The 132,758-nt window shown below is 40.1% G+C and overlaps 3 protein-coding genes across 4 annotated transcripts in view; 2 read left to right on the top strand and 1 right to left on the bottom strand.

Annotated features, from left to right (window-relative positions):
* The window catches only part of LOC106603727 (ubiquitin carboxyl-terminal hydrolase 2), a 10,609-nt gene extending 10,305 nt beyond the window's left edge, over positions 1 to 304 (top strand). Inside the window, exon 12 of the mRNA XM_014197764.2 lies at positions 1 to 304. This exon is cut by the window's left edge and continues 862 nt beyond it. The gene's annotated coding sequence lies outside the window, so the exon portion shown is untranslated.
* Positions 305 to 17,033: 16,729 nt separating this feature from the next.
* On the bottom strand, positions 17,034 to 23,099 carry LOC106603726 (protein PRY2). Its single transcript, XM_014197763.2, has 4 exons — positions 22,957 to 23,099; positions 19,301 to 19,412; positions 18,728 to 19,018; positions 17,034 to 17,920 (listed from the first exon to the last, which is right to left on the bottom strand). The coding sequence occupies exons 2-4, from the start codon at positions 19,344 to 19,346 to the stop codon at positions 17,871 to 17,873; spliced, it is 387 nt and encodes a 128-aa protein (XP_014053238.1). The 5' UTR covers positions 19,347 to 19,412; positions 22,957 to 23,099; the 3' UTR covers positions 17,034 to 17,870.
* Positions 23,100 to 32,005: 8,906 nt separating this feature from the next.
* LOC106603725 (ceramide synthase) lies at positions 32,006 to 77,526 on the top strand. 2 transcript variants are annotated; one of them, XM_045717279.1, is made up of 5 exons: positions 32,006 to 32,627; positions 63,881 to 63,967; positions 70,861 to 71,080; positions 72,962 to 73,076; positions 75,275 to 77,526. In XM_045717279.1, exons 1-5 carry the CDS (start codon positions 32,506 to 32,508, stop codon positions 75,577 to 75,579), a joined length of 849 nt encoding a protein of 282 aa, XP_045573235.1. In that variant the 5' UTR covers positions 32,006 to 32,505; the 3' UTR covers positions 75,580 to 77,526. The 2 variants fall into 2 exon arrangements, with proteins under 2 accessions (XP_045573235.1, XP_014053237.1); XM_014197762.2 differs by having other exon boundaries at positions 32,009 to 32,627; positions 72,962 to 73,057; positions 75,275 to 77,523.
* The last annotated feature ends 55,232 nt before the right edge of the window (positions 77,527 to 132,758 follow it).

Here is a 132,758-nt window from a genome sequence, read left to right as displayed (position 1 = left end):
GTGTGTGTGTGTGTGTGTGTGTGTGTGTGTGTGTGTGTGTGTGTGTGTGTGTGTGTGTGTGTGTGTGTGTGTGTGTGTGTGTGCGTGCGTGCTGTGTGCATGTGTGAAAGAGAGAGACAAAGAGAGCGGTCCCTCTCCAACTTCAAACTAGTGTGGAGATATCATGCCATTGCAAAACAAGATTGAGAGAAACTACATCTAGCTATGTTTTTTATGACTAAATGTGTATTTTTGTATTTATAAAACAACATGGTGAATGTAACTGTACTGTTGTACTAATCATTAAAGTATCACTATTTTTCAAGTTTCAAGTATTATTGTCATGTGCACAAGTATTGTGAAATGCCTTTCTTGTAAGCTCTTTCCCCACAATAGTATTATAAAATAAAGTAAAGTAGAACAAAAAGACATGAGATATAGAAACAAGAAGAACACCAGAACATAAGTAAGTTACATACAGGGTCAGTTCTCGGGTCAGTGACATTTTTACAATGTGCAGGGATGTGCAGGGATAATGGACTAATAGGGGTAGACATGCATAAGAGTAAGGTAACTAGGAATCAGGATATATGATAAACAGTGTAAATTATGATTGCATGTGCATGTATGTTGTGTGTGTGTGTGTGTGTGTGTGTGTGTGTGTGTGTGTGTGTGTGTGTGTGTGTGTGTGTGTGTGTGTGTGTGTGTGTGTGTGTGTGTCAGTGTGTGTGTGTGTGTGTGTGTGTGTGTGTGTGTGTGTGTGTGTGTGTGTGTATGTGTGTGTGTGTTGGAGTATCAGTGTGAGTAGAATCCTGTGAGTGTGCATTGAGTCAGTGAAAAAATAAAAGGGTCAATGCAGATAGTCTGTGTGGTATTTTGGTATACACTGATTGTACAAAAAATTAAGAACACCTTCATAATATTATATTTGCATTCAGAACAGCCTCAATTCATCAGGGCATGGACTCTTCAAGGTGTCGAAAGCGTTCCACAGGGATTCGGACCCATGTGGACTCAACAGTTGTGTCAAGTTGGCTGGATGTCCTTTGGGTGGTTGACCATTCTTGATACACACAGGAAACTGTTGACCATGAAAAACCCAGCAGCGTTGCAGTTCTTGACACAAGCCGGTGTGCCTGGCACCTATTACCATACCCTGTTCAAAGGCACTTACATGTTTTGTCTTGCTCATTCACTCTGAATGGCACACATACACAATCCATGTCTCAATTTTCTCAAGGCTTAAAAATCCTTTAACCGGTCTCCTCCCCTTCATCACACTGATTGAAGTGGATTTAACAAGTGGAAGACCCATTTGCGACCAAGCTTTATCTTCCTGACTGATGTCTTGAGATGTTGCTTCAATATAGTCACATAATTTTCCCTCCTCATGATGCCATCTATTATGTGAAGTGCACCAGTCCCTCCTGCAGCAAAGCACCCCCACAACATGATGCTGCCACCCCCGTGCTTCATGGTTGGGATGGTGTTCTTCGGCTTGCAAGCCTCCCCCTTTTCCTCCAAACATAACGATGGTCATTATGGCCAAACAGTTCTATTTTGTTTCATCAGACTAGAGGACATTTCTCCAAAAAGTCCGATCTTTGTGTCCCCATGTGCAGTTGGATGAAAAGCGTGCCCAAAGTAAAATGCCTGCTACTCAGGTCCAGAAGCTAGGATATGCATATAATTGGTAGATTCGGATAGAAAACACTCTACCATTTCCAAAACTGTTAAAATAATGTATGTGAGTATAACAGAACTGATATGGCAGGCGAAAACCTGAGGAAAATCCATCTAGGAAGTGCTATTATTTTGAAATGCCTGTTTTTCCATTGAAAGCCTATCCACCATACAAAGACTTATGACCCAGTTCTCGATCCCTATGGCTTCCACTACATGTGGCCAGTCTTTAGGCATTGTTTCAGGCTTTTACTCTGAAAAATGAGGGAAAAACACCACTTTCAATGAGTAGACAGTGGAAATTTCCAGGCATGAGTCCTGCGAGTGACCAGGAGCGTGCCTTTCTTGTTTTTCCTTTTCTATTGACGAAGCTATTGTCCGGTTGAAATATGATCGATTATTTATGACAAAAACAACCTGAGGATTGTGTCACGTCCTGACCAGTATAAGGGATATTTGTTATTGTAGTTTGGTCAGGACGTGGCAGAGGGTATTTTGTTTATGTGGTTCGGGGTGGTGATTTATGTAGTAGGGTGTTTGATTTATTATTTCCGGGTTTTGGTCTATGTTCTATGTTTTGTATTGCTATGGTATTTCGATGTGTTGGTTAATGGGGGGTTGGACTCTCAATTGGAGGCAGGTGCTTTCTCGTTGCCTCTGATTGAGAGTCCTATATATGGGTAATTGTTTGGTGTAGTGTTGTGGGAGATTGTTTCTTGCTTTGCCTGTGTGAGCATGACAAGACTGTGTTGTTGTTCATGCGTTCTTTGTTTTGGTGTTCTCTTAATTTAAAATAAATATCAAGATGAGCATCCACATTCTTGCTGCGTTTTGGTCCTCTATTCCCGACGACAACCGTTACAGAATCTCCCACCACAATAGGACCAAGCAGCAGAGAAGGGAGCGATGGGAATATGATATGGACTGTCGGGAAAAGGAGAGGCATTTCCAGGGCTGTGGAGGATTTAAGGGAACCCGAGAGGCAGCCCCAAGATTTTTTTTGGGGGGGGGGCACACGGGTAGTTTGGCTGGGCGAGGAGTGAGCCCCAGGCCAAATCCCCGTACCTTTTTTGGGCAACCAGTGACTGGACAGGTGCCGTGCTTCGGGGTAATGGGTACTGTGGCAAGGCCAAGTATTTTTAGGCCAGTACGCGCAGTACCAGCGCCCCGTATTTGCCAGGGGGAAGTGGGCATCCAGCCAGTAAGAGCGATGCCAGTTCTGCGCTCGAGACCGCCAGTAAGCCTCTACGGTCCAGTGCGTCAGCCCAGTCCGACTTGTCCTGTTCCCGCTCCCCGCACTAGCCCTGAGGTGCGTGTTCCCAGGCTGATACCTCTGGTACCAACACCACGCATCAGGCTTCCAGTGCCTCAACCCAGTCCGACTCGGCCTGTTCCCGCTCCCCGCACTAGCCCTGAGGTGCATGTCCCCAGACTGGCACATCCAGTACCAGTACCACGCATCAGGCTTCCAGTGCATCAGCCCAGCCTCGAGAGTTCGGCACTAGTGTGCAGTCCAGAGTATCCGGCACTAGTGTGCAGTCCAGAGTATCCGGCACCAGTGTGCAGTCCAGAGTATCCGGCACCAGTGTGCAGTCCAGAGTATCCGGCACCAGTGTGCAGTCCAGAGTATCCGGCACCAGTGTCTAGCCCGTGACCCGGGAACCGAGGGAGTCTGCCTGTGACCCGGGAACCGAGGGAGTCTGCCTGTGACCCGGAACCGAGGGAGTCTGCCTGCGACCCGGAACCGAGGGAATCTGCCTGCGACCCGGAACCGAAGGGGTCTGCCTGCGACCCAGAACCGGGTGAGTCTGCCTATGACCCGGAACCAAGGGAGTCGATCAGCAACCCGGAACTGAGTAAGTCTGTTGACAATCCGGAGCTAAAGATGATTAACTGTGTATCAAATGAGTCTGCCTACAGTGTGGAACGGAAGAGGTCTGCCTACGATCCGGAACGATGGGAGTCTGCCTACGGCCTGAAACTGAGCAAGTCTGTCTGCATTCTGGAGGACAGTAGGCCGGAGCCAGAACCACCTCCTGTATAGGTGGGTTGGGGAGGGGGGGGTGTAGCACAAGTGCCGTCGGTGACGGCAGCCACCCTCCCTTCCCTCCCTTTAGTTTAGGGGGATTTTTTAATAAAAAAATAAAAAAATATATTTATGAGGTGCATCCGGGGTCTGCACCTTTAGGGGGGGGGGTACTGTTACGTCCTGACCAGTATAAGGGTTATTTGTTATTGTAGTTTGGTCAGGACGTGGCAGAGGGTATTTTGTTTATGTGGTTCGGGGTGGTGATTTATGTAGTAGGGTGTTTGATTTATTATTTCCGGGTTTTGGTCTATGTTCTATGTTTTGTATTGCTATGTTCTTTCTGGTTTGTGGTATTTCGATGTGTAGGTTAATGGGGGGTTGAACTCTCAATTGGAGGCAGGTGCTTTCTCGTTGCCTCTTATTGAGAGTCCTATATATGGGTAATTGTTTGGTGTAGTGTTGTGGGAGATTGTTTCTTGTTTTGCCTGTGTGAGCATGACAAGACTGTTTTGGTGTTCTCTTTATTTAAAATAAATATCAAGATGAGCATCCACATTCCTGCTGCGTTTTGGTCCTCTATTCCCGACGACAACCGTTACAGATTGATTATAAACATCGTTTGACATGTTTCTATGAACGTTTATGGTACTTTTTTGATTTTTCATCTGTCTGTTGTGACCGCGCTTTGTTCCAATGGATTACTGAACAAAACGCACCAACAAAACTGATTTTTTTTTTTATATAAAGAGGGATTTTATCGAACAAAAAGAACATTTTTTGTGTAACATGGAGTCTTGGGAGTGCAACCATATGAAGATCATCAAAGGTAAGTGATACATTTTATTGCTATTTCTGACTTTTGTTACTCCTCTACTTGGCTGCTAACTGTTTGTAATGATTTGTCTGCTGGGTGCTGTTCTCAGATAATCACATGGTTTACTTTCGCCGTAAAGCGTTTTTGAAATCTGACACAGCTGTTGGATTAACAAGAAGTTTATCTTTAAGCTGATGTATAACATTTGTATCTTTTATGTATGTTTATTATGAGAATTTCTGTTTTGAGTTTCACGCTCTGCAATTTAACCGGATGTTGTTTGAGACAGTGGATTACTGAACAAAACGCACTAACAAAACTGAGGTTTTTGGATATAAAGAGGGACTTTATCGAACAAAACAAACATTTATTGGGTAACTGGGAGTCTTGTGAGTGTAACCATATGAAGATCATCAAAGGTAAGTGATTAATTTTATCGCTATTTCTGACTTTTGTTACTCGTCTACTTGGCTGGTTACTATATGCAATGATTTGTCTGCTGGGCGCTGTTCTCAGATAATCGCATGGTTTGCTTTCGCTGTAAAGTCTTTTTGAAATCTGACACCGTGGTTGGATTAACAAGAAGTTAATCTTTAAACTGATGTATAACACTTGTATGTTTCATGAATTTTTATAATGAGTATTTCTGTTTTTGAATTTGGTGCTCTGCAATTTCACTGGATGTTGGCCAGGTGGGACGGTAGCGTCCCACACCCCCTAGAGAGATTAAAGGTCTTGCTCACATCTGCTACCAAGAGCGTTATCACACAGTCGTCCGGAACAGCTGGTGCTCTCATGCATGCTTCAGTGTTGCTTGCCTCGAAACGAGCATAAGTCATTTAGCTAGTCTGGTAGGCTCACGTCACTGGGCAGCTTGCGGCTAGGTTTCCCTTTGTAGTCTGTAATAGTTCTCAAGCCCTGCCACATCTTTATTTTATTTATTTATTTCACCTTTATTTAAGCAGGTAGGCTTCTGGTTAGGGTATGTACATACAGTCACTGTGGGGACAACGTCGTCGATGCACTTATTGATGAAGCCGGTGACTGAGGTGGTATACTCCTCGATGCCATTGGATGAATCCCGGAACATATTCCAGTCTGTGCTAGCAAAACAGTCCTGTAGCATAGCATTTTAGTTATCTGACCACTTCCGTATTGAGCTGGTCAATGGTACTTCCTGCTTTAGTTTTTGCTTGTAAGCAGGAATCAGGAGGATATAATTATGGTCAGATTTGCCAAATGGAGGACGGGGAGAGCTTTGTATGCATCTCTGTGTATGGAGTAAAGGTGGTCTAGAGTTTTTTTTAATTTATATTTATTTATTTATTTATTTATTTATTTTTATTTTTTAATTTTTCTCTGGTTGCATATGACATGCTGGTAGAAATGAGGTGATACGGATTAAGTTTGCCTGAGTTAAAGTCCCCGGCCACTAGGAGCGCCACTTCTGGATGAGCATTTTCTTGTTTGCTTATGGCCTTATACAGCTGGTTGAGTGCGGTTTTAGTGTCAGCATTCATTTGTGGTGGTAAATAGACGACTATGAATAATATAGATGAGAACTCTTTTGGTAGATAGTGTGGTCTACATCTTATCATAAGGTACTACCTCAGGCACGCAATACCTCGAGACTTCTTTAATATTAGACATTGCGCACCAGTTATTGACATAGACACACACCCCCCCATCTTAAGAGACGTAGTTTCTCTGTCCTGTCGATGCATCGACAATCCCGCCAGCTCTATATTATGCGTGTCGTCGTTCAGCCATGACTCGGTGAAAGATAATATTTTACAGTTTTTAATGGTAGGATAATCTTGATCGTCGATAATACATTTTATTTTCCAATGATTGCACGTTGGCGAATAGAACGGATGGCAGTGGGGGTTTACTCACTCGCCTACGAATTCTCAGAGGGCAGTCTGACCTCCGCCCCTTTTTCTCCGTCTTTTCTTCACGCAAATGACTAGTATTTGGGCCCGTTCCCGAGAAAGCAGTATATCCTTAGCGTCAGACTCCAGTTCGAGGTGAGTAATTGCTGTTCTGATGTCCAGAAGTTATTTTCAGTCATAAGAGACAGTAGCAGCAACATTATGTATAAAATAAGTTTCAAACAACACGAAAAAATAACAAATAGCACAGTTGGTTAAGAGCACGTAAAACGGCAGCCATACCCTCCAGTGTCATTCTTTCAGTTTTGGTGCAGGTACAGCCAACTAGCGCAAACATAATACTCAATATGGTCAAAAATAATATTCCAATATGTCACTGTATCGATTTTTCCCTCCATCACTAACACCTGTACAATATCTACAGTAAATGGCTTTGATTAAAAGGGCAGTCTTCACCTGTGCCAACTATGCACTCTTAAAGGGACAGTTCGGCAAAATTACGTTTGTTTCCTTATTTTGAAAGCAGTTTATGGATAAGGAGGGACTACAATCCACACTTTTGTTTTGTTCAACTAGCCTCTGTAACGAAATACACCAGGAGTCAGGAAGCAGGTGCAGAAGGTGAGTTTAATAAAGAAACAATGCAGATGAACAGAACATGAGGGAGCACAAAATCGTACAGAACGTGAGAGAAACAATACTACCTAGTGACTGCTGTCGACTGAGGGCTAAACAAAGGGAGAGTAATCAAGGAGATAATGATGACCAGGTGTGCATAATGATGGGGCGCAGGTGGGTAATGATTGTTGCCAGGGCAGGTGGTTAGTAGACCACCGACGTCGAGCGCTGGAGAGAGAGAGTGGGAGTAGGCGTGACACTCCAAATTATCTATATAAATGGATTTTGTTGCCCAGTTAACCATTACTTTAAACAATTCAGAGTATTTAAGGCCCATTCCCTAATTCAGAAAGCAACAAAGCGGCAGCCCAGCACTTGGAGCTACGGGATGGTGTTGGAACATTCAGAGATGGAGCTGTGGATGTCTAGTCAGATTGTATTAACAGCTAAATAATGCAATCTCATTCATAATGACACAATTAAGCCAAAACTGATCCTAGATCAGAACTCCTACTCTGAGACGATTTGTGAATACAGGCCATGAGGTCAACATGAGAAGTGATGTTGGTTAATTCTTTAGCCACTGGAGGGTGTTGTCTCCACTAATATTGTCTCATGGGATATTAACTGTGTGTGGATGTGTATCCTTCAAGGTTATTCAAGTCTAAGTCCTCTCAGTAGCAGTAGTGATAAGAGAATTATATAATAAAGGTAAATGAATAAAGAATCCGACCCTGTCACGTAACCAATTAGTAATTAGTAGTTATGTAGCATGTATAATGAATAATTAAGGTACTAATCGAAAGGCCCATAAGGTCTAGTAGAAGACCCGGGAGGAAGGGAGATGTGTGTGTGTGTGTGTGTTAGTTAGCCTAGACGTGTGTGTGTGTGTGTGTGACCCGACCTGAAGAGGCTTGGAAGAAACAGGGAGTAACCTTCAAGGTACCCCTAATCTCGGGGGAAAGGAACAGGCAGCGCTGGATAGTGATTAACAGTGGTGAGAAGTCCGGGGAGGGATACTATTCACCTACTGTGCGTGTGTATGGGTGTGCGTAGGATATCTACTGTTTGTGTGGAGGTATGTGTGTAAGCGGGGAGGGAGCATAAAATGAACTTCTTTGTGTAATGTACTTCAGAACGTTCTCTGAATAAACTGTACAGACCTTTTGCAGATGCTGAGTCTTTGCCTAATTATTAACCCATTGTCTTACAAACCTTGGGAATTAGTCAAGGCTTATTGATTGTTAATTATTATCATTAGGATAGAAAAATTCCCATAACTAGTAGTTTGGCCCAAACACAGTGGACAGTTTTGTTTGGGGATTATTTAAAGGTAACCTTAATGAAGACACAGATGGATAATAATTGGACAAATAATAATAATCAATGAGTAGTAACAATTAACAGGACACTACAGTAAGAAATGAAGACAACAATGAAATATTGAAAAAAGCACAGATATCAATGTTATTGCTCTGATTGGTCATTCCATTGGCTGTCCCTAGGGGTGTGGCAAGAAGCTACATTTTAGATTTAGATTTAGATTTTTTCAATTTTGTTTTCAATTTTGGGAAAGAGAACTGCCCATAAGTCTGTATAGTTTTGGTAGTGTAGGAGAAAATGCAGCTCTGTCTCGACCTCTCTCTGAGGGCAGAGGGAGCACAACCTGTCCTCTCTGGGTAGCCAGATTTGTCTGTGACAGCCAGTTTCTATGGCCAGATTGTGTTCACTGGGTAGTGAACATAGCCAGTGTTTTTCTCAGTTTTCTATCAGTCACGGTGGTTACATAGTCTGACACCATGTACTGTCAGTTTAGAGCCAAATAGCACTTGAGTTTACTTAGATTTTTTGTTCTGTCTTTTCAATAGGTGTTATATTTTAATTTTTGCTTTGTGATGATTTGGTTGGGCCAGATTTTCTGAGTGCTGTCATGAGGCTTTGTTAGATTGGTATGGGTTAGTGAACTGAGCCTCAAAACCAGCTGGCAGAGGGGACTCTTTTCTATGGTCAACTTTTGGCATTTGAGGGCTTTGGTAGGAGTGGTACTCACTTGTTCTTTTTTGGATATTAATCAGAAGAGGGGATTGGCCTAATTCTGTGCTGCATGAGTTGTTTGGAGTTTTTCTCAGTACTCTGAGGATGCTCTTACAGAATTCCGCGTACAGGGTTTCAGTTGGGTGTTTGTCTCATTTGTAGGTGTGTGTATGTTCTCAGTGACAGGGCAGATTAGGTTCCCAGGCTAAAACAGATGATCTGTTTGCGAAGAGACAATTTGTGAGGAGAAGAAGGGTAGAATTATCTAGCCTGGTCCTGGCTGGTGTGTCAGGGCTAACACTACCCCGTAAGTCTCTGCCCGAACCCAGAGGCCACCACTGTCACGTCCTGACCAGCAGATGGAGCTAGTGTTTTAGTTTTGGTCAGGACGTGGCATGTTTGTGTTGGGTATGTTTGTATTGTTGATTGGGACTTCCAATTGAAGGCAGGTGTGTATAGTTGCCTTTGATTGGAAGTCCTATATAGGTGTGTGTGTTTTTCTTTGGGGTTGTGGGTGGTTGTTTTGCACTGCGTTTGTTAGCCTGCAAACTGTTGCTGTCGTGTTATTGTTTTCCTGTGGATGCCTTACTTGAGTCTATTAAAGTATGAGTATTCACAGTCTCGCTGCGCCTTGGTCCATTTCTACCGACGAATACCGTTACAACCACACACCTCCTGCCGTCATTGACATGGTGGCAATATAGTGGCATTACTGTGCCCTGTCATCCCTCTCTGAACAAGCCTCCGCATAATTTATACCAGCCTTCCTTAAGTGCCTTCAAAAGATGAAAGTTTGTCCTGCCCTGTCCCATCCTAACCTAACAGGGCATTTTCTGTTGAAGTCCTGCTACAGTAGGTTTCCAGTGGTGGTCAACATATTTCCATGAGTGGTAGTAGCTAACAACCTGTTTTAAGTTCACATCCTTTCTCTTCCCTCTTTAAATCTCTTGGTGCTCTCTGTCCCTTTCTACTACCCTTTTCAGTCTCTCTCCTCTGGCTCCCTTTATCTCTTTCAGTGCTCTCTTGCCTTATTTCATACCCTTTCTGTCCCTCTCTTCTTCTCTCTCCTCCTTTCTCCCCTCTTTTACTCTCGGTTTTCTTTCCGTCAATCTTTCCTGGTTTCTGTCTCTCTCATCCTCCTCCTTTCCTCTTTTCTTCTCCCTTTCTCTCCCTCTTTCCTGCTCTCTCTTAGTGCTCTCTATCCTTTTCTCTCTCCACCCTCTTTTACTCTGTCAGTGCACTCTCTCCCTCTTTCCAGCCCATTCAGTCACTCGCTCGCTCTCGCTCTCGCTCTGCTGGCGAATGCAGCTTAGAAGGTTTAGTTGAACAGGGTGCTGTGCTGGATTAAATTGGATCCTGTTTAGAAAGCAGCTGTTCAGTGTGGGATGAATTTTTTATGGGCTGCTCGGTTAGGGGCAGAGGGAGAGAAGGAGGGAGAGGGATGTTGCTCCTTTCACTGCTGCTTCTCTGTCTGTGCATTAGACGCTACTTGACCTATAGGGCTCCGCATTTGATCTCACAAGGAGCCCCCTCAAATCTATATAGACCTTGAAGGATGCATGCGCACACACACACACACTCAGTCACTATACATTACTCTACACAGTATATATTCTATACACACACTTGGAAAAAGCTGAATATCACTTTCTCACTGCTCGGATGCGTAAACACATTACATGCCGTTTCTCACATATATATGATCACACACACACAAGCAACCCCTCCACCCCACACACACATACTCTATATGGCCCCAGCACGGCAACACATACCTCTGGGATATTAGTGGTAACGTACATCTGTGCTGTTTCACTGTGTACCCTTCCACTCTGGCTAAACAGGGTCTGTTGACACTTCCATAACTAATGACCATGTCGTAAACCCTCTCTGGGCTGATCAGGGCTAAAGTCCACACTGCTTATGCAGTGATGCAGCCATGGACTAACAGAGACGTATAATAGACTTCTAAAACCGCTCTTTATTTCTCTCTTTCTTTTTCTTTTGTTCTCTCTCTCTCTCTCTTTCTCTCTCAACATGGTTGGAGTATAATGCATTATGGTCTGGTTACTGACTCTGTACTGGTACCCCGTGTATATAGCCAAGTTATCATGACTCATTGTGTCTTTATTCCTTTCGTTATTCTTTTTTATTTTTATTTCTATTCTTTTTCTCTCTGCGTTGTTGGGAAGGGCCCATAAGTAAGCATTTCACTGTTAGTCTACACCTGTTATTTACGAAGCATGTGACAAATAAAATGTGATTTTATTTTATTTATGATGCATTATAAGACTGATGTCTTTGTCGCATCTCATAATGATTTTGAGTCTGTAGAAAAATTGCCACATTGAAAGACATACACCACCAGTCAAAAGTTTTAGAATACCTACTCATTCAAGGGTTTTTCTTTACTTTTACTATTTTCTACTTTGTAGAATAATAGTGAAGAAATCAAAACAATAAAATAACATATGGAATCATGTAGTAACCAAAAAAGTGTTAAACAAATCAAAATATATTTTAGATTTGAGATTCTACAAATAACCACCCTTTGCCTTGAAGACAGCTTTGCACACTCTTGGCATTCTCTCAACCAGCTTCACCTGGAATACTTTCCCAACAGTCCTGAAGGAGTTCCCACATATGCTGAGCACTTGTTGGCTGCTTTTGCTTCACTCTGCAGTCCGACTCATCCCAAACCAACTCAGTTTGGTTGAGGTTGGGGGATTGTTGAGGCCAGGTCATCTGATGCAGCACTCCATCACTCTCCTTCTTGGTTAAATAGTCCTTACACAGCCTGGAGGTGTGTTGAGTCGTTGTCCTGTTGAAAAACAAATGATAGTCCCATTAAGCCCAAACAAGATGGGATAGCGTATCGCTGCAGAATGCTGTTGTAGCCATGCTGGTTAAGTGTGCCTTGATTTCTAAATAAATCACACACAGTGTCACCAGCAAAGAACCCCACACCATAACACCTCCTTCTCCATGCTGGTGGGAAATATACATGCGGAGATCATACGGGTCATTCTCATGAAACCATGAAAATACCATGGCAGTAATGATTTTAAATATAAAACATGTAATTTAGTAATATAATGAAATATCATAATAAAGATAAATGTTCTCTACCTTGCACAAAGAATAATTTCAACATAGGAATTCATTATTTTTGTATTTTATTGCATTCCCTGCTGAAATTCTCATTACCGCAATGTGTCCAGCTCTGTCTGAATGTATGTTATGTTGTAATTTAAGCAGAGTAAAATGAAAATATTCTGAAAAAAATAAATGGATGTTCTACTAAATGTTTTCAAATGACAGAAAAAATCTTAGCTGAATATTCATGTATAATGATAATGAAAAAATAGTGGCAAAAAGAAGTGTCCATGACTGATGTTCTCATCCTCCGCAATATTTTTGAAGGACTGTTTACACACACAAAGAGAATTTTAAATAAAGTTTGGTTTTGAATGAAGGAACACATCTGCCAGTACCTTCAAGATGGCTACCAGGTAAGCAGATCTCTTTATATTTCTCCAGTTAAAAGTGAAACATTCTCTTGTCAGACTGCTTACACAACAGTATTAATTATCATTACCGATACAGGTAGGTTTCCACATTTAGAAAAATGTTAGATTTGACATTTTCTATGAAAATATGCTTCATTAATGTCTAATTATGTACATTGAGGAAAAATTAGCTTAGTCATCATGTCTTCTCTGTTGTTAGCAAAACATGCTAAGGTTCCTCATCCTCTGCATCACCATTCTCACTTACTGCTGCAATTTAAGCCCAGTTGTGGTAGAGAGAACTTCTGTTTCAGTAATGAGAAGTTAATCATACAGACTATATTTTTAAATATATATAATGAACTATTAATTGAAATATTATTTACTAATTGTTCATATTGTGCTTTATGTCCTGTTTAATTGTAGGCAGTCAGCAAGGGACAAAAAGAAAGCTTTAGCAAAGGTTAGGCTGACAAAATTCAGAAAACAAGTTCACACCAACCCAGAACTGCTGGAAGAGTACAGAAGGAAGGAGAGAGAGAGAGGTTAGGGGTTGGAGAGGTTACAGCAAGAGTACTTAGCATATATATAGTCTATAGGAAGCCTATACCCTCATACAGTGTCTAAAGGAAGTCAACACATCCACCACACACACACACACACACACACACACACACACACACACACACACACACACACACACACACACACACACACACACACACACACACACACACACACACACACACACACACACACACACACACACACACAGTCTGTAAGCCATTCCGTCTCTACTACAGGATGACGTGTCCATAACAGTAAGATTTTTCCCATGTTTTGAGACATGCTCATTTCATGTCATGCTTCCTTCCCAGTTCCAGATATCAAAAACAAACTCATAACTGTAAAATCAAGAAAACTCAAGATCTGACAAAGAAGCAACATGAAAAGAAGAAAAAACTGTGGCGGTAAAACTCAAAAAGTTATTACAGAAGAAAGAAACAGCTAAAAGCTGTATTGGACATAACACCATCAAGAGAGGAAGATGATACTCTTCAACATGTTCAAGAAGCAAATTAAGAAGTTATTCAAAATCTTCAAGAAGACACAGCATCCCCAAGAGAACAGCCATTCTCACCTCAGCAGGTAAATGTCCATGCCATCAACTAAACTCATAAAAGAAGAGAGAAATATCTACAGACACCAGGACCAATGAAGACATCTACCCCAAAGGAATCACACAAAAAGAGGAACAAAAAAAAGAAAACCCTATCAAAATTGAGGTCAAAGTTGTGTTACAAAGAAGAGAAGCTGCTGGAGAGGACCAAAGAGATGGCTATCCTAAAGAAAAGACTGAAAAGACTTGAGTCCCTGCCAATGAAAAACACCCCCACAGCATGATGCTGCCACCACCATGCTTCACTGTGGGGATGGTGTTCTCGGGGCGATGAGAGGTGTTGGGTTTGCGCCAGACATAGCGTTTTCCTTGATGGCCAAAAAGCTGAATTTTAGTCTCATCTGACCAGAGTACCTTCTTACATATGTTTGGGGAGTCTCCCACATTTCTTTAAGCAATGGCTTTTTTCTGGCCACTCTTCAGTAAAGCCCAGCTCTGTAGAGTGTACAGCTTAAAGTGATCCTATGGACAGATACTCCAATCTCCCTGTGGAGCTTTGCAGCTCCTTCAGAGTTATCTTTGGTTTCTCTGATTAATGCCTGGTCTGTAAGTTTTGGTGGGCGGCCCTCTCTTGGCAGGTTTGTTGTGGTGCCATATTCTTTCCATTTTTTAATAATGGATTTAATGGTGCTCCGTGGGATGTTCAAAGTTTCAGATATTTTTTTATAATCCAACCCTGATCTGTACTTCTCCACAACTTTGTCCCTGACCTGTTTGAAGAGCCCCTTGGTCTTCATGGTGTTGCAGACTCTGGGGCCTTTCAGAACAGATGTCTATATACTGAGATCATGTGACAGATCATGTGACACTTAGATTGCACACAGGTGGACTTTATTTAACTAATTATGTGACTTCTGAAGGTAATTTGTTGCACCAGATTTTATTTAGGGGCTTCATAGCAAAGGGGTGAATACATATGCACGCACCACTTTTCCGTTTTTTATTCTTTTAAATTTTTTGAAACAAGTGTTTTTTTCATTTCACTTCACCAATTTGGACTATTTGTGTATGTCCATTACATGAAATCCAAATAAAAATATATTTAAATAATACAACAAAGTAGGAAAAATAAGATTGTGACAATATTATCTAATTTATTTTCTACATCAAATTGTATAATGTTTTTAACCATACCTCAGTCTTAGTATACTTATTATCATTACCGAAATCATCAACCTCATTTCCGAAACCTGTGTATCATTACCGCAACAGGTGTTAATTTAATGTTCATTTAATGAATTGAAAAATAGTAGTTTGCTTTAAAATGCATGTGCAGAATCTATACATTATGTTCTTTCAGGCTTGCCACATCATTATGAAAATATGTCAGGTTTCAATGAAATATAAAAAATATTAGGTTGTAGAGAGAAATCAATCAAAAACAAATAATGTTAATTTAAAAATATATGTTATTTCAGAGTTTCAAGTAACTGTGCATAACTGTTAATAATCCATTTAAAAAAAAATGAAAATGTATTAGCTTTCCTAATGGTCTTGACGTTTTCAGATCATTGCGGTAATGAGATTTTTAAGGACTTGTTTTGGAAAATATGTTCAAAAAGGTGTTAAATTGTCAGTAAATGTTTTAAAATTAATGCTCACAAACACTTCAAACCCTGTTGTCAATGCCTTAAAAGGAAATTTGTTGATGCAAGTCTTTTTAAAGATTTCATGTTTGAAATCTTTGAACCAAGATTTCATCAGAATCACCCATCCGTTCACCTATACCGCTTCTCACAAAGACACAGCGGTTGGAACCAGAAATCTCCAATTTGGACTCCAGACCAAAGGACAAATTTCCACCTTTCTAATGTCCATTGTTTGTGTTTCTTAGCCCAAGAAAGTCTCTTATTCTTAATGATGTCCTTTAGCAGTGGTTTCTTTGCAGCAATTTGACCATGAAGACTTGATTCACACAGTCTCGTCTGAACAGTTGATGTTGAGATGTGTCTGTTACTTGAAGCATTTATTTGGGCTGCAATTTCAGAGGCTGGTGACTCTAATGAACTTATCCTCTGCAGCAAAGGTAACTCTGGGCCTTCCATTCCTTTGGCTGTCCTCATGAGAGACAGTTTCATCATCTTGATGGTTTTTGCGACTGCACTTGAAGAAACTTGAAATGTTCCTTATTGACTGACCTTCATGTCTTAAAGTAATGATGGACTGTCGTTTATCTTTTCTTATTTGATCTGTTCTTTCCATAATATGGACTTGGTCTTTTACCAAATAGGGCTACCTTCTGTATACCACCCCTACCTTGTCACAACACAACTGATTGGCTCAAACGCATTAAGAAGGAAAAAAATTCCACAAATTACTTTTAAGAAGTCACACCTGTTACTTGAAATGCATTCCAGGCAACATCCTCAAGAAGCTGGTTGAGAGAATGCCAAGAGTGTGCAAAGCTGTCATCAAGGCAAAGGGTGGTTCTTTGAAGAATCTCAAATATAAAATATATTTTGATTTGTTTAACACTTTTTTTGGTTACTGTGTGATTCCATATGTGTTATTTCATGGTTTTGATTTCTTCAATATAATTCTACAATGTAGAAAATAGTATAAATTAAGAAAAACCCTTTAATGAGTAGTTGTTCTAAAACTTTTGACTGGTAGTGTAAGTTCATCACAAAATATGATCAAGGGCTTAATCATATTCATAACACTTTACATGTTTAACTTCGGTAGGTTTATTTGACAGGAACAATGCCATTGTCTGCTTTCTTTTCATCTGGGTGCATAAAGGGTCTCAGATTAATTCATTAAAATGTACCTGACAAAACTGCCCTAGAATAACAGCCCTGTAGTCCCTTTGCAGCGACATGTAATAATGGATTCTATATGCTGGCTTGTCTGTGTGAAAACAGGTCAGTGGGGTCTATTACAGAGAGGTATCATTCCTGTCTGCAGTCTATCAGGCCTGCAGTGTTTGTTAGATTTCACTTTGGTTGCATCCTATTTCCTATAAAGTGCCCTTTCTTTTACCAGGGCCCCTGGCGAAAAGTAGTGCGCTATATAGGGAATATGGTGCCATTTGGTACAAAAGTAGTGCACTATATAGGGAATCGGGTATAATTTGGAACGCACACCATTGACATTTCAATCATTGGACCCATTCAGTGCTGGTCAGGTCAGACAACTGTCTTGCCAGTCAATGGGTTAATCAAACTAAGTGCTGAGACATAATGAAAGCATGCAGACAGAGAGCACACCATCAGAGCTGGGAGGGGACAGGGGACACATCCCTCAACCGGCTCCTTCACAAGATGGCTGCCACAAATAAAACACAACAAAGTCACACAACTACTCTTGATCTTTATTACAAAATTAGGTGTTTACATTGTGACCATAATACCATAATCATCATGGTATTTTGTTGTGAAATAATATGTGTGCATAATACTTTTTGAGGAAATAACATATTCAAAATCCCATGTGATCATCCATTGTCATCTTAAAATGTTTAATGACAAAAAAATCTAATCATTAAATCAAACAACAAAAATCATTGATCATCTTAAAATGTTTAAAAAGACACTTAGCAGAAAGTTCAAAGCATGGTTAAGCTGTCACCACAAGATGTGCGGTGAACCATAATATTAAAATATATTTGCTACCTTATATTAAATATATTCTGTAGCTATCATGTTATTTCGTATTATCATTTGTCTTTTTCAGACACTGTTCTCCTTTTTTCCCATATACTGTATGCTCTCACTAGATAGGGAAAGCATATGCATCAACAGCTGAATGCTACATTGTGGCCATACATAACATGTGATATACAGTTCAGTGTGTAATCGAATGCATAGACACACATATACACACACATATACACACACATATATATATATATATATATATATATATCAGCAGTAGAAGTAGTATTTTATCTCGACTGAGCACAGTATAAAATTCCAGATTTTGGCTCATAGTAATGCAATCTGCATTCCTGTATAGTTGTAAATGAAGGTCTCAATGTGTTGGTTGGCAGTGGTTTCAGATAGAGGAAGGTGAGAGGCTTGTGGTTGTGCAGCATGTAGAGTCTTGGACTGGTCTCAGGCCAATCGAATCTCCCCTTACCAACCCACTCAGCTTATCCTTACCCAGCCCTGTCCAGTCCAGCCTAGCAACACTAACCCGCCAGCTTACCACTAAACTTCAGACCAGCAAAGATCCCTCCACCTAGAGGGGAGGGTGGAGAGGGGAGGGAGAGAGGAAGAGAGAAAGATGGATATTATATCATTATATTAGAAAGTTCGGTTTTAGATTTGGGAAGAACGTTGTAAGTCAATGTCATTAAGGAAGGCTATCACAAATGTTACATTTCCATACTACTGTACCCATTACATGAAACTGAGGGTTGACTTCACATAGAGGTGTTAAATATTTCGTTTGGCTCAGGCTTAGAAGGGAGGCTGTTATAACCCTGATATGCCTACATCCAGGTCACGTTAATTAAGAACCAAATTGAAGACAACAGACTGAAACAGGGAGGGATTACTTGGACTTCTCCATTAAGAAACGTTCATTTTTGGTTTTGTTTTTCAAATCATGTTTTTTTTAAATTGCTCTAATAAACAAATTGCAGTTGCAGGAGTAGCCTGGAGCAGGCATTCTCATTGACATATGCATGTTTGTCTGTTTTGTTTGTAGGTCATCTTGCATTCTGTTTGAATCCTGTTGTGACCACAACTACTAGAGTTAGCCTTAATAAACCAGTCCCTGCCCTCAGTATAGTCTGTTTACTTCCTTTGTCCTCTGATTTGGTAGTTGGGGCTGCCATAATAGAAGCATTTACATTAATTTGGTTACACAGGAACAGCATGAAACCATGATGATACTAGTGTGGTATCACTTTCATGGTTCAATATTGGGTTTACCCTCCTCTGTTCTGTTAATGAATAGTTAAGCCCCAGTGTAATTGCGGTGCCGGAGAATGTGTGTGTGTGCATGTGCGCGTCCATGTGTCGGTGTGAGTATTACACTCACCAATAGCCGCCACTCCAGCAATGCTGCCGACAGCAATGCTGGCTATCTCGCCAGTTGACAATATTGTCTCTGTGGCTTCTTCATTTGCCTGGTCGGATGTGGAGACCATGGTGGTGCTGGCCTCTGTGGGGTTAGATGTGGGGTCAGTCCCTGGAGCAGAGGTGTTAGTACCAGTGGTGGAAGGTGCGAGGGTGGACACATTGGCAGGAGTATCGTCTGGGCTTATAGGTGGTGCTGTTGGGGTAGATGTATTGTTTGACGATGCAGGAGAAATGTCTGCACAGAGAATGGCTGACAATAAAAGAAGAGGAAAGAGTTGAGTCACCATTGTTCAAACAAGCACCTTCAAAAACATCTAAAATTTTAGTTTTTTCAAATGAATTCTTTACTCAATACTCAATTGTTTTGATATGTGTTTAAATACATATTTATTTATATAGATTTGCATAGATTTTACAACTAATCAGGGTGGTATTCATTAGGCACCAAATGTAAGAAAATTGACTAAATGGTACAATAAGAAATGCTAATTTTGTACTGAACACGTCACTTGTCTAAGAGTCAAACCATTACCTGTGCCTAGCAGGCAAACAGTCAGAGTGGGTAGGTTCACAGGCATGACCCTGTGTATGAAGTCTCCAAGCTAAGGAAGAAGCCTCGGTTTGTCTGAATATTGCACGTAGGCCTAGGGAGAGAGAGACAAAGACAGAGAGTGAGAGAGACAGAGAGTGAGAGAGACAGAGAGTGAGAGAGACAGAGAGTGAGAGAGACAGAGACAGAGAGTGAGAGAGACAGGGAGAGAGAGAGACTGAGACAGAGAGTGAGAGAGACAGGGAGACAGAGACAGAGAGTGAGAGAGACAGGGAGAGAGAGACAGCGCGAGAGAGACAGGGAGAGCGAGAGACAGAGAGTGAGAGAGACAGAGAGAGAGAGAGACAGACAGAGAGTGAGAGAGACAGGGAGAGAGAGAGAGACAGACAGAGAGTGAGAGAGACAGAGAGAGAGAGGGAGAGGCAGAATGTGGAGAAATAAATGTAATGTAAACTGATTTCCCTGACAGTAGATTATCAAAGATAGGAGACATTGACAGACATATTCTTGAACAATTCCCCATGGGGGTTTAAAGATAAAAATCCCAAACAAGATGTTACAGTAGAGGGAGAAAAAGGAAGCGAATTGTTGAATGGTTTGCCTCACAGTCAATAAGGTGTGGCAATTCAAGAAAAAAAAAAGTATCTTCATTTAAAGCCTATATGTAGATACATCATCAATAGAAGGTCACAGTGATATTGTTGTCTTGACTGTAACCAGATAGAAATAAGAAAAATAAGAAAAATACTTTTATTTCTGTGTATGAGCCATATTTTACAGTGATACTGTCATAAAACACTTTGATAGCAGAAGGGGTGAAGTCAGGCGCAGGAGGCTGAGGTCCGTGAAACACACGTTTAATAGTATTGGAAAAGGCCGCAACAAGGCAGGGTGCACAATAATCAGGTAGGAGAACAGCTCCAAAATACCCAAGGAGGGACGCAGCCCGGCAGCCCTAATGCCTAAAACAAGTAGCGTCAAATGAAAAATACAAAGAACCCCTACGTGCCCAAAAAGGCATGACACAAAAACAATCCCGTACAAATCCCCGCACAAAACAGACAAACTAAATACCCCACTAATGACTAACACAAAACAGGTGCAGACTAAACAGACATAACCAAAAGACACAGAAACATAGATTGGTGGCAGCTAGTAGGCCAGCGACGACGACCGCCGAGCACCGCCCGACCGTGGAGAGGCGCCACCTTCTGTGGACGTTGTGACAGATACTTTACTCCACTGGTTCCCCACTGGTGTGCCTTGAAGAACTCTCAGGTCTGCTGCAAAACTTTTCCTAATCTTGATAATTATTTTGAAAACTCACTTATAAATGTGACCTGTAGAATGCACATGGAATTTTGACTTGGGAGCACTAGTGCCTGGTCAGATAATACATTAAATGGTTACATCTGTATCGTTGTTTCAAGTCCAGTGTGCTCAGGCTGTTACATTTGAAGAGTTTAATTCAGAAACACTATGTATCCATTTTCAGAAATATTGATAAATTAGCTTTTATTGTTTAAAGAAAATATGAACGAGATTGGTGTGTTTTTTCACTAATTAATCATGGCATTGGGTTGTTCAATGACATACAGTCACTGTTAAAACTTTGGACACACCTACTCATACAAGGGTTTTTCTTTATTTTTACTATTTTCTACATTGTAGTAATAGTGAAGACATCAACACTATGAAATAACACATGTGGAATCATGTAGTAACAAAAAAGTGTTAAACAAATCAAAATATATTTTATATTTGAGATTTTTCAAAGTAGCCACTCTTTGCCTTGATGACAGCTTTGAACACTCTTGGCGTTCTCTCAACCAGCTTCATGAGGTAGTCACCTGGAATGCATTTCAGTTAACAGGTGTGCCTTGTTAAAAGTTAATGCTGAAAAGAAACCACTACTAAAGGACACCAATAATAAGAAGCCACTTGCTTGGGCCAAGAAAAATGAGCAATGGACATTAGACCAGTGGAAATCTGTCCTTTGGTCTGGAGTCCAAATTTGAGATTTTTGGTTCCAACCGCCGTATCTATGTGAGAGGCAGAGTAGGTGAACCGCATGTGTGGTTATCAACGTGAAAGCATGGAGGAGGACGTGTGATGGTGTGGGGGTGATTTGCTGGTGACACTGTCTGTGATTTATTTAGAATTCAAGGCACACTTAACCAGCATGGCTACCACAGCATTCTCCATCCAATCTGTTTTGTGCTTAGTGAGACTATCATTTGTTTTTCAACAGGACAATGACCCAACACACCTCCAGGCTGTGTAAGGGCTGTTTGACCAAGAAGGAGAGTGATGGAGTGCTGCATCAGATGACCTGGCCTCCACAATCACCCGACCTCAACCCATTTGAGAAGGTTTGGGATGAGTTGGACCGCAGAATGAAGGAAAAGCAGCCAACAAGTGCTCAACATATGTGGGAACTCCTTCAAGACTGTTGGAAAAGCTTTCCAGGTGAGACTGGTTGAGAGAATGCCAAGCGTGTGCAAAGCTGTCAAGGCAAAGGGTGGCTACTTTGAAGAATCTAAAATCTAAAATATATTTTGATTTGTTTAACACTTTTTTGGTTACTGCATGATTACATATGTGTTCTTTAATAGTTTTGATTTCTTTACTATTATTCTACAAAGTAGAAACTCGTAAAAATAATGAAAAACCCTTGAATGAGTAGGTGTGTCCAAACTTTTGACTGGTACTGTACATGTATAAAATCACTTGATGGTTTCATTTCAGAAAGACAAATAATCATATTCTTTTGCAAAGTGCTGTATATTCGCCTCTCTCAGAGAAATAAGTAATATTGCTAGGTTTTACACAGTCAACTGTAACAAATAACTACATTTTTAATAAAGAAATGTAGAAATTATACATTTATGACATCAATGTTAAAAAACATTTATTTAGTACAGTAATCTGAGATATGTATGTTAAACACCTACATTTGACATTTTTGTCATTTAGCAGATGCTCTTATCTAGAGCAACTTACAGTAAGTGCATTCATCTTAAAATAGCTAGGTGAGACAACCACATATCACAGTCCAATATAAAGGATACGAACATTCCATTCCAGCTAAACAATGGATATATAGTGTTTTGCAAAAAACACATTTTCACACATCTATAATCTATGAATAAAAAAATCTGAGAAAAGTAATGTTTTACACAAACATGAATCTACACGTAACCAATAATTTCTGATGAAAAAAGGCAATTAAAGGGGTACACACACCAATTAACCATCATGGGTAAGGAACTATGAAAATATTTCAAATAAACCCTATTTAATCTATAAAAAAAATGTTTGTCACAGAAAATAGATTATTTTCAGTATGGATCAGATGAGAAGGAGGGCATTACCACTAAATACATTAATAAGAAATTGTAAGTGTGCCACAGAATTTTATATCCCATCAAAGTGTGCCATGGTTAAAAAAAAAGGTTAGGAACCACTGCTTTACGCAACAAAATACTTAAATACAAAAGATAAGTACTATTCATATATACATACTTACTCTGACAATTCAAATGTTGACCCAAAGGTCACTTTCATCATATTGTTTGCATAACGAGTGACATTGCATTTTGTAGCATAACACAGTACACCAAGTTAGCCACACTAACCTGGAATAACAGCAACTGGTGTGTCCCTCTTTCTCTTCTCCTCTTCTTCTCTTCACCCAGCTTCATTAGCTTTTATACCAAACTGTATCTAAGTCACGTCATCATATCCACATCACCATAGAAGATTTGTATTTTTTACTTAATAAACGGATGTCCATCCTCCTGTTCATATTGCCAATTTATTGCCAGGAGAGCTGTAAAATTATATTGCAGTATCAGTTTGCTGTCAACCTCTTATCTGACTTCAGGGCAATGAGGAAAGACAGGAGATAGACCTATCTGGGAACCATGCACTAAAACGGTACTAAACCGTATCTTATTAAATAGGCTGTCAAAGGGAAAGATTATGATTATCAGAATATATATATTCAAGGTGTCCTTCATTAAAGTTTTCGTCATTTAGCACACATTCTTATACGTAGCAACTTACAGTCAGTGCATTCAACTAAGTAGAAAATAATAATAAACACATTACAATTATTGCAAGTACACCCTTCTTCAAAACAGCCATTATCAGCAGAATCAGTTCCTTAACTGATCCAGCTGGTAAAAGCCAAGGTGATTGGATAAAATACATATACTATGTAATATAAGGATTTAAGGAATGTGGTAGATACTGTCCACTGGGCACGAACATCAATTCAACATCGATTCCAGGTTGGTTTAACGTAGTTTCATTGAAATTACGTGGAAACAACGTTGACTCAACCAGTGTGCGCCCGGTGGATGATGAATGATACTAGAGGTTATTTCCTTCCTCTTGAACTCTTGAAATACAGTATGTCTGTCATTATGGCAATGTATTCACGTAGGAGCCTGAATGGTTGGAGCCAAGCGGTCAGACATTTTCCATTGGTGTCAATGGACAATGGGCTTCTTCATCTACACTTTGCGTCCCAAATGTCACCCTATTCCCTACATAGTGCACTACATAGGGTGCCATTTGGTACTCAGGCTCTGAATAGGCCCAGTAAAATGAACATGTGTTAATAAAAGATATACTGCTCTGTGAATAGCATTGTGTTGATTATATAGAGTTCTACTGAATGACTCAAGACTAAGCCTATAGGTTGGTAGCCTGTGAGATGGTTGAAGATGAGTTTGTGTGAGTATGAAGAGGAGATTTGCCCCCGGGCAGTCATGGTAATGAGAGAAAGAGAGAGAATAAACTTTGCAGTTATTTGTGTTTTTGTTTTGTGTCATTGTGTTTTGCTCTTTTTTTGTTTTGTTTCCTTTTTAAATTATTTTACTAATTTCTGTAAAATAGCATGTAATACACTCATATACTTATCCACACACCCATGCAAAACTATGTGCACAAATTGGTTGTGCGAACACACACACACACACACTACAGACACATGCATGCACACCTCCATTCCATAGATGATCTCATTGTACCGATATACATGTTCTTCTTTTTTATAATTTTTTTTACTTATCAAAGCTAAATTATTTTTAGATTATCTCTACTATTTTTATTAATTTATATCATTTAAATGTTATTACTTTACAAAAATATATATTTTTAATCCCTTTGGTATTATTTTCACAAGTATGTGGTACATTTTCATAACTTTTAGTACAAAACTCACTGGTCACGCTTGTAACGCAGCCAGTCTTTCATTCAAAACCTGTCATTGTGCATTAATTTGGATTGTAAACATCTGTCACACAACCATTGAATCAAAACATACGTTTATTGTGAAATGTAATGAGAACATTGGTTTAATCACCAAAACACAACGTAACGATATATTTTCAATTTAGTTGTTTTAACTAACCATGCAAGATACGTGTTTCAAATCACCCTTAGAAGTGCTGAAAGTAATATGCTACAGTACTGTAAATTACAGTAGATTACACAGTTTTCACATTAGGCAATACACTTACATTATCAAACAAAATTGACAGAAAATCTATAATTTCCATAAGATCTATCCAACGTGTAATCAAAGGTGGGATCAATGAAGACATCCTCTACAATCATACATGCAAAAAAAACATTGCACTTTTCAGTATAATTGCAACATAGGTGTACTGTCTGTAATCAAATGTAAGAAACTAAATTAAACAAATTAAATGAATAAAAATAAAACAACATTTAGTATGCATTCATTTGCATCAAGCATGTCTTGAGCATTTGGCCATAAATTCTCATCCACATCACATGAATGTCCTCAATGTTAAAAATATTTGTTGGTCTGATGTGATTAATAAGGAGCATCCAGACGCTGAACTTGATTAATTTACGAAATTGCTTCTTCCAATTATTGATAAACATGCACCTGTTAAGAAACTGACAGTTAGAACTGTTAAGGCTCCGTGGACTGATGAGGAATTGAAGAACTGTATGGTTGAAAGAGATGGGGCAGAAGGAGTGGCTAATAAGTCTGGCTGCACATCTGACTGGCTGACTTACTGCAAATTGAGAAAGTATGTGACTAAACTCAACAAAAGAAGAGGAAACAGTATTATGAAGCCAAGGTCAATGATATAAAGAATGAAATGATGGGCAGAAAGACAAATTCAATTCCATCTTTCAATGAATCAGATGGCTTATCAATCACAAAACCATTTGATGTTGGCAATAATTTCAATGATTACTTCATTGGCATAGTGGGAAAACTTAGTCTGGAAATGCCAACAATGAACAGTGTGTCACATCTGCTCCTGTCACGCCCTCTAGTGCTCATCCGGTGTCTCCTTGACCTGCTGCCACTCCCCCAGTGCTCTCTCCCTCTCTATGTGTGTGTGTGTGTGTGTGTGTGTGTGTGTGTGTGTGTGTGTGTGTGTGTGTGTGTGTGTGTGTGTGTGTGTGTGTGTGTGTGCGGAGACAGGTGTGCTGGAGTCAGAGCAGATCCCCACCAGCTGCAACCTGTTCCATAATCAAGACCTCTACAGACACTCAGCACTGCCACTTCCACACTGCCAGATCTCTGCTCAGTCAGTCTACGGTTCTAGCCGTTTGTTACTATTTAGATCCTGTTATCCTGTTGTGCCTGTTTTCCTTGCTTGATGCTGTTTTCCTCTCCGATACAGTTCTGCCCACTCTGACTCTGGTCCCTATCTCCAGTCCGACTTCTCGTCAGTCCTGCTACTCTGTCCTGGATTCCCCACTCTACGCTCCCTTGGATTCCCCTCCAGATCTGCTTACCCTGTCCCCACACCTCTCGCTCCAGCCTGAGCCTCCGCACCTGGTTTCCAGCAACCCGCCCGAGCTTCCTCTGGCCTGCACTCAATCTCCCCCCGTGTTTCAATAAATACCTTGGTTACGTCATCCCAGTCTCCTCGTCTGAGTCTGCTCTTGGGTTCACCTGTTCCGCTCCGCGTGACAGTGAGCCATCATACTCATGTATAAAAAAAACAAATAATGAAAGAAAGTATTGCAAGTTTGAATTTTGTAAAGTTAGTGTGGGAGAGGTGGAAAAACTGTTTTAGATCAATAATGACAAACCTCCGGGCATTGACAACTTAGGAGGAAAGCTACTGAGGAAGGTAAGTGACTCTATAGCCACTCCTATCTCATGCCTGGAGGGAAGCCAAAGGAGCGTCTCTGCACAGTATTTTCAGGTCTCTCCAGAGATGTTCGATTAGGTTCAAGTCCATGCTCTGGCTGGGCCACTCAAGGACATTCAGAGACGTGTCCCGAATCCACTCCTGCGTTGCCTTGGCTGTGTGCTTTGGGTCGTCGTCCTGTTGGAAGGTGAACCTTTGCCTCAGTATGAGGCCCTGAGCGCTCTGGAGCAGGTTTTCATCAATGATCTCTCTGTACTAGTCTCCCAGTCCCTGCCGCTGAAAAACATCCCCACAGCATGATGCTGTTAGTACCATGCTTGACCGTAGGGATGGTGCCAGGTTTCCTCCAGACGTGATGCTTGGCATTCAAGTTCAATCTTGGTTTCATCAGACCAGAGAATCTTGTTTCCCATGGTCTGAGAGTCTTATGGGTGCCTTTTAGCAAACACCGTTTTGTTCGTGCGAACAGATCACTTATCCAAAGGCATAACGCGCGAGCGCGGAACCAGAGACGAAAAGTCAAAATGTTCCATTACCGTACTTAGAAGCATGTCAAACGCTGTTTAAAATCAATCTTTATGGTATTTTTAACGTAAAATTGCGATAATATTCCAACCGGACAATAGCGTATTCATTCAAGGAGAAAAAGAAGGAGGGGCGCTCGCGGGACCGAGCATATCCAATCCCTTTGTTGCCAGGCAGTCCACTCAGAAACTGAGCTCCTATTATCTGCCCAGTGACAGGAGAATGCTCAAACCACTTTCTGAAGGCTGTTGACAGCCAATGGAAGCCTTAGGAAGTGCAACGTCCCCCACAGACACTGTAGTTTCGATAGAGAATCAAAAGAAGAACTACAATTCTCAGACTTTCCACTTCCTGCTTGGATTTTTCTCAGGTTTTTGCCTGCCATATGAGTTCTGTTATACTCACAGACACCATTCAAACAGTTTTAGAAACTTCAGAGTGTTTTCTATCCAAATCTACTAATAATATGCATATTCTAGTTTCTGGGCCAGAGTAGTAACCTGTTTAATTTGGGTACGTTTTTCATCCGGCCGTGAAAATACTGCCCCCTAGCCCAGACAGGTTAAGACAATTGATGTATGGATGACTCAAAGTGAAGACTGTGTTTGTGCAGATAACCAACAATTTACGACATTTGGAATGAGGCTGACGAGGTAAAGAATATATCATTAATACGAAGACTAATAGATCAGATATTTTGATATCTGAAAGTTATATTAGAAAAATTATAACTTTGTAATCTGAATATTTTCCTTGGTGCCCCGACTTCCTAGTTAATTACCGTTACACGATTAATCATTTTAATCGCGTAATAATAATTACAGAGAGTTATTTGATAAATATGTCTTCAGTTTTAATGATGCCAAAGACACGCCAGCACACACCTGTCTATATGAGGTCCCACAGTTGCCAGCTCATGTCAGAGCAAAAACCAAGCCACGAGGTCGAAAGAATTGTCTGTTCAGTTCCGAGACAGGATTGTGTCGAGGCACAGATCTGGGGAAGGGTACCAAAAACATTCTGCAGCATTGAAGGTCCACAAGAACACAGTGGCCTCCATCATTCTTAAAGGGAATTTGTTAGGAACCACCAAGACTCTTACTAGAGCTGGCCGCCCGGACAAACTGCTCAATTGGGGGAGAATGGCATTGGTCAGACAGGTGACCAATAACCCAATGGTACTTCTGACAGAGCTCCACAGTTCCTCTGTGGAGATGGGAGAACCTTCCAGAAGGACAACCATCTCTGCAGCACTCCACCAATCAGGCCTTTATGGTAGTGGCCAGACGGAAGCCACTCCTCAGTAAAAGGCACATAACAGGTCGCTTGGAGTTTGCCAAAATGCACCTAAAGACTCTCAGACCATGAGAAACAAGATTCTGCAATTACTTTACATTTAAGGTATTTCTAGATGAAACGCAGATTAGGTTTGGTGAAAAAGTTACTGTGTGATTTTGTGAGTTGTACTAAGTCAATTGAAAATGTGCTTAAAGTTTTGAAAAAACAGCATTGTTGAATATGTGTTCTAAGTTTTGTACTAACAGTTGTGACATTTTACCACAGACTAGTGAAAAAAGTACCAAGCAATAATATATTTTTTAATTTATATATTTTTTCCCTCTTCCTCTAATCACTGTTACTATTATTTATTTATTTACTGTTCTTGTTTATGTAATTATCTCACTTTGATTTAGCAACAGTGGCCTTGTCATTCATGTTAATAAAGTATATCTGAATCTGAGAGAGAGAGGGGGAGATAGAATGAGAGAGAGCAGTAACACCAACAGGATATCTCTCTCCCTCGTGTGTGTGAGGACTCAGTAGGGGTAAGTGGGCGGTGCTGGCTTTGGAAGCCCATGGGGCAGAGGCAGGATTAGGGGCTGTGACGGGCAGACTGGAGAACAAAGGGGAGCCTGTGTGGACTCAACAGCACTGGGTGACCTGTGGGTCACTAAGCCCTCACACCATGAGCCCTCCACCACTCAGTGAGGGCCACAGCCGGAGCGCCACTAATGCCACACTTTCCTTTCCCCACCCCACCATACCCCCTCAGCATGAAAACCTTCACTCACTACTTACTGTTGCCCACCATCGTATACATTGATATACAGGGCCTTCAGAAAGTATTCAGACCCCTTGACTTTTTCCACATTTTGTTATGTTACAGCCTTATTCGAATATGTATTAAATAAATACAAAATCCTACACACAATACCCCACAATGACAAAGCGAAAACAGGTTGTTAGACATTTTTGCAAATGTATAAAAAAAAAAAAACTGAAATAATTTATTTTAATAAGTATTCAGACCCTTTGCTATGAGACTCGAAGTTCAGCTCAGGTGCATCTTGTTTCCATTCATCATCCTTGAGATGTCTATACAACTTGATTGGAGTCCACCTGCGGTAAATTCAATTGATTGGACATGATTTGGAAAGGCACACATCTGTCTATATAAGGTCCCGCAGTTGACAGTCCATGTCAGAGCAAAAACCATGCAATGAGGTTGAAGGAATTGTCTGTAGAGCTCCGAGACAGGAATGTGTTTTGACACAGATCTGGGGAGGGGTACCAAAACATTTCTGCAGCATTGAAGGTCCCCAAGATCACAGTGGCCTCCATCATTCTTAAATGGAATTTGTTTGTAACCACCAAGACTCTTCCTAGAGCTGGCCATCCGGCCAAACTGAGCAATCGGGGAGAAGGGCCTCGGTCAGGGAGGTGACCAAGAACCCGATGGTCACTCTGACAGAGCTCTAGAATTCCTCTGTGGTGATGGGAGAACCTTCCAGAAGGACAACCATCTCTGCAGCACTCCACCAATCAGGCCTTTATGGGAGAGTGGCCAGACAGAAGCCACTCCTCAGTAAAAGGCACAAAACAGGTCGCTTGGAGTTTGCCGAAAGCCACCTAAAGACTCTCAGACCATGAGAAACAAGATTCCCTTGTCTGATGAAACCAAGATAGAACGCTTTGAGACTAGTTAGGATCGAGGGAAAGATGAACGGGGCAAAGTACAGAGAGATCTTTGATGAAAACCTGCTCCAGAGCGCTCAGGACCTGACTGGGGCGAAGGTTCACCTTCCAACAGGACAACGACCCTAAGCACACAATGCAAGAGTGGCTTTGGGACATGTCTCTGAATGTCCTCGAATGGTCCAGCCAGAGCCCGGACTTGAACCCAATCTAATATTTATTGGAGAGACCTGAAAATAGCTGTGCAGCCATGCTCCCCATCCATTCTGACAGAGCTTGAGAGGATCTGCAGAGAAGAATGGAAGACACTCCCCAAATGTAAACAATTTAATTTTAGAATAAGGCTGTAACGTAACAAAATGTGGAAAAAGTCAAGGGGTCTGAATACTTTCCGAAGGTACTGTACATAGACAGGATGTGGAGCAAATACAAAATTGACAGAGCTCTTTTGATACTTATATGTTTTATACAGTGTCTAACGTGATTAGAAATAGCATGCACATTACATCATTACATCATTACATCATCATTACATCACCATTCTGTATACTTCTGGCCCTTCTTTGGACACTGTGTTAACTAACCTCCAGACGAGCTTCAATGCCATATATAACTCTCCTTCCGTGGCCTCCAACTGCTCTTAAATACAAGTAAAACGAAATGCATGCTCTTCAACCGATCGCTGCCTGCACCTGCCCACCCGTCCAGCATCACTACTCTGGACGGTTCTGACTTAGAATATGTGGACAACTACAAATACCTAGGTGGCTGGTTAGACTGTAAACTCTCCTTCCAGACTCACATCAAACATCTCCAATCCAAAGTTAAATCTAGAATTAGCTTCATATTTCGCAACAAAGCATCCTTCACTCATGCTGCCAAACATACCCTCGTAAAACTGACCATCCTACCGATCCTCGACTTCGGCGACGTCATTTACAAAATAGCCTCCAACACTCTACTCAATAAACTGGATGCAGTCTATCACAGTGCCATCTGTTTTGTCACCAAAGCCCCATATACTACCCACCACTGCGACCTGTACGCTCTCGTTGGCTGGCCCTCGCTTCATACTCGTTGCCAAACCCACTGGCTCCAGGTCATCTACAAGACAATGCTAGGTAAAGTTTCCCCTTATCTCAGCTCGCTGGTCACCATAGCCCCACCCACCTGTAGCACGCGCTCCAGTAGGTATATCTCTCAAGTCACCCCCAAAGCCAATTCGTCCTTCGGCCGCCTCTCCTTCCAGTTCTCTGCTGCCAATGACTGGAACGAACTACAAAAATCTCTAAAACTGGAAACACTTATCTCCCTCACTAGCTTTAAGCACCAGCTGTCAGAGCAGCTCACAGATTACTGCACCTGTACATAGCCCATCTATAATTTAGCCCAAACAACTACCCTTCCCCTACTGTATTTATTTATTTATTTTGCTCCTTTGCACCCCATTATTTCTATTTCTACTTTGCACTTTCTTCCACTGCAAATCTACCATTCCAGTGTTTTACTTGCTATATTGTATTTACTTCGCCACCATGGCCTTTTTTGCCTTTACCTCCCTTATCTCACCTCATTTGCTCACTTTGTATATAGACTTATTTTTCTACTATATTATTGACTGTAGGTTTGTTTTACTCCATGTGTAACTCTGTGTTGTTGTATGTGTCAAACTGCTTTGCTTTATCTTGGCCAGGTTGCAATTGTAAATGAGAACTTGTTCTCAACTTTCCTACCTGGTTAAATAAAAGTGAAATAAATAAATAAAATAAAATACATACACAGAAAATACAGAAAAATGTGGTGAATATTTATATTTCTACTTCTCTTTTGTGATACATGTAAATAGAGTGTTTTTTCAAAAATGCATTCTTTTGTAATAATGCATAGTCTAATTCAGTGTTCTAGTGGAGACTAGTAAGAGTTGGCTACTAAAACAGCAAAATTCAGAATAATCAGGGTTCTGTAACGGTATGCAGCACAGGTCCGCTGCTGCCTAGATGGCGCTGTCTTGCGGAATGCACCTTGCAGTCCACTGTGTGTAGGGTCTCTGCACCGTCAGGCATAAAAGCGCTTGTCGAGTCGTTGATGGTTAGCAGCATAGCACGAACCTTTCCACGGTTTAATTCACATATTTATGATATTTATCTTGGACTACCGGGCGCATGTTTTTGCTGGTTGAACAATCTCAAACCTCGTAATTGAAGTGTATCCCGAGGCATGTAGTTAGCGTGTTGGCTAACGTTACCGGCTTTGCGCCAGGGCAGGAGTGAAGACCAATCAATCACCGGGTACCTTCACCGCTAGTTTTTGTGTAACGGTACAGTGTGGTGCTGCTGAGGCAAGGGAAAAAACGCAGCGGTCACCGGTGACTGGATCTTGTGGCGTGAGCACTAATGCAGTCTAGAAAACACGGCGAATCCCAGTCACCGGTGTAAAACACGGTGTGTAAAATACATCTAGTAGCCCTCGAACCAGATTATAATAATAGATAGGTCGCTAGCGTGATAGCAGGACAAGTGCAACGCAAGGATGTTGCAAGTGCTGGCTTGCGGCGTCGTAGTTTTTCCCGGTCTCTTCTTCATCTTTCGGAAAGTACTCCCTTCCATTTTCAAACAGTGGACCGATGCCGACGTTGTACTGGTCAGCGAGAGGTATTTATTCATTTTCTTTCTTTATGGTATATGTTTAACCCTGGACAAACAGTAGCTGGCCCTAAGGCTATGCTAGCTAGCTAGCTGGCTAGCACGGTCGTGCAAGCTGATAAAACAAATTGAGTCTTGAGCTTGGCACAGGGTTTTAACCGAATTAGCCACATTTGCTCTTTCAAACAGCGCTCAAAGATATTATTAGATTAGACACTAATTGTTTGTACATTTGATTTGTCATAATGGCCATTACATGTCGTACCCGAAAATCTTATTGTAGGCAGCGTTATCATAACGGTGGCTAACCCAGTGAATTACACCATAATAACACCTTGGGAATATTGCTCCGTTTTGGTCAAAATTACACACTCACATGCGCAAGGGTCAATTCAATGCTCATTTGAACCCTGTCACTCTAGTTGGGAACCCTGTCACTCTAGTTGGGAACCCTGTCACTCCAGTTGATAATCCCCGCCAACCTTCGAGCGCTGTGGTGGCTAATGAGTTATGCAATATAAAGTGCTGAACTATACTGAGCCGATCGCTTGGCCTTAATAACGCTCTTATCAATTCGGTAATAGTGCTCATCTGACGGATTTTTTTTTTTTGGGGGGGGCACGTGTTAATGCCTCAGGGGCTACATTCTCAGTAGCCCCGTGAACTCCGTTTGAATGCCTCTCCAGTTTGCTACAATGTCACATAGCCCGTGTGTTGATGTTGTTTTCTTTAGAAGAAATTTGACATCATCTGTCTGCAATAACGGCTATAGGATAAGTTACTGATAAGAATGCCCATCAGCAACATAATGAATTGTTCATTCATACGCTTGTTTTACGATCTGTTGGCCAGCTACTGTATGTGTAGTATTTATTTTACCTGCCTGTTAGAAGTGCCCGTGGGTCAGTGAGCGTCTGGATAAGCTGCAGGATGTGATGCTTGAGTTGTTCTATCTCTGGCGGTATTTTAGCCAGTGACATGTTTTACAGGCTCTATTACAAGATTATATCAGACCCCCACTTGGGCTCCCAAGTGGTGCAGTGGTCTAAGACACTGCATCTCAGTGCCAAAGGCGTCACTACAGACAACCTGGTTCAAATCCAGACAGTCACAACCGGCCGTGATTGGGAGTCCCATAGGGCGGTGCACAATTGACCCAGCGTTGTCCGAGTTTGGCCGGTGTAGGCCGTCATTGTAAATAAGAATTTGTTCCGACTTGCCTAGTTAAATAAATGTTAAATTAAATATATAAACGTTATATTCTTAGAATTGGAGAACGGTTTTGACCTTGTAACACATTTTTACTCTTGTTGGCCCCAACTGTTGTGAACAGTATTCGTCAGGTGTTTGTTTCACTTGAATAAAGTGGTATGTATGTGTTATCTCCTCTGCAGCTGCACTGTGAGTGTGGGGCTGTTTTTAAACTTTTTCTATTTTACCTTTATTTAACTAGGCAAGTCAGTTAAGAACACATTCTTATTTTCAATGACGGCCTAGGAACGGTGGGTTAACTGCCTTGTTCAGGGGCAGAATGACAGATTTTAACCTTGTCAGCTCAGGGATTCGATCTTGCAACTTTTCTGGTCACTAGTCCGACGCTCTAACCACTAGGCTACCTGCCACCCCTACAGGTGGGTTCAAGGCCCACCACCATGACAGAACATTAGATAATTCATTCCCATGTACCCACACTGTTCGAATCCATGCTTTATGTAATAATATAGGCCTGATATTAATTATAATATTGTAATTTTGTCAAGACGCTTATCCAATGAAACATACATTTCAATATATATACACTACCGTTCAAAAGTTTGGGGTCACTTAGAAATGTCCTTGTTTTTGAAAGAAAAGCAACAACAACAAAAAGCCCATTAAAATAACATAAAATTGATCAGAAATACAGTGTAGACATAATGTTATAAATGACTATTGTAGCTGGAAACGGCAGATTTTTATGGAATATCTACATTTATCAGCAACCATCACTCCTTTTAAAAGGATAATTGATCATTAGAAAACCCTTTTGCAATTATATTAGCACAGCTGAAAACTGTGGTTCTGATTAAAGAAACAATAAAACTGACCTTCTTTAGACTAGTTGAGTATCTACAGGCTCAAAATGGCATCACCGTTTCTGGGTTTGATTACAGGCTCAATCAATCAATCATAATCACTAGTTAACTACACATGGTTGATGATATTACTAGTTAATCTAGCCTGTCCTGCGTTGCATATAATCGCTTAGGTACACGTTGCTCCAACCATAAACATCAATGCCTTTCTTAAAATCAATACACAAGTATATATTTTTAAACCTACATCTTTAGTTAATATTGCCTGCTAACATGAATTTATTTTAACTAGGGAAAATGTGTCACTTCTCTTGCAAACAGAGTCAGGGTATATGCAGCAGTTTGGGCCGCCTGGCTCGTTGCGAACTGTGAAGACAATTTCTTCCTAACAAAGACAGCCGACTTTGCCAAACGGGGGATGATTTAACAAAAGCACATTTGCGAAAAAAGCACAATCGTTGCACGACTGTACCTAACCATAAACATCAATGCCTTTCTTAAAATCAATACACAGAAGTATATATTTTTAAACCTGCATATTTAGTTAAAAGAAATCTAGGTTAGCAGGCAATATTAACCAGGTGAAATTGTGTCATTTTGCGTTCATTGCACGCAGTCAGGGTATATGCAACACTTTGGGTAATTTGTCCGAATTTTACGTAATTATGACATAACACTGAAGGTTGTGCAATGTAACAGGAATAACGTTTTGTTTTCGAGATGATAGTTTCCGGATTCGACCATATTAATGACCTAAGGCTCGTGTTTCTGTGTGTTATTATGTTATAATTAAGTCTATAATTTGATAGAGAAGTCTGACTGAGCGATGGTAGGCAGCAGCAGGCTCGTAAGCATTCATTCAAAATAGCACTTTTGTGCGTTTTGCCAGAAGCCCTTCGCAATGCATTGCGCTGTTTATGACTTCAAGCCTGTCAACTCCCAAGATTAGGCTGGTGTAACCCATGTGAAATGGCTAGCTAGTTAGCCGGGTGCGCGCTAATAGCGTTTCAAACGTCACTCGCTCTGAGACTTGGAGTAGTTTTTTCCCTTCCTCTACATAGGTAACGCTGCTTTGAGGGTGGCTGTTGTCGATGTGTTCCTGGTTCGAGCCCAGGTAGGAGCGAGGAGAGGGACGGAAGCTATACTGTTACACTGGCAATACTAAAGTGCCTAAAGGAACTTAAACGTTAGCTTTTTTACATGGCACATATTGCACTTTTACTTTCTTCTCCAACACTTTGTTTTTGCATTATTTAAATCAAATTGAAAATGTTTCATAATTTATTTGAGGCTAAATTGATTTTATTGATGTATTATATTAAGTTAAAATAAGTGTTCATTCAGTATTGTTGTAATTGTCATTATTACAAATAAATAAATAATTAAAATCAGCTGATTAATCTGTATCGGGGTTTTTGGTCCCCAATAATCGGCATCGGTATCGGCGTTGAAAAATCATAATCGGTCGACCTCTAGTCTCAATGTCAACAGTGAAGAGGCGACTCCGGGATGCTGGCCTTCTAGGCAGAGTTGCAAAGAAAAAGCCATATCTCACACTGGCCAATAAAAATAAAAGATTAAGATGGGCAAAGATGGGCAAAGGAACACAGACATTGGACAGAGGTATGGCTCCTAATATTGTGCTCTGAAATATGGATTATATCAACAGTAACAGTCAAAAGTTTAGACACACCTACTCATTCAAGGGTTTTTCTTTATTTTTACTATTTTCTACACTGTAGAATAATAGTGAAGACATCTATATGAAATATGAAATAACACATGTGGAATCATGTAGTAAGCAAAAGTGTTAACCTCTATGGGCTAGGTGGGACGCTTGCGTCCCACCTACTCAACAGCCAGTGTAATCCCGTGGCGCGTTATTCAAATACCTCAAAAATGCAAAAACTTCAATTTTTCAAACATATGACTATTTTACACCATTTTAAAGACAAGACTCTCGTTAATCTAACCACACTGTCCGATTTCAAAAAGGCTTTACAACGAAAGCAAAACATTAGATTATGTCAGCAGAGTACCCAGCCAGAAATAATCAGACACCCATTTTTCAAGCTAGCATATAATGTCACATAAACCCAAACCAGAGCTAAATGTAACCTTTGATGATCTTCATCAGATGACAACCCTAGGACATTATGTTATACAATACATGCATGTTTTGTTCAATCAAGTTCATATTTATATCAAAAACCAGCTTTTTACGTTAGCATGTGACTAGCATGTGACTAGCATTCCCACCGAACACTGCCGGTGAATTTACTAAATTACTCACGATAAACGTTCACAAAAAGCATAACAATTATTTTAAGAATTATAGATACAGAACTCCTCTATGCACTCGATATGTCCGATTTTAAAATAGCTTTTCGGTGAAAGCACATTTTGCAATATTCTCAGTAGATAGCCCGGCATCACAGGGCTAGCTATTTAGACACCCAGCAAGTTTAGCACTCACCAAAGTCAGATTTACTATAAGAAAAATGTTATTACCTTTTCTGTCTTCGTCAGAATGCACTCCCAGGACTTCTACTTCAATAAAAAATGTTGGTTTGGTCCCAAATAATCCATTGTTATATCCAAATAGCGGCGTTTTGTTCGTGCGTTCAAGACACTCTCCGAAAGGGTAAATAAGGGTGAGGAGCATGGCGCAATTCGTGACAAAAAAATTCTAAATATCCCATTACCATACTTCGAAGCATGTCAACCGCTGTTTAAAATCAATTTTTATGCCATTTTTCTCATAAAAAAGCGATAATATTCCGACTGGGAATCTGCGTTTAGGTAAACAGACGAAAGAAAATAAAGCATGGGGTCGACTCGGGCACGCGCCTAAGCCCATAGTACTCTGATCGGCCACTTGCCAAACGCGATAGTGTGTTTTAGCCAGAGGCTGCCTCGATATCGTTCAGCTTTGTCCCGGGCTCTGAGAGCCTATGGGAGCCGTAGGAAGTGTCACGTTATAGCAAAGATCCTCAGTCTTCAATAAAAAGATCCAAGATGAAACACAACTTGTCAGACAGGCCACTTCCTGCATGGAATCTTCTCAGGTTTTGGCCTGCCATATGAGTTCTTTATATGCATATTCTAGTTACTGGGCAGGAGTAGTAACCAGATTAAATCGGGTACGTTTTTTATCCGGCCGTGTCAATACTGCCCCCTAGCCATAACAGGTTAATTAGAAGCAACTAGGAGCAGCTGCTTCCAATTGAAGGTCAACCCCATTAACTAAACATAGAAATAGAAAGCTGGTTTTTGATATAAATATGAACTTGATTGAACAAAACATGCATGCATTGTATAACATAATGTCCTAGGGTTGTCATCTGATGAAGATCATCAAAGGTTAGTGCTGCATTTAGCTGTGGTTTTGTTTTTTGTGACATATGCTAGCTTGAAAAATGGGTGTCTGATTATTTCTGGCTGGGTACTCTGCTGACATAATCTAATGTTTTGCTTTCGCTGTAAAGCCTTTTTGAAATCGGACAGTGTGGTTAGATTAACGAGAGTCTTGTCTTTAAAATGCTGTAAAATAGTCATATGTTTGAAAAATGGAAGTTTTCGGATTTTAGAGGAGTTTGTATTTCGCGCCACGCCCATCATTGGATATTGGAGCAGGTGTTCCGCTAGCGGAACGTCTAGATGTAAGAGGTTAAAGGTCTTATTTAAGAGGGGTGTTTTTTTCTATGGGTTTTGTGGGTAGTTGTCTCCTGTTTTGTGTCTGTGCACCTGACAGGACTGTTTAGTGGCGTTTGTTGTTTTGTATATGTGATTTGTTTGTTTTTTCCTTCTTTTGATTAAATAAAGATGAGTATACACGTTCCCGCTGCACCCTGGTCTAATCCTTACGACACCCGTTACAATATATTTTATATGACATACATTATTTATTTTGTTAACTAGTAAATAGTAGCCTACAGAAAAGTGTGTTTAAATAATGTTTTACTTGTTAACAATTTCTGCACTATCTGATGTGTGGAGACATTTCACTGCAGCTAATGTAGAAGGAAAAGCTGTGTACATTTTGCAAATACTTGGCCAAATCACATGTGAAGAATGCAACAAAGATGCAGAATCATCTGGCCAAGTGCATACAGTTCCCTCAGCGCTCACAGCAAGCAACCTCTGACATAAGAATCAGACACTTTATCTATAGCAACAGCTCATGGTCCTCCTGGAATCAGAAGTTTTTTTGACTCATTGGAGGATCATAGTCAGAGAAATGCTGATGAATGTCTTGCTCAAGCTGTGTATGCAACTGGTTCACTTCTGATGCTCACAGGCAATGTGTATTGGATGAGATTTCTGAATGTTCTTCGCCCAGCATACACCCCTCCAACCAGACATGCTTTATCTTCTCATTTGCTGGATGCAGAGTTCAACAGAGTTCAAAGTGAAGGTAAAGCAAATCATAGAGAAAGCAGACTGTATTGCAATCATCTCTGATGGGTGGTTGAATGTTCGTGGGCAAGGAATAATTAACTACATCATCGCCACCCTTCAACCAGTATTCTACAAGAGCACAGACACAAGGGACAACAGACACACCGGTCTCTACATTGTAGATGAGCTGAAGGCAGTCATCAATGACCTTGGACCACAGAAGGTATTTGCACTGGTGACAGACAATGCTGCGAACCTGAAGTCTGCTTGGTCTAAAGTTGAGGAGACCTACCCTCACATCACATCCATTGGCTGTGCTGCTCATGCATTGAATCTGCTCCTGAAGGACACCATGGTCCTGAAAACAATGGATACACTACAAAAGAGCCAAGGAAATGGTTCGGTATGTGAAGGGTCATCAAGTTATAGCAGCAATCTACCTCACCACGCAAAGTGAGAAGAATAAGAGCACTATATTGAAGCTGCCCAGCAGAACCTGTTGGGGTGGTGTGTCATCATGTTTGACAGTCTCCTGGAGGGGAAGGAGTCTCTCCAAGAAATGGCCATATCACAGTCTGCCGATATGGACAGCCCCATCAAGAGGATCCTCCTGGAAGATTTATTTTGGGAGAGAGTGGTAAGCAGCCTGAAACTCCTGAAACCTATTGCAGTAGCTATTACACGGATTGAGAGAGACAATGCCATCCTGTCTGATGTTCAGACTCTGCTTGCAGATGTAAGAGAAGAAACCCGTACTGCCCTGCCCACTTCACTGTATATCCAAGCAGAGGAAACTGCAGTTCTGAAATACTTCAAAAAGCATGAAGACTTCTCCCTGAAGCCCATACACACCGCAGCGTACATTTTGGACCCAAAGTATGCTTGCAAGAGCATCCTGTCTGGTGCAGAGATCAACAAGGCCTATGGTGTCATCACTACTGTGTCTCTCCACCTTGGCCTGGATGAGGGCAAGGTTCTTGGCAGTCTGGCGAAGTACACTTTCAAGCAAGGGCTTTGGGATGGAGATGCAATATGGCAGTCGTGCCAACATATCTCATCAGCCACCTGGTGGAAGGGACTTTGTGGATCTGAGGCTCTTTCCCCTGTTGCCTCCATCATTCTCCAAATCTCACCAACATCAGCCACCTCAGAGCGCAACTGGTCCTTGTTTGGGAACACACACACCAAAGCACACAACAGGCTGACCAACACAAGGGTTGAAATATTGGTGTCCATCTGGGCAAATTTGAGGCTTTTTGAGCCTGACAATGAGCCATCTTCAACAAGATTGGAAAGTGACAGTGAAGATGAGGCCTCAGAGTCTGATGTTCAAGAAGTGGACATTGAGGAGGTCCAGGGAGAAGACATGGAAGCCTGAGAGGAAGACAACCAAAGCTTTAGTTTCTAGACTATCATTTTACAGATGTATGTTGAAAACGTTTTTTGGAGATGCGATGGATCTTTGGGGATCATTCAATATTCCCTTTCTTTTGTTGTTCTGTGAAATCATCCAATGTGAAGTCAACTAATTAAAGTTAAATTCATAACTAAATAGTTTTTCTTTATTTCTATTGGAAGGATTTAATCATTTGCAATTATGTCTACTTATGATAAGGTAAAATGTTTATGTTTCTGTCTCCATATGATATGGTAAATACAGTTGAAGTCGCAAGTTTACATACACCTTAGCCAAATACATTTAAACTCAGTTTTTCACAATTCCTGACAATTAATCAGAGTAAAAATTCCCTGTTTTAGGTCAGTTAGGATCACCATTTTATTTTCAGAATGTGACATGTCAGAATAATAGGAGACTGATTTATTTCAGCTTTTATTTCTTTCATCACATTCTCTGTGGGTCAGAAGTTTACATACACTCAATTAGTATTTGGTATCATTGCCTTTAAATTGTTTAATTTTGGTCAAATGTTTTGGGTAGCCTTCCACAAGCTTCCCACGATAAGTTGGGTGAATTTTGGCCCATTCATACCCTGACATACCTGGTGTAACTGAGTCCGGTTTGTAGGCCTCCTTGCTCACACGCTTTTTCAGTTCTACCCACACATTTTCTATAGGATTGAGGTCAGGGCTTTGTGATGGCCACTCTAATACCTTGACTTTGTTGTCCTTAAGCCATTTTGCCACAACTTTGGAAGTATGCTTAGAGTCATTGTCCATTTGGAAGATCCATTTGCGACCAAGCTTTTTCTTCCTGACTTGAGATGTTGCTACAATATATCCACATAATTTTCCTACCTCATGATGCCATCTATTTTGTGAATTGGACCAGTCCCTCCTGCAGCACATCACCCCCACAACATGTGATTCACGGTTGGGATGGTGTTCTTCGGCTTGCAAGCCTCCCCCTTTTTCCTCCAAACATAACAATGGTCATTATGGCCAAACAGTTCTATTTTGTCCTCAGACCAGAGGACATTTCTCCAAAAAGTACAATCTTTGTCTCCATGTGCAGTTGCAAACTATAGTCTGGCTTTTTTTACGGCGGTTTTGGAGCAATGGCTTCTTCTTTGCTGAGCGGCCTTTCAGGTTATGTCGGTATAGAACTCGTTTTACTGTGGATATAGATACTTTTGTACCTGTTTCCTCCAGCATCTTCACAAGGTCCTTTGCTGTTGTTCTGGGATTGATTTGTACATTTCGCACCAAAGTACGTTCATCTCTAGGAGACAGAACGCGTCTCCTTCCTGAGCGGTATGACGGCTGTGTGGTCCCATGGTGTTTGTACTTGCGTACTATTGTTTGTACAGATGAACGTGGTACCTTCGGGCATTTGGAAATTGCTCCCAAGGATGAACCAGACATGTGGAGGTCTACAATTTTTCTGAGGTCTTGGCTGATTTCTTTTGATTTTCCCTTAATGTCATGCAAAGAGGCAGTGAGTTTGAAGGTAGGCCTTGAAATACATCCACAGGTACACCTCCAATTGACTCAAATGATGTCAATTAGCCTATCAGAAGCTTCTAATGCCATGACATCATTTTCTGGAATTTTCCAAGCTGTTTAAAGGCACAGCCAACTTAGTGTATGTAAACTTCTGACCCACTGGAATTGTGATTAAGTGAAATAATCTGTCTGTAATCAATTGTTGGAAAAATTACTTGTGTCATGCACAAAGTAGATATCCTAACCGACTTGCCAAACTATAGTTTGTTAACAAGAAATTTGTGGATTGGTTGAAAAACGAGTTTTATCGACTCCAACCTAAGTGCATGTTAACTCGGGCCGACTTTTTTCTCTGTATATATATCAATGATGTCACTCTTGCTGTGGGTGATTTCTTGATCCACCTCTACGCAGACGACACCATTATGTATACATCTGGCCTTTTTTGGACACTGTGTTAACTTCTTTGGGCTAGGGGGCAGTATTTTGACGTCCGGATGAAAAACGTGCCCAAAGTAAACTGGCTGCTACTCAGGCCCAGAAGCTAGGATATGCATATAATTGGTAGATTTGGATAGAAAACACTCTAAAGTTTCTAAACCTGTTGAAAGTATGTCTGTGAGTATAACAGAACTTATTTGGCTTTCGAAACCCCAAGGACAAACCATCCAGGATTTCTTTTTTGAGGTGACAGTGTTTTCAATGGGTGTTCTATGTGTATTTAGATTTATGAGGCACTTGCTTGTAGTTCCTATCGCTTCCACTGGATGTTAACAGTCTTTAGAAATTGGTTGATGTTTTTCTTTAGAGAAATGAAGAAGTACGGCAGTTCAGAACGAGGGTCGAGTCTAGTGCACTCTAATGTTTTGATGCGCGCTCCAGGTCACGTTCTTCACATTGTTTTTATCCGGTATTGAACACCGTTTATCCCGTCTTAAATTTTATCGATTACTTACGTTAAAAAATACCTAAAGTTGTATTAGGAAAGTTGTTTCAAATGTTTGGACAGCGTTTACAGATAACTTTTTGGATATTTTGCTGGGTGAGTTGGAACCGGTGTTTTTTTAATCAAATGCACCAAATAAATGGACATTTTGGAGATATAACGACGGAATTAATCGAACAAAAGGACAATTTGTGATGTTTATGGGACATATTGGAGTGCCAACAGAAGAAGTTCTTCAAAGGTAAGGCATTAATTAAATCGTTATTTCTGACTTCTGTGTTGCGCCTGGCGGGTTGAAATCTGATTTTCATGTGTTGGTATGCTGGGCGCTGTCCTAAGATAATTGCATGGTTTGCTTTCGCCGTAAAGCCTTTTCGAAACCTGACACAGTGGCTAGATTAACGAGAAGTTAAGCTTTAATTTGGTGTGTTGCACTTGTGAATGTATGAAAGTTAAATATTTTAAATAATTATTTTGAATTTGGAGCTCTGTCATTTCACCGGATGTTGTCAAATCGATCCCGTTAACGGGATTTGATCCCAAAAAAGTTAACAAACCTCCAAACCAGCTTCAATGCCATACAACACTCCTTCCGTGGCCTCCAACTGCTCTTAAACGCTAGTAAACCTAAATGCATGCTTTTCAACCGTTCGCTGCCTGCACCAGCCTGCCCGACTAGCATCACTACTCTGGAAGGTTTTGACTTAGAATATGTGGACAACTACAAATACTTAGATGTCTGGCTAGACTGTAAACTCTCCTTCCAGACTCACATTAAACATCTCCAATCCAAAATAAAATCTAGAATCGGCTTCCTATATCGCATCAAAGCCTCCTTTACTCACGCCGCCAAACACCCTCATAAAACTGACTGTCCTACCGATCTTCGACTTCGGCGACGTCATTTACAAAATAGCCTCCAACACTCTACTCAACAAATTGGATGCAGTCTATCACAGTGCCATCCGTTTTGTCACCAAAGCCCCATATACCACCCACCACTGCGACCTGTATGCTCTAGTCGGCTGGCCCTCGCTACCTATTCGTCGCCAGACCCACTGGCTCCAGGTCATCTACAAGTCTCTGCTAGGTAAAGCTCTGCCTTATCTCAGCTCACTGGTCACGATAACAACACCCACCCGTATCACTCGCTCCAGCAGGTATATCTCACTGGTTATCCCCAAAGCCAACATCTCCTTTGGCCGCCTTTCCTTCCAGTTCTCTGCTGCCAATGACTGGAACGAATTGCAAATATCGCTGAAGCTGGAGACTTATATTTTCCTCTAGCTTTAAAAATCAGCTATCTGAGCAGCTAACCGATTGCTGCAGCTGTACATAACCCATCTGTAATATAGCCCATCCAATCTACCTACCTCATCCCCATATTGTTTTTATTTACTTTTCTGCTCTTTTGCACACCAGTATTTCTGCTTGCACATCATCATCATCATCTGCACATCTATCACTCCAGTGTAAATTTGCTAAATTGTAATTACTTTGCTACTATGGCCTATTTTTTGCCTTACCTCCTCACGCCATTTGCACACACTGTATATAGACTTTCTTTTTTTATATTGTGTTATTGACTGTATGCTTGTTTATGCCATGTGTAACTCTGTTGTCTGTGTCGCACTGCTTTGCTTTATCTTGGCCAGGTCGCACTTGTAAATGAGAACTTGTTCTCAACTAGCTTACCTGGTTAAATAAAGGTGAAATAAATAAAAAACTTATGACTTCAAATGTATATCCAATGCAAAAAACATCTACATTTAAATGGTGTTAATATTAATTTGCATATATTTCCGTTAATTCCCATATATTCCCGTTTATTCCCATGGAAAGTTTCCACCTTCGAATATTCCCCAAAATTTGCAAACCTAGTCGCACCATTCTCTGTTTACCCTAGACACTGGATCTGGCGTTCCTGGCACCGACCATCATACCACTCTCAAAGTCGCTTAAGTCACTAGTTTTTCCCATTCTAGAGTTCAATCGAACAGTAACGATGCCTGTGCTTGCTTTATATAGCATGCCAATGCCACGTGCGATCCATTGTCATGAACTGGGTGGTGTACCTAATAAACTGGCCTGTGTGTATATAAAACATTAAGAACACCTGCTCTTTCCATGACAGACCAGGTTAATCCAGGTGAAAGCTATGATCCCTTTTTTTACGTCACTTGTTAAATCCATTTCAGTCAGTGTAGATGAAGGGGAGGAGACAGGTTAAATAAGGATTTTTAAGCCTTGAGAAAATTGAGACATGGATTGTGTATGTGTGCTATTCAGAGGGTGAATGGGCAAGACAAAATATTTAGGTGCCTTTGAATGGGGTATAGTAGTAGGTGCCGGGCGCACTGGTTTGTGTCATGAACTGCAATGCTGCTGGGTATTTCATGCTCAACAGTTTCCTTTGTGTATCAAGAATAGTCTACCACCCAAAGGACATCCAGCCAGCTTGACACAACTGTGGGAAGCATTAGAGTCAACATAGCCAGCATCTCTGTGGATCACTTTCGACACCTTGTAGTGTCCATGCCCTGGCAAATTTAGGCTGTTCTGAGGGCAAAAGGGGGTGCAACTCAATATTAGGAATGTGTTTCTAATGTTTTGTACACTCAGTGTATATAGCCTACTGTAGTCATTGTATATGGCTATTGGCCAACACAGTAGTATTATAGGCCTAATTAAATCCAAAGAAACATACCGTTATGACATTTTGTTCATTAGGTTATATTTGGCTAATACCTAAATCCAACCCACAGCTCAGCTATATGGAGCCCCATGCTCCTCCAACCAACTGAAAATCATGCTGTATGGGGCCATTTCCACATTTGTGAAATTTTTTGGCACAATGACACAACAGCATCAGGGTACCTATAGGCAAGACATGACCTTGCCCCAGTTTAAAAGCACTGAGTTTATCTGGATTGGAGAATAGTTTCCTCCACAGTGACGGAGAGAAACATGGTCACAGCGTTGCACCAGAAGGTTTTCAGCTGCCCCATTTCTGCTATTATGTGAATGTCAATTTTCAATGTGTGGCTGCATCCCACATTTTCCTGAAGTGTGCACTTGACTTGTGTACTCCACTTACAATTAAAGCATGATTCTATGCTAGAGGGAGTTTCCACCATATTTTTCTTGTACCAGTCATTTCCATGGATGGGGTCCTGGGGTCCAGCAAAATGAAGACAGTTATACATTTTAAAAACATTACAATACATTCATAACAGATTTCACAACATATTAAGTGTGTGCCCTCAGGCCTCTACTCTACTACCACATAGCATATGTAGCACAAAATCCATGTGTACATGTGTGTATGTAATTGTGTGTTTGTATTCATGTGTCTATGTTTGTGTGGCTTCACTGTCCCTGCTGTTCTGTAAGGTTTTTTAAATATAATTTGACTTATTGCATGAGTTACTTGATGTGGAATAGAGTTCCATGTAGCTATGTAGTACTGTGCGCCCCCCATTGTCTGTTCTGGACTTGGGGACTGTGAAGAGACCTCTGGTGGCATGTCTTGTGGGGTATGCATGGGTGTCCGAGCTGTGTGCCAGTAGTTCAAACAGACAACTCGGTGCATTCAACATGTCAATACCTCTCACAAATACAAGTAGTGAAGAAGTCAAGCTCTCTTCCACTTTCAGCCAGGAGAGATTGACATGCATATTATTGTTAGCTCTCTGTGTACATCCAAGGGCCAGCCGTGCTGCCCTGTTCTGAGCCAATTGCAATTTTCCTAAGTCCTTTTTGTGGCACCTGACCACACGACTGAACAGTAGTCCAGGTGTGACAAAACTAGGGCCGGTAGGACCTGCCTTGTTAGTGCTGTTAAGAATGCAGAGCAGCGCTTTATTATAGACAGACTTCTCCCCATCCTGGCTACTGTTTCAATATGTTTTGACCATGACGGTTTACAATCCAGGGTTACTCCAAGCAGTTTAGTCTCCTCAACTTGCTCATGATCCACATTATTCATTACAAGATGTCAAATCAAATAGTATTAGTCACATGTAGGGTTGCAAAGGGTAGGAAACTTTCCGGTAAATTTCCATTGGAAGTTAAGCCTGGGAATTTTGCTTAAATTCATCAAAAAAGTTAGCTTATAACAGTGAACGTTTTTTGTGGGATACACAAGGTAATTCTCCGTCTTGTGGAATATTTTGGTTAAACTATCCCCAATTGAATTGCAATCCTCTGCATGCACAGTGCATTCTTCCATCACATGCACAGTGCACTCTTCCATCACATGTACAGCTGATTCTCAAGATCTTACACACTAATGAGATGCTATTAAGCCCCCACACTACATGTCTGAGTCAAGGACTACATGCTTTCTGGTAATGTTATCTTACATTTATCTTACAAAGGAGTTGTTTAATCTAAACGCTTAACTATTTATCTGTATGTGGAATTGTATTTTTTCATTTTTTCACTCTTTTTTTTATTATTATTATTATTTTTTAAATCTTTACAGGAAAATGCCACGGGCACTATCTGATGTGTGGAGACATTTACTGCAGCTAATGTAGAAGGAAAAGCTGTGTACATTTGCAAATACTTGGCCAAATCACATGTGAAGATTGCAACAAAAATGCAGAATCATCTGGCCAAGTGCATAAAGTTCCCTCAGAGCTCACAACAAGCAACCTCTGACAAAAGTCCCTCTACTTCTATTCGAGGTGAAAATTATGAATCAGACACTTTATTGATAGCAACAGCTCATGGTCCTCCTGGAATCAGAAGTTTTTTTGACTCATTGGAGGATCATAGTCAGAGAAATGCTGATGAATGACTTGCTCGAGCTGTGTATGCAACTGATTCACCTCTGATGCTCACAGGCAATGTGTATTGGATGAGATTTCTGAATGTTCTTCGCCCAGCATACACCCCTCCAACCAGACATGCTTTATCTTCTCATTTGCTGGATGCAGAGTTCAACAGAGTTCAAAGTGAAGGTCAAGCAAATCATAGAGAAAGCAGACTGTATTGCAATCATCTCTGATGGGTGGTTGAATGTTCGTGGGCAAGGAATAATTAACTACATCATCTCCACCCCTCAACCAGTATTCTACAAGAGCACAGACACAAGGGACAACAGACACACCGGTCTCTACATTGTAGATGAGCTGAAGGCAGTCGTCATTGTTCTTGGACCACAGAAGGTATTTGAACTGGTGACAGACAATGCTGCGAACATGAAGGCTGCTTGGTCTAAAGTTGAGGAGTCCTACCCTCACATCATACCCATTGGCTGTGCTGCTCATGCATTGAATCTGCTCCTCAAGGACATCATGGTCCTGAAAACAAGAGAGCCAAGGAAATGGTTCGGGATGTGAAGGGTCATCAAGTTATAGCAGCAATCTACCTCACCAAGCAAAGTGAGAAGAATAAGAGCACCACATTGAAGCTGCACAGCAACACCTGTTGGGGTGGTGTTGTCATCATGTTTGACAGTCTCCTGGAGGGGAAGGAGTCTCTCCAAGAAATGACCATATCACAGTCTTCCGATTTGGACAGCCCCATCAAGAGGATCCTCCTGGATGATGTATTTTGGGAGAGAGTGGAACGCAGCCTGAAACTCCTGAAACCTATCTGTTAGAATAATTTGATATCTTGATGATAATAATCAATAATCAATTCGCCTTGACTAATGCCCAAGGTTTGTAAGACAATGGGTTAAATAATTAGGCAAGGACTCAGCTTTCTGCAAAAGGCTTCTGTAGCTTTATTCAGAGAACGTTCTGAGGTCAGGATAACAAAACAGTCATTTTATAGTTCTTGCTTACTTACGCACATGCATTTACACACAAACTGTTGGTGACCTGCATCCCCCATTGACTTCCCACACTGTTTATCACTACCTAGCTCAGCCTGTTCCTTTCCCTCAAGGTTAGGAACCCTTTGAAGTTTTACTCCCTTTACCATCTGTCCCCTGCTTTCTACACTAATTACATACACACATTTCTTTCCCTCTCCAGTGGTTCCTGGACTTTCTGGAACTAATCAGACCAATCGATCACTACATTGATCATTACATTGATTATTCATTAACCATGCTGTATGACTAATAATTCATCATGGTTTATTGATTCATTTACCTTTATTAGATAATTCTCTTATCACTATTGCAATAGCCATTGCACGGATTGAGGTAGACAAGGGGGTGCATCCTGTCTGATGTTCAGACTAGAGGTCGAACGATTATCATTTTTCATCGCCGATACAGATTATTGGAGGACCAAAAAATGACGATAACCGATTAATCGGGCTATTTAAAAAAAAATATATATATATATATATATATTTAATTTTTCAATTTTTATTACATTTTTTCTTTCAATTTAACATTTTTAAAATGTATTTATTTAGGCTTATTTATTTAAAAAAAATTGTATTACTATTTTAAAAAAAATATATATATATATAATTTTTTATTGAATAATATATTTTTAAATAGTAATACATTTTTTTTTAAATAAATAAGCCTAAATAAATAAATACTTTTTTTTTTTTAATTGAATGAATTTTTTTTACAAGCTAGTATTTGTAATAATGACAATTACAACAATACTGAATGAACAATGTTTTAACTTAATATAAAACATAAATAAAATCTATTTATTCTCAAATAAATAATGAAACATGTTCAATTTGGTTTAAATAATGCAAAAACAGTGTTGGAGAAAAGTAAAAGTGCAATATGTGCCATGTAAAAAAGCTAACGTTTAAGTTCCTTGCTCAGAACATGAGAATATATGAAAGCTGGTGGTTCAATATTCCCAGTTCTTCAATATTCCCAGTTAAGTTTTAGGTTGTATTTATTATAGGAATTATGACGCGTCGACTATTTCTCTCTATACCATTGTATTTCATATACCTTTGACTATTTGATGTTCTAATAGGCACTTTAGTATTGCCAGCCTAATCTCAGGAGTTGGTAGGCTTGAAGTCATAAACAGCGTGTGAATCAAGCATTGCTAAGAGCTGCTGGCAAACTCAGTAAAGTTTGAATGAATGCTTATGAGCCTGCTGCCGCCTACCACCACTCAGACTGCTCTATCAATTATTAAATCATAGACTTAATTATAATAAACACAGAAATACGAGCCTTTGGACATTAATATGGTCAAATCCGGAAATTATCATTCCGAAACAAAACGTTTATTCTTTCAGTGAAATACGGAATTGTTCCTTATTTTATCGAACGGGTGGCAACCCTATTCGATGATAAATTAACAGGCACCGTATTGATTATATGCAACGCAGGACAAGCTAGTTAACCTAGTAATATCATCAACTATGTGTAGTTAACTAGTGATTATGTGAAGATTGATTTTTTTTTTTTATAAGGTAAGTTTAATGCTAGCTAGCAACTTACCTTGGCTCCTTGCTGCACTCGCATAACAGGTGGTCAGCCTGCTATGCAGTTTCCTAATGGAATGCAATGTAATCGGCCATAATCGGCGTCCAAAAATTCCGATGAATCAATCTACCTCTAGTTCAGACTCTGCTTGCAAATGTAAGAGAAGAAATCCGTACTGTCCTGCCCACTTATCTGTTGCTCCAAGCAGAGGAAACTGCAGTTCTGAAATACATCAAAAAGGGTGAAGACTTCTGCCTGAAGCCCATACATGCCACAGCGTACATGTAGGACCCCAAGTATGCTGGCAAGAGCATCCTGTCTGGTGCAGAGATCAACAAGACCTATGGTGTCATCACTACTGTGTCTCGCCACCTTGGCCTGGATGAGGGCAAGGTTCTTGGCAGTCTGGCGAAGTACAGTTCCAAGCAAGGGCCTTGGGATTGAGATGCAATATGGCAGTCGTGCCAACATATCTAATCAGCCACCTGGTGGAAGGGACTTTGTGGATCTGAGGCTCTTTCCCCTGTTGCCTCCATCATCCTCCAAATCCCACCAACATCAGCCACCTCAGAGCGCAACTGGTCCTTGTTTGGGAACACACACACACCAAAGCACGCAACAGGCTGACCAATACAAGGGTTAAAAAAAATTGGGCCAACAGGGCAAATTTGAGGCTTTTTGAGCCTGAAAACGAGCCACCCTCAACAAGGTTGGGAAGTGACAGTGAAGATGAGGCCTCAGAGTCTGATGTTCAAGAGGTGGACATTGAGGAGGTCCAGGGAGAAGACATGGAAGCCTGAGAGGAAGACAACCAAAGCTTCAGTTTCTAGACTATAATTTTACAAATATATATTGAAAATGTTTTTGAGAGTTGCGATGGATCATTGGAGATCATTCAATATTCCCTTTTGTTGTTCAGTGAAATCATCCCATTTGAAGAGTCAACTAATTTAATTAAAGTTCAATTCATAGCTAAATTGTTTTTCTTTATTTCTATTGGAAGGATTTAATCATTTGCAATTATGTCTACTTATAATTAGGTAAAATGTTTATGTTTCTGTCTCCATATGATATGGTAAATATATCCAATGCAAAAACATCTATTTAAATGGTATTAATATTAATTTGCACATATTCCCATTAGAGGTAGACCGATTATGATTTTTCAACACCGGTACCGATTATTGGAGGACCAAAAAAGCCGATACCGATTAATCGGCTGATTTTTTATTTTTATTTTATTTGTAATAATGACAATTACAACAGTACTGAATGAACACTTATTTTAACTTAATCTAATACATCAATAAAATCAATTTAGCCTTAAATAAATAATGAAACATGTTCAATTTGGTTTAAATAATGCAAAAACTGTCATAAGCGTCGTAATGATCGGACCAAACTGCAGCAGGTATGTGAAACATCTTCTTGATTTATTAAAGAAATGAACACTGAACAAAAGCACGACGAAAAACAGTCCTGTAAGGTACTAAGACTATACATGGAACAACCACCCACAAACACAAGAGAAAATAAACCCATTTAAATATTGCCTCCAATTAGAAGCAACGACAACTAGCTGCTTCTAATTGGAGGTCGTTCCCAAAGCTAACATAGAAATAGACAAACTAGAACACCCACATAGAAATAGAAAACATGGAACATAAACCCCGAAACACACTAAACAAACACACCCCTGCCACATCCTGACCAAACTACAATAACAAATAACCCCTTTTACTGGTCAGGATGTGACAAAAACAAAGTGTTGGAGAAGAAAGTAAAAGTGCAATATGTGCCATGTAAGAAAGCTAATGTTTAAGTTCCTTGCTCAGAACATGAGAACATATGAAAGCTGGTGGTTCCTTTTAACATGAGTCTTCAATATTCCCAGGTAAGAAGTTTTAGGTTGTAGTTATTATAGGACTATTTCTCTTTATACGATTTGTATTTCATATACCTTTGACTATTGGATGTTCTTATAGGCACTTTAGTATTGCCAGTGTAACAGTATAGCTTCCGTCCCTCTCCTCGCTCCTACCTGGGCTCGAACCAGGAACACATCGACAACAGCCACCCTCGAAGCAGCGTTACCCATGCAGAGCAAGAGGAACAACTACTCCAAGTCTCAGAGCGAGTGACGTTTGAAACGCTATTAGCGCGCACCCGGCTAACTAGCTAGCCATTTCACATCGGTTACACCAGCCTAATCTTGGGAGTTGACAGGCTTGAAGTCATAAACAGCGCAATGCTTGAAGCACAGCGAAGAGCTGCTGGCAAAACGCACGAAAGTGCTGTTTGAATGAATGCTTACGAGCCTGCTGCTGCCTACCACCGCTCAGTCAGACTGCTCTATCAAATCATAGACTTAATAATAATATTATAAACACACAGAAATACGAGCCTTAGGTCATTAATATGGTCGAATCCGGAAACTATCATCTCGAAAACAAAACGTTTTTCCTTTCAGTGAAATACAGAACCGTTCCGTATTTTATCTAACGGGTGGCATCCCTAAGTCTAAATATTCATGTTACATTGCACAACCTTAAATGTTATGTCATAATTACGTAAAATTCTGGCAAATTAGTTTGCAACGAGCTAGGCGACTCAAACTGTTGCATATACCCTGTGTCACGTCCTGACCATAGTGAGTGTTATTTTCTATGGTAGATTAGGTAAGGGCGTGACAGGGGGTATTTGTCTGGTTTTTGCATGTCTATGTTTTGGTTCTAGGTTTGTATTTCTATGTTGGTGTTATTTGGCATGACCTCCAATTAGCGGCAGCAGGTTGTCGTTGTCTCTAATTGGAGGTCCTATTTAAGTTTAGGTTTGTCCCACAGGTGTTTGTGGGTGATTGTTCTTCGTGAGGTTTATGTTCCTCCAGCGTCACGGTTTGTTGGTTTGTATTTTCTTAAAGTGTTAATTGTTGCATTCGGTTTCACTGATTTAATAAAACATGTGGAACTACGAAAACGCTGCATCTTGGTCTGCTCTTTCAAACAGCCGTGACACCCTGACTCTGCGTACAATGAACGCAAGAGAAGTGACACAATTTCACCTGGTTAATATTGCCTGCTAACCTGGATTTCTTTTAGCTAAATATGCAGGTTTAAAAAATATATACTTCTGTGTATTGATTTTAAGAAAGACATTGATGTTTATGGTTAGCTACAGTTGTGCAACGATTGGGCTTTTTTCGCAAATGCACTTTTGTTAAATCATCCCCGTTTGGCGAAGTCGGCTGCCTTTGTTAGGAAGAAATAGTCTTCACAGTTCGCAACGAGCCAGGCGGCCCAAACTGCTGCATATACCCTGACTCTGTTGCAAGAGAAGTGACACAATTTCCCTTGTTAAAAAAATCATGTTAGCAAGCAATATTAACTAAATATGCAGGTTTAAAAATATATACTTGTGTATTGATTTTAAGAAAGGCATTGAGTACCTAAGTGATTATATGCAACGCAGGACAGGCTAGATTAGGCTAGATTACTAGAAACTAGTAATATCATCAACCATGTGTAGTTAACTAGTGATTTATGATTGATTGATTGTTTTTATAAGATAAGTTTAATGCTAGCTAGCAACTTACCTTGGCTTCTTACTGCATTCGCGTAACAGGCAGGCTCCTCGTGGAGTGCAATGTAAAGCAGGTGGTTAGAGCGTTGGACTTGTTAACCGTAAGGTTGCAAGATTGAATCCCCGAGCTGACATGGTAAAGATCTGTCGTTCTGCCCCTGAACAAGGCAGTTAACCCACTGTTCCTAGGCCGTTCTTAACTGACTTGTCGAGTTAAATAAAGGTGTAAAAAAAAATAACAATAAATCGACCAAATCGGCATCCAAAAATACCGATTTCCGATTGTTATGAAAACTTGAAATCGGCCCTAATTAATCGGCCATTCCGATTAATCGATCAACCTCTAATTCCCATATATTGCCATTAATTCCCACGGAAGGTTTCGACCCCTGAATATTACCCCAAATGTGCAACCCTAGTCACATGTGCCTTAATACAACAGATGTTGTTTACTTACAAGCCCATAACCAACAATGCAGTTGAAAAAATACAAATAAGAAATTAAAGGAACAAGTAATTAAAGAGCAGCAGTAAAGTAACAATAGCGAGACTATACACAGGGGGTACCAGTACAGAGTCAATGTGCAGGAGCACCTGTTAGTCGAGGTAATTGAGGTAATATGTACATGTAGGTAGAGTTATTAAAGTGACTAGGCATAGATGTAACAGAGAGTAGCAGCTGCGTAAAAGAGGGTGGGCAATGCAATGCAAATGGTCTGGGTAGACATTTGCTTAGATTTTCAGGAGTCTTATGGCTTGAGGGTAGAAGCTGTTTAGAAGCCTCTTGGACCTAGACTTGGCGCTCCGGTACTACTTGTCGTGCGGTAGCAGAGAGAACAGTCTATGACTAGGGTGGCTGAAGTCGTTTACAAATTGTAGGGCCTTCCTCTGACACCGCCTGGTATAGAGGTCCTGGAAGGCAGGAAGCTTGGCCCCAGTGATGTACTGGGCCGTACGCACTACCCTCTGTAGTGCCTTGCGGTCGGAGGCTGAGCAGTTGCCATACCAGGCAGTGATGCAACCAGTCAGGATGCTCTCGATGGTGCAGCTGTAGAACCTTTTGAGGATCTGAGGACCCATGCCAAATCTTTTCAGTCTCCTGAGGGGGAATTGGTTTTGTCGTGCCCTCTTCATGACTGTCTTGGTGTGCTTGGACCATGTTAGTTTGTTATTGATGTGGACACCAAGGAACTTGAAGCTCTCAACCTGCTCCACTACAGCACGGTCGATGAGAATGTGCTCGGTCCTCCTTTTCCTGTAGTCCACAATCATCTCCTTTGTCTTGATCACATTGAGGGAGAGGTTGTTGTCCTGGCACCACACGGCCAGGTCTCTGACCTCCTCCCTATAGGCTGTCTCGTCGTTGTCGGTGATCAGGCCTACTGTTGTGTCATCGGCAAACTTAATAATGGTGTTGGAGTCGTGCCTGGCCGTGCAGTCATGAGTAAACAGGGAGTACAGGAGGGGGCTGAGCACGCACCCTTGAGGGGCCCGTGTGTTGAGGATCAGCGTGGCAGATGTTGCTACCTACCCTTACCACCTGGGGGCGGCCCGTCAAAGTCCAGGATCCAGTTGCAGAGGGAGGTGTTTAGTCCCAGGGTCCTTAGCTTATTGATGAGCTTTGAGGGCACTATGGTGTTGAACACTGAGCTATAGTCAAATCAAATCAAATTGTATTTTTCACATACTCATAGTTAGCAGATGTTAATGCGAGTGTAGTGAAATTCTTGTGCTTCTGGTTCCGACAGTGCTGTAATATCTAACAAGTAATCTAACAATTCCCCAACAACTACCTAATGCATACAAATCTAAAAGGGGTGAATGAGAATATGTACATATAAATATATGGATGAGCGATCGTCGAGCGGCGTAGGCAAGGTGCAATAGATGGTATAAAATACAGTATATACATATGATATGAGTAATGTAAACATTATTAAAATGGCATTGTTTAAAATGACTAGTGATCCATTTGTTAAAGTGGCCAGTTATTGAGTCTCCGTGTAGGCAGCAGCCTCTCTGAGTTACTGATTGCTGTTTAGCAGTCTGATTTCCTTGAGATAGAAGCTGTTCTTCAGTCTCGCTGTCCCAGCTTTGATGCACCTCTACTGACCTCGCCTCCTGGATGGTAGCGGTGTGAACAGGCAGTGGCTCGGGTGGTTGTTGTCTTTGATCTTTTTTGCCTTCCTGTGACATCGGGTGCTGTAGGTGTCATGGAGGGCAGGTAGTTTGCCCCCGGTGAAGAGTTGTGCAGACCGCACCACCCTCTGGAGAGCCTTGCGGTTGAGGGCGGAGCAGTTGCCCTACCAGGCTGTGAATTTGGATTTGCAAAAGTTAGTCAGTGTTTTTTTGGGTGACAAGTCACATTTCTTCAGCCACCTGAGATTGAAGAATTGCTGTAGCGCCTTCTTCACCACACTGTCTGTGTGGGTGGACCATTTCAGTTTGTCGTTGATGTGTACGCTGAGGAACTTTAACTTTCCACTTTCTCCACTGCTGTCCCTTCGATGTGGATAGGGGGGTGCTCCCTCTGCTGTTTCCTGAAGTCCACGGTCATCTTGTTTTGTTGACGTTGAGTGAGAAGTTGTTTTTATGACACCACACTCCGAGTGTCCTCACCTCCTCCCTGTAGGCTGTCTCGTGGTTGTAAGTAATCAAGCCCACTACTGTTGTGTTGTCTGCAAACTTGATGATTGAGTTGGAGGCGTGCATGGCCACGCAGTCATGGGAGTACAGGAGGGGGCTGAGCACGCACACTTGTGGGGCTCCAGTGTTGAGGGTCAGCGAGGTGGAGATATTGTTTCCTTCCTTCACCAACTGGGGGCGGCCCGTCAAAATCCAGGACCCAATTGCACAGGGCGGGGTTGATGATGAGCTTGGAGGTTACTATGGTGTTGAATGCTGAGCTGTAGTCAATGAACAGCATTCTTACATAGATATTCCTCTTATCCAGATGGGATAGGGCAGTGATATAGCGATTGCATCGTCGGTGGACCTGTTAGGGCGGTAGGCAAACTGAAGTGGGTCTAGGGTGGCCGGTAAGGTGGAGGTGATATGATCCTTGACTAGTCTCTCAAAGCACTTCATGATGACAGAAGTGAGTGCTACGGGGCGGTAGTCATTTAGTTCAGTTATCTTTGCCTGTGGACCTGTTAGGGCGGTATGCAAATTGGAATGAGTCTAGGGTTTCTGGGATAATGGTGTTGATGTGAGCCATGACCAGCCTTTCAAAGCACTTCATGGTTACAGACATGTGTGCTACGGGTTGGTAGTCATTTAGCCAGGTTACCTTAGTGTTCTTGGGCACAGGGACTATGGTGGTCTCCTTAAAACATGTTGGTATTACAGACTCAGACAGGGAGAGGTTGAAAATGTCAGTGAAGACACTTGCCAGTTGGTCAGCGCATGCTCGCAGTACACGTCCTGGTAATCCATCTGGCCCTGCAGCCTTGTGAATGTTGACCTGTTTAAAGGTCTTGCACACATTAGCTGCGGAGAGCGTGATCACACAGTCGTCCGGGAACAACTGGTGCTCTCATACATGTTTCAGTGTTATTTGCCTCGAAGCGAGCATAGATGTAGTTTAGCTCATCTGGTAGGCTTGTGTGTGTCATTGGGCAGCTCTTGGCTGTCCTTCCCTTTGTAGTCTGTAATGGTTTGCAAGCCCTGCTACATCCGACGAGAGTCGGAGCCGGTGTAGTACGATTCGATCTTAGTCGTGTATTGACGCCTTGCCTGTTTGATGGTTCGTCGGAAGGCATAGCGGGATTTCTTATAAGCTTAAAAGCTTCCGGGTTAGAGTCCCGCTCCCGTCCTGCAAATGCTGCTTGTAGTCCATGGCTTCTGGTTGGGGTATGTACGTACGTACGGTCACTGTGGGGACGACGTCATCGATTCACTTATTGATGAAGCCAATGACTGAGGTGGTGTACTCCTTAATGCCATCGGAAGAATCCCGGAACATATTCCAGTCTGTGATCGCAAAACAGTCCTGTAGCTTAGCGTCTGCTTCATCTGACCACTTTTTTATTGACCGAGTCACTGGTGCTTCCTGTTTTAATTATTGCTTGTAAGCAGGAACCAGGTGGGTAGAATTATGGTCAGATTTACCAAATTGAGGGAGAGCTTTGTATGTATCTCTGTGTGGCATAAAGGTGGTCTAGAATTTTTTTTTTTCACTCTGGTTGCACATTTAACATTTCATTTTATTTTTTATTATTATAAATGTATTTAAAAAAATGTTTACCTTTTATTTAACAAGGCAAGTCAGTTAAGAACAAATTCTTATTTTCAATGACAGCCTAGGAACAGTGGCTTAACTGCCTTGTTCAGTGACAAACGACAGATTATTACCTTGTCAGCTCAGGGATTCGATCTTGCAACCTTTCGGTTACTAGTCCAACGCTCTAACCACTAGGCTACCTGCCTCCCCATGCTGATTGAAATTTGGTAAAATGGATTTAAGTTTTCCGGCATTAAAGTCCCCGGCCACTAGGAGCACTGCCTCTGGATGAGTGTTTTCCTATGGCGGAATACAGCTCATTGAGTGTGGTCTTAGTGCCAGCATCGGTCTGCGGTGGTATGCAGACAGCTACGAACTCTTTAGGTAGATAGTGTGGTCAAGAGCTTATCATGAGATACTCTACCTCAGGCAAGCAAACCCTCGAGACTTCCTTAGAAGTCTTGCACCAGCTGTTGTTTACAAATATACATAGTCGGCCGCCCCTTGTCTTACCAGATGCCACTGTTCTATCCTGCCGATACATCGTATAACCAGCCAGCTGTATGTTGTTAATGTCGTCTTTCAGCCACGACCCCGTGAAGCATAAGATATTACAGTTTTAGTGTCCCATTGGTAGTTAAATCTTCCTCGTAGGTCGTCGATTTTATTTTCCAATGATTGCATGTTAGCTAGTTGAACGGAAGGCAGTGGGGGTTTATTCGATCACCTACGAATTCTCCGAATGCAGCCCGACCTCCGTTGGGCCTGTTGCCGGGAAAGCAGTATGTCTTTCACGTTGGGCTCATCGGACTCGTTAAGGTTTAGGGTTTAGTGAATGATTTGTCCTAAATACAATGCATTTCGTTTTTGAAATATTTATTTATTTACTTACCTACACACACACATACCTTTTTTTCGCACTATTGGTTAGAGCCTGTAAGTAAGCATTTCACTGTAAGGTCTACACCTGTTGTATTCGGCGCACGTGACAAATAAACTTTAATTTGATTTGAGTATACCACCTCAGTCATCGGCTTCATCAACAAGTGCATCAACGACGCGTCCCCACAGTGACCGTACGTACATATCCCAACCAGAAGCCATGGATTACAGGCAACATCTGCATTGAGCTAAAGGCTAGAGCTGCGGCTTTCAAGGAGCGGGACACTTATCCGGACACTTATACGAGAAACCGCTATGCCCTCAGACTAACCATCAAACAGGCAAAGCATCAATACAGGATTAAGATCGGATTGAATCCTACTACACCGGCTCTGACGCTCGTCGGATGTGGCAGGGCTTGCAAACTATTACGGACTACAAAGGGAAACCCAGACCAAATTGCTCCTTAACAGCTTCTACCCCAAGCCATAGACTGCTGAACAATTAATCAAATGGCCACCGGACAATTACTTTGACACTCCCTCCATTTGTTTTTACACCTCTGCTACTCGCTGTTTATTATCTATGTATAGTCACTTACACCTACCTACATGTACAAATTACCTCCACTAACCTGTACCCCCGCACACTGACTCAGTACCGGTACCCCCTGTAGATAGCCTCATTATTGGTGTCACGTCCTGACCAGTAATAGGGGTTATTTGTTATTGTAGTTTGGTCAGGGCGTGGCAGAGGGTATTTGTTTTATGTAGTTTGGGGTGGTTGTGTGTTTAGTGGTGTGTTTGATTTATTATTCTGGGTTTTGTGCACTGGTCTATGTTTATGTATTTCTATGTTTAGTCTAGTTCTTTGTATTTCTATGTTTAGTTAATTGGGGATTGGACTCTCAATTGGAGGCAGGTATTTTCTAGTTGCCTCTGATTGAGGGTCCTATATATAGGTATGTGTTTGTTTTAGTGTTTTGGTGGGAGATTGTGCTGGGTATAGCTTTGTTGCTTTACCGGCCTGTTATTAGTTGTTGTGTGTTTTTTGTGTACGTATTTAGAGTGCACATTTCCCCGCTGCGTCTTGGTCCACTTTACCCTATGACAACCGTGACAATTGGTATGTTATTGTGTTACTTTTAATTTAAATGATTTACTATATATTTCTTTTTTTTTAAATGTTGCTTTAGTTTTATTTGGTAAATATTTTCTTAGCTCTTCTTGAACTGCATTGTTGGTTAAGGGCTTGTAAGTAAGCATTTCACGGTAAGGTCTACACTTGTTGTATTCGGCACGTGACAAATAAAGTTTGATTTGAGATAGGCTACTAGATACTGTAGATGTATATGTTACGATCGTTTTGAGAGACGGACCAAGGCGCAGCGTGATTAGAGTTCCACATATTTTATTTAGTGAAACTTAAACAAACAACGACCGAGAAGTAACGTAGTGCTACAAAACACTAACACAAACAATATCCCACAACCCAGGTGGGAACAATGGAGAACTTAAGTATGATCCCCAATTAGAGACAACGAACATCAGCTGCCTCTAATTGGGAACCATACCAAGCGCACCAACATAGAAATGAAAAGACTGGAACGCCCCCTAGTCACGCCCTGACCTACAACACCATAGAGAACCAAGGGCTCTCTATGGTCAGGGGGTGACAGTATAGATAGCTGTTAGATACTTATTTGTCCTTAGGGAAGAAATTATAGGCCTATTAACTTCAAAGGCTATTCATTGTTAACAAAAATGGGTGGATAGACTATAGAGTACAATATAATGAACCAAAGCACCACTGAATGAATCATTGTTCCTCAGGGCAGTGTTCACTAGGGCATTACAACGGAAAACTAAAATGAGTCCTTCCCGGTTTCAGTATGTGTTCTTCTATTTGGTGCCTACATGAGCCAGTACTAAGTAACCATGTGGGTTAATCCACATCACTCCATCCCTTCTGAACAGGCCTCGGGGTCTTCTCATCTTACTAAAGCCAGGAAATAGTTGATTGTGATGATTTTGGTTGTGTTAGGAGAGACAACCAGTAGCCTCGTTTGTTTTGTCAATAGCTTCCAACCAGTTATTGTAGTGTCCAGTTTAGGGGATGAATGAATTGAGCACTACAGGCTAGGCTTAATCTGTGTATGAGGAGAGAGCGAGAGAGAAAGGGGGAGGGACAGAAAGGGCGCAGGGCTGCTGGACTCGCTACTGCCTGTGCCTTTAATGAGTGTTGCTCTGTTTGTTCTTTTCCTCTCACTCTGCACTCTTTTCCCGGTCGGCCCGGGCAGGCACCAGTGCACTGTGCTGCTCTAAATTACACACCCCATTAACCATAGGAGGAGAAAAACACTGCTCCTGACTCGGAGAGAGAGGTAGAGGGCGGAAGGGAGAGCAAGCGAGAGGGTAGTCTTCAAAACGTGGCCCTGCCACACACAGTAGCCATAAAGAAAGAAAAGAAGGAAGACCGTCCAACTCTGTTCTGGGAAAAGGAAGCCAAGGTTAGGGAAGAAAGGGAAACATGACAAAACATGGCAACCCACCTCCCTCTCTTCCCCCTGAAGTCCTTTAAAGGGGGTACACAATGAGTGGGTTTTGAAAATCTAGGTCTCGTGACCGAGTGTGCGTCCCGAGGAGGCAGTGAGGCGTGGAGGTAAAAACAAGGGGGGTGGGTGAAGGGGAGGAGGGCAGTAGGGGTGGAGGAAGGCAGGGGGGGATGGTGAAAGGGAGGAGGGGAGGTTGGTAGTCTTATCCAGCTTAGGGCTACGGGCTGGTAGGGTCACATGACCACTGTCGTCATCACGACGGCCTGCGTTCCCGAGGAGAAGGGTGGCGAGCCTCCGGAGGAAACAGCTCTGTGTGTGTGCCTTCTCTCTCTCTCCCTCCCTCTGACCTAGCCTGGACTGAGAGACTATTGTACTGCTAAATAGAATCATCCCTTTAATCATTTGGAAATCGTGCAATTCATAAAAGGCGTAAATAGCGAGTGGCTGTGGTAAGGGCGAATTAATGAGATTTCCGTAATATTTCAGAGCTGCTTATTGCCAGAGGTGCCAAGATCTGTCAAACTAAGCCGGGAGGTGGAAGTGCCTGGTTGAACAAGCCCTTTTTCCACATTTTAAAGGGGAACTCCATTGCTGTGTCTGAAATTGCACGCTATTCCCTATAGTGTACTACTTTTGACCAGGGCCCATAGTGGTGCCATCTCTGCAGCACTCCACCAATCAGGCCTTTATGGTAGAGTGGCCAGACAGAAGCAACACCTCAGTAAAAGGCACATAACAGCCCGCTTGGAGTTTGCCAAAAGGCACCTGAAGGTCTCTCACACCATGAGAAACAAGATTCTCTGGTCTGATGAAACCAAGATTGAACTCTTTGGCCTGAATTCTAAGTGTCACATCTGGAGGAAACCTGGCACCATCCCTACGGTGAAGCATGGTGTTGGCAGCATCATGCTGTGGGGAAGTTTTTCAGTGGCAGGGACTGGGAGACTAGTCAGGATCGAGGGAAAGAGGAACGGAGCAAAGTACAGAGATCCTTGATGAAAACTTGCTCCAGAGTGCTCAGGACCTCAGACTGGTGCAAGGTTCACCTTCCAACAGGACAATGACCCTAAGCAAACAGCCAAGACAACGCAGGTGTCGCTTCGGGACAATTCACTTCATGTCCTTTAGTGGCCCAGCCAGGGAGACCTGAAAATAGCTGTGCAGTGACGCTTTCCATCAAACCTGACAGAGCTTAAGGGGATCTGCAGAGAAGAATGGGAGAAACACCCCAAATGCAGGCGTACCAAGCTTGTAGCATCATACCCAAGAAGTCGCGAGGCTGTAATCGCTGCCAAAGGTGCTTCAACAAGGGTCTGAATACTCATGTAAATGTGATATTTCAAAAAAATGTTTTTATAAATGTGCAACAAAAAAAAAGGTTTTTTATTATGGGTTGTTGTGTGCAGATTGATGAGGAAAATAAACAATTGAATCCATTTTAGAACAAGGCTATAACCTTTGCAGACCCCCAGGTCAAGAAAGTAGCCCGTACAATCGGTGTCCTCTAAGAAATAATTGTCTGGTTTAGCTTTTGTCAAAAGATTTGGGTCAAAAGATTTGTACGGTTGGGGTCAATTCGAACTGAGGTCACCCAATTCAGGATGTGATTTTGAATTATAATTCTAAAATGGAAAAACTTTTGAAATAAATAAATACATTCTTCATTTGTTGCAACCCCTGTGAATGTGAGCCAATTGCTGACCATTTGCGTGACATCCCACATTACAGACATGGGGTGCAAACGGTTTCAATGAAGGCAGGCCCAGAAGGAAAGGGAGACGTGAAACTACAATGAAACGTAGTACTCCATTATGCTACATGTGAATTGCACCCCAATCAATAATGTAGTTAATAAAAGTTTGCAGTTCAAGACCAAATGGAACAGTAAACTGATGAAGTGGACTTTCTATTAGCCTGCCATAATAATTGCTTGTGAGACAGGATATGGAGTAGCCTATCCTGGGTAAAATGCTTACATCCTTAATTTGCCTGAAGAAAAATGATACTCTGTCTATTTGCAACTTGTGAAGCGACATCCTTCCTTTAGAAAACGTAGAGTATGATGATGCTGTCTAGTTCTGCTCTCCCTATGATTTTCTTGTCTCTTCTCGAAATCTAACATACATTGACAAAAAAGTTGACAGATTTTCAAATGACTGTATTGCCTGTAAATACTGTTTCTGGTCCTTGACATTCTGGTAACTGGTATTGTTAATGCAACAAGCTGGTAATTATAGTAGTGAACCGACGGTTTCTCCTGAAACTTCACATTTCTAGTTGTCTTAAATGCGTGTTTGAAACATTTCTCTCCTTCTCTTTCTCAGGCTGGTGTCCTCCATCCACGCCATCATGGCCACCACGGCGGGTGTCGTCGTGGTGTCGGCGTGCAGTGGTAACGTCATGACTGACAGGTAGGACCGCCACTCACAGACAGGGGGACAAGCACAAAATGAACAACCGCCAAATGCGGGTAGATTTAGATATTGGCAGGTAAGAATGTGTATTTCACCAGCCACGTTGGCAGGTGGTCAATTTGCAGGGCTCTACAGTGATTTTATTTTATTTATTTATTTCACCTTTATTTAACCAGGTAGGCTAGTTGAGAACAAGTTCTCATTTACAACTGCAACCTGGCCAAGAATAAAGCAAAGTAGTTTGACACATACAACAACACAGATTTACACATGGAATAAACAAACATACAGTACAAAAAATCGATATACAGTGTGTGCATAATGAGGTAAGATAAGGGAGGTAAGGCAATAAATAGGCCATGGTGGCGAAGTAATTACAACATATCAGTTAAACACTGGAGTGATTTAATGTGCAGAAGATGAATGTGCAAGTAGAGATACTGGGGTGCAAAGGAGCAAGATAAATAAATACAGTATGGGGATGAGGTAGTTGGATGCGCTGTATTACAGATGGGCTATGTACAAGTGCAGTGATCTGTGAGCTGCTCTGACAGCTGGTGCTTAAAGCTAGTGAGGGAGATATGAGTCTCCAGCTTCAGTGATTTTTGTAGTTCGTTCCAGTCATTGGCAGCAGAGAACTGGAAGGAGAGGCAGCCATAGTAGGAATTGGCTTTGGGGGTGACTAGTGAGATATACCTGCTGGAGCGCGTGCTACGGGTGGGTCCTGCTATGGTGACCAGTGAGCTGAGATAAGGTGGGGCTTTACCTAGCAGAGACTTGTAGATGACCTGGAGCCAGTGGGTTTGGCGACAAGTATGAAGCGAGGGCCAGCCAACGAGAGCATACAGGTCGCAATGGTGGGTAGTATATGGGGCTTTGGTGACAAAACGGATGGCACTGTGATAGACTGCATCCAATTTGATGAGTAGAGCGTTGGAGGCTATTTTGTAAATGACGTCGCCGAAGTCGAGGATCGGTAGGATGGTCAGTTTTACGAGGGTATGTTTGGCAGCATGAGTGAAGGATGCTTTGTTGCGAAATAGGAAGCCGATTCTAGATTTAATTTTGTATTGGAGATGCTTAATGTGAGTCTGGAAGGAGAGTTTACAGTCTAACCAGACACCTAGGTATTTGTAGTTGTCCACATATTCTAGCGATCGGTTGAAGAGCATGCATTTAGTTTTACTTGCATTTAAGAGCAGTTGGAGGCAAAGGAAGGAGTGTTGTATGGCATTGAAGCTCGTCTAGAGGTTAGTTAACACAGTGTCCAAAGAAGGGCCAGAAGTATACAGAATGGTATCGTCTGCGTAGAGGTGGATCAGAGAATCACCAGCAGCAAGAGCGACATCATTGATGTATACAGAGAAGAGAGTCGACCCGAGAATTGAACCCTGTGGCACCCCTATAGAGACTACTAGAGGTCCAGACAACAGGCCCTCCGATTTGACACACTGAACTCTATCTGAGAAGTAGTTGGTGAACCAGGCGAGGAAGTCATTTGAGAAACCAAGGCTGTTTAGTCTCCTGATAAGAATGTGGTGATTGACAGAGTCGAAAGCCTTGGCCAGGTCTATGAAGACGGCTGCACAGTACTGTCTCTTATCGATGGCGGTTATGATATCGTTTAGGACCTTGAGTGTGGCTGAGGTGCACCCATGACCAGCTCTGAAACCAGATTGCATAGTGAGAAGGTACGGTGGGATTCGAAATGGTCGGTAATCTGTTTGTTAACTTGGCTTTCGAAGACCTTAGAAAGGCAGGGTAGGATAGATATAGGTCTGAGGCAGTTTGGGTCTAAAGTTTCTCCCCCTTTTAAAGAGGGGGATGATCGCGGCAGCTTTCCAATCTTTGGGAATCTCAGACGATACGAAAGAGGTTGAACAGGCTAGTAATAGCATTACAGTAATGATAGCATTTCATTTTCAAATAAAATTGTCAAAAGTCAAGTGTGAGCACATGAGTATTTCTGCTGTTTTGTTTTATAGCTGCTGATTGCACAAATAAATATAAATCCTATATCTCACCTCACGCAGAAACCACTGCCTGGCAGGGGAGCTGTGCGCAATGAGTGAAGTGCTGATAGATTCACTTTTGTAGGCGCTGGGCACAGGCATAACAGTTGAGACTGTCCTTGTGGTTCTTGGCCATTTACATAGTTATTTTTCACAAGCTCAGTTGTTTTTCAACGTTAGTTTGTGTCTGCTGCTTCAACTGATAGCGAAGAGACGCCCTAGTCAGATCCCAAATCTCACACACCCAGACAAGCATGACAGGACTGAGTGGCCCGATACCACGATAACGTCCCGCCCTTAAAGGGGCAGCTGAAAATTTTTTTCTCTGATATTTTCATTAAAAGACTCCGGTCACAATTTTTTTTTAAGGAAATTGAGCAATATACCACATTACTTCTTACTAATACATTTATTGTTTTAGAAACATTACAAAGCATGGTCATCTGTTTGTGTTTTTGTGATATAATTATGGCGCAACAATATTTCGGCTAGTAAAACATCTGAGTGGCTGGAATATTTTTTTTATCTACCTGCCACAGTGGCTGGTGGACCAAAAAGTTAATTTAGGCCCTGATCCCCTCTATCCTGAGTCAGATGGCCACCTTCTCAGTCAGCCAGTGGCAGTCAACAGCATAGCTTTAGCACAGCATCCCTATCCTTGACCTGGCCAGTGCTACCTGGATGATGCTAATAGTGTATCTCAGTCAGATGGCCGTATGCTCAGTCTGCAAGTAGCAAGTTTCTGTGTGGGCTAGTGTAGCTTAGGATCCTTATCCCTGTATCTTGGCTTGGCCACTGCTGCTTGGCTAATACTAACGCTACTGCCAATGCTAATAGTCAGTGTAATCCAGCCAGTCAGTTGCCATGGCCCAGGATGCCTCTGACCATGGCCCAGCCTCAGTCAGTGCAATGCCCTTTCTTCCTTCTGACCTAACCCAGCATCAGTGCTCTGCTAATCCCCCCCTCCCAGGGCTTAATTCCCCCACAGCATAGCGCAGAGCAGGAGCGTGCGAGTCGCCAGCCTGTAACATTGCAACACACACAGCCACGGGGCAAGGAGGATAGACTGTTTGTGTTATCCTTGTCATTTAGCTTAGGCAGGCAGGCAGGCAGACACACGCCACACACACACACACACACACACACACACACACACACACACACACACACTCTTCTTCCAATAGACTCACTGCTGTCATGGGAGGGACCAGCAGGGGGTTAGTAACAACAACTAATGTGCTCTAATCAACTGAGCTAATTGTTCTACGCGGTGTGTCGTGTTTTAGCTTATACATTTCTACATTCCTACATATAGCTAGAGTTAATGTTATAAAATAATTGCCACAAACACTAAACAGACACTTTTATCCAAAGAAACTTACAGTACAGTGAATGCACTGAATAAATATTAGTTTGGACACACCTACTCATTCAAGTGATTTTCTACATTGTAGAATAATAGTGAAGACAACAAAACTATGAAATAACACATATGGAATCATGTAGTAACCAAAAAAGTGTTAAACAAATCTAAATATATTTTAGATTTTAGATACTTCAAAGTAGCCACCCTTTGCCTTGAAGACAGCTTTGAATGCTCTTGGCATTCTCTCAACCAGCTTCACCTGGAATGCTTTTCCAACTGTCTTGAAGGAGTTCCCACATATGCTGAGCACTTGTTGGCTGCTTTTCCTTCACTCTGTGGTCCAACTCATCATTAACCATCTCACTTGGGTTGAGGTTGGGTGATTGTGGAGGCCAGGTCATCTGATGGAGCACTCCTTCTTGGTCAAATAGCCCTTACACAGTCTGGAGGTGTGTTGGGTCATTGTCCCGTTGAAAAACAAATGATAGTCCCACTAAGCGCACATCAGATGGTATGGAGAATGCTGTGGTAGCCATGCTGGTTAAGTGTGCCTTGAATTCTAAATAAATCACCAGCAAAACACGTCCTCCATGCTCCTCACACCTCCTCCATGCTTCATGGTGGGAACTACACATGCGGAGATCATCCGTTCATCTGCTCTGCGTCTTACAAAGACACAGTGGTTGGAAACAAAAATCTCAAATTTGGACTCATCAGACCAAAGGACAGATTTCCACCAGTCTAATGTCCATTGCTCGTTTTTCTTGGCCCAAGCAAATCGCTTCTTCTTATTGGTGTCCTTTAGTAGTGGTTTCTTTGCTGTTAATCTACCATGAGGGCTTGAATCACACAGTCTCCTCTGAACAATTGATGTTGAGATGTGTCTGTTGCTTGAACTCTGAAGCATTTATTTGGGCTGCAATTTCTGAGGTTAGTAACTCTAATGAATGAACTTATCCTTTGCAGCAGAGGTAACTCTAGGTCTTCCTTTCCTGTGGCAGTCCTCATGAGAGACAATTTCATTATAGCACTTGATGGTTTTTGCGACTGCACTTGAAGAAACTTTCAAAAGTTCTTGAAATGTTCCACATTGACTGACCTTCATGTCTAAAAGTAATGATGGACTGTCGTTTCTCTTTGCTTATTTGAGCTGTTCTTGCCATAATATGGACTTAGCCCTATTTGGTAAAAGACCATCTTCTTTATACCACCCATACCTTGTCGCAGCACAACTGATTGGCTCAAACGCATTAACGCATTAAGAAGGAAAGAAATTCCACGAATACATTTTTAACAAAGCACACCAGTTAATTGAAATGCATTCCAGGTGACTACCTCATGAAGCTGGTTGAGAGAATTCCAAGAGTGTGCAAAGCTATCATCAAGGCAAAGGGTGTCTATTTTGAAGAATCTTAAATATAAAATATATTTTGATTTGTTTAACACTTTTTTTGGTTACTACATGATTCCATGTGTTATTTCATAGTTTTGATGTCTTCACTACTACAATGTAGAAAATAGTAACAAAGAATGAATGAATGATGTAGTAGGTATGTACAAACGTTTGACTGGTACTGTATGTGATCCCTGAGGGAGTTGAACCCACAACCTTTTTGCCCACTTGGTTCACACTTCTCTTACCAACTGAGCCACACAGGGACCAAGAGAGAAACTCACTAGCTTTACTACCCAGTTAACCCTAAGCACTTCTTGGCATGTTAAGCCATCATGGCTGTCTGGTGACCTTATATTACAGGGTGAAGGTTGAATCTACTGAGGGGGTCAAAGGTCACCAACGCTGTTCTGGCCGGTCATGATATGAACCAGTAGCAATCTGCTTTTATTAGGGGCAGTCTGCTCCTGTGCTGCTCACTCCCAAGCTTTTCATTTCTTTATTACAGTTGCACCATAAGCTTAGCTGCCTGTATAGCCCTGTTGTTGTGTACATGATCACTCATGTGTCTGAGAGTGCATGCTCGCTCATATGAGTTTTGCAGGAAAATGTGTAATGCTGTATCAACTCAAACACAGGATGAAACTTCCTCAAGACTTCTCACTCCCCATACACACGGAAAGAATCTGGGAAATGGAAAGGCAATACCTAGTCAGGTGCACAACTGAATGCATTCAACCGAAATGTGTCTTCCGCATTTAATCCAACCCCTCTGAATCGGAGAGGTGCGGGGGGCTGCGTCATTCGACGTCCACATCATCGGCACCCGGGAGCAGTTGTTGTTGGGGGTTAACTATAGGCTTTGGTGGTAAACAGATGTTCATATCGTCATACCGACCTTCTCTCATCCCTGGATTTACGGTATTACCGGCATGGCACACAAGGGGGCGCTAAAGAAGCAAAGAAATCCCATTGGGCCTCTATTACCAGAATCCTGAAATAAATTGCACAAACTAGTAATGAAATTGCATAGACGCTGTTAGCTAAATGCTAACAAGCGAAAACAAACATAAACTAATTGCAAAGACAGGCAAATCCAACTCATAAAGTTATATAAGCATACCAATTAGCTACCGAATGTCATTTTCGGTGAGTGTGGATATTTTACAAGCAAAAGTGAATGAGATAAATTGTACAAATGAATAAAGTTGTGATGCATGCTTTTTTGAAAGAAGAGCAGCATGTGTACACGAAGCAGAGGGGAGAAGAATGGAGGATAGAAAAAATGCTAATAGGAAGCACAGGGAATAAATGGCAACTGTACAGAACTCATCCAGAGCTCTTTGACTTCTGTCAGAAAGCCATTATTAGATATCTGATGGCAAACATTTAGTAGTGAATTGCATATATAGAACACCAGCTCCCTTCGTTGTGCTTTTTACCAAAAAATACATGACTGGCTCAACTGTTCTGGGGAACTACGGTAAGCTTCATAATGTAAAATAATGTGATAGGTGAAATGAAGAACGCAACCTGCTTTATCTCCTAACATATAGCACAAGTTGACTGCAGTTATTAGCTTAAAAAGTAGCTACAAATATTCAAATCTATAGAAAAACTTAAATAGTTTGGACAGAATTGAAAAACCATCCCGTGGCTTTTTCCAAATACCCCGGTATACGGTATACCGCCCAAGCCTGCCTTGCTCAAGGGCAGAATGGTAGATTTTTCCACCTTGCGGGCGGGGATTCATAAAGCTCTTATCCGCTAGGCTACCTGGGGCCTGTTTTAGAGTATACAACGTTACAGAACATTCAGATAGAAATGTATCATGTTATTATTAATATTGTATACCAAATCAGCGCTATTCATTCTATTCTATCCATTTTACGATACTCTGAACTTTTCACATCACTGAACACACCCACACTAGGTCTTAATCACTAGGAACGTACAGAACCAAACGGGCCATAATGTGGAGGGACAATCTGAAATCAGTAATGAACATGACCTTGGGTTGTATCCACTAGGAACCAAACACAAGCAAACAGACAAAACGGGGAGGGACTAACCTGAACGTGTCCAATAAGAAACGCTTGTTTCCCTCCCTCTCTCTCAGGTACTGGCTGGCCACCTACTTTGTCATCTGGTACGGCGTGCCCTACATGACATACGATATCTATGCCATGTACCTAAGCCACTACTACCGCTTCCGGGTCAAGGGCCACGAGGAGTACAAGGAGCACTCGCTGACCACGGTCAACTCGTTTGTCCGCCGCGAGTTCCTACTGGTGCTCCACCACATCGCCCTGCTCACCATCCTGCTGCCCGTCACCCTGGTCAGTAACACACACACACACACACACACACACACACACACACACACACACACACACACACACACACACACACACACACACAGACTCTCTCTGGCCTCAGTCTCATGCCTCTCTTGTCCCTGTCTCTGCCCATCACCCTGGTCAGTAACACACACACACAGACTCTCTCTGAGGCCAGAAAAACAGGGAGGTTTTAATGCCCTGCTGAACATTCTGCTGCCTGCCACTGATGAGAGGAGGAGGGGAGATGTGGGAGAGGAGGAGGGGAGGGAGATGAGAGGAGGGTGAGTGATAAAGTGACATGGGCCTTCTGACCATTGTGCTGTTCATCACTCTGGTGAGAGAGAATATATAGAGAGGGAGGTAATGGGGAAGACAGGGTTACCCTGTTGACCATTCTGCTTCCTGACATTGATGAGAGGGAGGGTGAAAAGAGGGGAGAGAAAAGGGATGAGTGAATGATAGAGGGAGGGAGAGGCTAAGAGAGAAAGAGAGATGGCATTAACCCTATTTGACAAGTGCTTTGACAATGATATTTTCCTCCTATTAGTTTGCCGTCTTCAGTCTTCCCCTCCACAGCATTTTCAGTCGAGAACGCTAGCTAATAGCCGCATAACGACAGATGAGTGTATAATACAGTAATCGACAGCGAACCTACCTACCCACACACACACACACACACACACACAGGTCGTGTAAACGTCCATTTCATGTAGCGAGGAGGCCAGGTGCATTGGAAACCTGACCCCTGTGTTTGCAGTGGCTGTCAATGGTGATATGAGATTACCTTACCCCCCCCTCCATTATTCAGGCTCCAGCTACTGTAATCCTCCTCTTCCCTCGCTCCTCTTCCCTCGCTCCCTGCTTTGTTCCCCTCCCACACACACAGGTAACACACACTGACATGTATTAGACACAAAGACAGAGGCCTGGTCCAGCAGGAAGGTACAGTGGGTAGGTAGGTGTGTGTAGGTAGGTGTAGTGTTACATAGCAGCAGTGTGTGCTGCAGGTCATTCTTCCATTGGGCAGATGGCAGAGTTTGTGTCTTGCACCCGCACGCTACTGGTTTATTCATCATCACATCACACACACACACACACACACAGCCATGTCTAACACACACACACACACATAAAACACACACAGCCATGTCTAACACACACACGCACACACACATAAAACACACACAGCCATATCTAACACATAAAACACACACAGAGCCCTCTCTGTTTGGCATCCTTGTCTGCAGCTTCCATCAATACACTCCTCCTTACGTTTACTCATAGTGATCCATTCTCTTCCCGTACTGACTGGACTCATGGCATAAGTCTGGCTCGTATTCATTAGTGTACTCAACAGAAACCTTGTGCAATGAAATACGAGTGTTTCTTATTGGAGTGTCCAGGTATTTCCTCTCGTTTCTGGGCCTGGTTTCTCTTCTCTGTTGGTTTGTGGTCGTGTTGGTGTTATTGAGCCGGGTCCTGACTCCTGTTTTTGTATGTGAAGCCGTAGGGACGATCCATTCTCCATGGCCTTTCTGTTCCCTCCGGGGGGGGGTTGTGTGTGTGCGCGCGCATGCATCCTTCAAGGTCTATATAGATTTGAGGGGGCTCCTTGTGAGATCAAATGCGGAGCCCTATAGGTCAAGTAGCGTCTAATGCACAGACAGAGAAGCAGCAGTGAAAGGAGCAACATCCCTCTCCCGCTTTCTCCAAGGCCTTTCTGTTCTAAAGTACTGGGGGGGGTGGGTGTGGGTGTGTGTGTGTGTGTGTGTGTGTGTGTGTGTGTGTGTGTGTGTGTGTGTGTGTGTGTGTGTGTGTGTGTGTGTGTGTATCAGATTGTAGTAATGGTGTGTCATCTCCCTCCCTGTCCCTTTTCAGTTCTTCAGGAGGGACCAGGGAGACTACTTCATCGGCTGCCTGTTTCTCACAGAGCTCAGCACGCCCTTCGTCTCCTTAGGGAAGATCCTCATCCAGGTGACACACACCTCACAATGTATATATACGCTATATACACAAAAGTATGAGACACCCTTCAAATTAGTGGATTCGGCTATTTCAGCCACAGCCGTTGCTGACAAGTGTATAGAACCAAGCACGCAGCCATGCAATCTCCATAGACAAACATTGGCAGTAGAATGGCCTTACTGAAGAGCTCAGTGACTTTCAACGTGTCACTGTCATAGGATGCCACCTTTCCAACAAGTCAGGTTGTTACATTTCTGCTTTGCTAGAGCTGCACCGGTTGTTGCTCTTAGACATTTAAGTGCTGTTATTGTGAAGTGGAAATGTCTAAGAGCAACAACAGCTCAGCCACAAAGTGGTAGGCCACACAAGCACACAGAACAGGACTACCGAGTGCTGAAGTGTGTAAAAATCATCTGTTCTCGGTTGCAACACTTACTACTGAGTTCCAAACTGCCTCTGGAAGCAACGTCAGCACAAGAACTGTTGTAGGGAGCTTCATGAAATGGGTTTCTATGGCCGAGCAGCCACACACAAGCCTAAGATCACCATGCGCAATGCCAAGCGTCGGCTGGAGTGGTGTAAAGCTCGCCGCCATTGGACTCTGGAGCAGTAGAAACGAGTTCTCTGGAGTGATGAATTACTCTTCACCATCTGGCAGTCCGACGGACGAATCTGGGTTTGGCGTTTTTCATGGTTCGGGCTAGGCCCCTTAGTTCCAGTGAAGGGAAATCTTAACGCTAGAGCATACAATTACATTCTAGACGATTCTGTGCTTTCAACTTTGTGGTAACATTTTGGGGAAGGCCCTTTCCTGTTTCAGCAGGACAATGCCCCCATGCACAAAGCGAGATCCATAAAGAAATGGTTTGTCGTGATCGGTGTGGAAGAACTTGACTTGCCTGCACAGATCCCTGACCTCAACCCCATCAAACATCTTTGGGATGAATTGGAACACCGACTGCGAGCCAGGCCTAATCGCCCAACATCAATGCCCAACCTCACTAATGCTCTTGTGCTGAACGGAAGCAAGTCCCCGCAGCAATGTTCCAACATTTAGTGGAAAGCCTTCCCAGAAGAGTGGAGACTGTTATAGCAGCAAAGGGGGGACCAACTCCATATTAATGCCCATAATTTTGGAATGAGATGTTCGACGGGCAGGTGTCCATATACTTTTGGTCATGTAGTGAATGTTCTTGTATTCGTACAGCCACTCACTAAATGCACACTTTTGGTAGGATGTGTATGTGTGTCACAAAAAATCAGAGCAGTGAGTAGGCAGTCCTCTTGGCCTTCAGCTCACTTTCTGCTGACATCTGTCTCTTCAGTCAGTAGGGCCGCCCGCCACAGATAGAACAATGAGACAGATATTTCACTGGATGTTTAAATGTGAAGCATCCGGTTGGCGTTCCCACCATATGGTAGTGAGAAGAGGAAGCCCAGTGGCCGGCAGTGGGAGAAGATGGAAGGAGATGGATTTTGGACGAAATTCTGCACATTTTCTCATCAATGAAACATTTGATCTCATTACAGTTTTCTGTTCCCAAAACTAGAATCTGTTATAAACAGAGTGGACTTTAGGTTTGTAAACTTAAGCCTTTGCAAAAGTTTGAAAAATGTGCATTGTTTAGAAGGAGTGCAAAGGCAAATTGAGTTATTGCACAGGCGTACTTCACAGAGTAGATGTTCTCTAACGGAAGTATGCAGATGATTCTAGAACGCACCAATAGGATCTCGCTAGCTTGTGATTGGCTCTGCCCCCCTCCTTGCTTGTTCTGCCCACTATGGCTCATTTGTTCCCATTGTAAACGACAGGCTGTGAGCTATCTTGGTTTAGTTATATAAATCTTTGGGGCCACTCTGTCTTTACTCACAGCTCCCTCTGGTGGACTGGTTGGGTACTGCAGATCCATTGTCACTTATGGGCCATGTTAGAATGCCTGCTTCCCTTCCTGTAATGGTGTATCAACTGATCTATCATTATGCATGGGTACCACATCATAGAGTTCAGTCGTGTCAGATCACTAATTTCATCATGGAAAGGAGGAAGGAAGGAAGAATGCATTTTCAAAGTATTTGAACAGGCCCAGGTATTCCAGCCCAGTTTATGTTCTGCTCATTTAGAATTTCAACACTGTTTGACCATATAATGACTTCTTTTCTCTCTCTTTGTCTCTTTTGAATATTTTCCCAACACATCCTTCCCTCCTCTCCTCTTGTTTGTCATAGCTGGGTCTGCAGGACTGCTGGGTCCACAAGGCCAATGGGGGCATGGTGCTGCTCAGCTTCTTCCTGTGTCGAATCGCCCTCTTTCCCTACATGTACTGGGTCTACGGCCGCCACTACGGCATCCCCATCTACGGCGTGCCGTTCCATCTGACGCTGTCGGTCAACCTGGGCAACTTATGCATCCTGGCACCGCAGGTCTACTGGTTCGTGCTGCTTTGCCGCAAGGGCTGGCGGCTCTACCAGCGCCAGCGTCGCGCCACCGCTGCTGCCGGCAACCAGGACTCCTCCCCCCTGCCCCCACCTAGCCCCTCCCTCACGGACAACCAACCCAAGGGAGACCATTAGAGCTGGAGAGCTCACTCCGTCACCATTGTGCTCTCTCGGATCTTTCTTGGTTCTCTCTACTCTATCTGCGCTCGAGTCACACAAAAACGAACCACCATTGACTACTACTTACTACTACTACTGCAAAGGCACTATGGCTACTCACCACAGTCTCCCCAAAACTACTACTACTACTATTATCACTACTTCTACTACTACTATCGTTACTACTATGATTACACTAGCTACTGCTCTTCCACCCATGCCCAGTCCAAGCGATACTGATGATGATTTTTGACCCCCCTCCTTAGATCTTTGGGGGGTTCCTACCCCCCCCCCTTCTGGATTATAGGGACTGGACATGGTTATATTTGGAGTGCTACAGTGGAGTTTCCCGAAAGGATATGAAGAAGACTGAGAATGGAACTCCTGGCTTTTTTCGTTGGGGGGATTGGGGGGGGGTCTTGCTTCTTCCCCCATATTATGTGACCTGTGCAGTGTTGAGACACTCCCCCAGCCTCGCCCCCTGCCCCTCTATTACTAGATCTGCTGATTGGAGGGTCTGTTACAGTGTAGATGAATGTGTCTGTAGAATTTCTTGATTTGTTCTATTTGGTGTCAATGATTTTTATGTGTCAAGTTTTGAAGATCCCCATTTTATGACGTGTTTGTCCACCCACCCAGTCCTGATCTTTAAAAGACCGGCGGGAAAGGAGGAGAAGCGGGGTAGGGGGCTAGGCATGCAGATAGAAATAGTGACAAGGCTGGGTGGAGGGACAAGGGGTGGGTTGGAGGGGTGGGATGGATATTTACAAACTAAGCTAGGTACGGGTGTCACCTCATCCACATTTGAAGGAGACAATGAAGTAGAAATGTTTTCTCCAAGCTCTTTGCACCAGCATAGCTACACAAAAAACCCATTTAATGTGATTGGATTGTGGAACCCCACTCTCCTTTATCCACTTTGACACCTCCCATTGTCCTTTCTCCTCATTTGCCTGTCTCTATGGCTGCTGCCGCTGGCCAATCGGTGCGCCTGCAGCGCTCCCGTCTTCCTCCTTTGTTGTTTATGGCCCAACAGAGTTCTGTGTGCTGCCCTGCTGCGTCTGTTTACAGTAAGTCTATAAGCCCCACCCCTCAGTGTCACACAGGGGGTGGGGCATCACAAGCTCCACCCCTCCCCAGAGAGGGGGAGGAGCCTCTATATTATGCGCTGTGTCCTCCCTGCCTAAAGGGGGAGGCTTAGCAAAAGATTAGTCCGTATGTTTACACACGCAGGACTTCTCAGAGACGGAAGAGGAAGCGAGATATCCCACTCCCTCATTTTTTTCTGTTTCAATGGAAGTCCACGAACGAGGTAGACCAGACCCAGCTGCTATTACATTGGTGTCTATGGGAGAGCCACCCCCTTAAGTACACCTGAACTGGGAAAAAAATGATCTTGTAAACGGCCTGAGTGAACTATCTTCATTTATCCACCATCTTTGGACTTCTCTGGGAGCGCTGCAGCGGCATTAGAAGGAATGGGGTAGGTTGTTTAGTACCGGGTTCGGCTCGGTTGCTACAGCGACAACTGAAGCTGCTTTTAATTGGTGGAGACACAAGACTTTATGGTCACTCGAGGTCAAGTTTGCCGGGTGTGGGTGATTAGGTTCTTCTGTTAGATACATTTTGCCCTCCGGCAAAAGGTGTCAGGGGTACTTCTGTTAGGTCAATGCTGCCCTCTGGCAAAGGGGTCTGGGGGCCACATGGGAGGGGCTTGTATACCACTGGGCGTCCCATTTAAAGTGGAACTGACACCGTTTTAACTACTTTGCCTATATGAAACAGACAATCATAATATCACTCCAAAATATCAAATTCCCAGTTTATCCCTCAAAACCAACTTTATAAGAGGTTATTTTAATATATATTTTATATGTATATATATATATATATGTACCAGTCAAAAGTTTGGACACACCTACTCATTCCAGGGTTTTTCTTTATTTTTACTATTTTCTACATTGTAGAATAATAGTGAAGACATCAAAACTATGAAATAACACATGTGGAATCATGTAGTAACCAAAATAAATGATTCACAGAGTTCAAGTAACAGACATCTCAACATCCACTGTTCAGAGGAGACAGTGATTCAGGAGACTGTGATTCAGGCCTTCGTGGTCGTGTCAGGCCTTCCAACCACTGTGTCTTTGTGAGACGCAGAGTAGGTGAATGGATGATCTCCACATGTGTGGTTCCCACCGTGAAGCATGGAGGAGGAGGTGTGATGGTGTGGGGGTGCTTTGCTGGTGACAGTCTGTGATTTATTTAGAATTCAAGGCACACTTAACCAGCATGGCTACCACAGCATTCTGTAGCGATACGCCATCCCATATGGTTTGCGCTTAGTGGGACTTTTCATTTGTTTTTCAACAGGACAATGACCCAAAACACAACTCCAGGCTGTGGAAGGGCTATTTGACCAAGAAGGAGAGTGATGGAGTGTTGCATCAGATGACCTGGCCTCCACAATTACCCAAACTCAACCCAATTGAGATGGTTTTGGATGAGTTGGACCACAGAGTGAAGGAAAAGCAGCCAACAAGTGCTCAGCATATGTGGGAACTCCTTCAAGACTGTTGGAAAAGCATTCTCATGAAGCTGGTTGAGAGAATGCCAAGAGTGTGCAAAGCTGTCATCCAGGCAAAGGAGGGCTACTTTGAAGAATCTAAAATATATTTAGATTTGTTTAACACTTTTTTTGGTTACTTCATTATTCCATGTGTTATTTCATAGTTTTGATGTCTTCACTATTATTCTACACGGTAGAAAATAGTAAAAATAAAGAAAAACCCTTGAATGAGTCCAAACTTTTGACTGGTACTGTATATATAAGTTAGATTTTTCTCAAAATTCCATGATGTATAGTCTGGTATTGGTGGCAGAATAGATGGATGCAGTCAATGCATGATTAATATATTTTACCAATACGTTTTTGGTAGTAAAAAAAATATTGCTATCAGGTTGTATGAGCTGTGATTTACATTGTTTGCTGCTTGCAGCCATTCGAGTGATGAACTGTTTAAGTTTCACTCGCTCAATATTTTCGACAAAACTATCAAGGGCAATGATCATAAGTCTATCTGATTTATTTTTGTATTTTTGGGCAAGCTAAAAACACATTACCTTGTACCTAGCTAGCTGCTGGGAGGATTTAATGTCAACGCTTGGATGAGTGGGTAAGTGACAGACTTTATATTATTTTATGTATTTTTTCTCCCCAATTGGTAGTTAGTCTTATCCCATCGCTGCAACTCCCTACAGACTCAGGAGAGGCAAAGGTCGAGAGCCATGCATCCTCCGAAACACGACCCTGCCAAGCCACACTGCTTCTTGACACACTGCTCGCTCAACCTGGAAGCCAGCCGCACCAATGTGTCGGAGGAAACACCGTACAACTGCCGATAGTGTCAGCGTGCATGCGCCCGGCTCGCAACAGGACACCCGGCCGGCCAAACCCTTCCCTAACCTGGACGACGCTGGGCCAATTGTGCGACGCCTCATGGGTCTCCCTGTTGCGGCCAGCTACAACACAACCCGGAAATGTAGTGACGCGTCAAGCACTGCAGTGCCTTAGACCGCTGCGCCACGGGAGGCCCTGACAGACTGCTAAATTGCAGTTGTCATTTGGTTCGCTAGCTAACAACAAAACGCACTCACTTCTGAACCTGAATGACTGTTATCCACAGTTACCATATATCTTAGTTGTCAATCAAATGTATTTGGTATCGATCAAATGTGCAGGCTAGCAAGCTGGTAAATCCCGTTAAATTGTCAAAAACGTGGGTTATGGGACAGACGGTAGGCTACAGCAGGGAGAGCAAGCAGGCTATTCCCCATCGTAATAGTGTAACTACACGCTGAAAAAGTTTGACTGAGTTTATCCTTCACTAGATTTAACTCTTCTGGTATTTACATATTTAAAGCCCCCATGCATTATTTTTCATTTTAAATCAATGATATGTTTAATAAATCACTGTTTTATTTCATGAAACAACTTCTTTTTTTTTTTTTTTTTACCTGAGCCTCGTTTTGACATTGAAATGCTCAGTCTGATTGTTTGTTGATACAAATGTAAATATATTTACATACACAGCCCTAATTGGTGGATAGGATCGTCTAGACTCTAGTCTAGAGCAGGGGTAGGCAAACTACGGCCGCTAGCAAGCCCTTTCAATCCGGCCGGCGGGAGTTTATTTTTTTGGGGGGCAGATTATTATGGGTTAAAAAAACACTCCAGGCCACTGTGTTGAATGTCTAAAACTAGATAGAAGATATGTAGAAATTATAATGGACCTATATATTTTCAAATAACTGCACTTTTTCTGGCCCGCAAATAGATTTTGACAGACAAAAAATTTGCTCCCTAAGTTGAATTTAGAAATCCTGATGTGGTCCTCGAGCCAAATAGTTTGCCCACTCCTGGTCCTGAGCCTACCCCGCTTACCCCTTCAAAGTAGGAGGAAACATATGCAAATAAAAGTTGAATGGTAATTGGTCAGAATAATCTGATCAGATTGTGATGTCATGCTGTTGGCCAAAAACTCCATCCCACCTGAGCAGGTTGAAATTCCAAGAGTTTTTTTTTTGTCTTCCACAAAGCTCTTATTAAAAGGGTATTATCATAATTTTCACAATTTCAGAGTGTTATTTCAACCTTTATAGTGTTGGAATATCATTAAAAAAAAACTGGAAATCACATTTTTGACTGAACTGCCCCTTTTAAAGAAAACCATTCAGGTGTATTTTGTGGGTTTTGCTGAGCGCTTTTTATGACCTAATGTCGTGCTGTTGTAACTGCCTGTAAACACAGTTCAAAGTGAATGGCATTATCCCCATATGGCAATGGCTTATTTGCATATAGGCCGATTGTAGCTCTGATTAGGTACGGTGTACCGGTCTGTGAAGATTCTGATCCGGGACAATACTGACAAGTTCTTATTAGTTTTTATTTAATGCGGTATGCTGTGTCTATTAATTGCCCAGACACACAGCCACTTTCCCACTAATATTACTATAGAATTTTCACAAATACCTGACTCGACGTCATTCCCAAACATTCTATGAATGTATAAAAACGTGAAATGACCATTTCTATGTGCTCACTTGTCACAAAATGTAAAGAAATGCACCATATTTTAATGAGATTCAATGGTGCCAAAACGCTGTCAGTTCCTCTTTAACGTCAAATGGTGCCCACTAGGGACCGCTCACAAGGTGTCAGTAAGAGCACTGGTTCCCGACTCAGGTCCTCCAGTACCCCCAACAGTTCACATTTTTATTGTAGTCCCAGAGAAGCACACCTGATTCAACTTGTCAACTAATCATCAGGCCCTCAATGAGTAGAATCAGATATGTTTGTCCAGGGCTACAACAAAAGTGTGTGCTGTTGGGGACTGTTGAGGACTGGAGTTGGGAACCATTGAGTTTGAGCAATAAAACGGGCTAGGTTGAAAATGGCGAGGACAATGTAAAACCCCATGTAGAATAGATTAACCTGAAGTTTAGATAGAAAACAGTAAGGTTCCTAGCATGATGCTGGAGCAGGATGACTACACAGCTGCATGCGGCCCTGCTCCAAAATGATTTATTTTCACAAAGATTGTCGAATAGAAGAAGAAGAAAGTCTTGGTGGTGGTGACACACTCATTTCATACATTCTACTTTCCCTCATGATTTCCTGTTGTGGGGATGAATTTAGAGTTGTCCCTTACTTGGTTGCCTCCTTAAGAAAGGTCAGCTAGGTGGGAAATGACCCCAGTCATACTTATACAATGCACAATTGTTAAATGTGATCCACCTGATATTGGTCACAAAACCCATACAGCCTTGAGTTTTATGTTATTCTCTTAAAAATATTCCTCCTTAGCCTTCCAATCTGAAGGCAATAATTCTGTATAAATGAATGAAATAATGTTAACGTGTAGATAATTATTACAAATTTACAGCTAAATTGAAGTGCTGGTGATTTTAACCAGAGTGCCCATCCATGGCATGTGTTTATAATTGCAACGAGGAAGTGACGTTTGTTTTGGCATCAGCGCTGCTAGCATGGAGCACCAATCATTGGGCTGTAAATACAGGATAATAATAACAAAATGTGTTTTTAGAGAAAACATTACCATATGAACGCAATTTTTGGATGACAAACTTGATTAGAAGCTTCTGTAGATTCTGTTAGCACTTAAAGTCTGAAGCCATCAAACTGCACTTGAGAGGTACATTTATATCATGTGTACACACACTTTATTTCTGCTCAAACTCAAAACATGATTCTAGTTTTAATGCTGAGCAGACATAAAAAGGCTGTCCTAGGCAATTGAATACATTTGAGAAAGGAGGGAAGTGTGTGTGTGTGTGTGTGTGTGTGTGTGTGTGTGTGTGTGTGTGTGTGTGTGTGTGTGTGTGTGTGTGTGTGAGAACAAAAATAACTTTGCTTCAAACCTACATGCGCCGACTACATTTTAGCTTGAGTTAATCATCATGATTTGAATTAACATGATCAGGTCTTGGAGGCTATTTTAATAAGTAGTGGTCCCTGGTCAGGATGCATTATTTGTGGCACATCCAACAAAGGTGATCTATGTACAGACTCTTGTTCTGCTCCTTTGCGTCAGTTATGTCAATGTGGCCCTGTCCCCTGAAGCTCTGTTTGCAAGTTCAAGCTTGCATTGTGGGGACTTTGCTCTCTGTAGGAGACTACTGCATTGTGGGGACAAAGCCGTTTTCTGCAGAAAAACACTCCAGTCCAGAGCCAAACCGGGCCACTGTGCTTCCGGGCAGGGTTCGACATTAACATGACCCTGTCCCCTGAAGTTCTGTTTGCAAGTTCAAGTTTGCATTGTGGGGACTTTGCTCTCTGTAGGAGACTACTGTATTGTGGGGACTCTGCTCTCTGTAGGAGACTACTGTATTGTGGGGACTCTGCTCTCTGTAGGAGACTACTGTATTGTGGGGACTCTGCTCTCTGTAGGACACTACTGCATTGTGTGGGTTCTGCTCTCCTGTGTAGGAGACTGCTGCATTGTGGGGACTGCTTTTCTTTATAGGGGACAGTTGCATTGTGGGGACTGCTGTTCTCTCTAGACCCCTACATTGTGGTGACTCTCTTGTTCTCTGTAGACCCCTGCATTGTGGGGACTCAGCTGTTTTCTGCAGAAAACACTCCAGTCCAGAACCAAACTGGCCCGGGGCCAGTAAAAAAAACTACATTTGTCGGGCCAGTGGATCTCGTCAGTCACTGGCCCGACCGGGTCAGTAACTTCTCAGTGCATTTTGGAGTTCCAGTTGAACATTTACCTGCTGTATCGCAGTCTGCCATAGAAAACTATTGAAGACTGCACACGGAAGAGTCATGCTATTTGTATCTGAGCAATATGATTGGCTATTCATTCAACCACGATCCTCGCGAATTACAATTTCTCGAGCACTCAAGTAATAAATGAGTTGACGCCTTCACACTGCACACACAAGCTGTCCAGAGTAAAAAGAAGCACTCATCAATCCACTCACTGAGCTTTTTTATTTTAGGGAAAGTGAATCACAAAAGTAAACATTTTAATAGTGAAGAAAACTAGCAATAGACTGGCTAGTAGCTACTGTTAGTCTGCAATAAGAATGCTAAAAGACACCTAGTGTTCATCTTGGCTAGCCTACTGTAGCAAGATATCTCTTTTAAAAAGCAGTAAATCTCCTACTTTAGAAACAAAAGGGAATGCAATTAATACAATGCCATTTTAAAGAATAGAATGTCTTACATTGCTAAATTATATTACACAGCTTTTTAATATATACCCTAATAACCAAATGTAGCCTATTACTAGCTGAATAGAGTGAAAGCAGGTCAACCTAGGCCCTCCATGACCCTAATGCATTTATAAACTACCCCATGTCTGGGCCAGTAGAAATTTTGTTCGGTCCAGTAGAAAAAAAAGTTAATGTTGGACCCTGCTTCCCGGGGCGGTCGTGTGTGAAAGTGATGAGTGCACTGCGGGCCGGCTGGCAGACAGTTAGCAGACGGCTTGTTCTGTAACCGCTGGAGCGAGAGCAGGGCAGAGCAGGCAGGAGGCTGGGGAAGCTGAATGCTGCTACTGCTAAATGATGGGCTTGTTTGGCCCGGACTCAGCGGCAGAGAGTGGTGAGGTGGTGCAGCTCAGTCTAGCTCTATCAATGTGCCTCGACTCAAGTCTTTTGTCTGTCTGCCTGAGACGACCACGGCACTCCTTCTAGAAACATCCCAGGCCTTCTTATTGTGCACTCTCTCACTCTCTCACTCTCTCGCCCTCCCTCTTTTTTTGTCTGTTACACTTTCTCTCTCCCTTCTTGTCTCTTCATCTTTCTCGCTCACTCCTTGTACCCTTACTCTACATTGTCTAGACGGGCCGTCACTGGCTTCAGGTGACCAGTCTCTCAACTCAGCAGCTCAGAGTCCAGGGAACACAGGGTTAATTGGGCTACGGGGCCCTTTCTTAACGAGGCCATTATGGCTTTAAAAGGGCTCTCTGGATGTGCTGCTCACTGCAGTCTGCAGATCTCCTGAGTCAGTCCACAGCACACAGTGAGACGCCTGAAGGACAGACTCATCATCTGTACACATGGGTTCTGTCCCAACTGGCACCCTATTCCCTATATAGTGCACTACTTTTGACCAGAACCCTATTGGACCAGAGCAGAATACACGTGCCCTCACAAGTCGACGCCACTAATGTCCTCACAATGCAGCACAGCCACTGTGGGGAGCCTTTTATGGTTTAAATCGACATTTCAGAGACATTTGCCTCCATCTTGAAGTGTTCAGTTGTTCTCATATGGGTTGTTATTGATTGATTTGATGTTTAAGTCGATGACATATGTGGTGTGGCCTGATATGGTGAGGGTGACATTGATGGCTTTAGGGATTTTTATGGTATACGTTTAAAATGTCCCTTTGTCTCTTGCTAGCTCGATGTCGTTGTTGTGAGGTTTGAGGCGGAGTATAGAGAGCCAGTAGTCTCTTACACTTTGAAACTTAGGGCACCTCGATGTGTCGCTAAAGTGCAATCCCCCACCCCCTTCCCTGACATCCAATCCAGAGCCTTTGAATCCCGCGGTTCAAGGGTCAGCATTCAAAACACATATCCTGATAATCCTCTTTATATTCATTCTTATTCCGGACAGATCTTTTTTTTTTTTTTTTTACAATAATGTATGAAGTCTTATGTTCGGCCTCTTTGGAGGTTCCTCTCTTTGCTCAGGGTTTGATGAAGAGGATGTTAACATATATCTGTATAGCTTAGATTTATTTTAACATTTGTGAAACTGTGAGTGAAACAAGAGTTTTGATGAAAATGATGGATTCTGAAATATGAAAATACCTGGAATGTCTTGCTGTTTTCTCCTGCTTGTTCTGTTGTTTTCTTTGTTTTCTTCCAAATGCGTTCTGGCATGGCTTGCGGTATCGCAACCTGTAGGGTTGGTAGACCAAAGATTGTCAGGCACTTTAGTCAACCATGTTATCATAGAATCATGATGAGAAAAATGAACATGAATCTCCAAACCACTGTAGCACAGATCTAGATCCCACCCCCCACCACCCTCAGTGTGTCGTCTCATCTCACACTGTCATCCTCCTCCAGCCTGGTTCTCCAGGGGGACTCTCCACTATTCATACCCAAGAGAGGGCTTACCCTCTTGGGCTTACTGTAAACTGAACCCCCCGCCTACCCCCACCCGGCCAGGGAGGAATGAGGACTGGGAGTGCATGCCTTACCAACCAGACTGCATGGCAGTGTCTCCACTCCCCCACTAACACAACCCTTATCCCAGGTCACCATCCATCCACATTCAGTCTGTAGGAACATCGGTGGGGTGGACCGTGAGGTGTGCATGGCCAGTGTGATCAGGATTAATTACTGTGTTGAGGTGGCAGGCTTACGTTTCCAGTATTTTTGCTGCTTTGATTTCACACATATCCATACAGGGCCGCTCCTATCAAAGGACTCACGGGTCTGGAGGGTTATCGATGGTATGGCCCACTGACTGGCTGGCTAGTGGATTTAAATTCAGATTTAAGACTGAATCGGGTTGTAAAAAAACAAAAGGGGGAAGGGAGTTATATTAGTAGAACTGGGCTGATGAAATTAATTAAAATGTAAAAAACTATCAGGAGAAAAATTGGAATAGAACTTTTGGGCAAATGTATGGTCCAGATTGATTTTATAATTTGTATGTAGTAAATATATTCTTAACTCTATTTCTTGAACTGCATTGTTGGTTAAGGGCTTGTAAGTAAGCATTTGATGGTAAGTTCTACACCTGTTGTATTCATCGCATGTGACAAATAACATTTGATTTGATTTGGAACTCTGGATATAGTGAACCAAATTGGTATCCCTTGCCTTTGTGATACCCACAAAACTCGGCGCGATAACAGAGTTGGCAGGCAGCATTTACAGGTTGTGGCTGTCTTTCTTTCTGTGTCAACTACAATTTTCGGTAAAAAACGAAAATGAAAGCAAACCCTTGGGGCATTATAAAACGGGTTGGCGGCAGTTTTATCCGTTGCATGCACTCCCATCGTCCTCTTAGTATAATACCACTGTACACGTGTTCAAAAATCCCCCAAACTTTTATCTTAATTTTCTTAAGACAAAAAGTTATTTGTCGACTCCTACGGGAGTCTTCCAATGTGTGTTTCTCTCCCGTCGTCACAAATCTGTATTTTTTTGTTTTATATACTCCAGTTCAGAATTAGTTTGCTGTGCTTCGTTGTTTTTGGATTCAAATTATTATTATTTTTTCTCTCTCTCTCTCTCTCTCTCTCTCTCTCTATGACACTACATGGTGTATGTTAACGTTTTCTGTCCCAAATTGGACTTCCATCCTCACAATGGTGTCTGTCATCTCATGTCCCATCTTGGCTGTGTAATTTACCATATGCAGTTTATTCACAACCTTCAACACTCCCTGCCTCCTGTTATTTTTGATAACATTATCTGATTTTTTCATATATATTTATATATCTGATTTGATATATACATATATGTTTTTTTGTTTGTAGTGTGTCCTTTTTGAGGAATTTCTTATCTGAGAAGAGAATGGGCTCTTTAATTAAATAAACTAAGCATTGATTGAGAGGAATTATTTTGTTGCAACTTGTGAAATCAGACACCCCTTAAAGACAAATAAAACTGATTTGATGAATTATTTTGAACCAGAGTCTGTTATTTTCTGTACATGCCTCTTCCTCAGTTTGCACAGAGAACTCTAGGGTTTCTTCAGTAGCCACAAAATTGGAGAAAATGTTCCGAAACAGAGTGAAACAGGGAGGTACTATCTGAAGTTGTCCAAGAAGAAACACTCATTAACGTTTATCGTTTTGCTATGGTGGGACCCAATGAACACCACCCAAGGTGTAATTTAATGGAAAAGGTATTGTACTGAACGACCAGTAGAAGAACGGTGTGATTATGGTGGCCCAGAGGGCGATTGTGTATGGTTGGCTGCATGAGTTTTGTGATTTCTAATGGTCACTCCCATATTGATCAGGCTACACCTCGTCACACCCACCAAACGGGAGCAAGCGAAGCCTACTTCAAAGGCTGTTGAAGAACGGTGTGCACAGTTTTGTGGAAACATGTCGTTCAGTACAAACCGTCACACAACGTAGAAAATGTTGAACCAAACTAAACGCATCTCTGGTCTCTGTTTCACTCTGGGTGCATCTCTGAAGTCTGCAGTGTCTTCCACTCTAGTCCTTTGACGTAACTGATTAGAAAGATCTGGACAAGTGAAAGCTGGTTTCCGGTAGGCATCATTTTCCATATGTCTTCAGTACAGATGAAGGAGAGTAGAAGAGGATGCAACTTCAGCTTATTGAGATGCACCTTCTGTTTCTTTCCTCCCACGTTCCTAGCCTTGTCCCTGATCTGTTAGTGCTGTATAGCCAACTCCTATAGTCGTATAACCACTAGAGCAGGGTTCCCCAACAGTTGATTTACATTTTTTGTTGGACATAAAAAAAAAGCAAAAACACCCGCAAATCAGCTCCAACTGATTTTATTTTGTAAATCTGTGCCAAAGTATCCCCACACATAATAGAGAGACATATATGATCGTATACAAACGTAAGCAAGGTTTGAAATGATTATATTTTTGTCAAATATTTTATCTGTTTGTGCTTCTTGCGGTTAATTTGCAGTTTACAAATGATTTGTAATTACGTTCCGGCCCCCTGACCATCCTTTCAAGAAAAAATGGTCCTGCAGCTGCATCTAGTTGATGATCCCTGCGCTAGAGAAACAACAAAGACCACACAAACTGATCTAGGACCAGGCTGCCACATTCCTTTAGAAAATGAAATGTTCTCTCTAAAACCAGCAGATGGCAATCACACGCAACACAATAAGGCACCTTCAGATCTCGACACCTAACTCAAATTTTCTCGCAAGTTTCCAGTTGCCATCAATGGATGATTTTACATGATTTATGCATGGCTCGTCAGTCAAACTAGGTTGCATGGGGCGAGTGTTGGAGTTTGTTAGAGCAGATGCAATGGGAAAGGCCATTTCCCTGTCCTGAACAGTTGGGGGAGCAGATGGAGATTATAAGGCAGCTCTATTTGGGCCTGAAGCTCTTGTTATCCTGTACCACTGTAGAGAGTTATCTCATGTCACTTGTCTCTCTCAGTTTGATTTGAAATGTCTGAGGCTTTTATTTTGATGGCTACTGGGTTTATACTTATCTAGTTGAGCCATTAAAATGCCACTTAGCAGCTTTCCCTTACGCAGAGAAAACATAGTCCTTTAAAAAATATTCATTTGAATTCATGACCTGTCTGTCTGTCGGATCAGCCAGTCCGAAATTGCTCCCTATTCCTCCCCCTTGGCCCTAACTGCTTGATCTTCGCATGTAGGATGGGCCTGGATATGCATCAGCAGTGTAGTGTTGAAGCTTCTACCATATTGCTTCCACCTGACAGATCAGCAAACATTAAAGGGTCAGGGCCGGGGAGGAGAAGGTGGGAGGGAGAATTGTAACTGGCTCTGTTCCTTCTCAGAGTCAGGTTAAACTATATAATGTTTATGTCTCGGTCCATGTTAGTCTGTGTGTTAAAGTTAAAAGAGTAGGGTCAGGCTGTGGTGGCACTTGCGGGGGACAATAGGGTCAGGCTGTGGTGGCACTTGCGGGGACACATGTACAGGACAGGTCTCAGGGTCAATTTGATTTGCTCAACTCCTACGTCCTCTCTCCTCCATCCTCTCTGGCCTCCTTTTGAAAAAGCTCAAAAGTAATCGAGGATAAGTGGGGAAAAAATGCACTTGTATGAAATGGGACTCCTACAATCGTGCTTCATTTGGCAAATTACATTTACAGGGTAGATTTCCAAAATAAATGTATAAAGTGATACAAACTAATTTAGCTAGTTATGCAAGACATTTTATTGATAAAAGGATACATAGCATGTCGTTTTTAAATGTTTCCATTTTCCCATTGAGAAAGATATAGCTGATTCAAAGGGGATCTGGCAGATTTAAAGATGCACTATGCACAAATCGCTCCACAATTTCCTGGTTGCTAAAATTCTAATAGTTTACCTAACTTCTGTTTGTGACAAAAAACAAAAAGCAACTATAGTGTAGAGAATCATTGTACCATCTAAACCGCTGTGAAATATATTTTCCTTAACCAAAAATATTGTATTTTCAGCTGTTTGAAGCGGGTGTACAAAACCAGAAGCAAAAGAAGCAAAAATGTAACTTAAGAACGGGAAGCATGGAAATAGCGCATATAGAACAGATATAGCGCTTCTTAGACTTGCTTTCAATGAGAATAACATATCTATAACTCACATGTATGTATAAAGTTGGTCAGGTTGCTCAAAAGGTTACATATTGCAGCTTTAAAAACTATTCGGGCAAAGGCCTCCGGTAGGGTACACTTGTGCTTCCTCGCCAAAAGGAGGCTATTGAAGATGGGATGACCATATTTAGTTTGCCTACTAACGAATTCACACACTCCTTGACCACTTATCGGTTACTGGGTCACGGAGGAGAGAGGACGGAGGACAGACTTTTGCCCAAATGAGAAAACCCCATAGTGTCCCAATTCCAAAATGGTCTCTACTGCCTACCCACTAGGAACCTTTCTAGATCTAGAGAGATTAAATGGTGCCAGCAAAACAGCAATAATGACACCAAATATGGTAAGGTAGAGGTAATACAGCTAATAACCGTCTAATCATTTGAGATCTACAGTACGCCTGTTTCTGTAAGCAGTAGGGCTCCATTTAGATTCCCGCTAGATTCAGAGAGGGTGAAGCTCTTTGAAAGACTCTAGAGTCCAATCTTTCTTCATACTAGTACTGCATGTGAGGCCATGGCCCTAAGGCAAACAGGTGAGTGTCCTTGCATACTTTTCAATGGAGCCTGTAATGTTTTTGTTGGACCAAGGGCCAAATCACTCCACAGTTGAAGAAACACCACCAGCAACATGAACAATACCTTGTATTACCTCCAATAATAAATCACTTTTACCACCGTCTCTGCCCACCCTTCCTGCCTGATTAGGTGTTTCCTTTCAAAGAATCATGATATCATAATGTTGGCACAATGTTTTGTTTGGTTTGGTTCTAAAATTCCGTCTCTCATAGCAACTGTGATGTCACGGCCCGAGACAGAACAGACACCGACATCAATCCATCATCGATAGACACTTTTTATAGTTGTTCGTCGACGCGTCGAAGGAAGCTGTTTTTTGGTGTCTCCGGTGTGTCTAACTGACTGTGCACGTTTTTCTCTATAGCAGCTGTGGGAAATGTCTATACAGGTGTCTGTTTGTATCTTATGTGAACTTACATGGTGTGGTGGGTAGACATCAGGGCTATATGAAACATTAGACCCAAGTAACCAAAAAGACGTTGGAAATATGGATTTTAGATGTATTTTCCAGGTGCTGAATGAAAGGTTAGAAGATGTATTTTCCGGACGTCAAAAATGCATTTTGTATGGACGTTGAAAATAAGTATTTACCAGATGTTGAAGATACGTATTTTTCGTAGAAATCAGGTGCATTTTAGATGCTAAATGAAAGGTACAAATATGTATTTGTATGGCCCCCCTACCTCTGAGGAAGCACAGTTCCCGCTCAGCCCAGTCAAAACTGTTCGCTGCTCTGGCACCCCAATGGTGGAACAAGCTCCCTCACGACGCCAGGACAGCGGAGTCAATCACCACCTTCCGGAGACACCTGAAACCCCACCTCTTTAAGGAATACCTAGGATAGGATAAAGTAATCCTTCTACCCCCCCCCCCCTTAAAAGATTTAGATGCACTATTGTAAAGTGGTTGTTCCACTGGATATCATAAGGTGAATGCACCAATTTGTAAGTCGCTCTGGATAAGAGCGTCTGCTAAATTACTTAAATGTAAATGTAAATGTATTTTCTGGAAGTTTAAAATATGTAATTTTTCAGTCATTGATTCTATGGCCAAATTTCAACAATTTTTTTTTATTTTTTATTTTTATTTCACCTTTATTTAACCAGGTAGGCTAGTTGAGAACAAGTTCTCATTTACAACTGCGACCTGGCCAAGAATAAAGCAAAGCAGTTCGACACATACAACAACAGAGTTACACATGGAATAAACAAACATAATCAATAATACAGTAGAAAAAATCTATATACAGTGTGTGCATATGAGGTAAGATAAGGGAGGTAAGGCAATAAATAGGCCATGGTGGCGAAGTAATTACAATATACCAATTAAACACTGGAGTGATTGATGAGAGAACAGTGTAGTAGAGTACAGTATAGTTTTAATTCAGTACAGTACAGTAGTTTAATTCAGTAGAGTACAATACAGTACACTATACTTTTATATACTGTATTCTAGTGTGCTCTACTGTATTGTACTGTACTCTATTGTACTGTACTCTACTTTTCTTTACTGTACTGTGTACGGTACTGTGCTGTCCTATGCTGTCCAAACCTGTGAAACATACAGTAGATGTCTATGTTTGGGCTAAATCAAGGCCGATCCTGATGGGACCAAATCAGAACGTCTTTGTTTGGGTAAAATATAGGCCGGTCTGGACCAAAAATCAATGTCCGTGGAAGGTGAAATCAAGGCTGGTCCGGATCACATAAAAAAAAGCCCCAAAATAGACATTCAAAAGACGTCGCCTGACATCAAACGCTAAGTGGAATATCTCTCTAAAAACGTTTGCCTCCAAAACATCCCATTGTGCTTCAACAGTACAGCTGAACCTACAAAGATTAGTGAAGTCTGGGGCCTGTTCATTCCCGTTGGTGAGATTGCACTCTCATTCTGACTCGTGTACCTGCTCCATCAAATAAGAGTAGGACTCATGGGAGGCTAGCTACACAGTCACTACCCTTACATTAAATAACTATACATTCACTAACTATACAGTCACTGGCTATACAGTCACTAGCTATACATTCTTTAGCTATACATTCACTAGCTATACAGTCACTAACTATACAGTCACTAACTATACAGTCACTAACTATACAGTCCCTACCTTTACAGTCCCTACCTTTACATTCACCAGCTGTACAGTCACAAGCTACACAGTCACTAACTCTGCAGTCACTAGCTATACATTCACTAGCTATACAGTCACTAGCTATAGTCACTAGCTATACATTCTTTAGCTATTCAGTCACTAGCTATACAGTCACTAACTATACAGTCACTAGCTATACAGTCACTAGCTATACATTCTTTAGCTATTCAGTCACTAGCTATACAGTCACTAACTATACATTCTTTAGCTATACATTCACTAGCTATACACTCACTACCTATACATTCACTGGCTACACAGTAACTAACTATACATTCACTACCTATACAGTCACTAGCTATACATTCACTACCTATACAGTCACTAACTATACAGTCCCTAGCTATACAGTTACTAACTATACAGTCACTAGCTATACAGTTACTAACTATACAGTCCCTAGCTATACATTCACTACGTATACAGTCACTAACTATACAGTCCCTAGCTATACAGTTACTAACTATACAGTCACTAGCTATACAGTTACTAACTATACAGTCCCTAGCTATACATTCACTACCTATACAGTCACTAACTATACAGTCCCTAGCTATACAGTTACTAACTATACAGTCCCTAGCTATACATTCACTACCTATACAGTCACTAACTATACAGTCCCTAGCAATACAGTTACTAACTATACAGTCCCTAGCTATACAGTTACTAACTATACAGTCCCTAGCTATACATTCACTACCTATTCAGTCACTAACTATACAGTCCCTAGCTATACAGTTACTAAATATACAGTCCCTAGCAATACAGTCCCTAGCTATACAGTTACTAACTATACAGTCCCTAGCTATACAGTTACTAACTATACAGTCCCTAGCTATACATTTACTAAATATACAGTCCCTAGCTATACATTCACTACCTATACAGTCACTAACTATACAGTCCCTAGCTATACAGTTACTAACTATACAGTCCCTAGCTATACATTTACTAAATATACAGTCCCTAGCTATACATTTACTAAATATACAGTCCCTAGCTATACATTCACTACCTATACAGTCACTAACTATACAGTCCCTAGCTATACAGTTACTAACTATACAGTCCCTAGCTATACAGTTACTAACTATACAGCCCCTAGCTATACAGTTACTAACTATACAGTCCCTAGCTATACATTCACTACCTATACAGTCACTAACTATACAGTCCCTAGCTATACAGTTACTAACTATACAGTCCCTAGCTATACAGTTACTAACTATACAGTCCCTAGCTATACAGTTACTAACTATACAGTCCCTAGCTATACAGTTACTAAATATACAGTCCCTAGCTATACAGTTACTAACTATACAGCCCCTAGCTATACAGTTACTAACTATACAGTCCCTAGCTATACAGTTACTAACTATACAGTCCCTAGCTATACATTCACTACCTATTCAGTCACTAACTATACAGTCCCTAGCTATACAGTTACTAACTATACAGTCCCTAGCAATACAGTCCCTAGCTATACAGTTACTAACTATACAGTCCCTAGCTATACATTTACTAAATATACAGTCCCTAGCTATACATTTACTAAATATAAAGTCCCTAGCTATACATTCACTACCTATACAGTCACTAACTATACAGTCCCTAGCTATACAGTTACTAACTATACAGTCCCTAGCTATACAGTTACTAAGTATACAGTCACTAGAAATACAGTTACTAACTATACAGTCCCTAGCTATACATTTACTAAATATACAGTCCCTAGCTATACATTTACTAAATATACAGTCCCTAGCTATACATTCACTACCTATACAGTCACTAACTATACAGTCCCTAGCTATACAGTTACTAACTATACAGTCCCTAGCTATACAGTTACTAACTATACAGCCCCTAGCTATACAATTACTAACTATACAGTCCCTAGCTATACATTCACTACCTATACAGTCACTAACTATACAGTCCCTAGCTATACAGTTACTAACTATACAGTCCCTAGCTATACAGTTACTAACTATACAGTCCCTAGCTATACAGTTACTAACTATACAGTCCCTAGCTATACAGTTACTAAATATACAGTCCCTAGCTATACAGTTACTAACTATACAGCCCCTAGCTATACAGTTACTAACTATACAGTCCCTAGCTATACAGTTGCTAACTATACAGTCCCTGGCTATACAGTTACTAACTATACAGTCCCTAGCTATACAGTTACTAACTATACAGTCCCTAGCTATACATTCACTACCTATTCAGTCACTAACTATACAGTCCCTAGCTATACAGTTACTAACTATACAGTCCCTAGCAATACAGTCCCTAGCTATACAGTTACTAACTATACAGTCCCTAGCTATACATTTACTAAATATACAGTCCCTAGCTATACATTTACTAAATATAAAGTCCCTAGCTATACATTCACTACCTATACAGTCACTAACTATACAGTCCCTAGCTATACAGTTACTAACTATACAGTCCCTAGCTATACAGTTACTAAGTATACAGTCACTAGAAATACAGTTACTAACTATACAGTCCCTAGCTATACAGTTACTAACTATACAGTCCCTAGCTATACAGTTACTAACTATACAGTCCCTAGCTATACAGTCACTAGCTATACAGTCACTAAATATACAGTCCCTAGCTATACAGTTACTAACTATACAGTCCCTAGCTATACAGTTACTAACTATACAGTCCCTAGCTATAGAGTTACTAACTATACAGTCCCTAGCTATACAGTTACTAACTATACAGTCACTAACTATACAGTCCCTAGCTATACAGTTACTAACTATACAGTCCCTAGCTATACAGTTACTAACTATACAGTCACTAGCTATACAGTTACTAACTATACAGTCCCTAGCTATACATTTACTAAATATACAGTCCCTAGCTATACAGTTACTAACTATACAGCCCCTAGCTATACAGTTACTAACTATACAGTCCCTAGCTATACAGTTGCTAACTATACAGTCCCTGGCTATACAGTTACTAACTATACAGTCCCTAGCTATACAGTTACTAACTATACAGTCCCTAGCTATACAGTTACTAACTATACAGTCCCTAGCTATACAGTTACTAACTATACAGTCCCTAGCTATACAGTTACTAAATATACAGTCCCTAGCTATACAGTTACTAACTATACAGTCCCTAGCTATACAGTTACTAACTATACAGTCCCTAGCTATAGAGTTACTAACTATACAGTCCCTAGCTATACAGTTACTAACTATACAGTCCCTAGCTATACAGTTACTAACTATACAGTCCCTAGCTATACAGTTACTAAGTATACAGTCACTAGAAATACAGTTACTAACTATACAGTCCCTAGCTATACATTTACTAAATATACAGTCCCTAGCTGTACATTTACTAAATATACAGTCCCTAGCTATACATTCACTACCTATACAGTCACTAACTATACAGTCCCTAGCTATACAGTTACTAACTATACAGTCCCTAGCTATACAGTTACTAACTATACAGCCCCTAGCTATACAGTTACTAACTATACAGTCCCTAGCTATACATTCACTACCTATACAGTCACTAACTATACAGTCCCTAGCTATACAGTTACTAACTATACAGTCCCTAGCTATACAGTTACTAACTATACAGTCCCTAGCTATACAGTTACTAACTATACAGTCCCTAGCTATACAGTTACTAAATATACAGTCCCTAGCTATACAGTTACTAACTATACAGTCCCTAGCTATACAGTTACTAACTATACAGTCCCTAGCTATACAGTTGCTAACTATACAGTCCCTGGCTATACAGTTACTAACTATACAGTCCCTAGCTATACAGTTACTAACTATACAGTCCCTAGCTATACAGTTACTAACTATACAGTCCCTAGCTATACAGTTACTAACTATACAGTCCCTAGCTATACAGTTACTAAATATACAGTCCCTAGCTATACAGTTACTAACTATACAGTCCCTAGCTATACAGTTACTAACTATACAGTCCCTAGCTATAGAGTTACTAACTATACAGTCCCTAGCTATACAGTTACTAACTATACAGTCCCTAGCTATACAGTTACTAACTATACAGTCCCTAGCTATACAGTTACTAAATATACAGTCACTAGCTATACAGTTACTAACTATACAGTCCCTAGCAATACAGTCACTAGCTATACAGTTACTAAATATACAGTCACGAGCTATACAGTTACTAACTATACAGTCCCGAGCTATACATTTACTAAATATACAGTCACTAGCTATACAGTTACTAACTATACAGCCCCTAGCTATACAGTTACTAACTATACAGTCCCTAGCTATACAGTTACTAACTATACAGTTACTAACTATACAGTTACTAACTATACAGTCACTAGCTATACAGTTACTAACTATACAGTCCCTAGCTATACAGTTACTAAATATACAGTCACTAGCAATACAGTTACTAGCAATACAGTCACTAGCTGTACAGCTACTAACTATACAGTCACTAGCTATACAGTTACTAAATATACAGTCCCTAGCTATACAGTTACTGACTATACAGTCCCTAGCTATACAGTCACTAGCTATACAGTTACTAACTATACAGTCCCTAGCAATACAGTCACTAGCTATACAGTTACTAAATATACAGTCACTAGCTATACAGTTACTAACTATACAGTCCCTAGCTATACAGTTACTAAATATACAGTCACTAGCAATACAGTTACTAACTATACAGTCCCTAGCATACAGTCACTAGCTATACAGTTACTAACTATACAGCCCCTAGCTATACAGTTACTAACTATACAGTCCCTAGCTATACAGTTACTAACTATACAGTCACTAGCAATACAGTTACTAACTATACAGTCCCTAGGTATACAGTTACTAACGATACAGTCACTAGCTATACAGTTACTAACTATACAGTCACTAGCAATACAGTTACTAACTATACAGTCACTAGCTATACAGTTACTAACTATACAGTCACTAGCAATACAGTTACTAACTATACAGTCACTAGCAATACAGTTACTAACTGTACACCTACTAACTATACAGTCACTAGCTATACAGTTACTAACTATACAGTTACTAACTATACAGTTACTAACTATACAGTCCCTAGCAATACAGGTACTAACTATACAGTCCCTAGCTATACATTTACTAAATATACAGTCCCTAGCTATACATTCACTACCTATACAGTCACTAACTATACAGTCCCTAGCTATACAGTTACTAACTATACAGTCCCTAGCTATACAGTTACTAACTATACAGCCCCTAGCTATACAGTTACTAACTATACAGTCCCTAGCTATACATTCACTACCTATACAGTCACTAACTATACAGTCCCTAGCTATACAGTTACTAACTATACAGTCTCTAGCTATACAGTTACTAACTATATAGTCCCTAGCTATACAGTTACTAAACATACAGTCACGAGCTATACAGTTACTAACTATTCAGTCCCTAGCTATACATTTACTAAATATACAGTCACTAGCTATACAGTTACTAACTATACAGCCCCTAGCTATACAGTTACTAACTATACAGTCCCTAGCTATACAGTTACTAACTACACAGTTACTAACTATACAGTTACTAGCTATACAATCACTAGCTATACAGTTACTAACTATACAGTCCCTAGCTATACAGTTACTAAATATACAGTCACTAGCAATACAGTCCCTAGCAATACAGTTACTAACTGTACAGCTACTAACTATACAGTCACTAGCTATACAGTTACTAACTATACAGTCCCTAGCTATACAGTTACTAACTATACAGTCCCTAGCTATACAGTTACTAACTATACAGTCACTAGCAATACAGTTACTAACTATACAGTCACTAGCAATACAGTTACTAACTATACAGTCTGTAGCTATACAGTTACTAACTATACAGTCCCTAGCTATACAGTTACTAACTATACAGTCCCTAGCTATACAGTTACTAAATATACAGTCACTAGCTATACAGTTACTAACTATAAAGTCCCTAGCAATACAGTCACTAGCTATACAGTTACTAAATATACAGTCACAAGCTATACAGTTACTAACTATACAGTCCGGAGCTATACATTTACTAAATATACAGTCACTAGCTATACAGTTACTAACTATACAGCCCCTAGCTATACAGTTACTAACTATACAGTCCCTAGCTATACAGTTACTAACTATACAGTTACTAACTATACAGTTACTAACTATACAGTCACTAGCTATACAGTTACTAACTATACAGTCCCTAGCTATACAGTTATTAACTATACAGTCACTAGCAATACAGTTACTAACTATACAGTCCCTAGCTATACAGTTACTAACTATACAGTCCCTAGCTATACAGTTACTAAATATACAGTCCCTAGCTCTACAGTTACTGACTATACAGTCCCTAGCTATACAGTCCCTAGCTATACAGTTACTAACTATACAGTCCCTAGCAATACAGTCACTAGCTATACAGTTACTAAATATACAGTCACGAGCTATACAGTTACTAACTATTCAGTCCCTAGCTATACATTTACTAAATATACAGTCACTAGCTATACAGTTACTAACTATACAGCCCCTAGCTATACAGTTACTAACTATACAGTCCCTAGCTATACAGTTACTAACTATACAGTTACTAACTATACAGTTACTAACTATACAATCACTAGCTATACAGTTACTAACTATACAGTCCCTAGCTATACAGTTACTAAATATACAGTCACTAGCAATACAGTCCCTAGCAATACAGTTACTAACTGTACAGCTACTAACTATACAGTCACTAGCTATACAGTTACTAACTATACAGTCCCTAGCTATACAGTTACTAACTATACAGTCCCTGGCTATACAGTTACTAACTATACAGTCACTAGCAATACAGTTACTAACTATACAGTCACTAGCAATACAGTTACTAACTATACAGTCTGTAGCTATACAGTTACTAACTATACAGTCCCTAGCTATACAGTTACTAACTATACAGTCACTAGCAATACAGTTACTAACTATACAGTCCCTAGCAATACAGTCACTAGCTATACAGTTACTAACTATACAGCCCCTAGCTATACAGTTACTAACTATACAGTCCCTAGCTATACAGTTACTAACTATACAGTCACTAGCAATACAGTTACTAACTATACAGTCCCTAGGTATACAGTTACTAACGATACAGTCACTAGCTATACAGTTACTAACTATACAGTCACTAGCAATACAGTTACTAACTATACAGTCACTAGCTATACAGTTACTAACTATACAGTCACTAGCAATACAGTTACTAACTATACAGTCACTAGCAATACAGTTACTAACTGTACACCTACTAACTATACAGTCACTAGCTATACAGTTACTAACTATACAGTTACTAACTATACAGTTACTAACTATACAGTCCCTAGCAATACAGGTACTAACTATACAGTCCCTAGCTATACATTTACTAAATATACAGTCCCTAGCTATACATTCACTACCTATACAGTCACTAACTATACAGTCCCTAGCTATACAGTTACTAACTATACAGTCCCTAGCTATACAGTTACTAACTATACAGCCCCTAGCTATACAGTTACTAACTATACAGTCCCTAGCTATACATTCACTACCTATACAGTCACTAACTATACAGTCCCTAGCTATACAGTTACTAACTATACAGTCTCTAGCTATACAGTTACTAACTATATAGTCCCTAGCTATACAGTTACTAAACATACAGTCACGAGCTATACAGTTACTAACTATTCAGTCCCTAGCTATACATTTACTAAATATACAGTCACTAGCTATACAGTTACTAACTATACAGCCCCTAGCTATACAGTTACTAACTATACAGTCCCTAGCTATACAGTTACTAACTACACAGTTACTAACTATACAGTTACTAGCTATACAATCACTAGCTATACAGTTACTAACTATACAGTCCCTAGCTATACAGTTACTAAATATACAGTCACTAGCAATACAGTCCCTAGCAATACAGTTACTAACTGTACAGCTACTAACTATACAGTCACTAGCTATACAGTTACTAACTATACAGTCCCTAGCTATACAGTTACTAACTATACAGTCCCTAGCTATACAGTTACTAACTATACAGTCACTAGCAATACAGTTACTAACTATACAGTCACTAGCAATACAGTTACTAACTATACAGTCTGTAGCTATACAGTTACTAACTATACAGTCCCTAGCTATACAGTTACTAACTATACAGTCACTAGCAATACAGTTACTAACTATACAGTCCCTAGCAATACAGTCACTAGCTATACAGTTACTAACTATACAGCCCCTAGCTATACAGTTACTAACTATACAGTCCCTAGCTATACAGTTACTAACTATACAGTCACTAGCAATACAGTTACTAACTATACAGTCCCTAGGTATACAGTTACTAACTATACAGTCACTAGCTATACAGTTACTAACTATACAGTCACTAGCAATACAGTTACTAACTATACAGTCACTACCTATACAGTTACTAACTATACAGTCACTAGCAATACAGTTACTAACTATACAGTCACTAGCATTACAGTTACTAACTGTACACCTACTAACTATACAGTCACTAGCTATACAGTTACTAACTATACAGTTACTAACTATACAGTTACTAACTATACAGTCCCTAGCAATACAGGTACTAACTATACAGTCCCTAGCTATACATTTACTAAATATACAGTCCCTAGCTATACATTTACTAAATATACAGTCCCTAGCTATACATTCACTACCTATACAGTCACTAAGTATACAGTCCCTAGCTATACAGTTACTAACTATACAGTCCCTAGCTATACAGTTACTAACTATACAGCCCCTAGCTATACAGTTACTAACTATACAGTCCCTAGCTATACATTCACTACCTATACAGTCACTAACTATACAGTCCCTAGCTATACAGTTACTAACTATACAGTCTCTAGCTATACAGTTACTAACTATATAGTCCCTAGCTATACAGTTACTAACTATACAGTCCCTAGCTATACAGTTACTAACTATACAGTCCCTAGCTATACAGTTACTAAATATACAGTCCCTAGCTATACAGTTACTAACTATACAGCCCTTAGCTATACAGTTACTAACTATACAGTCCCTAGCTATACAGTTACTAACTATACAGTCCCTAGCTATACAGTTACTAACTATACAGTCCTTAGCTATACAGTTACTAACTATACAGTCCCTAGCTATACAGTTACTAACTATACAGTCCCTAGCTATACAGTTACCAACTATACAGTCCCTAGCTATACAGTTACTAAATATACAGTCCCTAGCTATACAGTTACTAACTATACAGTCCCTAGCTATACAGTTACTAACTATACAGTCCCTAGCTATACAGTTACTAACTATACAGTCCCTAGCTATACAGTTACTAACTATACAGTCCCTAGCTATACAGTTACTAACTATACAGTCCCTAGCTATACAGTTACTAAATATCCAGTCACTAGCTATACAGTTACTAACTATACAGTCCCTAGCAATACAGTCACTAGCTATACAGTTACTAAATATACAGTCACAAGCTATACAGTTACTAACTATACAGTCCCTAGCTATACATTTACTAAATATACAGTCACTAGCTGTACAGTTACTAACTATACAGCCCCTAGCTATACAGTTACTAACTATACAGTCCCTAGCTATACAGTTACTAACTATACAGTTACTAACTATACAGTCACTAGCTATACAGTTACTAACTATACAGTCCCTAGCTATACAGTTACTAAATATACAGTCACTAGCAATACAGTCCCTAGCAATACAGATACTAACTGTACAGCTACTAACTATACAGTCACTAGCTATACAGTTACTAACTATACAGTCCCTAGCTATACAGTTACTAACTATACAGTCCCTAGCTATACTGTTACTAACTATACAGTCACTAGCTATACAGTTACTAACTATACAGTCCCTAGCTATACAGTTACTAACTATACAGTCACTAGCAATACAGTTACTAACTATACAGTCCCTAGCTATACAGTTACTAACTATACAGTCCCTAGCTATACAGTTACTAACTATACAGTCCCTAGCTATACAGTTACTAACTATACAGTCCCTAGCTATACAGTCCCTAGCTATACAGTTACTAACTATACAGTCCCTAGCAATACAGTCACTAGCTATACAGTTACTAACTAGTACAGTCCCTAGCTATACAGTTACTAACTATACAGTCCCTAGCTATACAGTTACTAACTATACAGTCCCTAGCTATACAGTTACTAACTATACAGTCCCTAGCTATACAGTTACTAACTATACAGTCCCTAGCTATACAGTTACTAACTATACAGTCCATAGCTATACAGTTACTAAATATACAGTCACTAGCTATACAGTTACTAACTATACAGTCCCTAGCAATACAGTCACTAGCTATACAGTTACTAAATATACAGTCACAAGCTATACAGTTACTAACTATACAGTCCCTAGCTATACATTTACTAAATATACAGTCACTAGCTATACAGTTACTAACTATACAGCCCCTAGCTAGACAGTTACTAACTATACAGTCCCTAGCTATACAGTTACTAACTATACAGTTACTAACTATACAGTCCCTAGCTATACAGTTACTAAATATACAGTCACTAGCAATACAGTCCCTAGCAATACAGTTACTAAATGTACAGCTACTAACTATACAGTCCATAGCTATACAGTTACTAACTATACAGTCCCTAGCTATACAGTTACCAACTATACAGTCCCTAGCTATACAGTTACTAAATATACAGTCCCTAGCTATACAGTTACTAACTATACAGTCCCTAGCTATACAGTTACTAACTATACAGTCCCTAGCTATACAGTTACTAACTATACAGTCCCTAGCTATACAGTTACTAACTATACAGTCCCTAGCTATACAGTTACTAAATATACAGTCACTAGCTATACAGTTACTAACTATAAAGTCCCTAGCAATACAGTCACTAGCTATACAGTTACTAAATATACAGTCACAAGCTATACAGTTACTAACTATACAGTCCGGAGCTATACATTTACTAAATATACAGTCACTAGCTATACAGTTACTAACTATACAGCCCCTAGCTATACAGTTACTAACTATACAGTCCCTAGCAGCTATACAGTTACTAACTATACAGTCACTAGCTATACAGTTACTAACTATACAGTCACTAGCTATACAGTTACTAACTATACAGTCCCTAGCTATACAGTTACTAAATATACAGTCACTAGCTTACAGTTACTCTATACAGTCCCTAGCTATACAGTTCCTAGCTGTACAGTTACTAACTATACAGGTACAGTCACTAGCTATACAGTTACTAAATATACAGTCACGAGCTATACAGTTACTAACTATTCAGTCCCTAGCTATACATTTACTAAATATACAGTCACTAGCTATACAGTTACTAACTATACAGCCCCTAGCTATACAGTTACTAACTATACAGTCCCTAGCTATACAGTTACTAACTATACAGTTACTAACTATACAGTTACTAACTATACAGTCACTAGCTATACAGTTACTAACTACACAGTCCCTAGCTATACAGTTACTAACTATACAGTCCCTAGCTATACAGTTACTAACTGTACAGTCACTAACTATACAGTCGCTATACAGTTACTAACTATACAGTCCCTAGCTATACAGTTACTAACTATACAGTCCCTAGAAGCTACTATACAGTCACTAGCAATACAGTTACTAACTATACAGTCCGTAGCTATACAGTTACTAACTATACAGTCCCTAGCTATACAGTTACTAACTATACAGTCACTAGCAATACAGTTACTAACTATACAGTCCCTAGCAATACAGTCACTAGCTATACAGTTACTAACTATACAGCCCCTAGCTATACAGTTACTAACTATACAGTCCCTAGCTATACAGTTACTAACTATACAGTCACTAGCAATACAGTTACTAACTATACAGTCCCTAGGTATACAGTTACTAACGATACAGTCACTAGCTATACAGTTACTAACTATACAGTCACTAGCTATACAGTTACTAACTATACAGTCACTAGCTATACAGTTACTAACTATACAGTCACTAGCAATACAGTTACTAACTATACAGTCACTAGCAATACAGTTACTAACTGTACACCTACTAACTATACAGTCACTAGCTATACAGTTACTAACTATACAGTTACTAACTATACAGTTACTAACTATACAGTCCCTAGCAATACAGGTACTAACTATACAGTCCCTAGCTATACATTTACTAAATATACAGTCCCTAGCTATACATTCACTACCTATACAGTCACTAACTATACAGTCCCTAGCTATACAGTTACTAACTATACAGTCCCTAGCTATACAGTTACTAACTATACAGCCCCTAGCTATACAGTTACTAACTATACAGTCCCTAGCTATACATTCACTACCTATACAGTCACTAACTATACAGTCCCTAGCTATACAGTTACTAACTATACAGTCTCTAGCTATACAGTTACTAACTATATAGTCCCTAGCTATACAGTTACTAAACATACAGTCACGAGCTATACAGTTACTAACTATTCAGTCCCTAGCTATACATTTACTAAATATACAGTCACTAGCTATACAGTTACTAACTATACAGCCCCTAGCTATACAGTTACTAACTATACAGTCCCTAGCTATACAGTTACTAACTACACAGTTACTAACTATACAGTTACTAGCTATACAATCACTAGCTATACAGTTACTAACTATACAGTCCCTAGCTATACAGTTACTAAATATACAGTCACTAGCAATACAGTCCCTAGCAATACAGTTACTAACTGTACAGCTACTAACTATACAGTCACTAGCTATACAGTTACTAACTATACAGTCCCTAGCTATACAGTTACTAACTATACAGTCCCTAGCTATACAGTTACTAACTATACAGTCACTAGCAATACAGTTACTAACTATACAGTCACTAGCAATACAGTTACTAACTATACAGTCTGTAGCTATACAGTTACTAACTATACAGTCCCTAGCTATACAGTTACTAACTATACAGTCACTAGCAATACAGTTACTAACTATACAGTCCCTAGCAATACAGTCACTAGCTATACAGTTACTAACTATACAGCCCCTAGCTATACAGTTACTAACTATACAGTCCACTAGCTATACAGTCACTAGCTATACAGTTACTAACTATACAGTCCCTAGGTATACAGTTACTAACTATACAGTCACTAGCTATACAGTTACTAACTATACAGTCACTAGCAATACAGTTACTAACTATACAGTCACTAGCAATACAGTTACTAACTATACAGTCACTAGCATTACAGTTACTAACTGTCACCTACTAACTATACAGTCACTAGCTATACAGTTACTAACTATACAGTTACTAACTATACAGTTACTAACTATACAGTCCCTAGCAATACAGGTACTAACTATACAGTCCCTAGCTATACATTTACTAAATATACAGTCCCTAGCTATACATTTACTAAATATACAGTCCCTAGCTATACATTCACTACCTATACAGTCACTAACTATACAGTCCCTAGCTATACAGTTACTAACTATACAGTCCCTAGCTATACAGTTACTAACTATACAGCCCCTAGCTATACAGTTACTAACTATACAGTCCCTAGCTATACATTCACTACCTATACAGTCACTAACTATACAGTCCCTAGCTATACAGTTACTAACTATACAGTCTCTAGCTATACAGTTACTAACTATATAGTCCCTAGCTATACAGTTACTAATCTATACAGTCTACTAACTATACAGTCCCTAGCTATACAGTTACTAAATATACAGTCCCTAGCTATACAGTTACTAACTATACAGCCCCTAGCTATACAGTTACTAACTATACAGTCCCTAGCTATACAGTTACTAACTATACAGTCCCTAGCTATACAGTTACTAACTATACAGTCCCTAGCTATACAGTTACTAACTATACAGTCCCTAGCTATACAGTTACCAACTATACAGTCCCTAGCTATACAGTTACTAAATATACAGTCCCTAGCTATACAGTTACTAACTATACAGTCCCTAGCTATACAGTTACTAACTATACAGTCCCTAGCTATACAGTTACTAACTATACAGTCCCTAGCTATACAGTTACTAACTATACAGTCCCTAGCTATACAGTTACTAACTATACAGTCCCTAGCTATACAGTTACTAAATATCCAGTCACTAGCTATACAGTTACTAACTATACAGTCCCTAGCAATACAGTCACTAGCTATACAGTTACTAAATATACAGTCACAAGCTATACAGTTACTAACTATACAGTCCCTAGCTATACATTTACTAAATATACAGTCACTAGCTGTACAGTTACTAACTATACAGCCCCTAGCTATACAGTTACTAACTATACAGTCCATAGCTATACAGTTACTAACTATACAGTCACTAGCTATACAGTTACTAACTATACAGTCACTAGCATAAGTTTATACAGTCACTAGCAATACAGTCCCTAGCAATACAGATACTAACTGTACAGCTACTAACTATACAGTCACTAGCTATACAGTTACTAACTATACAGTCCCTAGCTATACAGTTACTAACTATACAGTCCCTAGCTATACTGTTACTAACTATACAGTCACTAGCTATACAGTTACTAACTATACAGTCCCTAGCTATACAGTTACTAACTATACAGTCACTAGCAATACAGTTACTAACTATACAGTCCCTAGCTATACAGTTACTAACTATACAGTCCCTAGCTATACAGTTACTAACTATACAGTCCCTAGCTATACAGTTACTAACTATACAGTCCCTAGCTATACAGTCCCTAGCTATACAGTTACTAACTATACAGTCCCTAGCAATACAGTCACTAGCTATACAGTTACTAACTAGTACAGTCCCTAGCTATACAGTTACTAACTATACAGTCCCTAGCTATACAGTTACTAACTATACAGTCCCTAGCTATACAGTTACTAACTATACAGTCCCTAGCTATACAGTTACTAACTATACAGTCCCTAGCTATACAGTTACTAACTATACAGTCCATAGCTATACAGTTACTAAAACTATACAGTTACTAGCTATACAGTCACTAGCTATACAGTTACTAGCTATACAGTCACTAGCTATACAGTTACTAAATATACAGTCACAAGCTATACAGTTACTAACTATACAGTCCCTAGCTATACATTTACTAAATATACAGTCACTAGCTATACAGTTACTAACTATACAGCCCCTAGCTAGACAGTTACTAACTATACAGTCCCTAGCTATACAGTTACTAACTATACAGTTACTAACTATACAGTCCCTAGCTATACAGTTACTAAATATACAGTCACTAGCTATATAGCAATACAGTCCCTAGCTATACAGTTACTAAATATACAGTCACTAGCTATACAGTTACTAACTATACAGTCCCTAGCTATACAGTTACTAACTATACAGTCCCTAGCTATACAGTTACTAACTATACAGTCCCTAGCTATACAGTTACTAAATATACAGTCCCTAGCTATACAGTTACTAACTATACAGTCCCTAGCTATACAGTTACTAACTATACAGTCCCTAGCTATACAGTTACTAACTATACAGTCCCTAGCTATACAGTTACTAACTATACAGTCCCTAGCTATACAGTTACTAAATATACAGTCCCTAGCTCTACAGTTACTGACTATACAGTCCCTAGCTATACAGTCACTAGCTATACAGTTACTAACTATACAGTCCCTAGCAATACAGTCACTAGCTATACAGTTACTAAATATACAGTCACAAGCTATACAGTTACTAACTATTCAGTCCCTAGCTATACATTTACTAAATATACAGTCACTAGCTATACAGTTACTAACTATACAGCCCCTAGCTATACAGTTACTAACTATACAGTCCCTAGCTAGTTACTAACTATACAGTTACTAACTATACAGTTACTAACTATACAGTCACTAGCTATACAGTTACTAACTACACAGTCCCTAGCTATACAGTTACTAAATATACAGTCACTAGCAATACAGTCCCTAGCAATACAGTTACTAACTGTACAGCTACTAACTATACAGTCACTAGCTATACAGTTACTAACTATACAGTCCCTAGCTATACAGTTACTAACTATACAGTCCCTAGCTATACAGTTACTAACTATACAGTCACTAGCTATACAGTTACTAACTATACAGTCCCTAGCAATACAGTTACTAACTATACAGTCAGTAGCTATACAGTTACTAACTATACAGTCCCTAGCTATACAGTTACTAACTATACAGTCCCTAGCTATACAGTTACTAACTATACAGTCCCTAGCAATACAGTCACTAGCTATACAGTTACTAACTATACAGTCCCTAGCTATACAGTTACTAACTATACAGTCCCTAGCTATACAGTCACTAGCTATACAGTTACTAACTATACAGTCCCTAGGTATACAGTTACTAACTATACAGTCACTAGCTATACAGTTACTAACTATACAGTCACTAGCTATACAGTTACTAACTATACAGTCACTAGCTATACAGTTACTAACTATACAGTCACTAGCTATACAGTTACTAACTATACAGTCACTAGCTATACAGTTACTAACTATACAGTCACTAGCTATACAGTTACTAACTATACAGTCACTAGCTATACAGTTACTAACTATACAGTCCCTAGCTATACAGGTACTAACTATACAGTCCCTAGCTATACATTTACTAAATATACAGTCCCTAGCTATACATTCACTACCTATACAGTCACTAACTATACAGTCCCTAGCTATACAGTTACTAACTATACAGTCCCTAGCTATACAGTTACTAACTATACAGCCCCTAGCTATACAGTTACTAACTATACAGTCCCTAGCTATACATTCACTACCTATACAGTCACTAACTATACAGTCCCTAGCTATACAGTTACTAACTATACAGTCTCTAGCTATACAGTTACTAACTATATAGTCCCTAGCTATACAGTTACTAAACATACAGTCACGAGCTATACAGTTACTAACTATTCAGTCCCTAGCTATACATTTACTAAATATACAGTCACTAGCTATACAGTTACTAACTATACAGCCCCTAGCTATACAGTTACTAACTATACAGTCCCTAGCTATACAGTTACTAACTACACAGTTACTAACTATACAGTTACTAGCTATACAGTCACTAGCTATACAGTTACTAACTATACAGTCCCTAGCTATACAGTTACTAAATATACAGTCACTAGCAATACAGTCCCTAGCAATACAGTTACTAACTGTACAGCTACTAACTATACAGTCACTAGCTATACAGTTACTAACTATACAGTCCCTAGCTATACAGTTACTAACTATACAGTCCCTAGCTATACAGTTACTAACTATACAGTCACTAGCAATACAGTTACTAACTATACAGTCACTAGCAATACAGTTACTAACTATACAGTCTGTAGCTATACAGTTACTAACTATACAGTCCCTAGCTATACAGTTACTAACTATACAGTCACTAGCAATACAGTTACTAACTATACAGTCCCTAGCAATACAGTCACTAGCTATACAGTTACTAACTATACAGCCCCTAGCTATACAGTTACTAACTATACAGTCCCTAGCTATACAGTTACTAACTATACAGTCACTAGCAATACAGTTACTAACTATACAGTCACTAGGTATACAGTTACTAACTATACAGTCACTAGCTATACAGTTACTAACTATACAGTCACTAGCTATACAGTTACTAACTATACAGTCACTAGCAATACAGTTACTAACTATACAGTCACTAGCATTACAGTTACTAACTGTACACCTACTAACTATACAGTCACTAGCTATACAGTTACTAACTATACAGTTACTAACTATACAGTTACTAACTATACAGTCCCTAGCAATACAGGTACTAACTATACAGTCCCTAGCTATACATTTACTAAATATACAGTCCCTAGCTATACATTTACTAAATATACAGTCCCTAGCTATACATTCACTACCTATACAGTCACTAACTATACAGTCCCTAGCTATACAGTTACTAACTATACAGTCCCTAGCTATACAGTTACTAACTATACAGCCCCTAGCTATACAGTTACTAACTATACAGTCCCTAGCTATACATTCACTACCTATACAGTCACTAACTATACAGTCCCTAGCTATACAGTTACTAACTATACAGTCTCTAGCTATACAGTTACTAACTATATAGTCCCTAGCTATACAGTTACTAACTATACAGTCCCTAGCTATACAGTTACTAACTATACAGTCCCTAGCTATACAGTTTACTAGCTAGCTATACAGTTACTAACTATACAGTCCCTAGCTATACAGTTACTAACTATACAGTCCCTAGCTATACAGTTACTAACTATACAGTCCCTAGCTATACAGTTACTAACTATACAGTCCCTAGCTATACAGTTACTAACTATACAGTCCCTAGCTATACAGTTACCAACTATACAGTCCCTAGCTATACAGTTACCAACTATACAGTCCCTAGCTATACAGTTACTAACTATACAGTCCCTAGCTATACAGTTACTAACTATACAGTCCCTAGCTATACAGTTACTAACTATAGTCCCTAGCTATACAGTTACTAAATATCCAGTCACTAGCTATACAGTTACTAACTATACAGTCCCTAGCAATACAGTCACTAGCTATACAGTTACTAAATATACAGTCACAAGCTATACAGTTACTAACTATACAGTCCCTAGCTATACATTTACTAAATATACAGTCACTAGCTGTACAGTTACTAACTATACAGCCCCTAGCTATACAGTTACTAACTATACAGTCCCTAGCTATACAGTTACTAACTATACAGTTACTAACTATACAGTCACTAGCTATACAGTTACTAACTATACAGTCCCTAGCTATACAGTTACTAAATATACAGTCACTAGCAATACAGTCCCTAGCAATACAGTTACTAACTGTACAGCTACTAACTATACAGTCACTAGCTATACAGTTACTAACTATACAGTCCCTAGCTATACAGTTACTAACTATACAGTCCCTAGCTATACTGTTACTAACTATACAGTCACTAGCTATACAGTTACTAACTATACAGTCCCTAGCTATACAGTTACTAACTATACAGTCACTAGCAATACAGTTACTAACTATACAGTCCCTAGCTATACAGTTACTAACTATACAGTCCCTAGCTATACAGTTACTAACTATACAGTCCCTAGCTATACAGTTACTAACTATACAGTCCCTAGCTATACAGTCCCTAGCTATACAGTTACTAACTATACAGTCCCTAGCAATACAGTCACTAGCTATACAGTTACTAACTAGTACAGTCCCTAGCTATACAGTTACTAACTATACAGTCCCTAGCTATACAGTTACTAACTATACAGTCCCTAGCTATACAGTTACTAACTATACAGTCCCTAGCTATACAGTTACTAACTATACAGTCCCTAGCTATACAGTTACTAACTATACAGTCCATAGCTATACAGTTACTAAATATACAGTCACTAGCTATACAGTTACTAACTATACAGTCCCTAGCAATACAGTCACTAGCTATACAGTTACTAAATATACAGTCACAAGCTATACAGTTACTAACTATACAGTCCCTAGCTATACATTTACTAAATATACAGTCACTAGCTATACAGTTACTAACTATACAGCCCCTAGCTAGACAGTTACTAACTATACAGTCCCTAGCTATACAGTTACTAACTATACAGTTACTAACTATACAGTCCCTAGCTATACAGTTACTAAATATACAGTCACTAGCAATACAGTCCCTAGCAATACAGTTACTAACTGTACAGCTACTAACTATACAGTCCATAGCTATACAGTTACTGACTATACAGTCCCTAGCTATACAGTTACCAACTATACAGTCCCTAGCTATACAGTTACTAAATATACAGTCCCTAGCTATACAGTTACTAACTATACAGTCCCTAGCTATACAGTTACTAACTATACAGTCCCTAGCTATACAGTTACTAACTATACATTCCCTAGCTATACAGTTACTAACTATACAGTCCCTAGCTATACAGTTACTAACTATACAGTCCCTAGCTATACAGTTACTAAATATACAGTCACTAGCTATACAGTTACTAACTATACAGTCCCTAGCAATACAGTCACTAGCTATACAGTTACTAAATATACAGTCACAAGCTATACAGTTACTAACTATACAGTCCCTAGCTATACATTTACTAAATATACAGTCACTAGCTATACAGTTACTAACTATACAGCCCCTAGCTATACAGTTACTAACTATACAGTCCCTAGCTATACAGTTACTAACTATACAGTTACTAACTATACAGTCACTAGCTATACAGTTACTAACTATACAGTCCCTAGCTATACAGTTACTAAATATACAGTCACTAGCAATACAGTCCCTAGCAATACAGATACTAACTGTACAGCTACTAACTATACAGTCACTAGCTATACAGTTACTAACTATACAGTCCCTAGCTATACAGTTACTAACTATACAGTCCCTAGCTATACTGTTACTAACTATACAGTCACTAGCTATACAGTTACTAACTATACAGTCCCTAGCTATACAGTTACTAACTATACAGTCACTAGCAATACAGTTACTAACTATACAGTCCCTAGCTATACAGTTACTAACTATACAGTCCCTAGCTATACAGTTACTAACTATACAGTCCCTAGCTATACAGTTACTAACTATACAGTCCCTAGCTATACAGTCCCTAGCTATACAGTTACTAACTATACAGTCCCTAGCAATACAGTCACTAGCTATACAGTTACTAACTAGTACAGTCCCTAGCTATACAGTTACTAACTATACAGTCCCTAGCTATACAGTTACTAACTATACAGTCCCTAGCTATACAGTTACTAACTATACAGTCCCTAGCTATACAGTTACTAACTATACAGTCCCTAGCTATACAGTTACTAACTATACAGTCCCTAGCTATACAGTTACTAAATATACAGTCACTAGCTATACAGTTACTAACTATACAGTCCCTAGCATTACAGTCACTAGCTATACAGTTACTAAATATACAGTCACAAGCTATACAGTTACTAACTATACAGTCCCTAGCTATACATTTACTAAATATACAGTCACTAGCTATACAGTTACTAACTATACAGCCCCTAGCTAGACAGTTACTAACTATACAGTCCCTAGGCTATACAGTTACTAACTATACAGTCCCTAGCTATACAGTTACTAAATATACAGTCACTAGCAATACAGTCCCTAGCAATACAGTTATTAACTGTACAGCTACTAACTATACAGTCACTAGCTATACAGTTACTAACTATACAGTCCCTAGCTATACAGTTACTAACTATACAGTCCCTAGCTATACAGTTACTAACTATACAGTCAATAGCTATACAGTTACTAATTATACAGTCCCTAGCTATACAGTTACTAACTATACAGTCACTAGCAATACAGTTACTAACTATACAGTCCCTAGCTATACAGTTACGAACTATACAGTCCCTAGCTATACAGTTACTAACTATACAGTCCCTAGCTATACAGTCCCTACCTATACAGTTACTAACTATACAGTCCCTAGCAATACAGTCACTAGCTATACAGTTACTAACTAGTACAGTCCCTAGCTATACAGTTACTAACTATACAGTCCCAAGCAATACAGTTACTAACTATACAGTCCCTAGCTATACAGTTACTAACTATACAGTCCCTAGCTATACAGTTACTAACTATACAGTCCCTAGCTATACAGTTACTAACTATACAGTTACTAACTATACAGTCACTAGCTATACAGTTACTAACTATACAGTCCCTAGCTATACAGTTACTAAATATACAGTCACTAGCAATACAGTCCCTAGCAATACAGATACTAACTGTACAGCTACTAACTATACAGTCACTAGCTATACAGTTACTAACTATACAGTCCCTAGCTATACAGTTACTAACTATACAGTCCCTAGCTATACTGTTACTAACTATACAGTCACTAGCTATACAGTTACTAACTATACAGTCCCTAGCTATACAGTTACTAACTATACAGTCACTAGCAATACAGTTACTAACTATACAGTCCCTAGCTATACAGTTACTAACTATACAGTCCCTAGCTATACAGTTACTAACTATACAGTCCCTAGCTATACAGTTACTAACTATACAGTCCCTAGCTATACAGTCCCTAGCTATACAGTTACTAACTATACAGTCCCTAGCAATACAGTCACTAGCTATACAGTTACTAACTAGTACAGTCCCTAGCTATACAGTTACTAACTATACAGTCCCTAGCTATACAGTTACTAACTATACAGTCCCTAGCTATACAGTTACTAACTATACAGTCCCTAGCTATACAGTTACTAACTATACAGTCCCTAGCTATACAGTTACTAACTATACAGTCCATAGCTATACAGTTACTAAATATACAGTCACTAGCTATACAGTTACTAACTATACAGTCCCTAGCAATACAGTCACTAGCTATACAGTTACTAAATATACAGTCACAAGCTATACAGTTACTAACTATACAGTCCCTAGCTATACATTTACTAAATATACAGTCACTAGCTATACAGTTACTAACTATACAGCCCCTAGCTAGACAGTTACTAACTATACAGTCCCTAGCTATACAGTTACTAACTATACAGTTACTAACTATACAGTCCCTAGCTATACAGTTACTAAATATACAGTCACTAGCAATACAGTCCCTAGCAATACAGTTACTAACTGTACAGCTACTAACTATACAGTCCATAGCTATACAGTTACTAACTATACAGTCCCTAGCTATACAGTTACCAACTATACAGTCCCTAGCTATACAGTTACTAAATATACAGTCCCTAGCTATACAGTTACTAACTATACAGTCCCTAGCTATACAGTTACTAACTATACAGTCCCTAGCTATACAGTTACTAACTATACATTCCCTAGCTATACAGTTACTAACTATACAGTCCCTAGCTATACAGTTACTAACTATACAGTCCCTAGCTATACAGTTACTAAATATACAGTCACTAGCTATACAGTTACTAACTATACAGTCCCTAGCAATACAGTCACTAGCTATACAGTTACTAAATATACAGTCACAAGCTATACAGTTACTAACTATACAGTCCCTAGCTATACATTTACTAAATATACAGTCACTAGCTATACAGTTACTAACTATACAGCCCCTAGCTATACAGTTACTAACTATACAGTCCCTAGCTATACAGTTACTAACTATACAGTTACTAACTATACAGTCACTAGCTATACAGTTACTAACTATACAGTCCCTAGCTATACAGTTACTAAATATACAGTCACTAGCAATACAGTCCCTAGCAATACAGATACTAACTGTACAGCTACTAACTATACAGTCACTAGCTATACAGTTACTAACTATACAGACCCTAGCTATACAGTTACTAACTATACAGTCCCTAGCTATACTGTTACTAACTATACAGTCACTAGCTATACAGTTACTAACTATACAGTCCCTAGCTATACAGTTACTAACTATACAGTCACTAGCAATACAGTTAACTATACAGTCCCTAGCTATACAGTTACTAACTATACAGTCCCTAGCTATACAGTTACTAACTATACAGTCCCTAGCTATACAGTTACTAACTATACAGTCCCTAGCTATACAGTCCCTAGCTATACAGTTACTAACTATACAGTCCCTAGCAATACAGTCACTAGCTATACAGTTACTAACTAGTACAGTCCCTAGCTATACAGTTACTAACTATACAGTCCCTAGCTATACAGTTACTAACTATACAGTCCCTAGCTATACAGTTACTAACTATACAGTCCCTAGCTATACAGTTACTAACTATACAGTCCCTAGCTATACAGTTACTAACTATACAGTCCCTAGCTATACAGTTACTAACTATACAGTCCCTAGCTATACAGTTACTAAATATACAGTCACTAGCTATACAGTTACTAACTATACAGTCCCTAGCATTACAGTCACTAGCTATACAGTTACTAAATATACAGTCACAAGCTATACAGTTACTAACTATACAGTCCCTAGCTATACATTTACTAAATATACAGTCACTAGCTATACAGTTACTAACTATACAGCCCCTAGCTAGACAGTTACTAACTATACAGTCCCTAGCTATACAGTTACTAACTATACAGTTACTAACTATACAGTCCCTAGCTATACAGTTACTAAATATACAGTCACTAGCAATACAGTCCCTAGCAATACAGTTATTAACTGTACAGCTACTAACTATACAGTCACTAGCTATACAGTTACTAACTATACAGTCCCTAGCTATACAGTTACTAACTATACAGTCCCTAGCTATACAGTTACTAACTATACAGTCAATAGCTATACAGTTACTAATTATACAGTCCCTAGCTATACAGTTACTAACTATACAGTCACTAGCAATACAGTTACTAACTATACAGTCCCTAGCTATACAGTTACGAACTATACAGTCCCTAGCTATACAGTTACTAACTATACAGTCCCTAGCTATACAGTTACTAACTATACAGTCCCTAGCAATACAGTCACTAGCTATACAGTTACTAACTAGTACAGTCCCTAGCTATACAGTTACTAACTATACAGTCCCAAGCAATACAGTTACTAACTATACAGTCCCTAGCTATACAGTTACTAACTATACAGTCCCTAGCTATACAGTTACTAACTATACAGTCCCTAGCTATACAGTTACTAACTATACAGTCCCTAGCTATACAGTTACTAAATATGCAGTCACTAGCTATACAGTTACTAACTATACAGTCCCTAGCAATACAGTCACTAGCTATACAGTTACTAAATATACAGTCACGAGCTATACAGTTACTAACTATACAGTCCCTAGCTATACATTTACTAAATATACAGTCACTAGCTATACAGTTACTAACTATACAGCCCCTAGCTATACAGTTACTAACTATACAGTCCCTAGCTATACAGTTACTAACTATACAGTCCCTAGCTATACAGTTACAAACTATACAGTCCCTAGCTATACAGTCCCTAGCTATACAGTTACTAACTATACAGTCCCTAGCTATACAGTTACTAACTATACAGTCCCTAGCTATACAGTTACTAACTATACAGTCCCTAGCTATACAGTTACTAACTATACAGTCCCTAGCTATACAGTTACTAACTATACAGTCCCTAGCTATACAGTTACTAACTATACAGTTACTAACTATACAGTCCCTAGCTATACAGTTACTAACTATACAGTCCCTAGCTAGCTATACAGTTACTAACTAGTACAGTCCCTAGCTATACAGTTACTAACTATACAGTCCCTAGCTATACAGTTACTAACTATACAGTCCCTAGCTATACAGTTACTAACTATACAGTCCCTAGCTATACAGTTACTAACTATACCGTCCCTAGCTATACAGTTACTAAATATACAGTCACTAGCTATACAGTTACTAACTATACAGTCCCTAGCAATATAGTCACTAGCTATACAGTTACTAAATATACAGTCACAAGCTATACAGTTACTAACTATACAGCCCCTAGCTATACAGTTACTAACTATACAGTTACTAGCTATACAGTTACTAACTATACAGTCCCTAGCAATACAGTTACTAACTATACAGTCCCTAGCTATACAGTTACTAACTATACAGTCCCTAGCAATACAGTTACTAACTATACAGTCCCTAGCTATACAGTTACTAACTATACAGTCCCTAGCTATACAGTTACTAACTATACAGTCCCTAGCTATACAGTTACTAACTATACAGTCACTAGCTATACAGTTACTAACTATACAGTCCCTAGCTATACATTCACTACGTATACAGTCACTAACTATACAGTCCCTAGCTATACAGTTACTAACTATACAGTCACTAGCTATACAGTTACTAACTATACAGTCCCTAGCTATACATTCACTACCTATACAGTCACTAACTATACAGTCCCTAGCTATACAGTTACTAACTATACAGTCCCTAGCTATACATTCACTACCTATACAGTCACTAACTATACAGTCCCTAGCAATACAGTTACTAACTATACAGTCCCTAGCTATACAGTTACTAACTATACAGTCCCTAGCTATACATTCACTACCTATTCAGTCACTAACTATACAGTCCCTAGCTATACAGTTACTAACTATACAGTCCCTAGCAATACAGTCCCTAGCTATACAGTTACTAACTATACAGTCCCTAGCTATACAGTTACTAACTATACAGTCACTAGCTATACAGTTACTAACTATACAGTCCCTAGCTATACATTCACTACCTATACAGTGACTAACTATACAGTCCCTAGCTATACAGTTACTAACTATACAGTCCCTAGCTATACATTCACTACCTATACAGTCACTAACTATACAGTCCCTAGCAATACAGTTACTAACTATACAGTCCCTAGCTATACAGTTACTAACTATACAGTCCCTAGCTATACATTCACTACCTATTCAGTCACTAACTATACAGTCCCTAGCTATACAGTTACTAACTATACAGTCCCTAGCTATACATTTACTAAATATACAGTCCCTAGCTATACATTTACTAAATATACAGTCCCTAGCTATACATTCACTACCTATACAGTCACTAACTATACAGTCCCTAGCTATACAGTTACTAACTATACAGTCCCTAGCTATACATTTACTAAATATACAGTCCCTAGCTATACATTTACTAAATATACAGTCCCTAGCTATACATTCACTACCTATACAGTCACTAACTATACAGTCCCTAGCTATACAGTTACTAACTATACAGTCCCTAGCTATACAGTTACTAACTATACAGCCCCTAGCTATACAGTTACTAACTATACAGTCCCTAGCTATACATTCACTACCTATACAGTCCCTAACTATACAGTCCCTAGCTATACAGTTACTAACTATACAGTCCCTAGCTATACAGTTACTAACTATACAGTCCCTAGCTATACAGTTACTAACTATACAGTCCCTAGCTATACAGTTACTAAATATACAGTCCCTAGCTATACAGTTACTAACTATACAGCCCCTAGCTATACAGTTACTAACTATACAGTCCCTAGCTATACAGTTACTAACTATACAGTCCCTAGCTATACATTCACTACCTATTCAGTCACTAACTATACAGTCCCTAGCTATACAGTTACTAACTATACAGTCCCTAGCAATACAGTCCCTAGCTATACAGTTACTAACTATACAGTCCCTAGCTATACATTTACTAAATATACAGTCCCTAGCTATACATTTACTAAATATAAAGTCCCTAGCTATACATTCACTACCTATACAGTCACTAACTATACAGTCCCTAGCTATACAGTTACTAACTATACAGTCCCTAGCTATACAGTTACTAAGTATACAGTCACTAGAAATACAGTTACTAACTATACAGTCCCTAGCTATACATTTACTAAATATACAGTCCCTAGCTATACATTTACTAAATATACAGTCCCTAGCTATACATTCACTAACTATACAGTCACTAACTATACAGTCCCTAGCTATACAGTTACTAACTATACAGTCCCTAGCTATACAGTTACTAACTATACAGTCCCTAGCTATACAGTTACTAACTATACAGTCCCTAGCTATACAGTTACTAACTATACAGTCCCTAGCTATACAGTTACTAAATATACAGTCCCTAGCTATACAGTTACTAACTATACAGTCCCTAGCTATACAGTTACTAACTATACAGTCCCTAGCTATACAGTTGCTAACTATACAGTCCCTGGCTATACAGTTGCTAACTATACAGTCCCTAGCTATACAGTTACTACCTATACAGTCACTAACTATACAGTCCCTTGCTATACAGTTACTAACTATACAGTCCCTAGCTATACAGTTACTAACTATACAGTCCCTAGCTATACAGTTACTAAATATACAGTCCCTAGCTATACAGTTACTAACTATACAGTCCCTAGCTCTACAGTTACTAACTATACAGTCCCTAGCTATAGAGTTACTAACTATACAGTCCCTAGCTATACAGTTACTAACTATACAGTCCCTAGCTATACAGTTACTAACTATACAGTCCCTAGCTATACAGTTACTAAATATACAGTCACTAGCTATACAGTTATTAACTATAAAGTCCCTAGCAATACAGTCACTAGCTATACAGTTACTAAATATACAGTCACAAGCTATACAGTTACTAACTATACAGTCCGGAGCTATACATTTACTAAATATACAGTCACTAGCTATACAGTTACTAACTATACAGCCCCTAGCTATACAGTTACTAACTATACAGTCCCTAGCTATACAGTTACTAACTATACAGTTACTAACTATACAGTTACTAACTATACAGTCACTAGCTATACAGTTACTAACTATACAGTCCCTAGCTATACAGTTATTAACTTAACAGTCACTAGCAATACAGTTACTAACTATACAGTCCCTAGCTATACAGTTACTAACTATACAGTCCCTAGCTATACAGTTACTAAATATACAGTCCCTAGCTCTACAGTTACTGACTATACAGTCCCTAGCTATACAGTCCCTAGCTATACAGTTACTAACTATACAGTCCCTAGCAATACAGTCACTAGCTATACAGTTACTAAATATACAGTCACGAGCTATACAGTTACTAACTATTCAGTCCCTAGCTATACATTTACTAAATATACAGTCACTAGCTATACAGTTACTAACTATACAGCCCCTAGCTATACAGTTACTAACTATACAGTCCCTAGCTATACAGTTACTAACTATACAGTTACTAACTATACAGTTACTAACTATACAATCACTAGCTATACAGTTACTAACTATACAGTCCCTAGCTATACAGTTACTAAATATACAGTCACTAGCAATACAGTCCCTAGCAATACAGTTACTAACTGTACAGCTACTAACTATACAGTCACTACCTATACAGTCACTAACTATACAGTCCCTAGCTATACAGTTACTAACTATACAGTCCCTAGCTATACAGTTACTAACTATACAGCCCCTAGCTATACAGTTACTAACTATACAGTCCCTAGCTATACATTCACTACCTATACAGTCACTAACTATACAGTCCCTAGCTATACAGTTACTAACTATACAGTCCCTAGCTATACAGTTACTAACTATACAGTCCCTAGCTATACAGTTACTAACTATACAGTCCCTAGCTATACAGTTACTAAATATACAGTCCCTAGCTATACAGTTACTAACTATACAGCCCCTAGCTATACAGTTACTAACTATACAGTCCCTAGCTATACAGTTGCTAACTATACAGTCCCTGGCTATACAGTTACTAACTATACAGTCCCTAGCTATACAGTTACTAACTATACAGTCCCTAGCTATACAGTTACTAACTATACAGTCCCTAGCTATACAGTTACTAACTATACAGTCCCTAGCTATACAGTTACTAAATATACAGTCCCTAGCTATACAGTTACTAACTATACAGTCCCTAGCTATACAGTTACTAACTATACAGTCCCTAGCTATAGAGTTACTAACTATACAGTCCCTAGCTATACAGTTACTAACTATACAGTCCCTAGCTATACAGTTACTAACTATACAGTCCCTAGCTATACAGTTACTAAATATACAGTCACTAGCTATACAGTTACTAACTATAAAGTCCCTAGCAATACAGTCACTAGCTATACAGTTACTAAATATACAGTCACAAGCTATACAGTTACTAACTATACAGTCCGGAGCTATACATTTACTAAATATGCAGTCACTAGCTATACAGTTACTAACTATACAGCCCCTAGCTATACAGTTACTAACTATACAGTCCCTAGCTATACAGTTACTAACTATACAGTTACTAACTATACAGTTACTAACTATACAGTCACTAGCTATACAGTTACTAACTATACAGTCCCTAGCTATACAGTTATTAACTATACAGTCACTAGCAATACAGTTACTAACTATACAGTCCCTAGCTATACAGTTACTAACTATACAGTCCCTAGCTATACAGTTACTAAATATACAGTCCCTAGCTCTGCAGTTACTGACTATACAGTCCCTAGCTATACAGTCCCTAGCTATACAGTTACTAACTATACAGTCCCTAGCAATACAGTCACTAGCTATACAGTTACTAAATATACAGTCACGAGCTATACAGTTACTAACTATTCAGTCCCTAGCTATACATTTACTAAATATACAGTCACTAGCTATACAGTTACTAACTATACAGCCCCTAGCTATACAGTTACTAACTATACAGTCCCTAGCTATACAGTTACTAACTATACAGTTACTAACTATACAGTTACTAACTATACAATCACTAGCTATACAGTTACTAACTATACAGTCCCTAGCTATACAGTTACTAAATATACAGTCACTAGCAATACAGTCCCTAGCAATACAGTTACTAACTGTACAGCTACTAACTATACAGTCACTAGCTATACAGTTACTAACTATACAGTCCCTAGCTATACAGTTACTAACTATACAGTCCCTAGCTATACAGTTACTAACTATACAGTCACTAGCAATACAGTTACTAACTATACAGTCACTAGCAATACAGTTACTAACTATACAGTCTGTAGCTATACAGTTACTAACTATACAGTCCCTAGCTATACAGTTACTAACTATACAGTCACTAGCAATACAGTTACTAACTATACAGTCCCTAGCAATACAGTCACTAGCTATACAGTTACTAACTATACAGCCCCTAGCTATACAGTTACTAACTATACAGTCCCTAGCTATACAGTTACTAACTATACAGTCCCTAGCAATACAGTTACTAACTATACAGTCCCTAGCTATACAGTTACTAACTATACAGTCACTAGCTATACAGTTACTAACTATACAGTCACTAGCAATACAGTTACTAACTATACAGTCACTAGCTATACAGTTACTAACTATACAGTCACTAGCAATACAGTTACTAACTGTACACCTACTAACTATACAGTCACTAGCTATACAGTTACTAACTATACAGTTACTAACTATACAGTTACTAACTATACAGTCCCTAGCAATACAGGTACTAACTATACAGTCCCTAGCTATACATTTACTAAATATACAGTCCCTAGCTATACATTCACTACCTATACAGTCACTAACTATACAGTCCCTAGCTATACAGTTACTAACTATACAGTCCCTAGCTATACAGTTACTAACTATACAGCCCCTAGCTATACAGTTACTAACTATACAGTCCCTAGCTATACATTCACTACCTATACAGTCACTAACTATACAGTCCCTAGCTTTACAGTTACTAACTATACAGTCTCTAGCTATACAGTTACTAACTATATAGTCCCTAGCTATACAGTTACTAAATATACAGTCACGAGCTATACAGTTACTAACTATTCAGTCCCTAGCTATACATTTACTAAATATACAGTCACTAGCTATACAGTTACTAACTATACAGCCCCTAGCTATACAGTTACTAACTATACAGTCCCTAGCTATACAGTTACTAACTATACAGTTACTAACTATACAGTTACTAACTATACAATCACTAGCTATACAGTTACTAACTATACAGTCCCTAGCTATACAGTTACTAAATATACAGTCACTAGCAATACAGTCCCTAGCAATACAGTTACTAACTGTACAGCTACTAACTATACAGTCACTAGCTATACAGTTACTAACTATACAGTCCCTAGCTATACAGTTACTAACTATACAGTCCCTAGCTATACAGTTACTAACTATACAGTCACTAGCAATACAGTTACTAACTATACAGTCACTAGCAATACAGTTACTAACTATACAGTCTGTAGCTATACAGTTACTAACTATACAGTCCCTAGCTATACAGTTACTAACTATACAGTCACTAGCAATACAGTTACTAACTATACAGTCCCTAGCAATACAGTCACTAGCTATACAGTTACTAACTATACAGCCCCTAGCTATACAGTTACTAACTATACAGTCCCTAGCTATACAGTTACTAACTATACAGTCATTAGCAATACAGTTACTAACTATACAGTCCCTAGGTATACAGTTACTAACTATACAGTCACTAGCTATTCAGTTACTAACTATACAGTCACTAGCAATACAGTTACTAACTATACAGTCACTACCTATACAGTTACTAACTATACAGTCACTAGCAATACAGTTACTAACTATACAGTCACTAGCAATACAGTTACTAACTGTACACCTACTAACTATACAGTCACTAGCTATACAGTTACTAACTATACAGTTACTAACTATACAGTTACTAACTATACAGTCCCTAGCAATACAGGTACTAACTATACAGTCCCTAGCTATACATTTACTAAATATACAGTCCCTAGCTATACATTCACTACCTATACAGTCACTAACTATACAGTCCCTAGCTATACAGTTACTAACTATACAGTCCCTAGCTATACAGTTACTAACTATACAGCCCCTAGCTATACAGTTACTAACTATACAGTCCCTAGCTATACATTCACTACCTATACAGTCACTAACTATACAGTCCCTAGCTTTACAGTTACTAACTATACAGTCTCTAGCTATACAGTTACTAACTATATAGTCCCTAGCTATACAGTTACTAAATATACAGTCACGAGCTATACAGTTACTAACTATACAGTCCCTAGCTATACATTTACTAAATATACAGTCCCTAGCTATACAGTTACTAACTATACAGCCCCTAGCTATACAGTTACTAACTATACAGTCCCTAGCTATACAGTTACTAACTATACAGTTACTAGCTATACAGTTACTAACTATACAGTCACTAGCTATACAGTTACTAACTATACAGTCCCTAGCTATACAGTTACTAAATATACAGTCACTAGCAATACAGTCCCTAGCAATACAGTTACTAACTGTACAGCTACTAACTATACAGTCACTAGCTATACAGTTACTAACTATACAGTCCCTAGCTATACAGTTACTAACTATACAGTCCCTAGCTATACAGTTACTAACTATACAGTCACTAGCAATACAGTTACTAACTATACAGTCACTAGCTATACAGTTACTAACTATACAGTCTGTAGCTATACAGTTACTAACTATACAGTCCCTAGCTATACAGTTACTAACTATACAGTCACTAGCAATACAGTTACTAACTATACAGTCCCTAGCAATACAGTCACTAGCTATACAGTTACTAACTATACAGCCCCTAGCTATACAGTTACTAACTATACAGTCCCTAGCTATACAGTTACTAACTATACAGTCATTAGCAATACAGTTACTAACTATACAGTCCCTAGGTATACAGTTACTAACTATACAGTCACTAGCTATTCAGTTACTAACTATACAGTCACTAGCAATACAGTTACTAACTATACAGTCACTACCTATACAGTTACTAACTATACAGTCACTAGCAATACAGTTACTAACTATACAGTCACTAGCAATACAGTTACTAACTGTACACCTACTAACTATACAGTCACTAGCTATACAGTTACTAACTATACAGTTACTAACTATACAGTTACTAACTATACAGTCCCTAGCAATACAGGTACTAACTATACAGTCCCTAGCTATACATTTACTAAATATACAGTCCCTAGCTATACATTTACTAAATATATAGTCCCTAGCTATACATTCACTACCTATACAGTCACTAACTATACAGTCCCTAGCTATACAGTTACTAACTATACAGCCCCTAGCTATACAGTTACTAACTATACAGTCCCTAGCTATACATTCACTACCTATACAGTCACTAACTATACAGTCCCTAGCTATACAGTTACTAACTATACAGTCTCTAGCTATACAGTTACTAACTATATAGTCCCTAGCTATACAGTTACTAACTATACAGTCCCTAGCTATACAGTTACTAACTATACAGTCCCTAGCTATACAGTTACTAAATATACAGTCACTAGCTATACAGTTACTAACTATACAGTCCCTAGCAATACAGTCACTAGCTATACAGTTACTAAATATACAGTCACAAGCTATACAGTTACTAACTATACAGTCCCTAGCTATACATTTACTAAATATACAGTCACTAGCTATACAGTTACTAACTATACAGTCCCTAGCTATACTGTTACTAACTATACAGTCACTAGCTATACAGTTACTAACTATACAGTCCCTAGCAATACAGATACTAACTGTACAGCTACTAACTATACAGTCACTAGCTATACAGTTACTAACTATACAGTCCCTAGCTATACAGTTACTAACTATACAGTCCCTAGCTATACTGTTACTAACTATACAGTCACTAGCTATACAGTTACTAACTATACAGTCCCTAGCTATACAGTTACTAACTATACAGTCACTAGCAATACAGTTACTAACTATACAGTCCCTAGCTATACAGTTACTAACTATACAGTCCCTAGCTATACAGTTACTAACTATACAGTCCCTAGCTATACAGTTACTAACTATACAGTCCCTAGCTATACAGTCCCTAGCTATACAGTTACTAACTATACAGTCCCTAGCAATACAGTCACTAGCTATACAGTTACTAACTAGTACAGTCCCTAGCTATACAGTTACTAACTATACAGTCCCTAGCTATACAGTTACTAACTATACAGTCCCTAGCTATACAGTTACTAACTATACAGTCCCTAGCTATACAGTTACTAACTATACAGTCCCTAGCTATACAGTTACTAACTATACAGTCCCTAGCTATACAGTTACTAAATATACAGTCACTAGCTATACAGTTACTAACTATACAGTCCCTAGCAATACAGTCACTAGCTATACAGTTACTAAATATACAGTCACAAGCTATACAGTTACTAACTATACAGTCCCTAGCTATACATTTACTAAATATACAGTCACTAGCTATACAGTTACTAACTATACAGCCCCTAGCTAGACAGTTACTAACTATACAGTCCCTAGCTATACAGTTACTAACTATACAGTTACTAACTATACAGTCCCTAGCTATACAGTTACTAAATATACAGTCACTAGCAATACAGTCCCTAGCAATACAGTTACTAACTGTACAGCTACTAACTATACAGTCCCTAGCTATACAGTTACTAACTATACAGTCCCTAGCTATACAGTTACCAACTATACAGTCCCTAGCTATACAGTTACTAAATATACAGTCACTAGCAATACAGTCCCTAGCAATACAGTTACTAACTGTACAGCTACTAACTGTACAGTCACTACCTATACAGTCACTAACTATACAGTCCCTAGCTATACAGTTACTAACTATACAGTCCCTAGCTATACAGTTACTAACTATACAGCCCCTAGCTATACAGTTACTAACTATACAGTCCCTAGCTATACATTCACTACCTATACAGTCACTAACTATACAGTCCCTAGCTATACAGTTACTAACTATACAGTCCCTAGCTATACAGTTACTAACTATACAGTCCCTAGCTATACAGTTACTAACTATACAGTCCCTAGCTATACAGTTACTAAATATACAGTCCCTAGCTATACAGTTACTAACTATACAGCCCCTAGCTATACAGTTACTAACTATACAGTCCCTAGCTATACAGTTGCTAACTATACAGTCCCTGGCTATACAGTTACTAACTATACAGTCCCTAGCTATACAGTTACTAACTATACAGTCCCTAGCTATACAGTTACTAACTATACAGTCCCTAGCTATACAGTTACTAACTATACAGTCCCTAGCTATACAGTTACTAAATATACAGTCCCTAGCTATACAGTTACTAACTATACAGTCCCTAGCTATACAGTTACTAACTATACAGTCCCTAGCTATAGAGTTACTAACTATACAGTCCCTAGCTATACAGTTACTAACTATACAGTCCCTAGCTATACAGTTACTAACTATACAGTCCCTAGCTATACAGTTACTAAATATACAGTCACTAGCTATACAGTTACTAACTATAAAGTCCCTAGCAATACAGTCACTAGCTATACAGTTACTAAATATACAGTCACAAGCTATACAGTTACTAACTATACAGTCCGGAGCTATACATTTACTAAATATGCAGTCACTAGCTATACAGTTACTAACTATACAGCCCCTAGCTATACAGTTACTAACTATACAGTCCCTAGCTATACAGTTACTAACTATACAGTTACTAACTATACAGTTACTAACTATACAGTCACTAGCTATACAGTTACTAACTATACAGTCCCTAGCTATGCAGTTATTAACTATACAGTCACTAGCAATACAGTTACTAACTATACAGTCCCTAGCTATACAGTTACTAACTATACAGTCCCTAGCTATACAGTTACTAAATATACAGTCCCTAGCTCTGCAGTTACTGACTATACAGTCCCTAGCTATACAGTCCCTAGCTATACAGTTACTAACTATACAGTCCCTAGCAATACAGTCACTAGCTATACAGTTACTAAATATACAGTCACGAGCTATACAGTTACTAACTATTCAGTCCCTAGCTATACATTTACTAAATATACAGTCACTAGCTATACAGTTACTAACTATACAGCCCCTAGCTATACAGTTACTAACTATACAGTCCCTAGCTATACAGTTACTAACTATACAGTTACTAACTATACAGTTACTAACTATACAATCACTAGCTATACAGTTACTAACTATACAGTCCCTAGCTATACAGTTACTAAATATACAGTCACTAGCAATACAGTCCCTAGCAATACAGTTACTAACTGTACAGCTACTAACTATACAGTCACTAGCTATACAGTTACTAACTATACAGTCCCTAGCTATACAGTTACTAACTATACAGTCCCTAGCTATACAGTTACTAACTATACAGTCACTAGCAATACAGTTACTAACTATACAGTCACTAGCAATACAGTTACTAACTATACAGTCTGTAGCTATACAGTTACTAACTATACAGTCCCTAGCTATACAGTTACTAACTATACAGTCACTAGCAATACAGTTACTAACTATACAGTCCCTAGCAATACAGTCACTAGCTATACAGTTACTAACTATACAGCCCCTAGCTATACAGTTACTAACTATACAGTCCCTAGCTATACAGTTACTAACTATACAGTCACTAGCAATACAGTTACTAACTATACAGTCCCTAGGTATACAGTTACTAACTATACAGTCACTAGCTATACAGTTACTAACTATACAGTCACTAGCAATACAGTTACTAACTATACAGTCACTAGCTATACAGTTACTAACTATACAGTCACTAGCAATACAGTTACTAACTGTACACCTACTAACTATACAGTCACTAGCTATACAGTTACTAACTATACAGTTACTAACTATACAGTTACTAACTATACAGTCCCTAGCAATACAGGTACTAACTATACAGTCCCTAGCTATACATTTACTAAATATACAGTCCCTAGCTATACATTCACTACCTATACAGTCACTAACTATACAGTCCCTAGCTATACAGTTACTAACTATACAGTCCCTAGCTATACAGTTACTAACTATACAGCCCCTAGCTATACAGTTACTAACTATACAGTCCCTAGCTATACATTCACTACCTATACAGTCACTAACTATACAGTCCCTAGCTTTACAGTTACTAACTATACAGTCTCTAGCTATACAGTTACTAACTATATAGTCCCTAGCTATACAGTTACTAAATATACAGTCACGAGCTATACAGTTACTAACTATTCAGTCCCTAGCTATACATTTACTAAATATACAGTCACTAGCTATACAGTTACTAACTATACAGCCCCTAGCTATACAGTTACTAACTATACAGTCCCTAGCTATACAGTTACTAACTATACAGTTACTAACTATACAGTTACTAACTATACAATCACTAGCTATACAGTTACTAACTATACAGTCCCTAGCTATACAGTTACTAAATATACAGTCACTAGCAATACAGTCCCTAGCAATACAGTTACTAACTGTACAGCTACTAACTATACAGTCACTAGCTATACAGTTACTAACTATACAGTCCCTAGCTATACAGTTACTAACTATACAGTCCCTAGCTATACAGTTACTAACTATACAGTCACTAGCAATACAGTTACTAACTATACAGTCACTAGCAATACAGTTACTAACTATACAGTCTGTAGCTATACAGTTACTAACTATACAGTCCCTAGCTATACAGTTACTAACTATACAGTCACTAGCAATACAGTTACTAACTATACAGTCCCTAGCAATACAGTCACTAGCTATACAGTTACTAACTATACAGCCCCTAGCTATACAGTTACTAACTATACAGTCCCTAGCTATACAGTTACTAACTATACAGTCATTAGCAATACAGTTACTAACTATACAGTCCCTAGGTATACAGTTACTAACTATACAGTCACTAGCTATTCAGTTACTAACTATACAGTCACTAGCAATACAGTTACTAACTATACAGTCACTACCTATACAGTTACTAACTATACAGTCACTAGCAATACAGTTACTAACTATACAGTCACTAGCAATACAGTTACTAACTGTACACCTACTAACTATACAGTCACTAGCTATACAGTTACTAACTATACAGTTACTAACTATACAGTTACTAACTATACAGTCCCTAGCAATACAGGTACTAACTATACAGTCCCTAGCTATACATTTACTAAATATACAGTCCCTAGCTATACATTCACTACCTATACAGTCACTAACTATACAGTCCCTAGCTATACAGTTACTAACTATACAGTCCCTAGCTATACAGTTACTAACTATACAGCCCCTAGCTATACAGTTACTAACTATACAGTCCCTAGCTATACATTCACTACCTATACAGTCACTAACTATACAGTCCCTAGCTTTACAGTTACTAACTATACAGTCTCTAGCTATACAGTTACTAACTATATAGTCCCTAGCTATACAGTTACTAAATATACAGTCACGAGCTATACAGTTACTAACTATTCAGTCCCTAGCTATACATTTACTAAATATACAGTCACTAGCTATACAGTTACTAACTATACAGCCCCTAGCTATACAGTTACTAACTATACAGTCCCTAGCTATACAGTTACTAACTATACAGTTACTAACTATACAGTTACTAACTATACAATCACTAGCTATACAGTTACTAACTATACAGTCCCTAGCTATACAGTTACTAAATATACAGTCACTAGCAATACAGTCCCTAGCAATACAGTTACTAACTGTACAGCTACTAACTATACAGTCACTAGCTATACAGTTACTAACTATACAGTCCCTAGCTATACAGTTACTAACTATACAGTCCCTAGCTATACAGTTACTAACTATACAGTCACTAGCAATACAGTTACTAACTATACAGTCACTAGCAATACAGTTACTAACTATACAGTCTGTAGCTATACAGTTACTAACTATACAGTCCCTAGCTATACAGTTACTAACTATACAGTCACTAGCAATACAGTTACTAACTATACAGTCCCTAGCAATACAGTCACTAGCTATACAGTTACTAACTATACAGCCCCTAGCTATACAGTTACTAACTATACAGTCCCTAGCTATACAGTTACTAACTATACAGTCATTAGCAATACAGTTACTAACTATACAGTCCCTAGGTATACAGTTACTAACTATACAGTCACTAGCTATTCAGTTACTAACTATACAGTCACTAGCAATACAGTTACAAACTATACAGTCACTACCTATACAGTTACTAACTATACAGTCACTAGCAATACAGTTACTAACTATACAGTCACTAGCAATACAGTTACTAACTGTACACCTACTAACTATACAGTCACTAGCTATACAGTTACTAACTATACAGTTACTAACTATACAGTTACTAACTATACAGTCCCTAGCAATACAGGTACTAACTATACAGTCCCTAGCTATACATTTACTAAATATACAGTCCCTAGCTATACATTTACTAAATATATAGTCCCTAGCTATACATTCACTACCTATACAGTCACTAACTATACAGTCCCTAGCTATACAGTTACTAACTATACAGCCCCTAGCTATACAGTTACTAACTATACAGTCCCTAGCTATACATTCACTACCTATACAGTCACTAACTATACAGTCCCTAGCTATACAGTTACTAACTATACAGTCTCTAGCTATACAGTTACTAACTATATAGTCCCTAGCTATACAGTTACTAACTATACAGTCCCTAGCTATACAGTTACTAACTATACAGTCC

The sequence above is a fragment of the Salmo salar genome, chromosome ssa04 (assembly GCF_905237065.1).
Source record: "Salmo salar chromosome ssa04, Ssal_v3.1, whole genome shotgun sequence".
Lineage (NCBI taxonomy): Eukaryota > Metazoa > Chordata > Actinopteri > Salmoniformes > Salmonidae > Salmo > Salmo salar.
This window is presented reverse-complemented; position numbering and strand designations above follow the sequence as displayed.

Bases quoted from the DNA above. Each gene is read 5' to 3' on its own strand.
- LOC106603726 (XM_014197763.2), bottom strand. From the start codon at position 19,346: ATGCCTGTGAACCTACCCACTCTGACTGTTTGCCTGCTAGGCACAG. The intron at 19,019-19,300 runs GTAATGGTTTGA...TTTTATTGTCAG, and splicing joins TGTTTGCCTGCTAGGCACAG to CCATTCTCTGTGCAGACATT. The intron at 17,921-18,727 runs GTGAGTGTAATA...CCTCCCCTCTAG, and splicing joins TGCTGGAGTGGCGGCTATTG to GTGGAGGGATCTTTGCTGGT.
- LOC106603725 (XM_014197762.2), top strand. From the start codon at position 32,506: ATGTTGCAAGTGCTGGCTTGCGGCGTCGTAGTTTTTCCCGGTCTCTTC. The intron at 63,968-70,860 runs GTAGGACCGCCA...CCTCTCTCTCAG, and splicing joins GGTAACGTCATGACTGACAG to GTACTGGCTGGCCACCTACT. The intron at 73,058-75,274 runs GTGACACACACC...TGTTTGTCATAG, and splicing joins TAGGGAAGATCCTCATCCAG to CTGGGTCTGCAGGACTGCTG.